Source organism: Phoenix dactylifera, chromosome 17 (assembly GCF_051530095.1).
Source record: "Phoenix dactylifera cultivar Ajwa chromosome 17, Ajwa_hap1_PhDact_Kaust_v1.1, whole genome shotgun sequence".
In the NCBI taxonomy this organism is placed as follows: Eukaryota; Viridiplantae; Streptophyta; class Magnoliopsida; order Arecales; family Arecaceae; genus Phoenix; species Phoenix dactylifera.
In genome coordinates, this window is record NC_143206.1 from 8,524,084 (window position 1) to 8,668,262 (window position 144,179).

At 39.7% G+C, this 144,179-nt stretch overlaps 4 protein-coding genes and 1 pseudogene across 5 annotated transcripts; 2 read left to right on the forward strand and 3 right to left on the reverse strand.

The window, feature by feature from the left end:
* The first annotated feature begins 19,892 nt into the window (after positions 1–19,892).
* Positions 19,893–25,706, forward strand: LOC103697020 (putative disease resistance protein RGA4). Its single transcript, XM_088713362.2, has one exon. The coding sequence runs from the start codon at positions 20,983–20,985 to the stop codon at positions 24,733–24,735; it is 3,753 nt and encodes a 1,250-aa protein (XP_088569488.2). The 5' UTR covers positions 19,893–20,982; the 3' UTR covers positions 24,736–25,706.
* A 25,904-nt stretch (positions 25,707–51,610) lies between these two features.
* On the reverse strand, positions 51,611–67,417 carry LOC103722098 (RNA-binding protein Y14A-like; annotated as a pseudogene). Its single transcript, XR_015974337.2, has 2 exons — positions 66,543–67,417; positions 51,611–65,478 (listed from the first exon to the last, which is right to left on the reverse strand). The product of XR_015974337.2 is annotated as an RNA-binding protein Y14A-like (transcript).
* Positions 67,418–71,609: 4,192 nt separating this feature from the next.
* LOC103722096 (putative aspartic proteinase GIP2) lies at positions 71,610–73,194 on the forward strand. Its single transcript, XM_008812537.6, has one exon. It carries the CDS (start codon positions 71,643–71,645, stop codon positions 72,945–72,947), a length of 1,305 nt encoding a protein of 434 aa, XP_008810759.4. The 5' UTR covers positions 71,610–71,642; the 3' UTR covers positions 72,948–73,194.
* A 30,565-nt stretch (positions 73,195–103,759) lies between these two features.
* On the reverse strand, positions 103,760–106,595 carry LOC103722103 (uncharacterized). The gene is made up of 3 exons (XM_039132852.2): positions 106,117–106,595; positions 105,776–105,851; positions 103,760–105,575 (listed from the first exon to the last, which is right to left on the reverse strand). The coding sequence occupies exons 1-3, from the start codon at positions 106,153–106,155 to the stop codon at positions 104,191–104,193; spliced, it is 1,500 nt and encodes a 499-aa protein (XP_038988780.1). The 5' UTR covers positions 106,156–106,595; the 3' UTR covers positions 103,760–104,190.
* Positions 106,596–131,003: 24,408 nt separating this feature from the next.
* Positions 131,004–136,741, reverse strand: LOC103722102 (prefoldin subunit 5-like). Its single transcript, XM_039132851.3, has 4 exons — positions 136,419–136,741; positions 136,238–136,341; positions 133,890–133,967; positions 131,004–131,210 (listed from the first exon to the last, which is right to left on the reverse strand). Exons 1-4 carry the CDS (start codon positions 136,627–136,629, stop codon positions 131,127–131,129), a joined length of 477 nt encoding a protein of 158 aa, XP_038988779.1. The 5' UTR covers positions 136,630–136,741; the 3' UTR covers positions 131,004–131,126.
* Positions 136,742–144,179: the final 7,438 nt, after the last annotated feature.

Here is a 144,179-nt window from a genome sequence, read left to right on the forward strand (position 1 = left end):
TTCCAAGAGCTTGGGAAGCAAAAGTCACTACCATCCAAGAAGCCAAGGACCTCAATGCACTCCCGCTGGAAGAACTCTTAAGCTCACTGATGACTCACGAACTTTTCATGAAACAAAGCCTAGAAGAGGACGAGTCAAAGACGCGCAGACCCATTGCTCTAAAGTCAACTCAAGCTAAAGATGAAAGCGAAAAATCTGGATCTGAAGACAGTGAGGAGATAGCCTTGATCACAAGAAGATTTAGAAAATTCTTCAGAAAGAAGAAATCTGGCGTTAGAAAAATGCCGATGATCAAGGGGGAGCAAAGTAAAGAGAAAGAAAAGGAGCAGCATGTGATCTGTCATGAGTGTAACAAATCGGATCACTTCAGAACCAAATGCCCTTTGCTTAAGAAGGCTCCTAGAAGGCATAGAAAGAAGGCCATGATGGCCACTTGGAGTAACAGTGACGAAACAAGCTCGAAAGAAGAAGAACAACAACAAGAAATAGCAAATCTATGCTTTATGGCACATGAAGATGAGGTATGTGCTGCAACTCAAACCGGCCTTTCATTTGAAGAACTTCATGATGCCTTTTTTGATTTTCTCTTTGAATACAAAAAACTTGTTTTAAGAAATAAAGAATTAAAACAGAAAAATCAATTTCTTACTGAAAGCAATGTTAAACTTTAGAAAAATAATGAGCTGCTTTCAGAAATGCCTTACAATCTGTTCTCAACAGGAACCTCTGGTTAAGGATGTAGATTTGGAACTTTAGAATGGACTTCAAGGCTGCTAGAACTTTCTTCTGGATTGTCGAATAGTTTTTCTTGACGTCACTCCACGCGCTGGAGGCATACTGGATTACCTCTTCCTTTCGATCATGTACCTGTTTAAGGACTCAGCCCCAACTTCGGATGCATCGGTCTCGATCACCTTCTCGTTATTGTCATCTGGCAGGGCAAGAATTGGGAGTTTCTTTACCTTTTCGTTGATCCTCCTGACGGCATCGGTACACTCATAAGATAAGGGTTTCTATTTATTTTTCCTCAGCCTATTGGATAGGATCTTTCGGTTGTAGGCCAAGTTCTTGTAATAAAGTAATAGGACAGGTAGTTCAGACATCCTAAGAACCTCTGGAGTTGCTTCTTGTCGGTAAGATTGTAAGGGAATTTTAAAGAGAATTCCATGGAGTGATCTTGAACCCTGATTCTTCCTTCTTCGATCTTCTGCCCAAGGAACTCGACTTCTTCCTGGAAAAGCTTCATCCTTCTGGCTGATAACGCTATTCCAAATCTTTCAATGGATTTTCAAAAAGCTTTAAGCTTTTTGCCTTGCTGAAGATAAGGACGTCATCGTTAAGCCCGCCTTGAACTTCCAGATAGTCCCTAGCGCATAAGTGGAGTCTTTGAGTTCTAAAGGGAATTAAGCAGAGAACTTTTTAATAATTTTTACAAGAAATCTCTAGCCAGCCTTCCCGCAAGAGGTTTTTTTAACACCAATCAATCATATTAGTGCTAGATGGAAATGGTAACTCCAACAATTTCTTTGTCCTCAACGCCTCCTATTTTCAGGAATTAGTCACTTCAACGATCTTTGATGGTTATACGGGTATCCAAAGTACGAACGAGATGGAGGAATTTATTGAAACCATTGAATTCGGAATATGGTAAAGTAGCACCGGGCTGGGGGACTACGCCACTTATGGGGGTCGCAATGGCTCTATTTGCGATATTCCTATCTATTATTTTAGAAATGGATAATTCTTCCGTTTTACTGGATGGAATTTCAATGAGTTAGGTTCATAATTAATGAAAAGTTAACCAAAGAAGTTAATAAGTTACAATCTTTTGTTAAAAGATTTACCCTCAGCTCTGAAAAACTGAACTTAATTCTAGATAATCAAAGAGCTTTGTTTGACAAGGCTGGATTGGGATACCATCCTTGGAACAAGCAAAAATCTTTTAAGAACTTGATTGTTAAATCCTCCTCTGTTTATTCTGAAACAGTTCACTACAAATATGATAAACAGAAAAAGAAATCTATTAAAAACATCTCTGAAAATCTGTCATCTGTTTATGCTTAAACCATTTTGTTTAAATTCAACAAGAATACACTGCAATATATACCTTATAATCCTAAAACCTGCAATCTTGTAAGAAACACCTCTATTAAAAAAATTTGGGTTCCAAAAGGAACTATTATTGTTAATCTACAAAGACCCAAGAGAGCTTGGGTACCCAAGATAAAAACCTGATTGATATTTTGTAGGTGTGTCTAGCAACCCAAGGATCCAACAGAAGATAGTATTTGGACAACGGGTGTTCTAGATACATGATAGCGGATGAAACTCAGTTCATCACCCTCAAAAAGAAAAGTGGGGGAGTGGTTACTTTTGGTGATAATGGTAAAGGTAAAATAATTGGTATAGATAATATTCGAATCACTCCATCCTCTTATATTGAAAATGTTTTATTAGTTTATGGATTAAAACACAATCTGCTGAGTATTAGTCAGTTTGGTGATAAAGGTTATAGAGTAATTTTTGAATTCTCCATGTGCTTAATTTCTAGTCCCCATAACAGTGGCATTGTTTTTACTGGACATAGGCATGGAAATGTGTACATGGTAGATCTAGATCATATACTTATGAAAAATTTGCAATGTCTAGTAGCTATGAATACCAAGAGTAAAGAAACTAGTTGGTTATGGCATTAAAAATTTGTTCATGCCAGTATGGACTTAATTTTAAAAATCATTCGAAAAGATCTTGTTACTGGCTTACCTAAGTTAAACTTTGAAAAGGACAAAGTGTGCAATGCATGTCGGCTAGGAAAACAAACTAGAACCACTTTTAAATCTAAAAATATTATTTCCACCACTAGGCCTTTGAAAATCCTCCACATGGATTTATTTGGACCTACTAGGACTGCAAGCCTAGGAGGCAAATATTATGGTTTTGTAATTGTGGATGACTTTCCAAGATTTACATGGGTTTTTTTTTGGTATATAAAAATGAAGTATTTTCTGCATTTGCAAAATTTTATAAAAGAGTTTCAAATAAAAAAGGTTTACAAATTGTAAAAATCAGTAGTGATCATGGTACAGAATCTGAAAACCAAAATTTTAAAAAGTTTTGCACAAAAAATAAAATTGAATACAATTTCTCTGCACCAAAAATACCACAACAAAATGGGGTTGTAGAAAGAAAAAACGGAACCCTTGAAAAAATGGCAAGGATAATGCTTTGTGATAGTAATTTGCTTAAATAGTTCTAGGCTGAAGCTATCAACACAGCTTGTCATATCATTAATAGGGTTACTATTAGATCTATCTTAAAGAAAATCCCTTATGAACTCATGAAAAATAGAAAACTAAATGTTGCATATTTTCATGTTTTCGGTTGTACATGTTATGTTCTTAACAATGGAAAAGATAACTTAGAAAAATTTGATGCCAAATTTGATGAAGGTATTTTTCTAAGATATTCATTATCAAGCAAAGCATATAGAGTATTCAATAAAAGAACATTAGTTGTAGAAGAATCAATTCATGTTATTTTTTATGAGACTAATGATCTTTCATCAAGAAAGGATGTAGATGCTGATGATGATGCAGGAGAGCTTGATAAAGAAATTAGGGACTTAACCCTACAGGATGGCTTTGCATCAGAAAATGTAGATCAAGATAATGAAGAACAAAAAAATGATCAAGAAGAAGATCAAACTCAGCAAGGTAAGCATGACCTGCCAAAAGAATGGAGGTATGCAACCCATCACTCCAATGATTTAATTATTGGTGATCCTACTCAAGGTGTTAAAACTAGATCTTTTATTAGGGATATAATTAATCATTTTGCTTTTGTTTTACAAACTGAACCAAAAGATATTAAAGAAACTGAACAAGATAATAATTGGATAATGGCAATGCAAGATGAACTAAATCAATTTAAAAGAAATAATGTTTGGAATCTTATTGAAAGACCTAAAGACTTCTCTATAATTGGAACAAAATAGGTTTTCAGAAACAAACTTAATGGAGAAGGATTAATGGTAAGAAACAAAGCTAGATTAATTGCTAAAGGTTATAATCAAGAAGAATGAATAGATTTTAATGAAACTTTTGCACCTGTAACAAGATTAGAAGCCATAAGACTGCCATTATCATTTACTTGCTTCAAGAACTTTAAACTGTTTCAAATGGATGTAAACAGTGCCTTTTTAAATGGTTATATTGCTGAAGAAGTGTATGTAGAACAACCATCTGGATTTGAAGACCATGCACTTTCCAATTATGTTTACAAACTAAATAAAGCACTATACGGATTAAAACAAGCACCTGGAGCTTGGTATGAATGATTAAGTAACTTCTTGATAAAAAATAAGTTTTCAAGAGGCAATGTTGATAAAACTCTCTTTATCAAAAGAAAAATTCTGATATCTTGATTGTTCAAATATATGTTGATGACATTATTTTTGGTGCTATTGATGAGACCTTGTGTGAAGATTTTGCTAAGCTCATGCAGGATGAGTTCGAGATGAGTATGATGGGTGAGCTAACATTCTTTTTCGATCTACAGATTAACCAAACAAGAGAAGGCATCTTCATTAGACAAAGTAAGTATACAAGAGAAATCTTACAAAAGTTTGGCATGGAGAATACAAAGTCACTACTTCTCCGATAATGTCATGTTGGCCCAAGAGATGATGTGGGATCTTCAGCAGGCCCCAAAGCGGCGAAGCTTCATGCTTGTCAAGCTGGACATGGAACGAGCTTATGATAGAATCTGGAGGAGCTTCCTTAGGTGGGCCTTGGAGAGTCTTGGTTTCCACGAGACCTAGATTGATTGGGTGTTGGGGTGTGTTCGGGGACCGAGGTTTTCTATTCTGGTCTACGGCACACCGTCCCCCTTCTTTCAATCCACCATGGGGCTTCGACAGGGGTGTCCCCTATCCCCATACTTATTCATTATTTGTTCTCATGTCTTGTCTCGAGCACTACGGGCTACGTGCGCCGCCGGAGAGCTGGACGCTTACGACCCAGCTCCAGGGGTCTAGCCGATATCTCATCTACTCTTTGCTGATGACTATCTCCTCTTGACGAGAGCGCGGGTGGTGGATGCACAGGCCCTTGGGAAGGTGTTGGCCGACTACTACGCTGCGTCGAGGCAGAGAGTGAATGCCCAGAAGTTCACTATCTCCTTCAGCCCTAGTACGTCGCTTGGGGTTCGACAGGGGATCCGGAGGATTCTGAAGATGCCAGAGCAGGACGAAACCTAGAGCTACCTAAGTGTACCGATCATAGATAGGAGACTGTGCGTACCTGAGTGCATCGGGTTGGTGCAACGGGTCCAGAGTAGATTGGAGGGATGGCGGGCAACGTCTCTATCTATGATGGGTAGATTGATGCTGATCAGATATGTACTTAGCTCCATGCCCATTTATCTAATGTCAAACACAGTGGTGCCGAGGACAGTGCTACTGAAGATTGAACGGCCACTCCGGGGCTTCTTATGGGGCTCGCATAAAGGTGGTCGGGGGTGCACTTGGTGGCATGGGGGAGTATTTGCCTCCCATTCAGTGAGGGTGGCCTTGGGGTTCCATCTCTCCTGAAGAGACGGGAGGTGCTCATTGCTCGGCATGCAGTCCGGTTCCTTTTGGAGCAACATGGGATCTGGAGCTCGACCATGGCAGCCCGCTATGGGAGGGTGGTGTTGGGCCCAAAGCCAATTTTTTAGTTGTAAGAAATTGGATTATGTATATATTTTATTAAAATGAATAAAAATTTATTCTGGCAATTTTCTATTCATCACAAGTGTTACATCTTCAAATTGAACTCCTGTGTATTGTGATGAAGTCCTTAGGACTAATTTAGTGGATAAAAGAGGTTTTATCATTTAGTCCTTAAACCAGTTCGCGACCAAATGATGAGCTGTCAATTGGACAATAGCTAAGTCAAGTATAGGTCGTTGTGTGTCATTTAGTTGGTTGTCCTCTTAAACCAAGGAGTGTGGAGACACTGTATGGCATACAGGTGAGATGTAGGAGTACATCATCACTGAACAGTGATTCACCTGCGTAGCACTCCACTGTCGGAAGTTAGCTCGCAAAGCGTATGGGCATAAGTACCCCTTAGACCTGAGACTGTCACGGTGACTTGCAAGCAACTCACTGTACTTAGGCACTGGATGACCTGAATTTCTAATTCAGGGATCGGAAGGATGCTGGGTGCAGTCAAGTACTCGCGAAGTCTGTGTATGAGTCAAGATGGGATTGACCGCTCCAGATTTTAGGAGTTGATGTCTCACTGTATTTCAATTTAGTAAAACCTTGGCCAGGGTAAACCAAGTGATAGGTCACTTGATTTGATTATTTGAAATACACTATGGATGACCGGACCCAGAGTTCGACAGTCCACTCTGAAGTCATCTTGAGCATCGATGGTCATAGGGATGAATTATGCAATAACCATATGCCTAGGTTCTTGAATGTTGCTTTGCATATTCGACCTATCCGGACGTCGGGTATCATTGCTAGATGGTCACCTCGATTAGTGCATGGAGTAGTCCATGTACTACCGGCTTAGTGTTCGAACCTATCGGAGTCACGCACATTAGTCAAGTTAAGTAGGAAGGTCTTGACTCAATTTAATTAAGAATTAAATTATGGGTCATTTGGAATTTGGTTCTGTCTATGTTCAGCTAGCACTGAACATGAGGTACATGCTAAATTTCGTGGATGAACAACTAATTAAGTCTGTATTTCAGGTCAATCAAGTTTCAATTAATGAAATTGAACTTGATCAGGACTCAATTGTTGAGATTGGATTTGATTGGGTCTAAATTAGTGTAATTGGGCTCGATCACAATTTAATTGGGATTTAATTTCATATTTGTTCTGATCTATGTCAGACTTGGATCGAGCCGAAACTAGACCCAATTGAATCTCCCATGAGTCAGACTCATGTGGAATTTTTTCGGGTCAAAAATTCATTCAAATGGACTGCAAATTTGGTTTAGAACCAAATAAGCTAACTTATGATCAAATGGGCTAACCCATTTGTATCACAAGCTGACTTTTCCCATTTAGAGTGGCTACTGACCGTGAATGGTACTCATGGACCCGTGGACCACTTCCCCTCATGGACCATTGGCTTTCTTTTTTGTGAGCAGCGACTCTCACCTGGGAGGCTGGGACGCATGAAACAGAGAAGCTCTGTTTCACGCGTCCGTGACCCTTTGGACCGGCGATTGCACGGCCAACCGGCCTCCGGCCAGACGGCCGACTGGACCGGAATGTGCAGTTTTGAACCGCCAACATTCCAGTTCAGTTTGATTTTTGAAATCTGGCAATAATTGACATTAATCGCTGTTTTATTCCACGATTGTTTTTGAAACAATCGTTATCAAATTCATTCATATTTGATAATGAATGAATTCAATAACGCTAGACCATTTTCGCCTCTTAACTCCTCTTGGCGTTGGCCTATTTGAGGCCACCGTATCATCTTGAAGATGAGAGGATGAGAATTTTCTTGAGAAGAAAATCGTCAGACAGAAGGGGAGTTTACTTCTGTGAAGAAGAAGAAGAGAGAGAGGGAGTCCTTTCTCCTCCCTTCCATTCCCTCTGGTGGTTTGGAGTTCGGCCTAGGGCCGGTGTCCTCTCCTTTCCTTCCATTCCCTCTGTGATCAAGATCAAGAGACGTGCATCAGTTCGGCTCAGGCGTATTGTGAAGAAACGGGAGGAAAGAAACCGAAGAAAGAAAGAAAGAGAAAAAAGAAAGAAATAGGAAGGTCCTTTTTCTAGACTTCCTTTCTCCCAAGAGTCCTTTTGCAAAAGATTGTTTTGCACGGGTAAATACATCATCCAACCTTCTTGCGAAGCTTGACGTGCGTGCGAAGTAGAGGGCTTGCAAATCCAGGCCTAGCAGAGCTACTTTCAGGGATCTAGATCCAGATCCAGATCCAGATTACCTCGACCAACTTCCGCTGCGGGCTTGAGGTAATTTTACATAAAAGTTAAATTTAATATTTATAATTAAAAAAAAAATTTAAAACTGATTTTCATGCCTGGCGTTCGATTTTATCGGACAACTCGGGATATTTTCCCTTCAACTGGTATCAGAGCCAGGTTGGCCGATGGAATTGGCTTATAATATCTAGAATTATGCATGATTTAATTTTTAAATTTAGATTAGATCTAGATTTATTGATAAAATATCAATCTTGTGCTGAATTATAAGATTGTCCTGCTATAAGGTTAACCCCTTATAGTGAAAAGGTTGTCCTAGCACAAAATTGAGATTAATTTGTATCATAAAATAAATAGTTTATTTTTGTGAAATTATGCATAATTGATGTTTATGAAATTTCAGTTTTAAATTTATTATGACCACAAAGTTTAAATATAAATTGTTTATATTTGGAATAAATTGACACCTTGAATCCATGATCATAATACATTTAATAAAGAATTAAATGTTGAATTTAAAATTTAAAATTTGAATTTCAAATAAAGATTTAAAATTCAAAAATTTGAAATTCGAATTAAAATTTAAATTTGAACATGAGATTTGGGGCATGGGTTAGCACAATCAGATTAGTTGACTAGGTTAGACCCAATCATGAAATCAAATTGAAATGGACTAACTTAAGAAACATGATTTAATCTAATCAATAGTTGAACTAGACTAAATCAAGGTTTATAAAATGATCAAACTCAATAGTTGTAGTTTATCATATCCAAACATTTTAATTGGATCTGATTGTGGCTCAGTGGTCGAGCCCGAGTTCCCAAGGATAACCTAAATCAACTTGATAAACCAATTGGTGTCTAAGGTAAGTCGGCATTTGATCATGGTTTTTAATTGGGGCTACCTCTTACCTGGCCAACATAGTTGGTGTCTAGAAAAGAGGTTAATGGCGTAACCCTCCCATGATCTCTCTTACCTGGCCAATTTGGTCGATCAAGTTTTGATTAAGGTACCTTGAGACTTGGCACTCACCCATGCCATTAAGGGAAATCAGTGTGACTGATTTAGGTGTCTAATAGACCAATAAGAGCTAGTCCTCTATATGATTTGGTGAAGTCGGTGGGAGGATTTAGTATTATCAGTCAGTGTCACATATCAATTAAAATCCTCTAAATTATTAGGTCCTTAAAATGATAAAGTTATATAGATAATGATGAGAGCACAAAAGTGTGACCTACATGTCACCTAAATTAGTATTATTGCTAACCGATAATGATAAATTCCCTGGATTAATATTATATTTGGGTTTGGCACAGATTTTAATAAATTAGAGATAAAATGCACATTAAGTACAAATTTGACTAAAGAAGGATTCCTTCCCAGATCCGACCCGGTTGAAGATCGGGTTCGGGTACGAGTCGGGTTCGGGTCCGAGTCGGGTTCGGGTACGAGTCGGGTTCGGGTCCGAGTCGGGTTCGGGTCCGAATCGGGTCCAATTTCTTTGTGTTTTTGGGAGAGAATTTTGGACAAATCTAATTTGACCATATCATAACTATGAGGTGCTGGCTGACCCATGACTTGAAAGACTTGCAATTGACCTCCAGTCAGAACAGATGACCTATGACGAATTTCCCAAATTTCATATCACACTATTTTTTATCTATATGACTAATTGGACGGAACTTGGTGTCTCCCAGCTCCCCTCTCAGAAGGGAAGAGAAGGACCCGGACCTTCTTCCAAATCCAATTCCATTGCAGAAACTGGCACATGACCCATATTCAGAAGTGAGATCCCGCGTCTCCTGCCTTTCCGTGACCCCGGCAGTCCCTCATCCGTGCCAGCCACCGTGCCAGCAAATCACGCCGTCTGCAGCTCCTCCCTCCTTCCGTGTCCAAGATCCCGCGATGCATCAAGACGTGCGCCCATTCCGGATTCCCAGCTGATCCTTCCTTCCGCATCAGGCCGCCATCTTCAAGCATGCCACGATCAACATCCTTCCTCTTCAGCACCCCGTCGATCACGCTCCCAGCAGTCCCAGCAGCGCCCGAAGAAGGAAGTCCGCGTTTCTCATCCCGTAATCCAGCGATTCCTTGGCCAACCAGATGGGAATTTCGCATCTCCTCCCTTCCCGAATCAACCTCTCAGCCTTCCCATGATCCCGCTTCCGAGTTTCAGCACATGTCCAAGCCCCCAGCAGCCCTTCCGTGATTTCCTCCCATCGATCAAGGTCCCATTTCTTCCGCCCATTGATTCCTCTTTCGGCTTCCCGACGATCCCGCACCAAATCCCCCTCTTTCGGATTCGAGAGCCCCTGCATCCGTTACCCCTCCATCAAGGGATTCGTCACTATAGATCAGGGGGTGGGCGACCTATTTAAGGAGAGGAAGAGGCCGACGGAGAGAGAGAGGAGGGCGAGGGCTCTCGGGGTGGTGGCCGGCGGATCCAAGGCTGGTGGCCGGCGGGTCCAAGGCTGGTGGCCGGCGGGTCCAAAGGAGAGGAGCTCGGTTGGGGATCAGTTCCAAAGAACAGAGGAGGGAGGAGAAGTCGAGCGAGAGGAAGAAGAAAGGATCGGCAGTAGTGCTCTGTTTTCAGATTTGAAAACAGAGCATTACATTTCTTTTGTTTTTTTTTATTGTTTTAGTTGTTTTTCTTTTAAAGGTTATATTTTTAATTGGTGTTTAATTGTTCTGTTTTGGGTATCATGTTGTTCTTATTTATTTATTTTTATTTTGATTGAAGAGCAATGTTTTTAGTAAGAGTTTTATTTTGAGAGCATGTTGTCTTGGAGTTTTTAGTTTTAGTTTAATAGAGAGATCTATTTATGCTAAAGTTTTTAATTTCTATTATTTTTAATTTCCGTTCTCCAAATTTTGTAATCTTTCTTCTTTGTTATGCAATACAATTAAATCTTCCTTCATGCAATTTGTGTTCGCTTCAATCTTCTTATTTTATCCATTTTAATTTATGCCAAAACTCTTCTTTGATTAATTAAATAAATGCTTTTTGAATTTAAATACCTGTCTTTTAGTTAATTTCAATAAAAAAAACATTCTCCGGTAGACTAGAGAATCCATCAACATCCTCAAAATAATGTTTTTCTTCCATCATTCAAAAGTCGATTTTGAATCCGAGTGAATGTTCTAATTTTTATGCAACTCCAATCGCCTCCCTGTGGATCGACCTCTTACAACCACTATTCTTCGAGTAGAACAGGTAAGAGTAAAATTAAATTTAACTTTTGTCCGTCGGTTCTAACAACGATCTGTCTAGCATATTTTTAGTTAGACAGGAATCGGACGAATAGATAACTAGATCATAGCCTCCCATTAAGGTGAATGATAATGGGTCCAATATTACAGTTGAACATGCAGGACGCTTCCGTCTGGTGTTCCTCTGAATACTGAAATTATCCTTCATTATATGATAGCTTTTTGAGCTATCTAATTGTGATTAGGTTGGCCAAGCCTTCCTCGGGCCTGATCATACATTAGGTAGTGTAATCGAGTTAGTTCATTAATGGTTGGACCTAACCAGGATTTTCAGTGGAGGCCTCTGCCTACTGATTACCACTTGGGGCAAAATTGATTGCTAGAAATTGTTTAGAGAAATAATTGGTAATGTACCTACCCTTAGATGCACATGGGTTGGCCGAGCCTTCCTCGAGCTCGTATGCAGTCTATGCGGATTCTAGTACCCACTAGGGAATTAAAGTAATTCCTCGAATTAAAGGTAGAGGCTATTAATTCGATTAAAATAGTGGGAGAAAACTTTAGACTAAAGTCCAAGTCTTTAGGATTAAATAAATCATATACTGATTAGTTGGGTTTTTCCTTTATTTTTCAGATATGGCTAACTCATTATCCCTCCGAACACTATTAGACAATGATAAGCTTAATGGACCTAACTTCGATAGCTGGTATCGAAAGATGAAAATAGTATTAGAGCATGAGCGGATCCTGTATGTGATATCGGATCCTGCACCTGAGGAACCTGCAGCCAATGCACCACGTGCAATCAGAGACGCTTATCAGAAGTGGCTCAACGATCGCACTACAATGCGTTGCATCATGAGGGCCTCGATGAATGACGAGTTTAGTCGTAAATTCGAGGAAGCGCAGCCAGTGGAAATCCTTCAAATGTTGAAGGAGTCTTTCGGCACACCTGATAATGTTGAACGACATAAGACCTCCTGCGCTATATTCAATGCCCGCATGAGGGAAGGGGCATCGGTCACCGATCATGTATTGTACATGGTCGAACAAATCGATCGCCTAAGTAAACTTGGCTTTCCTTTGCACAAGCAATTGGGCAAGGATGCCATTTTGAATTCACTTCCCAAGTCCTACCTGACCTTCCTTAGTCATTATAGAATGACTAAACCTGAAGTATCCTATCATGGTTTGCTAGGTTTACTGCAGACCTATGAGAAGGATCACCAACTCAAAAAGGAGTCGGTGAATGTGGTAGGTGGGACTTCTGCAAGACTTTCTTCCTTTAAGAAAGGAAAGAAAAAGAAGGTGCAGAAAGCTCGTGCTGGGGTCTCTAAGCCCAGCCAGACTAAGAAGCATAAAGCCGATAAGAGCAAGGCAGAGTGCTTCTTCTGTAAGAAGATGGGTCATTGGAAGCGGAACTGTCCGGCTTATATAGCGTCCCTTGATCCAAACAGGCCTAAGAAGAAAAAGCAGCAAACAGTTGCTGCACAAGGTAATTATATGATAACACCTTGTAATTTTTCAATTTATGATTCTACCACTTGGGTATTGGATACCGGAAGTCCAATTAATATTTGCAATTCATTGCAGGGACTTCAAGTTAGTAGAAGATTCAAGAATGACGAGAGATTCCTGAACGTTGGAGATGGAAGATCAGTTGCAGTCCTAGCTTTAGGAGTCATTCGGCTTGTTTTTGAATCTAGAGTAGTCATATTAGATGATTGTCATTATTGTCCAATATTTTTAATGAAAGTCATCTCTGTAGGCCTTTTGGCCAAAAATGGTTATTGTTTATCAATAAAAGAAAATTTTTGTGATATCATTTTGAATTGTATTAAAATTTTTTGTGGACAATTGAAATATGGCATTTATACTCTATCACTGCCTGTGAATGTAATGTACACTTCTAATAAATGCCCTAAGTTAGATAATGTCAATGAAGCCTATTTGTGGCATTGCCGGTTAGGTCACATAAATAAAAACAGGATAAACAGGTTAGCCCAACAGGGCATTTTAGAAATCAATGATTGTGAATCATTGCCAACTTGTGAATCCTGTCTTCTGGATAAGATGACCAAGTCACCTTTTTCTGGAAAGGGTGAACGAGCCAGCGATGTTCTTGGCCTCATACATACTGATATATGTGGACCTATGAACGTAAGTGCCAAAGGTGGTTATGCCTACTTCATAACCTTCACAGATGACCTATCCAGGTATGGGTATGTCTATCTGATGAAGCATAAGTCGAAATCATTTGAAATGTTCAAACAATTTCATAATGAAGTAGAAAAACAGACTGGAAAGAGTATTAAGATCCTTCGGTCAGACCGAGACCTTTCCGGTGATTTCTTGACTTATCTAAAAGAGAATGGGATTCACTCACAATGGACCCCTCCAGGAACACCTCAGCACAATGGTGTATCCGAAAGGAGGAATTGAACTCTGTTAGACATGGTTCGATCCATGATGGGGTTTACTAGTCTGCCTGTATCTTTTTGGGGTTATGCTTTAGAGTCTACGTGTATAATACTAAATAAGGTTCCAAGTAAGTCTGTTGAGAAGACTCCATATGAGATATGGACTGGGCGTAAGTCGACACTTTCATACCTTAGGGTTTGGGGATGTCCGGCTTATGTTAAACGTTCTCAAACTGACAAACTTGGTCCTAGGTCCGATAAGTGTTATTTTGTAGGGTACCCCAAGGAAACTAGGGGTTATTACTTCTACCTTCCTAATGAACAAAAGGTGTTCGTAGGACTTAAGGCAACCTTTTTGGAAAGGAAATTTCTTAGTGAAGGAATTGTTGCCTCTAAGGTTGAACTTAGTGAAGTTCAGCGGGTAGAAGATTTAACACAATCTATTGAACCCACAGAACCGGATTCAATTAGATCAAACCCGGAGCCTAATGTAGAAGCACCATTAAGGCGATCAGGTAGAGTACCGCATCAAGTGGACAGATACTACGGTTTCTTGGTCCAAGACGCAGATCCCATTGAGCTCGATGAGAACAATGAGGATCCGATCACCTATATGGATGCTATGCAGAGGTCCGACTCTGAGTTATGGCTTAACGCCATGAGATCCGAAATGGAATCCATAGAAATCAATAGTGTATGGACACTAGTTGATCCACTCGAAGGGATTAAACCCATAGGGTGCAAATGGATCTTCAAAAGAAAGAGAGGCGCAGACGGAAAGGTGGAGACCTATAAAGTCCGTCTGGTTGCCAAGGGGTATCGTCAACGTTATGGTATCGACTATGACGAGACTTTTTCTCCCGTGGCAATGCTAAAATCTATTCGGATCATGCTTGCTATAGCAGCATATATGGATTATGAAATCTGGCAAATGGATGTGAAAACAGCTTTTCTAAATGGAGAGCTGGAAGAAGAGGTGTATATGATACAACCTGAGGGTTTCACATCCATAGACGAGTCCAAAGTATGCAAGCTACAAAAGTCCATTTATGGACTTAAGCAAGCTTCTCGAAGTTGGAACATACGTTTCGATAAAACTATCAAAACATATGGCTTCGTTAAGAACGAAGAAGAACCTTGTGTCTACAAGTGGGTTAACGGTTCAGTGATCACATTTCTTGTGTTGTATGTGGATGACATTCTCTTAATTGGGAATAACATTCCTGCATTACAAAATGTGAAACTCTGGCTGTCATCACAGTTCTTCATGAAGGATCTGGGAGAAGCATCCTACATCATAGGGATGAAAATCTATAGAGATAGATCTAAGAGGTTGCTTGGATTGTCCCAATCCACGTACATCGACACTATGTTGAAGTGGTTCAACATGGAGAATTCCAAGAAGGGCTGTCTTCCGATAGGCCAAGAAATTTCTCTCTCTAAGAAAGATTGTCCGACAACTTCCAAAGAGAGAGAGCGTATGAGTAGAATCCCATATGCTTCTGCAGTAGGTTCTATCATGTACGCCATGACATGTACAAGACCGGATGTTGCTTACTCACTAGCAGTAGCGAGTAGATATCAGTCTGATCCGGGTGAGAACCATTGGAAGGTGGTGAAAACCATCCTTAAATATTTAAGAAATACTAAGGACCAATGGTTAATCTATGGAGAATCTGACTTAAAACTTGTGGGATTTACAGACTCTAGTTTTCAGTCAGACCATAATGACAGTAAGAGTATGTCAGAATTTGTGTTTACCCTGAATGGAGGAGCAGTCTGCTGGAAAAGTTCCAAGCAGCATTCAGTAGCCGATTCCGTATGCGAAGCAGAGTATGTTGCTGCATCAGATGCGGCAAAGGAAGCTGTTTGGATCAAGAAGTTTGTAAATCAACTTGGTGTTGCTCCCTCAATCAACGGTCCAGTTCTTTTATATTGTGACAATACTGGAGCCATTGCACAAGCAAAGCAGCCAAAGTCCCACCATAGAACCAAGCACATTCTGTGTCGCTACCACCTTGTACGAGAGATCGTGGAATGAGTGACGTCAATCTTCAAAAGATCGATGGAAAGAAGAACCTAGCTGACCCATTCACTAAAGCCCTTTCTGTAAAGGAGTTCGATTATCATAAATCGAAGATGGGTATAAGATACTGTATAAATTGGCTTTAGTCCAAGTGGGAGTTGTTGGAAATTGTGTCCCAAAGCCAATTTTTTAGTTGTAAGAAATTGGATTATGTATATATTTTATTAAAATGAATAAAAATTTATTCTGGCAATTTTCTATTCATCACAAGTGTTACATCTTCAAATTGAACTCTTGTGTATTGTGATGAAGTCCTTAGGACTAATTTAGTAGATAAAAGAGGTTTTATCATTTAGTCCTTAAACCAGTTCGCGACCAAATGATGAGGTGTCAATTGGACAATAGCTAAGTCAAGTATAGGTCGTTGTGTGTCATTTAGTTGGTTGTCCTCTTAAACCAAGGAGTGTGGAGACACTGTATGGCATACAGGTGAGATGTAGGAGTACATCATCACTGAACAGTGACTCACCTGCGTAGCACTCCATTGTCGGAAGTTAGCTCGCAAAGCGTATGGGCATAAGTACCCCTTAGACCTGAGACTGTCACGGTGACTTGCAAGCAACTCACTGTACTTAGGCACTGGATGACCTGAATTTCTAATTCAGGAATTGGAAGGATGCTAGGTGCAGTCAAGTACTCGCGAAGTCTGTGTATGAGTCAAGATGGGATTGACCGCTCCAGATTTTAGGAGTTGATGTCTCACTGTATTTCAATTTAGTAAAACCTTGGCCAGGGTAAACCAAGTGATAGGTCACTTGATTTGATTATTTGAAATACACTATGGATGACCGGACCCAGAGTTCGACAGTCCACTCTGAAGTCATCTTGAGCATCGATGGTCATAGGGATGAATTATGCAATAACCATATGCCTAGGTTCTTGAATGTTGCTTTGCATATTCGACCTATCCGGACGTCGGGTATCATTGCTAGATGGTCACCTCGATTAGTGCATGGAGTAGTCCATGTACTACCGGCTTAGTGTTCGAACCTATCGGAGTCACGCACATTAGTCAAGTTAAGTAGGAAGGTCTTGACTCAATTTAATTAAGAATTAAATTGTGGGTCATTTGGAATTTGGTTCTGTCTATGTTCAGCTAGCACTGAACATGAGGTACATGCTAAATTTCATGGATGAACAACTAATTAAGTCTGTATTTCAGGTCAATCAAGTTTCAATTAATGAAATTGAACTTGATCAGGACTCAATTGTTGAGATTGGATTTGATTGGGTCTAAATTAGTGTAATTGGGCAAGATCACAATTTAATTGGGATTTAATTTCGTATTTGTTCTGATCTATGTCGGACTTGGATCGAGCCGAAACTAGACCCAATTGAATCTCCCATGAGTCAGACTCATGTGGAATTTTTTCGGATCAAAAATTCATTCAAATGGACTGCAAATTTGGTTTAGAACCAAATAAGCTAACTTATGATCAAATGGGCTAACCTATTTGTATCACAAGCTGACTTTTCCCATTTAGAGTGGCTAGTGGCTACAGACCGTGAATGGTACTCATGGACCCGTGGACCGCTTTCCCTCATGGACCATTAGTTTTCTTTTTTATGAGCCGCGACTCTCACCTGGGAGGCTGGGACGCATGAAACAGTGAAGCTCTGTTTCACGCGTCCGTGACCCTTTGGACTGGCGATTGCACGGCCAACCGGCCTTCGGCCAGACGGCCGACTGGACCGGAATGTGCAGTTTTGAACCGCCAACATTCCAGTTCAGTTTGATTTTTAAAATCTGGCAATAATTGACATTAATCGCTGTTTTATTCCACGATTGTTTTTGAAATAATCGTTATCAAATTCATTCATATTTGATAATGAATGAATTCAATAACGCTAGACCATTTACGCCTCTTAACTTCTCTTAGCGTTGGCCTATTTGAGGCCACCGTATCATCTTGAAGATGAGAGGATGAGAATTTTTTTGAGAAGAAAATCGTCAGACAGAAGGGGAGATTTGCTTCTGTGAAGAAGAAGAAGAGAGAGAGGGAGTCCTTTCTCCTCCCTTCCATTCCCTCTGGTGGTTTGGAGTTCGGCCTAGGGCCGGTGTCCTCTCCTTCCTTCCATTCCCTCTGTGATCAAGATCAAGAGACGGGCATCAGTTCGGCTCAGGCGTATTGTGAAGAAAAGGAAGGAAAGAAACCGAAGAAAGAAAGAAAGAGAAGAAAGAAAGAAATAGGAAGGTCCTTTTTCTAGATTTCCTTTCTTCCAAGGGTCCTTTTGCAAAAGATTGTTTTGCACGGGTAAATACATCATCCAACCTTTTTGCGAAGCTTGATGTGCGTGCAAAGTAGAGGGCTTGCAAATCCAGGCCTAGCAGAGCTACTTTCAGGGATCTAGATCCAGATCCAGATCCAGATTACCTCGACCAACTTCCGCTGCGGGCTTGAGGTAATTTTACATAAAAGTTAAATTTAATATTTATAATTGTTATAAATAAAATAAAATAAAATAATTAAAACTGATTTTCATGCCTGGCGTTCGATTTTATCGGACAACTCGGGATATTTTCCCTTCAGGTGGGCCCTGAAGCACTAGCTCGAGGAGGGCAAAGATGTTCCTTCCTTTGGCAAGAGATTGCGAGGTATTTACCTACTGCTTTGGTACACACAAGATGGCTGATAGGCTATGGGCGCAGTATTGATGTGGCTGGGGACTCGTGGGTTGATGCTCTCCCCTTGCAGCATTAGCCGACTATGGTTAGCGTTGAGGCTGCGGAGGGCCTGCATGTCTGCGATCTCCTTGTCCTCGGAGGGGCTGCATGGGACGAGACTAGGTTGGCTCAGCTTTTCGGGGGGCATCTGACGGAGAGGGTCCGATCCCTCCCGGTACCAGGGTGTGCAGGTCCAGACGTGCGGGTTTGGAGCACCTCTACCAAGTCCAGTATTAAGGTGGACGATTTTTCCCCCATTCTTCGGCGGAAGCACGAGCCTGGGCCAGATTGCGCCTGGATCTGGCGCTTGGGACTCCACCCGACGGTAGCACTGCTCCTCTGGAAGGTGGTCTGGGACCGTCTTCTGACGCAAACAATACTTAGTGGACGAGGACTGAGAATTTCCTCGGTGTGTGGGGATTGTGGTGTGGATGCGATGGTGGGCCATGCCTTATTTCAGTGCGTATGGGCTAGGGCGACTTAGCGACTGGCAAGGATCCCGAATGAGGTTCGGGGCCGGAGGGACCTATGCTTACAGGCCACACGCCGATGCTCGGAGTCCCCACTGCTTCACCAGGAGACGGCTCGAGTGGTTTGCATGTCCTACCAAATTTGGTTGGCTAGGAACACTCGAACCTTTGGCGATTGCAGTATGTCGTCGAGACTTGTGGTGGAAAGTACCCATGTGCAGGCGGCGGAGCTCAATCTTATCATACTTGTTGAAGGAACCTTGACAGCTCGAGAGATATGGGGTTCCCATTTTTCTTCGGCAGCATCCCGTACAGTGTTTTTCACCTAGGAGCCCCCACCCCCGAGTTTCCTCAAGATCAATTTCGACGGGTCTGTCTTGGATGGAGGTACGAGGGGCGGTGCAGATTTTGTTATTCGGGACCCATCTGCAAGGGTCGTGGCTGCAGGGGCAGCCAACTCTTCGACATATCGGTTCTGGGTGTGGAGCTGCAGGCCGCTTGGGCGGGCCTTCATCACGCCCTATGTGTTTTACGGGCCAGCTCTATCATCCTGAAGGGGGACTCGACCACTGTCATCAGTTGGATCCGAGGGGGCCAAACCGGTAATGGTTGTATCCACCTTTTGCTCCAAGATATCTGGGCAATAGTAGAGAACGGAAGGGCCTTTTAGGCTAAGCATGTTTTCCGTGAAGCTAATAGGGTTGCGGATTGGGTGGCTGCTTATGCAGCCAATCACTTCGGTAGTATCCTGTGGGCTGGTAATGGGGAGTTGCTCATGGCACTCCAAAGTATTCTCCTTTGATTTTATTAAATGTATTTGTAAAAAAATAAAAATAAAAATAAAAAAGGAACATGCGTCTTTCTAGGGAAGTTTCCCAGAAATTCCGTAAGGACATGCGTCTTCCGTTTTTTTTTAATTTTTTGGATGAAGCATCTTTCGTCTTGTTGGATGATAAGTACACCAACGGCGGCCCGCTGCCACTCCTGGAGTCCTTTTGGCCGTTTTCAGACTTTGACTGGTGGTAGTGCCACGTCTTATCACTTCACTTAAACAACACGGCGGCAAGAGTCACCAGAAACACCAAGCTTTTTTTTTTTTTTTTTATACAAACGAATGTGAAGACTTTTTTTTTTTCTTTTTTTTTTGAAAAAAAAGGATAGAAAAAGAAAGGGACAAGCCCATCCCCACGTAACAGCCCCCGCCGATGCGGGCAGAAATGGCCGTGTGTTGGGCACCCCGACCGGTTTTACTCATAACTTCTCCATCCGTGAGCCTAGCTCAGCTAACCCTCTGGGCTTTGGCTCGAGTCCCACGTGTGAGTACGTCATACCTGGCACCACCCTGACTACTAGCAGTCCAAGAGCGGTCCTATACCTCATGTCCAAACAGTGGCCGAAGCCACATTTTAATCGTCGCCGTAGCAACTCGAACTTGGGACTATGAGGTTAGAATTCCCGCCCAGTACCACAAGGCTGAAGACTTAACGGGAGGAAAAGACACCATCAAGAAGCAATATTCTTTCTTGGAATTTTCTTTTTTTTTCTGTTGAGAAGTTATTCTTCCTAGTTGGCGACGGGAAGAAGAGCAATCATGGTAATACCAAGATTACATTTGGTTCGCAATCAAAAAAAAAATAGAATTAATATCAAAATAAATTAAAATAAAAATTAAAATAAATATATTTTTGGATATGTTTAGTTCATCATTAAAATCAAAATAAAAAATATTAAATTGAATATCAAAAAAACTAAAATTATATTTTGAAAAATTAAGATATTTTTTTATTTCTTCTTAAAACAGAAATAAAAATAAAATTTTCTTCAACCAAATAATAAAAATAGGAGCCATCTATTTCTGTTCCCATCAAATCTCTCAGCTAAACATCACGTAATGTGTGGCCCTGAATGTTCCTTGACGTGGCAGCAATTTGGTAAAATAACTGAAATAATGGGTAGTTGTCACACTGTAGTATTACATGGAGAACACTTGATTAACAGGTTCTATTGATTGACTCTTCTGTTCGCATCAAGTAGGGGAAGGGAAAAGAACAAAAAAGAAAAGCTTCCAGAGCACCTATAGATAAGCGGAAAGAGGGAGAGCATTTCCACTGGGTCACGTTCTTTGCCATTCGTCAACTCTTCTTCCCAAATCAATCGGAGAGACTCTTTGCACCCTGGAGTAATGCCTGACGTGCTTCTCTCAGCATTCCTATCGGTGGTGATTAAGAAGGCAACCGACCATGTTCTCCAACAGTTTGGAGTGACGTGGGGCATCCATGAGAAGCTAAAAAAGCTGGAAAGAAAGCTGTTGGCAATCCAGTCCAAACTTGGAGATGCAGAGGAGCGACAAGTCAAGGATGCGGCTGTGAAGAGCTGGTTGGCAGATCTGAAGGATGCAGCCTACGAAGCAGACGACATTCTGGATGAGTTCAATGTGGAAGCAATGCGGCGGAAGGCAGAGATTCAGATTGATATGACAAAAAAGGTGCGCAGCTTCTTTTCTTTTCATAATCCACTTTGGTTTCGGTTTAAGCTGGGGCGAAAGTTGAATGCTATTGTTGAAGAAATAGAGAATCTAGTAGACGAGGGAAATAAATTTGGCTTCACGGTCAAAACGCAACCACAAACGAGTGACAGGCCACAATCCCACTCCTATGTTGATGGGTCAGAGGTCATTGGCAGGGAGGAAGATATAGAAAAAATAGTGAAGTTGCTACTGGATCATGAGAACAACCAGAATGTTGCAGTCCTTCCCATAGTTGGGATGGGGGGTTTGGGCAAGACCACACTGGCCCAATTGATTTACAATGATGAGAGGGTGCAGAAACATTTCCAGCCACGAATATGGGTCTGTGTGTCGGATGAGTTCGATGTTGCAAAACTTGCTAAAGGAATAATAGCTTCAGCCACAGGGGTTGAGTGCGAGCTATCAACCATGGAGTTGTTACAACGCCGCCTTCGAGAAGTTGTAAGTGGGAAGAGGTACTTACTTGTATTAGATGACATTTGGAACGAGGATCAGGCAAAGTGGGATGAGCTAAAAACTTTACTAGCAACTGGTGGAGAAGGGAGTAGGATTGTTGTGACTACACGAAGTGAGCGGGCATCGTCGATAATGGGTACCCTCGGCACTTATCCCCTACCGTATTTGACTGAGGAGGATTCTTGGGCATTGTTTAGGAAGAGAGCATTTGAAGGGGGAGCAGAAGAGCCTCAAAATCTCGTAAGCATCGGCAAGGAGATTGTCAAGAAATGTGGTGGGTTGCCTCTGGCAGTGAAGACACTGGGGGGATTAATGCATTCCAAGAGCCAGGAAAGGGAATGGTTGTCCGCGAGGGATAGCGAGATTTGGGATCTGCAGGTCGGTGAAGATGGGATCTTGCCAGCACTAAGGTTGAGCTACAGTCATTTGCCTTCCCATTTAAAACAATGCTTTGCCTTTTGTGCCATATTTCCGAAGGATTATGAGATGGAAAAGGATCTGTTGATTCAACTATGGATGGCCAACGGATTCATTCCATCCGATGGAAGAAAGGAGTTGGAGGACAAAGGGCATGAGATTTTTACTGAGTTGGCTTGGAGATCTTTCTTTCAGGATATCAAGGAATTTCGGGAGTACGATGATCGCGTATTCAGGCGTGAACTTTATTACAAAACAACTTGCAAGATGCATGACCTCATGCACGAGCTGGCACGATCCATAACGGGGAATGAATGCCTTAGCATACTGGACCCTGCCAGGTGGGAAGATATATCTAACAAAACCCGTCACTTGTCTGCATCCGGGACTTTTCCATTGAACATTCATAGGAACTTGAATAATTGTCCAAAAATTCGCACTCTCCTATCCTCGTTATTAAAGGAATTCATTACTAGTATAATAGTGACTGCAGATTCATCAAAGCCGAAGTCCTTGAGAGCATTGGATCTACATAAAACTACTATCACACGACTGCCTCTTGCAATTGCATATTTGAAACATCTGAGATACCTCGACCTCTCTTATACTTCTATTGAAGCATTACCAGATGCCACCAGCACACTTTTCAATCTACAAACTCTGAAACTCTCTAACTGCTGGGAAATACGTAAGCTGCCCGAAGACATAAGAAATATGAGTAGCCTACGGCATCTCTACATTGACAGATGTCGTCGTTTGAAACAGCTGCCAGCAGGTATCGGGCAATTGAGCAGCCTGCGAACATTGACCAAATACATTGTAGGCAATGATGCTGGAAGGCGTATAGGTGAGTTGAATAGCTTAAATCTCGGTGGCCTTCTAGAGCTTTATAACCTGAGGAATGTGAGGGATGCAGCAGATGCTAAAGAAGCTAATATTCGTTCCAAATATAACCTTTGCTCATTAATATTATGCTGGGATATGATTGAGTGGGAACCCCGTTCCTGCCATGAAGAATTTGGCTATCGTCGTTTCGAAGATGTTGTGCCAGCAGAAAAAGCTGAAGAGGTGTTGGAAGCCCTTAGACCTCATGGTGGCTTAAAGCTGCTGACAGTATGGCGCTACGGGGGTGTCAACTTTCCAACGTGGATGATGGATTCTTTATTGCTGCAAAATGTAGTTGAAATCCATCTAGGAGTTTGCACACGATGCCAACATCTCCCACCTTTGTGGCAGCTACCTTTTCTTAAATTTCTCTATGTGATTAAGATGGATAGCGTCAAGCACATCTGCAGCAGCACCATCTATGGCAATGCAAGTAATGGCACAGTGCAAGCATTTCCCTTACTGAAGAGGCTGGTGTTGCATACGATGCAGAGCTTGGAGAAGTGGTCAGAGTTTGAAGAAACTGCAGAGGTCATGTTGGTTTTCCCTTACCTTGCTGAGCTTGAGATCATTGATTGCCCAAATTTGATGACCATGCCAGAGCTACCATCTCTCAAAAGATTAAAAATGAAAGGAACTAATAAGCAGTTGGGCTTGATCTGTAGTCTGACGACACTCTCTTCCCTTAGCATTGGTGTCTATAAAACGAGCAATGGTACAGAGTCGCCTCCTCTTGCTGATCAGAAGAAAATGTCTTTCAAGTATTTCAGATCTCTTGAAAATTTAGCTATTACTGCATCGGAGGATCTGGCACCATTGCTGGAGGAGGAAACTAGAGGGCTGAGCTCATCCCTGCATTATTTGGTGATTAGACACTGCAATTGGTTTTTCTCACCATCACAACAGTCATCATCACCTTTGGCGTTTTGGAAGAACCTTACTTCTCTCTCATCTTTGTGGATGGTTTGTTGTGATGATTTGGTCTATTGGCCAGAGGCAGAGTTCCGTGGCTTGAACTCACTAAAGAAGTTACGTCTCCATCGTTGCAACAAGTTGGTTGGCCCGTCACCTTTGCCATTATCCTCGTCATCATCAGGGGATGGAGAGCTCCTACCAAACCTAGAAGAGCTGGAAATTGTAGAATGTGATGGTCTGCTGGAATTGCCCAAGTTGCCTACTTCCCTCAGATCACTAGGCGTATCCTGTTGCCCGAAAATAAATTCCTTAACGCAAGGCTTGCGACATGCCACTGCTCTTCAGAGTGTCCACATTTCAGATTGCCCAAGCCTGACTTTTCTGCAAGTAGATCTAGGGCACCTAACAGAACTCAAATCTCTGGACATCATCAGTTGCAGCAAATTGTCATCTCTGCCAGAAGGTATGCAAGAACTCACTGCCCTTCAGAATCTGTCTATTAGCCATTGCCCTCGGCTGTCATCACTCCCAGAAGGTCTACAACGACGACTCCTTGGACTTCAGTATCTGGCCATTAAAGGGTGCCCCAACCTAGAGAGGCAGTGTAAGATAGGAGGACCATATTGGTGCCTGGTCTCGCGCATTCCCTATATCGAAATATTATCTGAGAGGAGGAGCAACTTCAGCACGTGCCTTCCTTCCTTTTCTTACTTTAGAAGACCATCTACAATTTAATGTCATCCAAGTCCTTTCGAGGTACAATCCCATCTCTTTCCCTCTTTCTCAAATGAAATAAAAATTAGTTTTAGATCAGTTTGTCCATGCTCGCTAAAGCAGTTGCTAAAGGTAATCAATGGCATCTTCCGGAGATGGTAGTCACACTACACTGTTCACATAAATTATTAGGAACCAATTTATGATCCTCACAAGTATTTTTCAGGGATAAGCGGTCAAGTGGGAGCTGGAGGGATACACATTAGAATTTTGCATTCAGTTTTTCTCATTTTATTTTTCTCTTGCTATGTCAGATGAGCAGCAAATTTAGCTTCAGGATAAATTAAGAGCGTTCATGGTACAAGCAGCTTTCTTGTCGATGATTTCAGCATTGAACTTCTTGCTATTCTAAAATCCAGTAACGGAAGAAACAACATATGCATTGGATAAACTTTTCAAAGATTTCGAGACATTCAATGATCAAGTGGCTTTGTATGAATCTCTTGATAGATTTGCTTTTGTTGTTGTTAAGCATTTAAAGGGACACTAGGAAGATAGAAGCTTAATTCCCTTTCAGAAGATGTCATTTGGCATTTAATGTTATGTTGATTGTTTTCTCTGAACCTTATTTTATTTCATCTCCTTCCATATATAAATATTGTATTTGAAGACTTTGGACAGTACTTCTGCTTTATGTACCAAAAACAAGTGAAAGATAGTGATGTTCATTAATTATTTGAACATCCACTTTGGTTGCTCTAACCATTTTTAAGTAGTATCATACAACAGCTATTTGATTGAGAATATACTGCTGTCACTAACATGTTTTTCTTGTTTGCTTTTACGAGAAAATATTGCCAGTGATGTTTTCTCACAAGCTTTAGCACTTCTCTGGTTAATTTGGAAGGTGGAAAAAAAATGGAGTTAAAAGAAGCTGAATTCCTTGTTGTTGGCACCTCTGTTTATGATCTTGGGCACAGATACTGGATACAGGATCCTAGAGGTAAAATCTAGAGTGTGGATTGCATGACAATTCCTCTATCTCCTTTTTCTGTCTGTTATATATTTCAGAAAATGTAGCTTCATAGCTGCCTAGGAGATACTATTATTTGTTATGTTTTGTTTAGGAGTTGTTTTTATGCCCACACCTCTGTTGCATGTAATTCAAATTGTCATGCTCCTGACCCAAGAACGCGAGTCAAGGGTCGTGACAACCACCACACACTCATAGGGAACTCTCTTCATGAGCATGCAAGGCATAATATCAAAATTAGGCAACGAAAATAATTTAAATAATAATATTTAAATTCTGATTAAATAACAAAATTAAAAGTCTTACAAAACTAATATTATTTTAAAATCTTCTATTAACTCTAAAACAAAATCTAGTCTAAATAAAGATGTCAAAATTTTGTCTCTAATTGCTCTCCCATGATAAATCTCCGAGTCGAGCTAATTTTTCGGATCTGTAAAAATGGTAAGAAATCGTATAATGAGTTAAACATCCCAGTAAATAATGAACACTTTAGCTAAATAAATCAAGTAATAAAATAATAATAATATACTAAAATTAAGCATACAAAATATATCGATTCAAAGCCAAATCGATATGCCATCTAGTCTGTTCAAATTTCGAATCTTGTTTCATAAATCAATTATCTTTCAAATCATCATGTTTATCTTGACAACCATGAGCTACGACCACATATATACCCTGTGGCTAAGCTAGAATATGAGTTCATCAAAACGCCAACATACAACCCCCACTGAGATCGATATGCCAACATATAATTTTTACTGACAAGGTGTGGATATGTCAGCGTATAACCTCCACTGGCAGGGTGTCGATATGCTAGCGAATAACCCCCACTGGAAGAGTGTCGATATATTTATCAGAATTTATCAGGATCATTTCAATAAAATAGAAACCCTAATTCCAACACCCTTATAGAGCTGAGTAGACGAGAGTTTCCGACACCCTGATTGGTCCAAACAAAGTGAAATTCATCGAATCATGCTTGGACTAGGGCACCGATAGTTCAACATAGATCGAAGTGATCAAATGTAACAATATTTGGTAAGAGGTAGGGTGAAAGCTGACACGCCACCCGATGGCCTTGGATCAAGATCCTTCACCAAGGTTGACCTAGAATCACAAAGAGAGGTACTATGCTAGATCCAACGTCTCTAGAGAGAGTAGAGAGAAAGTCTAGTAAAGAGAAATAAGAGAGAGTAAGGATGGAGAAAAGAGAATCTCATTTCAAGTTCAATCAGTGATCTAAGATTGGTTGTCGATGGCACAGGTCAACCTGGATCAATCAACATGTCTGGCCTATGAGTTAGGAGAGAGAAACTTTGCAGAAAGAGAAAGTGGGAAAGGGAGAGAAAGGAAAGAGGAAGAGAGAACAAGGTTTCTCTCTAGCCAAGGAAGAGGGGAGAGGGAAAGCGTGATTATGGTGGTGCCTGAGGTTAAGGGACCCACGGCCGTCCACTATGGACGGCGACCGATGGTGGCCAGCAGTCGGCGATAAGGGAAAAACAAACTAAAACAGGGCTCCGCTGTTTTAGACGGTTTTCTAGCCATTTGCCGACCCAAAACAAGGTGAATCCTAGCTACAATATTAGGAGAGAGCGAAGAGGAAGAGGACGAGCATATACCTCGGTCCGGTTGGGTGGTCTGGCAGCTTCTTTCGGCGACAAATCGAGAAAGAAGAAGAGTCGAAAGAGGAGTTTGGGATCAGTGGCTCGATCTCGGATGATCTCGAAGGAGGAGGAGGACTTTAAATAGATAATCTTGGTTTTATCCGGCCGGTCTCCGGATCCCGATGAACTTTCGATCTTCATCGCGATCGGGGAGGAAGAAGACTCCAGCCGGAGTCTTCCTCCCAATTGCCCTCACATGCGTTGCACGTACAGCCCAAGGCCAAAAATGAATGGGCCAGTCAACTGGACCAGGCCTAGTCCCTGGGTTTCCCATCCCCTCCCACTCCCAAAAAAGAAAAATTCGTCCACAAAATTTTTGCACCTATAGATCAAAGAGTAGAGGATACTTCTTCCAAATCAAGTCATAATACTTCTCAAATCAAAGTCGTCTTGCCTGACTAGTGTCAAATAATTCAATTCACCACATTTTCACTGCGCAACTCTGATTTAAACGTCAACATACCCGTGTCAAGTCTAGGTTTTTCTAAAATTACATACTTATTAGTACATGCATTGCTATATCGTAGTTCTTATGAAAACTTCCAAAATTTAAAAGTTCATATGCTTCTTTTGATAGTTAATCAAAAAATGGTATGCAACCATTTAATCTTTTCTAGCAACATAATAAGTCGTTTAACAAAAAGCAGTGGGCATGGCTAAACAATAAATAAAATAAAAACTGGAACTAGATTAATACCTATCGCTAACGCATCAGAAGCTTGTGCATCTTGTTGTGTGAAAACATAGACCCTTCGTTGGGTCCGGGGTTTCTGACTTCGCTTCTTATTTTGTTTAGTTGTCTGGACATGTTGATTCTCCTTCCTTTGTGGACATTCAGCTATTTTATGCCCTTCTGTCCACAACCAAGCATTCACAGTGTTCCAGCAACAATCATTTACAGCATGGTTCCCACCACATCTGGAACATTTATTATTATTCATCTACTTAGGGTTGTCACTTGCTGATATCTTGTTTGAACTCTCTATTGCTTTGTCTCTGGGATTCATTTGACCTATTCCTCCTCTTTTGATTTCTTTCTCTTTCTGCATGTTCTTCATTAACTTCCCTTTCAATTATCAAGGCCTTATTTACCACAGGTGTATGGGTAGTCAACTCGTACGGTACTACTTGTTTCCTTATTTCGATTCTTAGTCCCATCTCGAATTTGTGCACTCGATCTAACCCATCCTCAATTAACTTTGGAACAAATTTAGCTAGTTCGGTACATTTAGCTTCATATTCTACAACAGTCATATTCCTTTGTTTTAGATGAATAAATTCTTGCTCTTTTTGTGTCCTTACACTCCGAAAAAAATACTTATCATAGAATGCTCCTTGGAATCTTTCCCAAGTGAGTGACTCCCTATCTTGCTCATATTTGTGTTCCATCATCCGTCACCAGTTGGATGCCTCACCTTGCAATATGTATGATGCATAAAGAATCTTTTCATCATCTCGACATCTCTAAACATCGAATGTTTTCTCTATCTCTGTAAGCCAATTGTCAGCTTCCACAGGTTCCGTAGTCCCCTTGAAAGCTAGAGGAGTCAGCTTCTTGAACTCAGCTATGTTACTACGCTGCTCGCACGGCTCCCCTCGTCCTTGCTGTTGTATGCATGGTGCAACTGTGTTTGCTGTTGTTGAACCTATTGTTGTTAGAGCAACTGCTGCTGCAACTGCTATCGCATCTGCATCATACCAACTATGGTCTGCATAACCTGGCCTGAGCCCACTTCTTGTTGTTCTATCTAAGTATTTTTGGTAGGATCGACAACTCCTTTCTGCTAAGGGGTGCCACTAACCTGTTGGAGTGTGCTGCTATCTTGCTGGTTTGGTGCCTCATTTGTAGCACCACTAGTAGTCTTTCTCATCCGACATGGAGGCATCCTAACCTTTCTTCATCAGATAGTAGCATACCCAAATAAGCTTGTTAGTCAATTTCAAGTTATTTAGGATAATTTGTCACAATCATCATAAACTAACGTCCCAATGTCCCTAGTATCTACTCACCTAAGCTCATATTATGTCTGATTTTTATAACTTATGATTCATTTATGCTCTGATACCATATTAATTGTCACGCTCCCGATCCAAGATCGCAAGCTGGAGGTCGCGACAACCGCCGCACACTTATAGGAAACTCTCCTCACGAGCATGCAAGGCATCTATCTCATCATGATATCAAAATCGAGCAGCAAAAATAATTTAAATAATAACGTTCAAATTCTAATTAAATAGCACAATTAAATGCTTACAAAACCAAAAATATTTCAAAATTTTACATCATATTAAAATAGAAACTAGTCAAAATAAAGTGTCAAAATTTTGTCTCTAATCACTCTTCCCCGGGTTGAGCTAATTCTTTGGATCTGGAAAAACAGTAAGAAATCGTATAATGAGCTAGATAACCCAGTGGGCAATGAACACTTTAATTAATTAAATCAAGTAATAAAATAATAATAATAACAATAATATATTAAAATTAAACATGCAAAATACAACGATTCAAAGCCAAATCAATATGCATCCAGTCACTTAAAATTTTGAATCTTGTTTCATAAATCAATTATCTTTCAAATCATCAAGTTCATCTCAACAACCATGAGCTATGACCATATTTATACCCTATGACTACGTCAGAATATGAGCTCATCAAAGTGCAAACGTATAACCCCTACTAGTAGAATATCGATATGCCAGCGTATAACCTCCACTAGCAGGATGTTAATATGCCAACGCATAACCCCCACCGGCAAGTTATTGATATACCAGCGAATAACCTCCAATGATAGGATGTCGATATACCAATGAATAATCTGTAATAGCTAGATGTTGATATACTAGTAAATAACCCCTACTAGGGGTAGGAGTGCAAATGGGTCGGGTCGGGTCGGGTCCTAAGTGACCCTGATTCGACCCGTTTTTTTGTTTAGATCCTAATTTTGGACCCAGACCCGACCTGGTTGAAGATCGGGTCGGATCCGAGTCGGGTCTGGATCCTAATCGGGTTCCTTTTCTTTGTGCTTTTTGGAAAAAAAAATGGGCAAATCTAATTTAGTCATATCATAATTATGAGGTGCTGGGTGACCCATGACTCGAAAGACTTGCAATTGACCTCCAGTCAGAAGAGATGACCCATGACTGATTAACTAAGTCGGTCTACAAGCCAAATTTCATATCACACTATTTTTTATCTATATGACTGATTGGACGGAACTTGGTGTCTCCCAGCTCCCCTCTCATGAGGACAAAAAAAATCCCAGACCTTCTTCCAAAATCCAATTCCATTGCAGAAAACTGGCACATGACCCATATTCAGTTCGGTGTTCCCTTACTTTCTCCCTTCAAAAGTTAAAAGAAACAAAAACCAAAAAACAGAAGGAAAAAAAAAAGCCAGCTACCGAGACACCAGAGGTATCAACAGTGTAGTAGATCGAGAAAGAATCCTGACGGGCCGAGGTTCCTTAGGATACACTTCCAAACAACCAATAGCACCACAACCCACAAAAAAAAAAAAAAAAACTCTCTTTTGCTTTCTTTCTCTCTCCCTTCGGGTCCATTCGGATCGGATCGGGTCCATTCGGTAAACCCGGATCCGACCCAGAAAATAATTCGGGTCCAATTTTAGGACCCGATCCGGACCCGCAGGTCCTGAAATTCGGGTCGTGTAGACCAGGGTCTACACGGGTCGGGTCACGGGTCAACCCGACCCATTTGCAGCCTTAACTAGCAGGGTGTCGATCTACCAGTGAATAACCCCCACTAGCAGAGTATCGATACATAGCTTGGCTGCTAGTCCAAATCGTTTCGAAGCAAAAACTCATTTTCTTATATTCAGTGTTCCAAATGGTAAGATACATAAATTCAAACGATGTCGAAATTCATCGAACATAATCCATATCGAAATCAATCGAACATAATCCATATCGAAATTAATACATTCAATTAAGAATCATACAATATTTTAGAAAGAGGCACATATAATAATAAAATACTATGCATCAACTTCATAAATCAAGAATGATTCGTTTAAGAAAATATCTATAATTTGCCAATAGATCTAGAAAAAAGAGTTACATTACTTATCTTGCGAGCAAATCCAAAGTATCAGTCCAATCAGTTTCAAAAATCCTTCTAAGATCCTGGTATTTTAAAATTATCAGAATTTATCATGATTATTTCAATAAAATAGAAATTCTAATTCCAATACCCTCATAGGGCTGACCAAGTGAGAGTGTCTGACACCCCAATTGGTCCGATGAAAGTGAAATTCATCGAATCATGCTCGGACTAAGGCACTGATGGATCAACACACATCGAGGCGATCAAATCTAATAATATTTGGCAAAGGCAGGGTGGGGGTTGACACGCCACCCGACGATCTTGATCAAGATCTTTCACCAAGGTTGAACCAGTATCACGAAGAGAGGAAGCATGCTAGAGAAACTTTGCAGAGAGAGAATAAGAGAAAAAGTGGGGAAGAGAGAAAGAAAAGAGGAAAGGAGAACAAGGTCTATCTCTAGCCAAGGAAGAAGAAGAAGGAAGAGGGAAAGCATGACTGCGGGGGTGCCTGGGGTTAGGGGACCCACGGCTGCCCACTGTGGACGGCGACTGATGGTGGCCAGTGGCTAATGGTGAGGAAAAAATAGACTAAAACAAGGCTCTCCTATTTTGAATAGTTTTTCAACGATTCGTCAGCCCAAAACAGGGCAAATCCAGCTACAATATTAGGAGAGAAAGAAGAAAAAGAAGAGAACATACCTTGGTCCGGTGGGGTGGTCCGGCGGCTTCTTCCGGCGACAAATCAAGGAAGAAGAAGTACTGAAAGAGGAGTTTGGAATCAGTGGCTCGATCTCGGGTGATTTCGGAGTAGGAGGAGGTCTTTAAATAGATAATCCTGGCCTTATCTGGCCTCTCCGGATCACAATGAACTTTCAATCTTCATCGCGATCGAGGAAGAAGACTCCAGCTGGAGTCTTCCTCCCGACTGCCCTCACGTGCGTCGCACGCACAGCCCATGGCCAAAAATGGCTGGGCCGGACAAGTGGACTGATGCAGGACAACTGCAGGAAGGAGAGGGAAGAGGGAAGAAGAGGAGGGGGAAGAAGAAGAGGAGGAGAAAAGAAGGGGGAAGAAGAAGACGAGGAGGCTAATTTTCATTCATCATTCATCAATTTCCTAAACATGAGAATGGACTCATAAATATAGGGTCACAAAATAACAAATAAACCCCTATAAATAAAACAATTCTAAAAAGACCCTAAAATGACAATATGCAAATAAACCCAAATGACAATATGCAAACAAACCCAATCAACATAAAATAAATCCAACTAAAATAAATCAATCTAAAATAAAATCAGGCTAGCTGAATCGGCTGGGACCCGCTGAGCTGGCTGGATCCTATGGCGACCGGCTGACCTGGCACTGGTGTCCGCACCAACTCTTTCCGTGTGGAAAGAAGTCAATCTCGAAGAAAGCGGCTCGGTAAAGCTCCGGTAATACTCCAACAAGTCCGGGTCAATTGGCGGTCTCTCCTCGTGTTGGATCCAAGTGTAACCGGATTTTGGTCGTCCACGCCAACGAATCAGAAAACGCTGGATCCCTCCATCACTGTCAAAAACTATTTGCTCGGCTAAAATAGAATCAATATACTCTTTTTGTGCTTGATGGAGGAGAAAAGGAAATGCAGATGGCATGAAATCAATAATAGGATAAACATCGGGCGCAAGAGAGGTTGCAGCAAAAGAGTCAACAGGGATTGCAACCAAATCTTTAATATTAAGAGTAAGGCTACGACCAAAATCAAATGAAAAGTCAATGGTATAGACATCAGTGTCATCCTTGTGCAACACCCTGAATGGTCCAATACTAAGAGACTGTAATTCCTTAAGACGGATCATTACGCAACCCCAAGTTTGAAATTCTTTAGCATGGAAATCAGCTTGCATCTTATATTGAGCAGTACATGCATGAATGCCCTTATGGATTTCCTGATGCAACTTATGAATGTGTTGTGCAAATGCATATGCAGGCTCAGAAATCCTAACATCAGTTTCGATGAGTTATGCGAGGGCATATCCAACTACACTCATGGTGGACTGGTCAGACTCGCTATCTGACTGTGCAAGCAAGCTAGGTGTAGTGTGGGTGCATCCTAGGATTTCAGGTTTGTCATCACACTCTTCCTCAATGTCCTGAATGTCATTGAGGTTTGGTTCATAGATTTGCTCCTCTAAGTCATCTATGTCACCTCCCTGCTCTTGCTGAGCAATGACGAAAAATTTGTTAGCACATTGGGAGGTAACGTGACCAAAACCTTGGCATTTGTAATACCAAATTTTGGAATGTGGTTTGGGAGGCTTACCAAGGATTCCCTTGCCATTAGTGTCTCGGCCTGAGACATGAGCAGTAGAAGGGGGCCTAGGAGTAGTGGACCCTACAGAAGGTTTGGGCCATGAAGAATTAGGGCCCGTGGAAGTACTCCGTGTGTTAGGGCACCTTACAAATGTGGATTTAGTGTTCCATCAATTAAGGAGATCGTCTTGGTGGTTACGAGGTAGGTATTTTTCCTTAAGTCTCTCTTTCATCTCTACCTAATCAGTTATTACATATTGATATCTCCTAGCTAACAGATGTTCAGTGTTTTGCCAGAAAAGCTTAGCTCGACCAATGAGCTTCATTCTGGCAAACCGGACCTTCTTGTTCTCAAACAAATTGTACCACTCAAAGAAGTGGTCCATTTCATGTAACCAGTCTGAGAAAACTTTCGGGTCAAGATGACCGTCAAAAGTGGGGGCTTCAACCCTAATGCCTCTCATTACATCTTTATCAGGGTCACGAGGTTCTCTGGGCTCTACGTTATGTCGGTAACCTCTAACAATATTAGGAAAGGGACCAGATCCTCTAGGACGAAAGTAGGTATGATGATGACCTGGAATAGACCTATTACCAAAATTGCCCAGTCGAACAGAGCCTTGTTGTTCTATGATTTGTTTTAGGGTTTCGTCCCCTTCAAGACCCGGTAAATGGGAGGCATTAGCTTCCTTGGATTTAATAACCCTCTGAAGTGAAGCCTCAATTGAATCAAGTCGGGCATTAATCGGGTGGATATTGTGGTTAGGTCATGAATTTGGGCATTGTTGGCTTGGACTTGGTCATTGGTGTTTTAGACTTGGGCATTAGTGTCTTGGATAGCTTTTAATAGAGCTTCGATTTTCGAATCCATGTCCACTATGTAGATGCATAAAATAAATGAAGATATATATGATCCTACCAACTATAGAGGTTCCTAAATAGACCTAATGCATGAAAGTAATTTGAAATTGCAAAGTATATGCTCAATATAATCGGAAGCTAACTCTAGCAATTGAAATCAGCTTAGAATTACATAATAAATCCAGGCAACTAGTTGCAGTCAAATAGTACTAGTTTTCAGTGTGTTGCAGGGCTACACAGAGCCTCAAAGAACTCCCAAAGATTAGGTAGCCCTATAATTAATAACAAAGATAGGCCACTACTAGGATTTTGGTGTTGTCTAGAGTGGGTGTTGTGAAATTTTTAAGGAGTAATATCATTAGAGCACTTAAGAGTTAATTGATACTAAATTTAGGCAAACAAATAGAATTTCCAGTAAGGAAAGAAACCTGACCTGGGTTGGGGCGACGACCAAAAGTGCGGCGTAGCAAGTAGACTCGTCAAAGAGTTCCAATTGGATTTGTGCGCAGCAACTCGTCAGGCCTGCTGTGAAAATGGGCCTGTCGAACCCAAAATAAAGAAGAACAGCCTGTGGTCGGGCCGGATGGGCCTGATGGGTCTTCGGGCCTAACAAGAAAGAGAGGGAAGAGGGGGGGGGGGAGAATGAGCCAGATGAGTGTGGAGAGGGTTTCACTGTTGAAACCCTTGATGAAATGAAAGAGGGAGGGAGAGTTGGCGATGGGCAAGGTGCCGTGAGGAGTGGTCGGGACAGATGAAGAAGGGGGGGAAAGAGAAGGCAGGGCGGCGGGGTGAGGCGGCGGGGCGGTCGGACTCAGGCGGCAGCATAGGAGACGGAAGCGGTGAGCGAAAATGGAGGAAGAGGAAGGGGCGGAGTGCGGTGGCAGGGAGACAAGGCGGCGCTGCAGTGGAGGCAGAGGCGGTCACAGCACGAGGGCGGTGCTGCGTGCGGGCGGTAGAGGAAGAGGGCGGCGCTGCATGTAGGCGGAGGGGAAGCGGGCAAGAGCATGAGGCGGCGACGATGAGTGTGGGGCGGCGGAGGCGGGAATGGCGACAGCGAAGCAGCGAAGACGGCGGCGGCACGGGCGGAGCGGCGCTACGAGGGCGACGGCGCAGCGTGCGGTTGGGGAAGATGAACAGAGGTAGGGTTTTTTTTTTGTCTTTCTTTTTTTCTTTTCTTTTTCTTTTTTTTTAACTCAGACCCGTTAGGATCCGGGTCATCGGACGTGACCCACTCCAAAAACCCATTAAGGGTCCATCACGTGCAAGTCGCGTGCGTAGCTTTTTTTGGGATCCGGGCTACTGGATTCGGGTTAACGGATTATGTGACTTACTCGTTAATCCTTTCTTTAACCTCCCGACGGTTTCGAGAGGACGTGCCGCCCTTCGTGGTGGCGGCTGCGGGCGAGGCGGAGGTCGCAGCCGCGGCTCTGCGGCGACGGTGGCAGCCGATCTTTGGTTTCCCGGTGGCGGTCTCCTCTGTGGGCCCAATGCAGGCGGTCGGCGGCAGACGCGGGCGACTAAGGTTGTAGCGGCGGAGGGAGGCGTTAGGGCAGTGACGGAGAGGGAGAGCGGTGTCCTACTCCTGGATCTGGCCACGGACGGTGGCCACAGGGGTCGCGGCCGAAAGCTTCCTCCGTCAAGACGGTTGCCGCACGGTTGACACCAGGACGGCAGGTTTCCGTGGGGTCACGGCGACCTCCTGCAGCGAATCAAAGCGGCGGCGCTGGTGTTGTCGGCGGCGAGGGATGGAAGCGGTGGCCGCGAGCGCGGTGACGGGTGGCCATGGGAACAAGGAACCTGCAAAGGGGTTTTTGTCCCCTTTTTCCTGGTGAAAACACAAACCGAGAGAGAGGGAGGGTCAGACGCGGACGGGCGGCGATCTGGGCCTTCACAGACTCGGCGGTGGTGTCGGGGAGGGAACTGGTTGTGGTGTGTTAGAGGAAAGACGAAGCTGGATCGTGGCTTTGGCAACAGGGGCAAAGCCGGGCTGCTCTGATACGATGCAGGACAACTGCAGGAAGGAGAGGGAAGGGGGAAGAAGAGGAGGGGGAAGAAGAAGGGGAGGAGAAAAGATGGGGGAAGAAGAAGACAAGGAGGCTAATTTTCATTCATCATTCATCAATTTCCTAAACATGAGAATGGACCCATATATATAGGGTCACAAAATAACAAATAAACCCCTACAAATAAAATAATTCTAAAAAGAACCTAGAATGACAATATGCAAATAAACCCAAATGACAATATGCAAACAAACCCATTCAACATAAAATAAATCCAACTAAAATAAATCAATCTAAAATAAAATCAGGCTGGCTGAATCGGCTGGAATCCGTTGAGCTGGCTAGATTTTGTGGCGACCGGCTGACCTGGCACTGGTGTCCGCACCATGGACTAGGCCTAGTCCCCAGGTTTCACAAAAATAGATGAGGTTATCAGCATTATAAAACTCATGAGCATCGATTTGTAAGGTTCATAACATGGTTGCTGGTTGAAAAGGGTCAAACAAGTTATGGTTTCCTCATTGAGGAATTTTGACACAATGGTAAAATCAGAACCTACGTGTCATGGATTCAAAACATAGAAACAATCTCTCCATACATGGGAGTAAGGTTGTATACTATGAGAATAGGGCCTTAATGGGCTAAAGTCGGTAGGCCCAGCCGACTCCAGCCCTTGGCCCAATAAAAGTGCTGCTCCACCTTTCTCAGGCAAAATGGAGCGGAGGTGCCGCGGGCGCTCGGTGGCAGCCCTTGGCCACTTGAACGGCCGCAGATTCCGCTCAACCGCTGTGAGAATCGCGATGGTGAATGAGCCGAAATCCACCTATAAATCCCTCTGCCACCGAGACACCACCGCCGAGCCGTCTCTCCTCCCTCTCCTTCTCGTCCTCTGGTGGCCGGTATGCCACCCCAACCGAGCGCTGTCCAAACACCTTTCCGTGAACCATGTTTCCCTCTACTTTAAGATCAGCTTCGAGCTATCGTCGCCGACGCCATGAGATCCGCCGCTTGACTGCCGAACCGAGCCACCCATCGGTCGAGATCCGATCCCTCCATAGACTCGCCGGTGAGTTCCCCTTCTCCTTGTTCTGCTATTCTTAGATAATCTATTTCGGACCCAACCGAGATTGTTCTTGGTTCCTTCCTCCCCTTCGGCCACCACTGCGGTCGGGTGGCCGTCGATCTCCAGCCACCGAGGCCCGACCACCATCGGAGCTTCCTCTTGCCTCCTTCCTCTCTTCCTTTTTTTCCTCCTTGATTTCTCAACGGGATGAAGAACCCCTATTTTGGGTTATGATTGGGCTTTGATTAATCATCTGAGCCCTGTTTGAATTTGGGCCCAACTCATTCATTTTGGGCCCTTTTGGGCGGTACCCATTTTGGCCCCTGTTGGGCCCTATTCACTTCATCAGGCTATGCCCATTTGAGCCTTGTCCACTCTTTGGGTCGCGCCCATTTTGGGCCCTGTTCACCCTGTTGGGCTATGTCCACTATGGGTCGTATTCCTTTTGAGTCTTATTGGGCCTGTTAATCCCTTTTGGGCCGTACCCAGGATGGGCCATATTCATTCCTTTTGGGCCAACTCATTTTGGGCTATATTCACCATTGTGGGTCGTATTCCTCTTGGGCCTTGTGGGGCCCTGTTCCTTATTTTGGGTCGTGATCAATCATTTTGGGCCCTACTCATCTATTATGGGCCATATTCCTGTTGGGCCCTATTCATCCATTGTTGGTCGAGTCTGTTCATTTTGGACTAGATATATTAATTGATCCAGGTCGACCCAGGCCAAATATCTCTTTTTCTGATTTTGGTCAAACCTGATTGAATAAGCTAAGCCTCTGATTGGACCTAATTAAGTGGATCAAACCGAAAAATTCAATTAACCTTAGATTGTGTATCTCTTTCTCTCTCTAAGTAAGCCCACGTTCTGACTAGATCTAGACCTTTCATCTAATGGTCAATCCGAAACAATCGGACCAAGCCCAAGACCAGGATCAGATCAGGATCAGAGCAAATCCAGATCCGAGCCGAGATTCTCTCTCCTCTTTTTTCTTCCTCTAGACTAGCTCAGGAATCCTAGTGTAAGCCATGTTCTTCTTGTAGCTCTTGGATCTAAGTTGACCCAGTTTGAAAACCCCGAACCACCCCGGTACCCAGGCGGTTGACCAGCTATTACTTCAGCCTCAGCTATATTTGGCCGTTTTCGATCTTCACCTCTGACCAGTTGAATCCTCCTTGCTCGGACCGAACTGATCTGAGGGCATGAGACTGTAGTATTTAATTTTGACTTCTGAAGCGATATTAAAATTAATAATATTTTAATGATATTAACATGTGTATCTGACATGTTTGCTTGAAGTAGGATTTAAAGCGAAAAGAGGTAATTAACCTTGTTGCCCAAAGTGACAAGCCAAGAGGAGGGGGTGAATTGGTTTTTCTAAATTTTTACTATCTTAATTTAGTTAATCGATGAATGAGTGAAATTTAGAAACAATACACAATGCAAACACACAAGAAGTATAGTGATCGGTGCTCTCCTAAGCACCTACGTCCACTCCCCAAGCGACCCCTGGGGAATTCACTATAATCCCGCGGATTATAGTTGGATTGTTTTTTGGGCTCACAATCCAAAAACCTTTACAATTTGGTTTTCCGGGATCACCAAGAACCTATGTTGGTTTTACTGGCTCACCAACGAACCTTTACAATTGGTTTTACGGACTCACCAACAAACCTAGACCGTTGGTTTTACGGGCTCACCAACAAATCTTGACCGTTGGTTTTACGGGCTCACCAACAAACCTTTACAATGTGATTAAAAGGAGAAGAAAGTTGAAACTCCTAGATGAGCAAATATAACAATTATAAGCTACAAAGAAGAGTTTAGAATATAGTTATCGCTTGAGGAGACTTCTCTCTTCTTTGTCAAGAATGCTTCACTCTTCAAGGGTGGATGGAGCTCTTAATGTCTCTTAGAATCTGCTCAACCACTTCCTTTTGACTCTTGGATGAAGCACTTGGATGAAGAAGATTAGGGCACTTGTCTCTCTTGTGTAAACTTTGATATTTTGCAAAAAGGATATTTTCTCTGATGAATAGTCCCTTTAAATAGTTTTCCTCATCCATTGGACACCCCTCATTGGTCAGATTTCAAAAACTAACCGTTACTTGCTGTTGGAAGGACAAAAAGTACTTCTGCAGAACTAGCCGTTATGCTTCTGCCCGTGCTTGGGTCGACTCAACTTTCACTGGGGTCGACCCAACTTTCACTTGGGTCGACTCATGCAACATTGGGGTCGACCCTCTCAGGAAATACAGAATCTTGTATTTCAGCCTTCCTTCACTTGGGTCGACTCAACTCTTTTTGGGTCGACTCAAGGTTCAGTTGGGTCGACTCAAATTCCACTTGGGTCGACCCTCTCAGGGATTCCAGAGAACCGATTTTTGAATGACATAGCCTTTGGATCGACTCATGTTCAGTTGGGGTCGACTCAAGTTCCATTTGGGTTGACCTTTTCAGGGATTCCAGAGAACTATTTTCTTGAGGCTTGAAGATGGGGTCGACTCAGCCTTTACTTGAGTCGACCCAAGTACTGTTCATCCGTGCCATTTTTGCAGAAGTATGCCAGATGGTTCCTTGATGTGCCGGGGTCGACTCCACCAATCTTGGGGTCGACTCATTCCACACTTTACTGCAACTTAGGGTTAGATTCATCCATATAATCAATGAAATATTCTTCAAGCAATTTTGAATATATGTCATGGTGGTGCTACATACTCTTAACAATGAAAATTACTATTGTCCACTTAAGAGTACGTTTTACTTGAACCTTTGCCGAATTAGAATTTAGAATTCACTATCCTTTTTCTATCGCAAATTTTATCTCAATATTAATCATTGAAATACATCTTGATCTCATTCTATTAATGTACCGAGAGTGACGGACTTAGTAATGATGTATCATATTACCTTGTAATATTCAATTAGATATTCCTTCAATGGTTGTATTAATCATCAAAATACCACTATCATCCTCAATCTCCCCCTTTTTGATGATTACAAAATATTGAGTATGAGCAGATTGTTACTTAAGTTAAAATCCGTTTTTAGAAGAGCTCAAGCTGCTGAATTTCAGCTTTTCAAGTTTGAGAGTGAAGTCTCCCCCTTTTTCATCCAAATATTGCCAATTTGAACTTTTTGATTTACTCCCCCTTTCTTTTATATTTGGTTAAAGATGAAACTTCAAAAATTTGAGATAAAACAAGAGTTTCAGATTATGTATCGAGGTATGAGAAGTACGTGCCAAATTCTGAAATTTGATCTCAATTTGAGACTTTAACCTTTTCATTATTACATATTACTCCCCCTTAAGTGTATAATCTTTCCTATTATCATTTTCAATCTTGTTTATCAACTTATTTCTTTCCTTACTTCTCCCCCTTTTTATTATCATCAAATAGGTGCATGGCAATAGATAAGTAGACACAGTAAATAATAAACATTCAGATTTTACTGATCAAACATGGAACATTGTAGTATATTAACACCAAAAATACAATGTTTTTCAATCAAAGTGCAAAGTACATGATCAACACAAAATATATATGAGAACTAGATAAATCCTAGGCACTAATCAAGGTGCTAACATCAGCCTAGGGAGTATCTAATGGCTGTGATCTAGTCCTCATCCTCCTAGCATAAGTAGCGAGGGGAGGTCGAGCCTGATAGGACTGAGTCTGGCGTGGACCTCGCTGAGCTGGATGACTCTGTGCCGATACCTCTGACTCAGCTGCTCGGGGCACAGATGGACCATGAGCCTCTCTCTCTCTCTCTCCGTAATGCTCCTACCTGCTCTCTAAGATCGCTAATCTCAGCAGTCATGCTATCCATCCTGCTCCATATCCCATCAGAGAGAGTCCTCACCTGAGCTGATACAAGCTCAGTCATCCTACTCCAAAACTCCTCTGTACATCCCGTAGGTGTGGATGACGAAGGTCCAGCCTCTGAAGGTGCTGTAGGATGATCCGCAGGCTCCTCATCCTCAGGGATGGGGTCTCCAATCTCTGGTGCATCACCCTCTGGTGCATGTATCTTAGCTCCTGCACGCACCCACTGCCCGTTCACCTTCTCATAACCCATGCGAATAAGGGATCGTGCAGTGTACGTGTCAGTAAATAGTAGATGCCTGGAGATCTCTCCCTCTACTGATATGTCATGCTGTCGGAAGACCAGGGTGAGTATCATACCATAGGAAAAGGAGACTCTCGAATTGCATATAACCTTTTTTATCTGTCTGATCATCATAGCTGGGAGGTTCAGGGGAATGCCCTGAATAATGTGCTCCATAATGACCAAGTCTCACTCAGAAATGAGATCAAATCTCCCACTCTTCGGAAATAAAATCCGACCTATGAAGTTGTGCAACAACCTCATCTCAGCTGAAAGAGAGCTTGCTATCACATTTTCGGAATAGTCGAAATCATCGTTCTCAAGGATCAACTGTAGAGCTCTCAACTTGTTTTCAGGTTTTTCCGGTGTAGCTCCTTCGCAGGGGAGATGAAGCAACTCACTCAAGCTTTCTTCTGAAACCCTAACCCTTACTCCTCGGACTTCAGATATAAGCCCTCCCATTCCAACTTTCAGGAAGGCATAGAACTCATGAACCAACCCAGGGTAGATCACCACATCTAGGGAGCAAAGATACTCCCATCCTTGCCTTCGGATCCAATCACCCAACCGGAATCCTTCTTGATCCAAGAACTCGGAGTGGATCCTTCTTCCCGTGGTAACCGGTCTCCCCGCATATTTTGCAAGTTGGACTGAAGGGGAGGGAGGAGGAGGAGGCTCTACACGTGTCTCACCTTGTGGAGGCACTGTAGAAGATTCTCTAGCATTTCTTTCAACACGGGTTGTCCGTGAAACTCTCCCGGATCGCTTGGCTACGGCTCGCTTGGGTCCCATTCCTTCAAGATCTTGATCTAACAGCTTGGAAAAACTTCCTTCTACTGTTTGGAGATGATTGGAAGAGATTGGAGAGTGGAAAATAGGGTTTTAGGAAGAGGACAAGATGAAACAGTGCCCTAATGTCGCTCACGGGTCACCCTTTTAAAAGTGGGGTCCCGTCGTTGGGTCGACCCCATATTTTTCTTGGGTCGACTCAACGTTGGGTCGACCCCATTCTGGCTTGGGTCGACCCTAGTTCAGGAAATTTTCTTTCTCTTCCTTTTCTTTTTAAAAGTTTTCCTTTCCTCCAATCCTTACAAATTCTTACTGGGATAATGATACATGAGTAAGGAATCTATAGATGACTAATTTGACTAATGTTTCATGGGCTTTTCGAAATGGGAGGAGAGTATCAGGATACAACTTGCTCCTTTTTATATCTCCTTAGTTAAAAGGATCACATATGCCTAATTCCCTTCTAAGCATGCAAAATCTATCTTCACTCAAAGGTTTTGTGAATATGTCAGCTAATTGTTTCTCAGTACATACATGCTCAATACATATATTTCAATTTTGAACATGATCTCTAATGAAATGATACCTTATTTCAATATGTTTGGCTTTAGAGTGCTGAACTGGATTCTTGGTAAGGTTAATGGCACTAGTGTTATCACACTTTATAGGAATGTTATCTAGTTTAATTCCATAGTCCTCTAGTTGTTGCTTGAGCCATAGTACTTGAGCACAGCAACTTCCGGCAGCTATATATTCAGCCTCAGCCGTTGACAATGCTACTGAATTCTACTTTTTGCTAAACCATGATACTAATTTATTCCCTAAAAATTGACATGTTCCACTAGTACTCTTTCTATCTAATTTACAACCAGCAAAATCTGCATGAGAATATGCAAGTAAGTCTAAATAGGAATCTCTAGAGTACCATAAACCTATATTAGTGGTTGCTCTCAAATATCTAAGGATTCTTTTGACAGCACTTAGATGTGACTCCTTTGGATCTGATTGGTATCTAGCACATATTCCCACACTAAAAACTATGTCTGACCTACTAGCAGTAAGGTAAAGCAAAGATCCAATTAAACCTCTATAAAGCTTTATATCTATACTTTTCTCTTTTTCATCTTTGTCTAGCTTACTAGTGGGATTCATTGGGGTGTCTATTCCCTTGTGATTTTCATTCCCAAACTTCTTTAATATTTTTTTTGTATATTTAGTTTGATGAATGAAGATACCTTTCTTAGTTTGCTTGATTTGTAATCCGAGAAAGAAGTTTAGTTCTCCCATCATACTCATCTCGAATTCTCCTTGCATTAGATTAGCAAATTTTTTGCAAAGATTATCATTTGTGGCACCAAAGATTATGTCATCTACATATATTTGTACCACTAGCAGATTTTTGTCTTTCCTTTTGAGAAAAAGTGTTTTATCTACATTTACTCTACTGAAATCATTATTCAGTAGAAATTTGCTTAATCGATCATACCAAGCCCTAGGAGCTTGTTTTAATCCATATAATGCCTTATGTAATATAAACACATGATTTGACAATTCATGATTCTCAAAACCAGGAGGTTGCTCTACATATACTTCTTCCTATATAAAACCGTTTAAGAAGGCATTTTTTACATCCATTTGATACAATTTGAAATCCATGAAACATGCAAAAGCTAGAAGTAATCTAATTACTTCTAATCTAGCTACGGGAGCAAATGTTTCCTCAAAATCTATTCCTTCTTCTTGATTGTATCCCTTAGCTGCAAGTCTAGCTTTATTTCTTATAACTATCCCATTTTATCTAATTTATTTCTAAAGATCCATTTTGTTCCAATTACAGAGTTATGCTTTGGTCTTTCAGTTAATGTCCATACATTACTTCTTTTGAATTGATTTAATTCTTCTTGCATAGCATTTATCCAATTGGTGTCTTTTTCAGCTTCTTCATAAGTCTTAGGTTCCAATTGTGAAACAAAAGCAAGACAATCATTTAAATTTCTAAGAGAGGATCGAGTTCTTACCCCTTGAGATGGATCACCAATGATTAAGTCTTTAGGGTGTCCATAAGCATACCTCCATTCCTTTGGCAAGTCTTGAGATTGTGGTGGCACGCAATCATTTTCCATCTCTTGATTTGGCACGTCATCAAGATTCAATTTTTTAAAGTCAATAATTCCTGCATCATCATCAAGAATATTTTTTCTCCTATGAGACTCACTATCAGACTCATCAAAATGATATTAACTGACTCTTCAACTACAAGAGTTCTTTTGTTGAATACTCTGTATGCCCTGCTAGATGTAGAGTATCCTAAGAAGATACCTTCATCTGACTTGGTATCAAATTTACTTAGATCCTCCTTGCCATTATTTAAAATGAAACATCTACATCCAAATACTTTAAGATATTTAACAGTTGGTTTCTTATTCTTCCAAAGTTCATAAGGAGTTTTCTTGGTTATAGGTCGTATTAAAACCCGATTTAGAATATGGCAAGCAGTACTTATAGCTTCAGCCCAAAAGTACTTTGGAAGACTTGACTCGCACAACATTGTGCGTGCCATTTCTGCCAAGGTCCTATTTTTTCTTTCAACAACCCCATTTTGTTGAGGCGTTATAGGTGCTGAAAATTGATGTGAGATACCATTTTCATTACAAAATTCTTCAAAGTGTTGATTTTCAAATTCAGTTCCATAATTACTTCGAATTGCTATTAAGGTGAGCTTCTTTTCAGTTATGATATTCTTATAATATTTCAAGAATGCTGAAAATGCTTCATTCTTATGTGCAAGAAATGAAACCCATGTATATCTTGAAAAATCATCTACTATAAGTAGTCCATACTTCTTCCCTCCTAGACTTGCGGTTCTAGTGGGTCCAAATAGATCCATGTGTATGAGTTCAAAAGGCCTAGTGGTTGATACTACATTCTTTGATTTGAAGGATGATTTTGTTTGCTTACCTAATGAGCATGGTCCACAGATTTTGTCATTTTCAAAGATCAATTTTGGCACATCTTTTATTAATTCCTTCTTGACTAGTTTTGATATTAAGTCCATACTAGCATGTCCTAGTCTACGATGCCAAAGCCAACTTGTTTTATTTTTCTTTTCTTCATTAGTAATTAAACATAATCCTTTTTTCTTGCCTAATTCATGAAGATCTACCATGTAAATATTTCTTTGCCTTTACCCTACAAGTACGATGCTATTATCTTTAGAATTTGTGATTATGCATACTGAGGCTTCAAATGTGACTTTAAAACCTTTATCACAAAATTGACTTATGCTAAGTAGGTTATGTTTCAAACCATTAACTAATAAGACATTTTCTATAAAGGTAGATGGAGTAATAAAAATTTTACCCTTTCTAATGATAAATCCTTTTCCATTGTCTCCATAGGTTACTACTCCACCCTTCTTAGATTCCAAGGTGACAAATTGTTCTACGTCACCTGTCATGTGTCTTGAACAGCCGCTATCTAGATACCATCGTTTATCCACCTTATTAGCTGCAAGACACCCCTACAATCAAGATCAAGAATAAGCTTTAGGTACCCAAACTATGTTGGGTCCTTTAGGGTTAGTACTTGATGTTCCTTTTGGAACCCAAACTTTCTTGGATTTAAGCTTATGGTTATTACTCAATTTGTTGTTGCTGAACTTTCTATAATTACATTCATATGCTTTATGTCCTAATTTATTGCAGCAATGACAAGTTATATTTTCATTTTTGGCTTTCACAAATATATTCTTTAAGTATTTTTGTTTCCTATTTGTTTTATATCCTAATCCAGCTTTATCATATACAGCTTTTTGACTATCAAGAATCATATTTAATTTGGTTGAGCTAAGTGTAAACTTGTCTACTAAGGATTTGTATTTTTCAGCGTCTTCTTTTAACTTGACATTTTCAGCAATTAGATTCTTGGTTTCATTTGTGAATCTCCTACTTAATGTTTCATAGTTATTAGATAGTTTCAGCTTATCTTTGATAAGAGATTGATTTTCATCTTTTAGAACTTTATTTTTATTGATTAGTTTTTTGTGTTCTTCAATGAGTTTTAAAAATGCATCATGTAATTCTTCAACAGTAAAATCACATTCAAGTTCAGAATCTACCTCATCGTCATTGGCTATATGGCAGGTTTGTGCCGTCTTTTTTTGATCTTCCTCTTCCGAACTTGACTCCTCACTTTCACTCCATTCAGCCATGAAGTTCTTCTTCTTAAGTTTTCTTGCCATCCACTTCAATTCCGGACAATCTATCATGAAATGCCCGAGCTTGTTGCACTCATAGCAAATTGGTGTTTCATTTTCCTTTTCTTTATCCTTACCCTTTTCTTTGCTTGAGCTATCTTTGAAGAAGGGCTTCTTTTTATGAAATTTCTTCTTTCCTCTCATAAATTTTCTGAATTTTCTTCCAAGCATAGCCATTCCTTCTTCATCAAATTCCTCCTCATCATCAGATTCTTCCGATTCAGTTTTCTGTTTTGGAGTGGTAGACTTTAAGGCAATGGTCTTTCTTCTCTTGACCTCATCTTCTGAATTTTGCCTCATGGTCAACTCATGGGTCATGAGTGATCCTAGAAGTTCCTCCAATTGTAGTGTATTGAGGTCCTTTGCTTCCTGAATTGCTGTTACCTTGGCCTCCCAAACTCTTGGTAGAGACCTGAGAATTTTTCGCACCAATTCAGAGTTAGTATAAGACTTTCCTAAACTCTTTAGCCCATTTATGATTTCAGTGAAACGAGTAAACATTTCAGTTATGGACTCAGTGGATTCCATTTTAAACAACTCATACTTATGTACTAATATGTTTATTTTTGACTCCTTAACTTGATTAGTTCCTTCATGTGTGACCTCCAGTTTATCCCAAATTTTTTTCGCGGAGATGCATGTAGATATTCTATTGAATTCACTTACATCTAGTGAACAGTAAAGTACATTAATTGCTTTAGCATTTAGTTATGCCAGTCTTCTATCACTCTCATTCCAATCCATTTCTAGTTTGGGAATGATTGTGCCTTCTATACTAATTGTGGGTGTGTGTGGTCCTCTAGTTATGATGTACCACAATTCATAGTCTAGAGCTTGAATGAATATCCTCATCCTAGCTTTCCAGTATGTGTAATTAGTGCTCTTAAATAGAGGAGGTCTATTTGTGGATTGCCCCTCACTCATAGAACATCCTACTTGGGTTGTCATGATCTTTGTCTCTTGATTGTGAGATCAATAAATACTATGTGAGCACCTGCCTCTGATACCACTTGTTGCCCAAGGTGACAAGCCAAGAGGGGGGGTGAATTGGTTTCTCTAAATTTTTACTATCTTAATTTAGTTAATCGATGAATGAGTAAAATTTAGAAACAATACACAATGCAAACACACAAGAAGTATAGTGGTTCAGTGCTCTCCTAAGCACCTACGTCCACTCCCCAAGCGACCCCTTGGGAATTCACTGTAATCCCGCGGATTACAGTTGGATTGTTTTCCGGGTTCACAATCCAAAAACCTTTACACTTTGGTTTTCCGGGATCACCAAGAACCTATGTTGATTTTACGGGCTCACCAACGAACCTTTACAATTGGTTTTACGGGCTCACCAACAAACCTAGACCGTTGGTTTTACGGGCTCACCAACAAACCTTGACCGTTGGTTTTACGGGCTCACCAACAAACCTTTACAATGTGATTAAAAGGAGAAGAAAGTTGAAACTCCTAGATGAGCAAATATAACAATTATAAGCTACAAAAAAGAGTTTAGAATATAGTTATCGCTTGATGAGACTTCTCTCTTCTTTGTCAAGATTGTTTCACTCTTCAAAGGTGGATGGAGCTCTTAATGTCTCTTAGAATCTGCTCAACCACTTTCTTTTGACTCTTGAATGAAGCACTTGGATGAAGAAGATTAGGGCACTTGTCTCTCTTGTGTAAACTTTGATATTTTGCAAAAAGAATATTTTCTCTGATGAATAGTGTCCCTTTAAATAGTTTTCCTCATCCATTGGACACCCCCCATTGGTCAGATTTCAAAAACTAGTCGTTACTTGCTGTTGGAAGGACAAAAAGTACTTCTGCAGAACTAGCCATTATGCTTCTGTCCATGCTTGGGTCGACTCAACTTTCACTGGGGTCGACCCAACTTTCACTTGGGTCGACTCATACAACATTGGGATCGACCCTCTCAGGAAACACAGAACCTTGTATTTCAGCCTTCCTTCACTTGGGTCGACTCAACTCTTTTTGGGTCGACTCAAGGTTCAGTTAGGTCGACTCAAATTTCACTTGGGTCGACCCTCTCAGGGATTCCAGAGAACCGATTTTTGAATGACATAGCCTTTGGGTCGACTCATGTTCAGTTGGGGTCGACTCAAGGTTGGGTCGACTCAAGTTCCATTTGGGTCGACCCTCTCAGGGATTCCAGAGAACTGTTTTCTTGAGGCTTGAAGATGGGATCGACTCAGCCTTTACTTGGGTCGACCCAAGTACTGTTCATCCGTGCCATTTTTGCAGAAGTGTGCCAGATGGTTCCTTGATGTGCCGGGGTCGACTCCACCAATCTTGGGGTCGACTCATTACATACTTTGCTGCAACTTAGGGTTAGATTCATCCATATAATCAATGAAATATTCTTTAAGCAATTTTGAATATATGTCATGGTGGTGCTACATACTCTTAACAATGAAAATTACTATTGCCCACTTAAGAGTACGTTTTACTTGAACCTTTGCCGAATTAGAATTTAGAATTCACTATCCCTTTTCTATCGCAAATTTTATCTCAATATTAATCATTGAAATACATCTTGATCTCATTCTACTAATGTACCGAGAGTAACGAACTTAGTAATGATGTATCATATTACCTTGTAATATTCAATTAGATATTCCTTCAATGGTTGTGTTAATCATCAAAATACCACTATCATCCTCAAACCTAATACTTCAAAGTATGTTTTCAAAATTATTTGATAAAATAATTATTAGTTAATTAAATTTTGATATATGCTTTATACTTAGTTAATCGGGTAAAACATGTTGATAATTATTTTGTATTTATGTTATATGTTATGAAGTGTCACGCCCCGAATTCAGATCATGACACGGCCGTGCTATTGCAAACCTTTGCCTGTAATAGCATGCAGCCAAATAAAATTTTAAATTCAAATGAACTATATTTTTCATGAATGTCATAAAATGTTTGAACAATAAGGAGTGATACAGAGCTTCTAAAAATTTGTACAATTATATTCAGTGTATCCCAAACCCTGGAGCAAGTCAAGCTCCTTGCCCCCAGCAGTCCTATTTATCTGTAAGGACATAAATGAATTGGTGTGAGCTATAAAAGCTCAGTAAGTAACCATGCATAATCTTACCACATCAAGCATAATGTGTTGCATGCTAGTGCACTATTTTAAGAAACTAGTAGTTGTAACAAAGTAAGCAATTCATACAACATATAATCAAACTAGTAATAAAACAATGCATATCCAATCATGCAAGTTCATAAATATGGTTATGCATCATAAAAACTTTGCCATTATTCCATGCTTTGAAATCCGTACTCTTAGATGGTAGTGTAGCTATGGTCACTATTATTACCCGTGACAGGATCGTAATCTTTACCAACTACTTTTATTCGTTGGCAAGGTCTTATGCCGAATTACTATTACCCATTGGCGAAGGTCTTATGCCGAGTTACTATTACCCACTAGCGGGAGTCTTATGCCGAGTTACTATTACTCACTGGCGAAGGTTGTATACCGAGTTACTATTACCCACTAGCGGAGATCTTACCTAGCAATCTGAGAGTTCTTAAAACATATCATGCTTTTCATAAATCTTATCTCATAGATATATTGAAAAGTGAATAATAGCCTCATAATGTATAAAATTCATGATCATGCTGCAAACTTTAATTTTCATACAACTTCTATATCATCATAAATTTATATACATAGCATGATAATCATGATGAATGTCATCTAAGTTAAAATCATGCAACATTTGCTAACACATACTTAATCCTAATTTTGTGAAAACATAAATAGTCATATACAATTTCATAATCAAATAGCCACATGTATTTGATAAAACATAAGATTATGTCAGGGTCACTTACCTTAATTTGCTCACCAAATCTTAGGCTTAGATGTCAATTCTCCAATACCTAGCAATATCATTAACTTACATGTCACTTGCACATTTAATTTCTATTTATTTATAATCTGAAGTCATTTATAGCCCATCCATAGAACTCAATTTTATTTTCAGGTCCATAGCCTAATTCAATTTCTAGTTCAGCCCCAACCTAATTTCATTTCTAGTTCAGGTCTAATCTAACTTCTGATTCGGATTTGATTCAATTTTTGATTCAATTCTGGTTCACCTGCTGGTTCGGGTCTGACCCAATTTCTAGTTCAGGTCTGGTTCACCTACTGGTTCGGGTCTGACCCAATTTCTGATTCGAATCTAATCAGTTTTTTGGTTCAGGTCTGACCCAATTTCTGGTTTAGGTCAAATCAATTTTCTGGCTCAGATTTGATTCAATTATGAGTTCAGGTCTAGTTCAGTTCTGGTTCAGACCTAATTCAACATCTGATTCAGGTCTGAACCAGCTTCTGGTTCAGGTCTGAGCCAATTTCAACTTCTGATTTAGACCCAATTGCCCTCTGGTTCAGGTATGGGCCCATTTGCATTCAGCCGTGAAGTTTAATTAGATTCTGGGCTTGATTTAGTTATTGGGCGCATTTGTATTCAGGCCCTTTAACTTATAATTAAACCCTATTAGTTCTAGTTAAGTTAAAAGGGAACCTAGCCTCAAACTATATTCAATTTAGTCCTTCTATTAAGATATGTGCTCTTCAGGCCCAGTTAGTTTTGGGTTTAAGAATACTTGGCTCGGACCAAACCCAGCCTGGCCTCAGGCCTTTAAAACCCAATTCATTTGAAGCCTACTACAGGAATCAGGCCCATCTCAAGCCCACAACATTTTTTTTCTTTCCTTCTTTCTTCTTTTCTTTTTCTTCTTTTTTCTTTTTCTTTTCTTCTTTTTCTCTTCTTCCTTCTTCATCCTTTCCGAACCTTCTTCTTTCTTCTTCCTTTTCTTCTTCTCTTCTCCTTCTTCTTTCTGGGTTCGGGGGAGGGGAAACCTTCCTTTCCCCGGAAATCCTTAAAGTTTCCCGAACCTAAGTTTGCGAATTTTCTCCTCCCGCGAAGAGGGAAAGGGAAGATTTTCCCTTTTCTTCTCCTTTCTTCTCTTGCGAAGGGAGGAGGGCGGGCTCCCCCTTACGGAAGAGGTCGGCCGCGACCAGCAGCGCCTGCAGCCAGGCCTGTGGCCGCGCTTGCGGTGGCCAGCCCCCTCTGCTCCTCGGTGGGAATGGGGGTTCAAAACCACCCCCAGAGAGGAAGGGGCCTCCAGCCCACCGCAGCTCCGACCGAAGGCTAGTGAAGCCTGCGGTCGGAGCCAGCGGCTCCACCTTCGTTCCCATTGCGGTGGGGGAGGAACCCACCACCACGGCCATGGCTATGGCCGAACTCGCCATGACCAAAGGAGGGTTGTGGCCGAGCTCACCGTGCCAGATCCATAGCCGAGGACCCCAAGTAAGCTCTTCCCCTTCCTTTCCTCCTCATCTTCCATTTTCCTATTCTTCCTCTTCCCCTCTTCTTCTTCTTCTTCTATTTTTCTTTTATTTTATTTCCTTCTTTCTCTGTTTTTATCTCATAGCTAGATTAAATCTAAGCTAAACAGAACATGAATCATGAGGGAAGAGAGGGTTTAAGGGTTACTTAGCCCCGTGAAGGAGCTGAGAAGTCTCTTCTATCGGCTTGATTGTTTCCTTTGGTGATTTAGCGGCGGTGTCGAGCTGGAGATACCTCCTTCGGCACCGCCGCTCCTGATCTGGCTCTTTTGCACAGAAGGAAGAGAGAGTAAAAGGCAGTGAGAGGGTGGTCGATGGAGTTCCTCACTAAGGAATCTATGGGCTTTTATAAACCTCGGTCAAGATCGAAGAGGGATGGTGATCGTGGCTGTTAGGCGGTTATAACCGCCTCAACAGCTAGCGATCTCCACCGCCATCTTCCTCCTGAAGCTACCAAGTGGGTCTCCTGATGGGCCACCGATTATGGTCCAGGTCGGCCCATCTGGCCAATATTTACATGAAGTCTGAAAAATGTGATTGGGAAAAATATGAAAAATCTATTTTTGCCTATATGTATGTATTTTCAGCATTGCTATGATCTATTCTGGCCCCACTAATGAGGATTATTCGTTGATCCGACTTGTATCTGTGAGAAACTGATTTTGACACCGCGCCACCGGTGATTAGAATAGTAGATTTGGACACCGTTGCCACCGGTGATTAATAATAGTGGATTTGGACACCATTGCTACCGGTGGTTAATAATAGTGGATTTGACACTTTGTGCAACCCATGCCACTGGGTTATATGGCCTTAGCCGATTTATATCGAGAATTTAGTATCAGAGTTTTTGTGCAAATAATAATAAATTTCAAAACGTAAAATATGTTATTTGTGATTATTTTTCAGTCATTATTTTGTATTTTGATTAAATATCTAGCATGCTTTGATTCCACTCTGGGATATTATTTTGCTTACTGGGCTAGTGTAGCTCATTATCATATTTTTCTATTTTTCAGATTTAGATACATGATCTCACGGGACTTGGGAAGTGTGTTAGATTTCTGAAGATTTCTTTCAGTTATTGGCATTTTAGAAAGACTAATTAGAGTAATTGATTTATGTTGTCGCATGATACTTTGAAACTTTGGAAGTTTACTTTGAGTAAATTATTTATTAAACAAAATAAAATTTTAGGAAATTGTCATTGCTTTGATATGATCTACAGCATTGCATGTTTGTACGGTCCGCCATGCAGGTATGTGGCATCTGTTGCGTTCCGAACTCGGATCGTGATAGATTAAGTGGTATTAAAGCTTAGGTTTAAGATTACTAGAGATTGTGTTTGAAATAGTCGAATGGAGCTTGAGTTTTAGGATTGTTAGGATTTGTCAGAAAGTTTGAGAGATGGATAGACATTAGACAATGAGACGAATGTCTTTATGTACTTTTGTTATTGATAAATTTGTGTTATTATATCTGATTTTTTTTTTTTTTGAGATGCTTATTGAAATCAAAATGCCAGTTAACTGTGCTCGTAGCCAAAGTGTGAATAAGCTATTTTGGGAGTTTTTTTATGAAGTAATTTGCATTTCAGGTTATGATTAAATAGGATTTCGATAAAATTAAGTGAAGGAGTATTATCTATGGAACATTATCGTACAATATAATTATCTGTTTATTAGTTAATTTGTAAGTTCAACTTAATATCGGGTACTGTGATACTACTTCTAGCTTGAAGTCAACTATTTTGGTAATAAGTTAAAGTTCGTTCATCAAAAGTTGTTAATGTTTGAATTTGGAACGATTTTATTATATTCATTAAAATGTTTTTTGATGTTAAAATATGTATATGGATCATACATGAAATTGTTATATATAAGGAAAATATATTTGGGGATGAGACTTAAGAGTTCTTCTTCAGCTCTATTGGAGACTTGAAACAATTAAGATTGATATTTTGATAGAAAGTTAATCAGTAAACCCTGAGAATGGTGGATTAAAATATTTTTGGGTTGGTCAAAAAATAGAATTTCTTTGATTTGGAAAAGTTCTTGATGGTTTTCTTGTTAAGAGAAATTTCGTTGGAAATATAGTATTTTTGATTTTGACCGATATGGATATTATTGTGTTATTAGGTTCTTCTATCTATTGTGCAAAAAAAAAAAAAAAAATCTAACATTTCATGTCTAGGATTATTGAAATGTTGGTTCCTACATTGGCTGATTTTGGATTTGGAATGTTTTAGTATAGATCTTGATGGGAGCCAAAATGGATTGGTCTATTCCAGCATGGAGTCTCCCAATTTCGGCCAGGCTGACCTCGGCCCCGCCAAGACCCAGGCTGACCTCGGCCCCGCCAAGAGCCAAGCAACGACGCTCCGTCAAGAGCCAAGCCGACCTCAGCCCACCAAAGTCCGAGCTGACCTCAAGGGGGAGGCCAGGTCGACCTCAGCCATGCCGAAGGCCGAGCCGACCTCGGCTAGAGCCAGGCTGACCTCGGCCCCCGCTGAAGGCCGAGCCGACCTTGGCCCGAGGCCAAGCCGACAACGGCCCTATCAACCTTGATCCCGTCGAAGACCCTGCGGATCCCATGCCTAGGCCGCCAAGCGGCCAGATCGTGCCACGTGGTACACCTAGAGGCTCCCTCAGCAGATCCTCCTAGATCGCGGTGTTAAAAATTGGTCATTATGACAGCCGTCTCGGGGGGTTAGAACATTGATGACTAGCCCCTCGCATACCACCAGGTAACGCTTCGAAGTGAGTGCGCACACGATGCATTTAAGAATCCTCTTGACCACTTTCGTTTAGAATGACGTGGTGGACCCTCAAAACAGATCCGAAAAAATCTCCCGAATTCTCCATCCGCATGATTGATCTCCGTACTGTACGCCGCCTTCAATTGATGGCCAGCTGATCACGAATCGACTCGAAATTTTAGGTAATGGCCGAGACTCTCACCCTATAAAAAGGGGTAGGAAAAGGCCTTCGGTAAGCCATTATAAGCTATTTTAAGCTACAAGAGGCCATCTAAGCCACGAAGAACCTCCCCAAAAGCTCGGCTAACTTAGCCATCAGAAGCCCTTTGCCGGAATCCCCAGCCAAGGCTTTGTGCAAGTACCTCGGAGCGTAGGAGGTAGCCCTCTTTCTCCATCCCCGGTCGGCGTCTCCTCGACTCCCTTCTGGTGTGGTTGCCCTCGGGCCAAATTTCAACTACAACATTTGGCACTAGAGGAACGACCTTCTTTCTTCATCTCAGCCTGCGTCTTCTCGGAGGTACCCCGGACCACCGGAGGCAGCCCTCTTCCTCCATCCCCGGCCGGCGTCTCCTCGGCTCCCTTCCGGCGTGGTCGCCCTCAGGCCAAATTTCAACCACAACAGATCTCTTTGCTCTTAAATTTATAATTTATGCTTTTGAAAGAATTCAAGAATAAATATCAATCTTGAATAATTGATTTTATTGCAGATCGTAAAGTATTCATCTTGGTAGAATCAATAATTATTTTAATTATCATTTTTGGATCCAAATCATAGAACTTATTCATATCTATCGGAGACTATGTGATGTATATGAAACTTCAATTCAAAGTTTGGATTTATAAGTTGATCTAGGATCTTTTGTCAATATTGCTGCAGTTGCTGATGAAATCTAGATTTGCTTGAAGAATTTAAATTTTAGAGGCTTACATGGTTATGATGGAAGATTTTTGATAAATGCTAAAGATCTCGGTAAAGAAAACTCTTGGAGAGATGATTGAGTTGGTTTTACTCATTTGTGCTGATTTAAGGTCTTATAATTTGGTAGAGCAATGAGTAAATTCTTCTAGATAGTTTTACTTATATGAGTTGATTTGGAATCGTCTACTTAAATTAAGACTCAATTCATTTTGAATTATAGTTACTTGAATGTATCCATTGACTCAAAGGTAATTTCTAGATGGATGCGCTTGAGATATAAAAAATAAAATAAAAAAAAGGGGACTATTACTAAAAGGATGAAATAGTTAATGAGTTTATGGTATTTTGAGTAGATTTTCTAAGTCTAGTAGAATTACAAGATCTTGAAATGTTTGCAGTATTGCAAATAAAAATATTTTACTTATTTGAGGAATTGATCTCAATGTAAAATCATAGAGCATAATCTTGATGGAATTTTTTGTAAATCTTTGAACCAGATTATTAGATTTTTGTAAGTTAAATATTTATAAATCAAGGCCATGAGTTGATTATAGATTTTGCATCACCATAGGAGAAATGCAAGGGGGATTTCATAAGAGGTCCAAATTAGTTTAACATAAAAGAAAATATTTGAGATGGTTGAATATGCTCATGAGTAAGTTAATATAGAATCTTTTAATTTATGGGGGCATAGAATTGATATTCTTAAAAGAGAAATCAATAGCAAATTGTTTATTGTCAAGAAAATCTAGAGCTGGCTTAGTTTATATTGGATCTAGTATATGATTATTTGATCATAAGATGGTACAAATATAACAATTATCTTGCAGGTTAATCATGATCTAGTGTACTTGGAAAGTAAGGATAAAATTTTGTTTGAATTTTATTAAAAAAAAATGTGGATGATCTGGAATCATTAAGAAATTTTGGAAAATATTGATCAGAATTGCACAGCAAAAGCATAGTGAGCTAAGTTATTTTAAACTGGTCAAAAAAAAATGGACTATGTTTTGGTAGATTCTTTCATTATTGGTATGCTAAGAAAAAAACTTGAGTATATCATGACCAAGGTTAGTTAATTATTGATCAAAAATGGTCTAATTTGTTAATTATCTGAATAAATCATGCATCATTCGCTCCCTCTTTATGATTTACAAATTTAAGTTAAATTTTAAGCCTTGTGACATATTGAATCATGATATCAATACTTTGCCTTCTCAGACTTCCTCTTGTAATTTGATCTCAATCATTTTTGAGATAGACCATTGTTGTCTAATAATCATCATTACATGTTCATTTTGTGAATCACATTTCTAGCCATATAAGGATTTGACTCTAAGGTTGGTCATTATCTTTTGTGGATCAACACCCTACCATAATATGTGTATCAAATCCATTTTATTTCAAGTTTTATCCTAAATATAATTAATGTTAATCTACCTAGTTCTAAACTGATCCCAATCCGATCTAAGTGAACTTACATCAAGATGATAATTTCAATCTTAGATTTTAGTTAGTCATTTCTCTAGTGCCAATCATGCTAGTTTATGATTGATGCAAAATTATCTATCACACTAATTATGATCGAGAAGAATCAGATCTTGAATTTATATTACTCAATAGGCTAAGCATGTTACATTTGGAAGCCTAGATCTCTCAAATTTCAAGGACGAAATTCTCTTAAGGAGGGGAGGGGGCAGAATGTGAGAATAGGGCCTTAATGGGTTGAAGTCGGCAGGCCCAATCCACTCTAGCCCTTGGCCCAATAGAAGAATCGAAATAGGAGATCACGATCGCGATCCCCTGCTCCACCTTTCTTGGGCGAGATGGAGCGGAGGCGCGGCGGGCGCTCCATGGCAGCCCCGTGGGTGCTCCACAGCAGCCCCGTGGGTGCTCCGCAGCAGACCCACGGCTTCTTGAACGGCCGTCGATTCCGCTCAACCGCCACAAGAATCACGGCGGTGATGAGCCGAAATCCACCTATAAATCTCTACCACCGAGCCACCACCGCCAAGCAATCTCTCCTCCCTCTTCTCCCGCTCGTTCTCCTCCTCCGGTGGCCGGCATGCCACCCCAACCGAGCGTCATCCAAAGACCTTTCTATGAACCATGTTTTCCTCTGTTTTGAGATCGGCTTCGAGCTATCGTTGCCGCAACCATGAGATTCGCCGCTTGACCGCCGGACTGAGCCACCCTCGGCCGAGATACGTTCCCTCCATAGACTCACCGATGAGCTCCCATTTCCTTGTTCTTCTATTCTTAGATAATCTATTTCGGACCCAACCGAGATTGTTCTTGGTTCTTTCACTACCAGAAAACACGCGTATAGTGACGGAAAATTAGTGACGGACCGTTATCAGTCACTATTTGTAACTGATTAGTGACCGACAGAAATTTGGTCACCGTGGTGTAAACTTAGTGACCGATTAGTGACAGATCGGTCACAGAATGTGCGGGTAGGATGGGCGCCAAAACTTAGTGACCCTCATAGTGACGGGGTATCTGTCAGCAAAATGATAACCGAAATTGCAACTAAATAGTGACAAATTCAGCCGTCACAAATATCGTAACCCAAGTATTTATAAATTTTTAAAAGATTATTTTTGGCGGTGACAGGTTATTGACAAAAATTTCCATCACCAAATTTAATTTTTAATTCCAAAAATATTAAAAATATTATTTTTGAGTAATTCTAAATTTTAAAAAAAAGATAAAAGGAGTAAAATCCAAAATGAAACTAAGTGTGCCCGCCGTCCCGCCCAAATTCTTTCGATAACCCAAATTCCAGTCGCTCTCCAGAAAACTCAAATTCCTTCTTCTCATTTTCAAATCTCATGGTGTCGGCTATGACCCATTTGCACCCCTATTGCTACTTTCCTGCAATGGGATTGGATTTTGGAAGAAGGCCTGGGATTTTCTACCATGCTTTATAGTTCAAAAATATTTTTTCCTGCAAGTTCCGTCCAATCAGCCTTATAGATAAAAAATAGTTTGATATGAAATTTGGCTTGCAGACCGACTTAGTCGAGTCCCGATTTGGAGCTGTGACTCGAAGCACTTCCCTATCCCTGGTCTCGATTAAAAGTTTGGCGTCGTCCCGATTGGAGGGTTAGGGATTTGGCATCGCGGCTTCCCATCTCCTCTCCTCTCCTCCACCTCCGGCCTCTCCTCTCCGGCTCCCCCTTGCCGACCATTTTTGCCTCTCCGTCGATGGCGACCACGGCTACATCACGCCTCCCGATCGCGGCTACATCACCTCGTCGACGCCCCCTCCTTCTTGCTCGTCGGCTAGGGTTTTCAAAACCCACAACTGGTTCTTCCCGGAGGTAAACCCTAACCTACCGAGGGTTTCATTATCTCTTTGCTCGGCGCCTGTGTTCATCTCCTTCTCACGCGGGACGAGATCATCGCAGCTACATCACCCCGTCGACGCCCCCCTCCTTCTTGCTCGTCAGCTAGGGTTTTCAAAACCCACAACTGGTTCTTCCGGGAGGTAAACCCTAACCCCATTTCCTTTTACCCCATGATAAAACAAAATAAAAGAAACGAAGAAGAGGAAGAGGAAGGGGGAAGGAACCTACCGAGGGTCTCCGCCTGTGGATCCGGCGCCGCGCTTGATCGCCGTGCTTTTCGATTATATACATGATCCTGTGTTTGCATCTCTTTGTGTTCATCTTCATCTAGTCATTATCTGGCATAGCGTACAAAGAAAGACTATATGTGTTCATCTCCGCCTGTGGATCCGTCGACGCCCCCCTCCCATTTTAATATGCTGGGATTATTCTTGATGCAACTCAAGTTGAAAACCCAATGAATTATTTAACCAAAAAAAAATAATCTTAAACCCATTTGCAGCCCAACTTGCTTGCAACCTTACATGTTGAATCAGTAGATTATTATAGTGAGTGGAGAGACTTGTCTAAAATAAGCTCTGTTTAAAAAATCTTAAACCCATTTGCCAGCTCTGTTGTAATTTCATATGAAGATAAGCTCATGGATTTTAGACCTTTGATGGTTTCTTCTGCCAGCTCTGTTGTAATCTTAAAATAAGCTCATGGATTTTAGACCTTTGATGTCTAAAATAAACCCATTTGCCAGCTCTGTTGTAATCTTAAAATAAGTTCTGTTGAAAAATAAGCTGTTGTAATTTTGAGGGTTGATGGGTTGGGACTCTGTAAAGTTCAGGGATTTTAATTTCTTCATCATGTTATTCATTTCTACAATCATTGTTCATCTGCAAGGAAAAATGGAAAGTGGTGGAAAGTGGTGTTGCTTCATGGTTGTGACTTATTTCCAGTGTGCAATCAAGAAGCTGGTCAAAAAGCTTGCTAAAAAGTACCATGCTTTCCTAGCATCAAAGGCGATCATGTATATTGACATTTGTTCTATGTGAAGCAGATAGTATTCCATATGTAAATTTGGATGATTTGACTTGTATTCCTTGTCTTTGTAAAGATTAAATGCTTTTTGAATATTGCTGGTATTAGATGAATGAATAGATAACTTGTAAAGATTAATTTCTTTTGTTCAGCTTTTTGTAAAGATTGAATACTTTTTTAATGACAATGATGCTGGGACAAGATTGAATGACTTATTTTTGTCATGCTTATGATAACTTCTCATCTTCATAAATATTTTAACAGTGTTTTTGTTTCTTTTACATTTTTTATGATCTTGCCTTTCGTGTTTTTAATGGTCTTGTTTTTCTTATGTTGTTTTCTTTTTTAATCATCTCTCTAATATTTTCTAGGCTTTCTTATGTTGTTTTATTTTTTTGATTTTTAGAGGAAGCTGTCATGGTAAGTATAATTTTTTTATGATTTATAAATATTATTGAGCTTGCTCATGTTTATCTCTTGTTTGATCCACCATAATATTTTTCTCTTCTTTTAAATCAACTGGCAGGTAAAGTATTTAGCTGAATACTCCAAAAAATATGGTGATGCCTCCACCTCAGAGGCTCCTCAGATGTCTATGGCTTTAGTCCCCTAGAGGATATCACTGGAATTATTAGGCAAGCATCGTCCTCTTCCATCTCTACAAGTCAAGCTCCAGAGCTGTACACGCATGAAGACCTTCTACGTATTCTTGAGCAGGAAAAGAAAAAATGGCAAGAGGAGGTTCTTCAAAAGATGAGAGAAGAGATTGGCTTTAGACCAAGGCATGTAGATCAGGGGAGTAATGGTGATTCTGGTTCTGCTGATCATGCTTCATTATGATTGCTTTTGCCTTAGATGATAGGTCTTTGCATTCCTAGGAGGAACTGTTGATCTCTATGACATATTTTTAGACTTTGATTTTGATGGATTTAGGACATGTTGATGCCTATTTTGAATGATATTTTAAATGACTTTTGTGTAATGTTGAATGACTTTGCTGTTAATGATATTATTATTATTATTATGAGCCAATCAATGTACCAAATATACCAGGTTATTAAATTGTGATCAGTGACCAAATTTTGGTTACTAAATTGTTTACCAAGTATTGTGACGAGCAGTCATAAACTTAGTGACAGAATTTTGGTTAATAAAAATTGATTTTGCTCAGAGCGTTTGTAACAAATTAGTGACGGTAACCTTGTCTTGAGGGTCAGTGACGGGATTAATGACAAATGTAGTGACAAAATGTGTGACCATGTTTGTGACGACTAAATCTGTCACTGAAGGTTGTGACAGATCAGTGACCAAACTTGTGACCGCATTCTATGACAAAAACAGTGACCAAGTTACCTTCGTCACTAACGCCGCAACTGGATAGTGACGGGAAATACATAATTTCTTAAATATTTAATTCTTGAATTTGTAACGGCTTAGTGACGGCGGTTCTGTCACAAAGGTTAGTGACGGGAATCACCGCCGTCACTGAGAATTTAGTAACGCGTGTTTTTGTAACCAATTCAGTGACGGAAGCTCCAGTCACAAATTCCGTATTAGTAATCGGAAACACGGTATAGTGACGGAAATCTCCGTCACTATACGCGTGTTTTCTAGTAGTGTTTCCTCCCCTTCGGCCACCACAGTGGCCACCGGCCGCCACTGCGGTCAGGTGGCCGTCAACCTCCGGCCACCCAGGCCCAGCCATCATCGGAACTTCCTCTTCCCTCCTTCCTCTCTTCCTTCTTTTCCTCCTTCCTTGTTTTCTCAACAGGATGAAGAACCCCTGTTTTGGGCTGTGATTGGGCTTTGATTATTCATCTAGGCCCAATTCATTCGTTTTGGGCCCTTTTGGGTCGTACCCATTTGGGCCTTGTTGTGCCCTATTCACTCTATCGGGCCATGCCCATTTGAGCCCTGTCCACTCTTTGGGTCGTGCCCATTTTGGGCCCTGTTCACCTTATTGGGCCATGTCCACTATAGGTCGTATTCCTTTTGAGTCTTATTGGGCCCTGTTAATCCCTTTTGGGCCATACCCATTTTGGGCTCTGTTCACCATTGCAGGGCATATTCCTTTTGGGCCTTGTGGGGCCCAATTCTTTATTTGGGCCGTGATCATTCATTTTGAGCCCTACTCATCTATTATGGGTTGTATTCCTGTTGGGCCCTATTCATCCATTATTGGACGAGTCCGTTTATTTTGGACTAGATACATTGATTGATCCAGGTCGACTCAGGCCAAATATCTCTTTTTTCGATTTTGGTCAAACCGAATTGAATAAGGCAAGCCTCTAATGGAACCTAATTAAGTGGATCAAGCCAAAAAAATCAATTAGCCTTAGATTGTGTTATATCTCTCTCTCTAAGCAAGCCCACGTTCTGACTAGATCTAGACCTTTCCTTTAATGGTCAATCTAAAACATTCTGACCAAGCCCAAGACTAGGATCAGAGCAAATCTATACCCGAGTCGAGATTCTCTCTCCTTCTTTTTCTCCCTCTAAACAAGCTCAGGGATCCTAGTGTAAGCCCTATTCTTCTTGTAGCTCATATCTAAGTTGACCCAATTTGAAAACCCCGAATCACCCCGGTACCTGGGCGGTTGACCAGCCATTACTTCAACCCCAGCTAGATTTGGCCACTTTCGATCTTCACCTCTAACACATTGCTACTCCTTGCTCGGACCGAACTGATCTGAAGGCATGAGACCGTAGTATCTAATTTTGACTTCTGAAGTAATATTAAAATTAATAATATTTTAATGATATTAATAGGTGTATTTGACATGTTTGCCTGAAGTAGGATTTAAAGCGAAAAAAGGTAAGTAACCTAATACTTTAAAATGTGTTTCAAAATTATTTGATAAAATAATTATTAGTTGATTAAATTTTGACATATGCTTTATACTTAGTTAATCGGGTCAAACATGTTAATAATTATTTTGTATTTATGTTATATGTTATGATGTCTGGAAAATGTGATTGGATAAATTATAAAAAATCTATTTTTGCCTATATGTATGTATTCTCAGCATGGCTATGATCTGTTCTGCCTCCACTAATAAAAATTATTCATTAGCCCTGTCGACTAGTATCTATGAAAAACTGATTTCGACACCGCGCCACCAGTGATTAGAATAATGGATTTGGACACCATTGCCACCGGTGATTAATAATAGTGGATTTGGACACTGTTGCTATCGATGGTTAATAATAGTAGATTTGGCACTTTGTGCAACCCATGCCACTAGGTTACATGGCCTTGGCCGATTTATAATGAGACTTTAGTATCAGAATTTTTGTGCAAATAATAATAAATTTCAAAAAGTAAAATATATTATTCATGATTATTTTTCAGTCATTATTTTGTATTTTGATTAAATACCTAGCATACTTTGACCCCACTCTGAGGTATTATGTTGCTTACTGGGCTAGTATAGCTCATTATCATACTTTTCTATTTTTCAGATTCAGATACGTGATCTCACGGGACTTGAGGAGTGCGCTAGATTTTTGAAAATTTCTTTTAATTATTGGCATTTTAGAAAGACTAGCTAGAATTGATTTATGTTGTCACATGATATTTTGAAACTTTGGAAGTTTGCTTTGAGCAAATTATTAATTAAACAAAATAAAATTTTAGAAAATTGTCATTGCTTTGATATGATCTACAGCCTTGTATGCTTGTACGGTCTGCCGTGCAGGTGTGCGGCATCTGTTGTGCTCTAGGCTTGGAGCATGACATATACATCTAACCTTCTCCAAACCCCATAGTGGCGGAAGCCTCATGCACTCTGACGCCCTTCATGGCTTTCAAGGTCAGTTCCATTTATAAATTTGGCAATTTTTATAGTTTTAAAGCATCTAGTTTGCATCTATTCTTATTTACTTCTTAAGGAAAAAGTTCCATAGGTGTCTTGAAAATTAAGGAATCCTACTAATAGGACTGAGAATCCTATTAATAGGACTTATCATTTCTTGAATTATAAGAAGAGTGGAGATGGCTTACATTGGCTTTGATGATGATCGGAAGAAATTGAATTCTCTGCTATCTTTAACTATCTTCCCTTCTACTTTATTTGAGCTTAAGGATTCACCCCATTTTCAGAAATAATTACCTTTAGGATCATAGTTTTGTTCCCTGTGCAGATTTTCGGCACAAAAATCTAAAATATTCATATTTCTTTTTTCAGATCCAAAACTTATTTCAAATCATCACCTATTTTGGTATCTAAATCAGTGAAAGGCAATAATATTAAAGAGCATGCTTTCTTCTGAATAATCTCAGAAATAGGGATTTATTTATTGCCTTAAATATAGCTTTTTTTTAGCAAATCAAAAGACCCAGATTCGGAAAATGTTTGGCAAGACATTAGAGGCAAGGATTGTATTAAGTGTGAGTTAATGAAAATAGCTACAATGAAAAAATAAAGCAAATCAAACACTTTGTTGCCGGTAATAGGAACACCAAAAACTGTCCTAAGGAAACTCTAGAGACATCAAATGCAATTGCGAAGTACACGGGAATGCACAAACGAAACAGGCTCATAATAACAACTTGTTAAAGACCTCGGTTAGGTAGGTGGTGGTGGTTCAACTAATAAGCCTTGCATCACTAATAAGCCACATGCAAAGAAGAAACCCTGTTCTTGGGGTCCCCTGTCCATGCAAAAAGAAAGAGAAAAAAAAAAACTTGAAGAGGTGGTCAAAGGAATGCTAAAAGGAAAAACTATTTAAATTACCATTAAAATCCATATAAATAAAAAAAAGTTGTCACCTAAAGAAATGTGGTTGTATCAAGCTGGAATTCTATACAATAGAATCAAATTGAAGAGTTTCCATGTGGCACTAGAAGCTTGAAGATCATTTGGCATGAGCTTGGGCCTCCTAATTAGGAAGAGCTAGGGATCCTTACTAAAAAGAAAAATGGAGAGCAGAAAGGAGATTTTAACTATCTAACTAACATAGAAGAAATATCTCAGGATCAAAAATACTTATCAGGACAGTCATACACTTATAAAAGTGTCTAAAGAACAGCATGAAATGGGTTGACTAACCTTCACAAATCCAGTCCGACGGTCAAGATTGCGATGCAAGTTCTTAACTTGGCCAAATTCACGGAAGGCTTTATGGAGATCAACTTCTTGCCTCTTCATGAACCCCAGTGACTAGCACAATCCATCCCTCAATGGCTGTAGACATGAAGCAAATGTTATCGCATAATATAAATTAGCTAAAAGTAATGCCATCTGTTGCACAAATTAGTTGTTTGGCAACACATATGCAACATCAAGGTCAAGGGATCAGCTCATCTTGCTATTCTTTCTTTTTTGTGAAAGTAAGAAAAGTTACAGCTTTGCGTACTGAACTTCAAAAAAAAAACGAAACATTTCTCTAGTTAAGAACTAGCAATGTCATTTATAGAATTCGAATATAGGCAAAGACAAACAACATGTAATACCAATTTCCTGTAATAAGCTGTAAAATCATGAGAACCACAAGAAAATTTACATGCAGTTATTGTTACAAGACAATGAACCTCAGAAACGAGGATGAACAAAACTAGATCACAAGAAGGAATGCTCCTGAAAAGTTGAATTTTATTAAAGTCGTGATTAAGTCATCAAGCAAGAGTGAGTATCATAGTGTGCAAATAATCTAGGTAAGATGCAGCATCGTGTATCCGGAGAATGGTAAACCGAAATTTCACTTTTTATAGCCACCTCTGTGCTACTTGGTGACTCCATACTTTTTCCTGCATGTTCTCTAAAATGAGAGGTTACAGTCAGCTGGTTCTATCATGAACAGCAAGGAAGCTGTTTGGTTCATGACAACCTTAGGCACCTACCACTGTCTGGACAATTTCTTTGATGTCTAACACAAAAGCTAGCAGGCATAACATCATGGTATCTGGTTTGGATCACCAAAAACTTCTTCAAATGAAGGCTATTCCATGACTCAATATTGGAAGTTGTTTTTTTTTTCCTTTCAGATTCAAAGTCTCTCTATTGTCTGTTCTTTTACAAGTCCGTCTCAAGCAAAATTCTAGCCACTAACATTGTTGAATAGAAACTTTTTTATATAGGAAAAAAAAGGAAATTCATAAGTATGTGATGCCTCGAAAATAGGATGTTTAAGTCATGACATACAGAAAAAAAAAAATCCAAATCAATGTCATATACACAATATTAAGTACTCGAAAACGAAGGAAGGAGAATCAAAAGGAAAGAAAGGGAGGTGGATGGATTAAGCTCACATCGCTGGGGACCGGGGCCGCCGTCGGAGTCGAGGGAATCGAAGTCCCGGGAGGCGGGGCGGGTGCTGCGGCTGTGCTCAGCCTCCTCGCGGAAGCCCCTCCCCTTGGTCTTTCCTCGGCCCAACGGAGGACTCGCCGCCGGCGAAGGAGGAGGCGCCGCCGGTTATGGTGGAGCGGAGCTTGGGGGCAGAGACCGTAGGGGAGGAGACGTCCACCTCGGCGCCCTCGTCCCCGTCCATGAGGTCGTCGTTGTCCGGCTCGAAATTTACTGCTTCGACGTCCCCTGCGTGCGCGGCCATCGTCACCCCCTCCTTTCTGCGTTCGGTTCGAGTGAAAGACTAGGAACAGGACGAAAACTTTTATAGAAGGCTTGCGGGTTTTCGGTAGGGGCTAGGGTTAACAAATATGCGCTCTCCTAAGCTTAGCTACATCTCCTCCTCCTCTCGACCAACTTCGTCACCAATTTCTGTTCCATTTCCCCGCTCGACTTAGCTTCTCAGGCACCAAACTCGCCTCCAGTAGATCCACCCACAAGCTGTTCGATGAAATCCCCACTCAAAACACCTTCCTACGCACCAAGCAAGCCCGTATTAAATCCATTCACAAGCTATTTGATGAAATAGAATGCGTGGATCGCAGCAAGGGGTTGACGAGGGCAAGGGGTTGGAGTTAGGGACGAAGAGGGCATCATGGCGGAACACGGCAAGGGTGAGATCAGGGTAGCTAGCAAAAGATAAGAACGACGAGAAGCGTGGATGTGATGGGAGAGGTGGAGGGCCAAGGACCGGCAGCAGTATGACCGTGTGGAAAGCAAGGGAGTCGGAGGTGGAATAGGTGGAATAGATTAGAATAGCCTCCCCCCTCATCCACTCCGTGCTTGAGATCAATATGGATAACATAATATCCATCTAGATTCGTTTTTGTATTCAAATCTATCCAAATATTAATAAAAATTTAGACATCCTATCAATATTTATATCGGTATTGATATCCATCAAAAAAAAATAGATATGAATAAAAATAAATAACTATTCAATCTATATCCGAATACCTAATTTAATTATTAATTTTATTTAATTTTATATAGCACTTCTAAACTTTTAAAAAAATAATAATCATATTAATAATCTATTAACTTGATTTATCATCCACTTAGTAATATCTTTGATTTTATGGTCATAAAGTTTAATTATATGATTTATATCCATATTTATATATATACTTTCGGTATCTTATTGGTATCCGTATTTATTTAAAATAAATATAGACATGAATTTTTTCATGCGACTGACATGCATATCCGTATCTGCATTTTTCAATAAAATAAATACATATATGGATATACTAGTATCTGATCTATATCCAATCCAATTTCAACCATACTCCCTGTTGTTCTCTATGTTTTCTTAGCCAAAGTTCTAAGTGCCTACCTGTCCTTTTGGAATGGGATAATTAGTTATTCTATACCCCTTCCCTTCTGTTCTACTTAGAATAGGGGTGGCAATTAAGGCTGCAAATGGGTCGGGTCGACCCGTGACCCGACCCGACCCGACCCGCGTAGACCCGACCCGACCCGAAATTTAGGACCCGCGGGTCCGGGTCGGGTCCTAAAATTGGACCCGAATCATTTTCTGGATCGGGTCTGGGTTTACCAAACGGACCCGACCCGACCCGAATGGACCCGAAGAGAGAGAGAGAGGAAAAGCAAAAGAAAGTCTTTTCTTTTTCTTTTTCTTTTTTTTTTGGCGTGGGTTGTGGTACTGTTGGTCAGTGTGGGAGGATAGCAAGTTAGCAACAAGCATAGGTTCACAGAATCCAAAGGAACGTCGGCCCTTCAGGATTCTCTCTCGATCTATTACACTGTTGAGACCTCTGGTGTGTAGCTGCCTTTTTTTTTTTTTTTTTCCTTCTGTTTTTTGGTTTTTGTTTCTTTTAACTTTTGAAGGGAGAAAGTGAGGGAACACTGCAACTGAATATGGGTCATGTGCCAGTTTTCTGTAATGGAATTGGATTTTGGAAGAAGGTCTGGGATTTTTTTTTGTCCTCGTGAGAGGGGAGCTGGGAGACACCGAGTTCCGTCCAATCAGTCATATAGATAAAAAATAGTGTGATATGAAATTTGGCTTGTAGACCGACTTAGTTAGTGAGTCATGGGTCATCTGTTCTGACTGGAGCTCAATTGCAAAGTCTTTCAAGTCATGGGTCACCCAGCACCTCATAATTATGGTATGACCAAATTAGATTTGTCCAAATTTTTTCCCAAAAGTACAAAAAAAATTGGACCCGATCGGACCCGGACCCGACCCGAACCCGACTCGGACCCGACCCGAACCCGACTCGGACCCGACCCGACCCAACCCGATCTTCAACCGGGTCGGGTCCGGGTCCAAAATTGGGACCCGAACAAAAAACCGGGTCGGATCGGGGTCACCTAGGACCCGACCCGACCCGACCCATTTGCACCCCTAGTGGCAATAGGATCAGGTTGGAGCAGATAGAGGTTAGGTCGAACCAGATACAAGTTGGGTCGGATACATGACATATCATAAATCTAATAATCCAAACCTATTTTGTTTACTCAATGAGTCAAAAATTCAAATATAAACTTAACTATTTTATTAAATAGATAATCTAACCTGTCCTACAATGTATCAATTCATTGCCACCCCTAGTTTAGAATCTAGTGATCCAAAATCTATTTTCTGCCCTGAGATTAAAACAAAACTTTGATATGTTAGTCTATTGTTCCTTCAATATTTTCCTTCTTTGATCTTATGAAAGATGGAAAAAGGATAGCATTTTGTATGCAATTTCCACTTCTCTAAAGCAGTCTTCGTCTGTCTTTCCGTGATGTACATTCCACTGGATATCTGGCATTTATCTGGAATGAACAACCTATTAAAATGGCCTATTGTACATAACCAACTGTAATACTAGTTCAAACTGCTCTGCAAATACTTATGAACCACTAAATTAAAGCATTCACCGTTTTGTATTCCCTCATCCCACACCAAGAGGTTTTTCATTAAAGTCAAATTAGAATTATCCTATTAGTGAGGAATTACACGATTATTTATTTAAAAGTTTGTTTTTCTTGCCATCGGTCGGATGGATTCCAGAGGCAGCAACCCTCTAAATTAATTTGTTGGAACTAAAAGAAGAGGCTTCAAGAATGCAATGAAAACTGTGTCTTGAACACTGCATGCCTTCGCCATTCTGTACATGTGTACATACCATCACTATTACTTCTTTATTCTTATTAATATCATTTTGCAAATGCGAATGTACAACTTTCATCGCACACCAAGCCTAGCTACATGTCTGATCTTGCAGCAGGAAGTATTGGCATGGAAGGATTTGAAATAGAGCTTATGGAGGAATCAATGGTTGGTGTAGACTGGACCAATGAACCCATCTTTAGCTGGTTAGATCGTCTATAAATGCGTGCATGCATGTGGCTTGGTGCTTGCATAAGCATACGTGCACGTACGGGCGCGCACACATCAAAAACAATGTAAATCCAGTCATAACGAGCTACAAATTTATAATCAAGAGCAGGATCGGTGTGTTTTTTTTAATGTTTTTTGATGCGTGGACGTACGTCAGGGATTAGAATACTTGGAGGATGAGCATGCCGTCCACTTCCACCAGGACTTTCAAATCCATAATTCTCTTATCTTATCATTCGAAAATGACATGATATGTCTAAGCTAACGGCATAGATGGTCCGATTAGGTTTCTCAACTATAGACTGTAGACCGTCTTTTTAGTAATAAACTAGAGAGTCTAAAAATTGAAAAAAATATGATTAAAAGAAGAAGAAGGGAGTTGCCACCGGAGACTGAAAATGACTGTAGTAGTATGAATATGGACGGACTTCATGTAACTCATTCGACTTCAGAGCTCATCTCTTCTAGAAGTGCTCCAGAATTAATGATGATTGTATTTCATAGCTTCTCCAATAGGTGAATTAGTTTTTGACATGTAACTATTGCAACAGAGCGACAAGATATTTTATTTATTTAAGTTTCATGGTGACAGCAGTCGACATGTTATTCCATCATTTGTTGCTTTTTGATGTCCTAAATTCTGCTAGCTCTTCTCATGGTGATAAGAAATTGACTTGTACCATTTAGGACTTGTTTGATTTATAGGATAAATATTTTGTTACTGAAATATTTTTTTCTGAGAAGTTAGTGCTTAAATATATGATACATACAAAAGTTTCTTTTTCATGTTTGATTGACTATAAAAAAAGTGGACATTTCAAAATAGCATATATTTGGTTGAGTATCTATTTTTTTCAGTCTGAACAAAAAAAAAAATTATTTTATTATCTAAAAAGTAAAAGATATTTTGAAAAAAAAATCTCAATTTTCGACCGATAAAAACATGACCTTTTATATCCCATATAATTATTTTTCATAAAATATAAAAATTTTATTTTTATGAAAAAACTTTTTTTTAATTTTAGCTAAATATAATTTTTTTATTAATCATTTCTCTTTTTTTTTTCCCTCCTTCCTGCGAATCAAACGGATGCTGAGCCATAATTACGAAACCAGAGAATACCGGCCTGCAGTGGTCTACGGCGGACTCAATGCCGCCGCTCTTGGCTTTAGAAAAAGCAAGTTCTAAAAGGAGCCAGGAAGTCATCATAATCATTCAACAAAGCCAAAATTCAACAAAGCAAGTTTTTCTTAATACATATATACATAACAAAATTTATTTATGTACGGCTGACTTAATGCACCGCTCTTGGCTTTACCAAGAAGTCATCAAAATTCATTCAAACAAGCGAAAGAAGCTCACCTCCTCTTCTTCTTACATCTATACATACCCTCTTTCTTAATTCAAATGAGTCTTCTCTTCCACATCATCAATGGATAAGTTCCCCCCTTTCATGAGCCTTAATTTATGTACAGAATAAGACGCATCAGCATCAAAAAGCTAAGACTTGAACTTGAAGCAATCAGAGTCAAAATTGTTCAGTTTCTAGATAAGCCAGCTACTGCAAGCCTACCATGGCAAATTAATAGCCCCCACATCTTGACCAAGAAGCACTACAAAAAGAACTGCAGGCTTGAACGTCTCCTCACCATGTCCGCAATGGCTTCCTCCGCGCCCCTTCTCCTCTTCGCCTCCCTCCTCTTCCTCTTCTCCATCTCCTCGGCCCAACGGCCCCACGCCCTCGTCGCCCCGGTCGCCAAGGATGCCGCCACCCTCCAGTACGTGACCCGCGTCAGCCAGAGAACCCCTCTTGTGCTCCTCAAGCTCGTCGTCGACCTCGGCGGTCGCTTCCTCTGGGTCGACTGCGACAACGGCTACACCTCGTCCACATACCGCCCCGTCCGATGCCGCTCGGCCCAGTGCTCCCTTGCCATGGCCAACGGGTGCGGCGACTGCTTCTCCGCCCCCCGGCCCGGGTGCAACAACAACACCTGCGGCGTCTCCCCTGAGAACCCCTTCATCCGAACAAGCACCGGCGGCGAGCTCGCCGAGGACGTCCTCTCCCTCCCATCCACCGATGGGTCCAACCCTGGCCCTCTTGCCGTCGATCCCAGCTTCCTCTTTTCATGCGCGCCCACGTCCCTCGTCGAAGGCCTTGCGAGCGGCGCCACCGGCATGGCGGGCCTCGGCCGGACTAAAATTGGTCTACCGACGCAGCTCGCTGCAACGTTCAGCTTCCATCGGAAGTTCGCGCTGTGTCTCTCATCTTCGACATCGTCGGACGGTGTCATATTCTTCGGCGACGGACCCTACAACTTGCTCCCGAATGTGGATGCTTCGCAATCTCTTATCTACACTCATCTCATCATCAATCCTGTAAGCACCGCCGGAACTTCTGTAGCAGGAGAGAAGTCGGCCGAGTACTTCATCGGAGTAAAATCAATCAAGATAAACGAAAAAACGGTGCCTATCAACACTACATTGCTCTCCATCGATAGAAACGGCGTCGGTGGAACCAAGATCAGCACGGTCACTCCATACACCACCCTCGAGACCTCCATCTACAAGGCGGTGGCATCGGCGTTCGAAGAGTCGTTGGCTAACATCACCAGGGCCGCGGCGGTGTCGCCATTCACAGTGTGCTTCAATTCGAAGGAAATCGGGAGCACGAGAGTCGGGCCGGCGGTGCCGTCCATCGACCTTGTGCTGGAGAGCGAGAGTGTGTTCTGGAGGATCTTTGGCTCCAACTCGATGGTGCAGGTGAATGACGACGTTCTTTGCCTGGGGTTCGTGGACGGCGGCGCGAACCCGAGGACATCGGTGGTGATCGGAGGGCATCAGCTGGAGGACAACCTGCTGCAGTTCGACCTGGCAACGTCGCGGTTGGGGTTCAGCTCGTCGCTGCTCTTCCGGCAGACCACCTGCGCCAACTTCAACTTCACGTCCAATGCCTAGTGACCCAGCGACGGATATATACGTGCTCTTATATATGACCTATTCCCTTGTTTTATTGTGGATCGTTGGAATAAACCTATGCAGGCCTTTGAGAAACTCCAATTGTTGTGGTAATGGATATAGTTTTATAGAATAAAATGAGACAAAGTAAGTGCTGAACGATTAGGAAGTTGTCTTTGTAAGAGATCCCCACAACTATTATTTGTCGGCAGAAATATACATTAAATATATTGATCTAAAGAGCAAAGTGGATGAAGAATGCTTTGTATTAGTATTAGAGGTGGCGAGCAATACTGCACTGTGGAGTGCTATGGGAGGGCCCTTCCTCTTCTTCATATAGAGCTAAGCCATAGGGATTTGAGTGGCTAGGATATCGCCATTTGTTATGCATCCAACAGTTAAAATATTCTAAATAAAAGATATTTACAAGCTACCAGAAAAATTTAGGAAAACATCCAAAACTATCTAGAGTGTTAGAGAGCTCTGGCTATCTCTGGAGAACTCTAGACCCTGCAAGAAAGCGTCGCAACATGAGTCACCTTAAAGTTTGAGCACTATTTCAGCAAAAAAAAGTTTTGAGTAACCATCCTGGATTCCATCATTGAGATCATTACATTATGCCCTACCTACCGCGTATGTATCCCCGTCACACTAAAATCCTCGATCGGCTTCTCATACTGCACGAGATTCTTAGCTCGTTCCTAGTTAGGCTCGCCATGTGAAGATTCTTGCCACTTGACCAAGTTCTCAGCATGGCTGAACTCAGGGTCATTGGGACTCAGCGCATTGTCTCACGACATCAAGATAAAGGTTTCATTGTGGCTAAATTGGGGAGGAGGAAACTGACTTAATTTAATGATTGCATCTCAGTTTTAGAAGTTCATAAGATAATTTAATGATTGCATAGCTCTATTCTAATTCTTAGGTACCAAAAAAAATCAAATTGATAATTTAAAACCTAGAGTATATGACTAAGCACAGAAGAATAAAGGAAAGATAGTGCATTATTTTGGGCCGGTCGGTCGACGCTAGTCTCCGGAGAGGAGGGCTATCGCGAAGCTCGATTGAGGCTTGAGGGCTACTCGGTCGGCGCCGGAGAGGAAAGAGGAGGAGGAGATTTTCAGACGGAGGCGAAGCTAGAGAACAAATTAAAGAAGGAAAAAACACCCACGAACACACGAACAAAAGGAGGCGAAGGAGAAATGTGGAGTGATTGATTAAAACCCCATTTGATTTTGATGAGCTCAAAGCAATTGAGTATATCTTGTGATTACTAATGAATTCAATTGAGTGTTTCAGTGAAAATCCTGTCCAAGTGTTTCTAGACTTGGTTCATAGTATTTTGGATAAGTTAAGAAGTCTGCATGAACCAATGTCTGAGACTCGAGTCGACTCCCGAGTATCACGAGACGACTCCAAGCGTATCAAGGTCACTGGCACGAGCTCGAGTCGACTCCTGATCAGTACGAGTCGACTCCGACTGAAAACAGACAGAAGGACAGAAGAACAGTTTTTCAGGTCTGAGATTCGAGTCGACTCCAGTGGAATGCGAGTCGACTCCCAGCGGTACACAAAGAAAAAGTCAGAGAGCGTTTTATGGACTCTGAGATTCAAGTCGACTCCCGCAGTACGCGAGTCGACTCCGAGACTGTGCGACCATCGACAGACAGAAGACCATGTTACTGCCTCTGAGATTCGAGTCGACTCCCAGACAGCTCGAGTCGACTCCAAGACAAGCTTCACGTCAAAAGGCAGAAGACCAACTTTCGGAAACTGAGAGCCGAGTCGACTCCAAGGAAGTTCGAGTCGACTCCAAGACTGGATGAGCCAAAAGACAGAGAATCGGGAGTTCGGGCTCTGAGATTCGAGTCGACTCCCAGGATAGTCGAGTCGACTCGAGTGGACAAAATTCAAATTTGGATCCACGGGCTACAGAGGATGAGCCGACTCCAAAATTGCCAGGTCAGCGCCAGAAGTTGGCGAGTCGACTCCGGGTCAAGACGAGTCGACTCCCAGTCAAGACGGCAACTTTAATTCAAACTGGGAACAGTTGCCGAGTCGACTCCGGAAAAGCTCGAGTCGACTCCTGCTACAGCCGAGTCGACTCCTGATCGCGCGAGTCGACTCCAACCCACCAACGGTCACATTGTCAGGCTGCGCAGAGTGTGCAGAACGGCCAGAAAAAGCAGAGTAACGGCTAGTTTCCGTGGGGGTTGGCTTAAATAGCCACAGAAGACTGTAGCAAGAGAGACAACACACATTCCACTCCTAGCATTCAAGTCTTCAAGCTCTCTAAGTGCTCTTCAACGAGAAAAAGGGAAGATCTGCATTTACTGCTCCACCAACATCTTCCCAGCATTCAAAGCTTCCTCCTCCTGCTTTCAAGTCGATCACTCTTTCAAGAGGAGACCGGAGTTCCAGAAGCCACACCTCTTCACCATCTTAAAAGCGTTTGAGGGCTTCTAACTCCTTTACGATTATATTGTTTTAAATCTGCTTTTTGAGAAGCTATCTTCTGTTTTCTTCTATCTCGTGTATTTACTTGATTCAATCGGAGGATTGAATCAAGGGGATTAAGGTTGGTTGGTGAGCCGGTTTAAAACCAACGAGTGTAAGGGTTTGATTGTGAGCCCGGGAAAACAATCGGGGTTGGTTCTAGTCGGTGAGCTTGGGAAAACCGACCGAGTTCGTTGTGAGCTCGTAAAACAACAAGTTCGGTTGTGAGCTTGCAAAACAACCGGCTGTAATCCAAGGGGGTTATAGTGAAATTCCCAAGTGAGACTTGGGGAGTGGACGTAGGAGCAAGGGTTAGCTCCGAACCACTATAAAACTTTGTGTTTGTAGTGCATTGTCTCTCATCTTCTTCCCCACACATTACTCACAGCACTTAGCTTTAATTAAATAACTGGATATAGTATTTAGTTAATCATCCACAAAGTTTTAATTAGCTAAGTTAATTTAAAAACCCAATTCACCCCCCTCTCTTGGGTTGTCTATCTGGGCAACAAGTGGTATCAGAGCCAAAAACTCTTCCACTCAAGAGTTAAAAGATCAAAATGACAACCCCATTTGGATCTTCTCACATTGAGGGTCAGTCCACCCAAAGACCCCCTTTCTTCAATGGATCTGACTACTCATACTGGAAGGCTAGGATGAGAATATTCATCCAAGCCCAAGACTATGAGATGTGGTCCATTGTAGTAAATGGGCCATACATCCCATCCATATACGTAGATGGTGTTAAGGTACCTAAACTTGAAATGGACTGGGATGAACATGACATGAGGAAGGCACAATTAAACTCTAAAGCAATGAATGTCTTCTATTGTGCCTTAGACCGTAATGAATTCAATAGGGTCTCTACTTGCAATTCTGCAAAAGAGATTTGGGACAGACTTGAAGTGACCCATGAGGGCACGAATCAAGTGAAAGAGTCCAAAATAAATATTTTGGTTCATAAATATGAACTATTTAAAATGGACTCTAACGAAATAATTACATGCATGTTCACTAGGTTTACTGATATTGTCAATGGCCTAAAAAGCCTTGGCAAGAACTATACTAACAGTGAACTTGTCAGGAAAATCCTTCGGTGTCTACCAAGGTCGTGGGAAGCTAAAGTGACGGCAATCCAAGAAGCTAAAGACTTGAACAAGCTTCCACTTGAAGAGCTCCTTGGATCCCTTATGACGCATGAGCTTACCATGAAACAACACAACGAGGAAGAGTCCTCCCATAAGAAAAAGGTAATAGCTTTAAAATCTACTTCTTCTAACAAGGACTTGTCTTGCAGCAGCAGCAGTGAAGAAGAAGAAGATGAGGAAGATGGTGGTGAGGCTCTTCTTGTGCGCAAGTTCAAGAAATTCATCAACCACAAGAAGTCCTATCATCAAAGGAGAGGCCCCTCAAATTCCTACCGCAAGGACAAAGGTAAGGAAAGGGAAAGTGAGGGGACCGGCTGCTATGAGTGCAAAAAGCCGGGACACATCCGAGCTGAGTGTCCCTTACTAAAGAAGAGCAGCAAGTACAAGAAGAAGAAGAAAGCCCTTGTCACCACCCTATCGGACTCCGACGCATCATCTTCATCATCGGATGAAGAACAAGAAGAGAAGGCCAATTTTTGTTTCATGGCCAACGAAAATGAGGTAACTTCCGATACGCACTATGATTTTTCATTTGATGAACTTTATGATGCATTAATGAATTAATGGTAGAATATAAGGCCATAAATCTTAAGAATAAAGAACTGAAAATAACTAATCAATCATACCTACATAAATACGATAAATTAGTTAAGGATAAGGATTTAATCACCAAAGAAAATATAGAACTTAAAACAAGCAACCAACTTTTAACTCAAAAGACCAACACCTTAACTAAAGAAAATGAAAAACTAACTAAGGAATTTTCAGAACTTAAAAAATATAAACAAACCTTAGATAAGGATCTTACTAAAGAACTTAATGATCTAAAAGCCGAAAATCAGACACTAACTAAAGAACTTAACAAATACAAACCCTTAGTTGAAAGATTTACCTATAGTTCTGAAAAATTAAACATGATACTAAATAGTCAACGTGCAGTGTTTAATAAAGCCGGTTTAGGATATAAACCAAGGAATAAGCAAAAACTTCTTAGTAACTTCTTTGTTAAAGCTGGGGAAACAAAAACTAAGAAAATAACCTGCTTTTGTTGTGGTACAGTAGGCCATAAAGCAAATGTATGTAATTTTAGAAAAAGTAAAACTAAAATAAAAATTAAAAGGGTATGGGTTCCAAAAGGAACCAACTTGACTAACCATGAAGGACCCAAGAAAACTTGGGTACCTAAGATGACATGATTTGCTTGTGTAGGAGTGTCTTGCAGCCAAGGTCAACAAAAATTGCTGGTATTTGGATAGTGGCTGCTCAAGGCACATGACGGGTGATAAAGACCAATTTTTCACTCTTGAAGCTAAGAAGGGAGGTGCTGTGACGTTTGGAGACAACAACCAAGGTCACATCATTGGTATTGGTAAAGTTCAAATCACCCCTTCTACTTTTATAGATAATGTTAGATATGTTGATGGTCTTAAGCATAACTTGTTAAGCATTAGTCAATTATGTGACAAAGGATATGATGTTATGTTTAAACCATCACTGTGCATTATAACAAATACTAATGATAATAGTTTAGTTTTTAAAGGGATGAGACGTGGAAATGTATATGTGGTAGATCTAGAAGACCTTACAAAACATAACCAATGTTTAGTTGTTAATGAAACTAAAGAAAATGATGCTAGTTGGTTATGGCACCGTAAGTTAGGTCATGCAAGCATGGACACAATAACTAAACTAGTTAAAAGAGACTCCGTGATAGGTTTGCCAAAATTAAAATTTGAAAAGAACAAAATATGTGAAGCATGTCAATTTGGCAAACAATCTAGAAACTCTTTTAAATCCATAAAATGTGTCTCTACTTCTAGGCCTCTAGAATTACTACACATGGACCTATTTGGTCCAACTAGAACAACAAGCCTAGGTGGAAATAAATATGGTCTAGTTATAGTAGATGATTACTCTAGGTACACATGGGTCATGTTTCTAGCGCATAAGGATCAAGCATTTTCTATGTTTAAGAAGTTCCATAAGGAAGTAACAAATGCTAGAGAGTCCTCAGTTATAGCTATTAGAAGTGACCATGGTACCGAATTCGAAAATCAATTATTTGATGAATTTTGTAGTAAAAAGGGGATAACCCATAATTTCTCAGCACCTAGGACACCACAACAAAATGGAGTTGTGGAAAGGAAAAATAGAACCCTAGAGGAAATGGCTAGAACGATGTTATGTGAAAGTAACCTCCCTAAGTACTTTTGGAGAGAAGCCATTAATACTTCTTGCCATGTATTAAATAGAGTTATATTAAGACCCATCATAAAGAAAACACCATATGAACTGTGGAAAAACAGAAAACCAAAGGTTAACTATTTTCATGTTTTCGGATGTAGGTGTTTTGTACATAATAATGGGAAAGATAATCTAGGGAAATTTGATCCAAAATCTGATGAAGGAATATTCCTAGGTTATTCTACAACTAGTAAAGCCTATAGAATCTTTAATAAAAGAACCCTAGTTATAGAAGAATCTATACATGTTGTTTTTGATGACTCTAGTGACATCTCATCTAGTAAGAAGGTTAATTTTGATGATGATATTGAAATACTTGAAGAAAAGATAGATGAGATGGGATTACAAGATGATAATCAAAAGTTGATTGAAGGAGAATCATCAAACCAAGAGCCTATAGTGGATCATGGGCTAACTAAAGCTTGGAGGTATGCTCATGGGCATCCTAAGGAACTAATTCTAGATGATCCATCCCAACCCGTTAGGACTAGAGCATCCCTTAGAAATTTGAATAACCATCTAGCTTTTGTTTCACACTTTGAGCCCAAACATATAGAAGAAGCCGAAAATGATGTAAATTGGATAAATGCAATGCAAGAAGAACTAAACCAATTTACTAGAAATAAAGTGTGGGATCTAGTAGAGAGACCTTCTGAATATCCAATTATAGGTACAAAATGGATATATAAAAATAAGCTAGATGAAAATGGAATTGTTATAAGGAATAAGGCTAGACTAGTAGCAAAGGGTTATAATCAAGAAGAAGGTATAGACTTTGATGAAACCTTTGCTCCCGTAGCTAGACTTGAGGCTATTAGACTATTATTAGCATATGCATGCTCTAAGGACTTCAAGCTATATCAAATGGATGTAAAAAGTGCTTTTCTAAATGGGTTTATTAATGAGGAGGTATATGTGGAACAACCTCCTGGTTTTGAAAATCATCAATACCCCAATCATGTGTATAAACTGAACAAAGCACTTTATGGTCTAAAACAAGCACCTAGAGCATGGTATGAGAGACTTAGTAAATTTCTATTAGAACATGGATTCTCTAGGAGAAATGTAGATACAACATTATTTCTGAAAAAGAAAAATAAGGATATGTTATTAGTACAAATTTATGTTGATGATATCATTTTCGGTGCTACTAACAATCGCCTCTGCGAGGAATTTGCTGATTTGATGCAGAGTGAGTTTGAGATGAGCATGATGGGAGAGCTGAACTACTTCCTCGGGCTTCAAATCAAACAATCTGAAGGAGGCATCTTCATCAATCAAGCCAAATATATCAAGGAGATGCTCAAGAAGTTCGATATGGAGGGAAACAAGTCAATCAGCACCCCCATGAGCTCATCATGTAAGTTAGACCAAGATGAATCAGGTAAATCTGTAGATCAAAAACTTTATAGAGGTATGATAGGTTCTTTACTGTATCTTACTGCAAGTAGGCCTGATATTATGTTTAGTGTGTGCATGTGTGCTAGATATCAGGCTAATCCTAAAGAATCACACCTAGCTGCAGTTAAGAGAATCTTTAAATACTTAATAGGAACTAAGAATATAGGGCTGTGGTACTCTAAAGAATCTAGCCTAAACTTAATAGGGTACACAGATTCAGACTTCGCTGGATGTAAGCTTGATAGAAAAAGTACCAGCGGGTCTTGTCAATTTCTAGGAGAAAACCTAATCTCATGGTTTAGCAAGAAACAAAACTCGGTTGCATTATCCACTGCAGAAGCTGAATATGTTGCAGCCGGGAGTTGTTGTGCTCAAATCTTGTGGATTAAACAACAATTAGAAGATTATGGCATTAAACAAGATAAAATCCCCATTAATTGTGATAATACAAGTGCTATAAACCTAACTAAAAATCCAATTCAACACTCAAGAACTAAACACATTGAGATAAGACATCACTTCATAAGAGATCATGTATTGAATGGTGATGTGACTCTCCAATTTGTTTGTACTGATGATCAATTAGCAGATATTTTCACAAAATCCCTAAGTGAAGAGAGGTTCAGTGTACTTAGGAGGGGATTAGGAGTGATTGACCCATCCTAGTGGGAGTTTCCACTAGATTAATTGATTTTGATGGTTAAAATGAGGTTAAAATAGAGTTTCTATTCAATGATCATCAAATCAGATCCCAACTAGGTGATTTTCCCTCATTTGGCACGGTTATAGCATGATTTTTAAGTGCGTGCCAAGGTTAGAGACGACTCGAGTAAGTTTCAGAGCCGGCTCCTAAGGGGGAGTCGACTCGCGCATTTGGGGGAGTCGACTCGCAAAGTTGGCAGCTGAGGGGGAGTCGACTCGCACATTGTCGGGAGTCGACTCGAAGTCTACAGGCGCATAAGGAGAGTCGACTCGCGCATTTTCTGGAGTCGACTCGAGGTCGAGTCGACTCGCGACTCAGGGGAGTCGACTCGCAGTCGGGATCCGACTTTTTAACCCTAGGTTTGTCGTTTCGCAAACACTTTTTCTCAAGCTGCCACTGTTCACAAAGCCCTAGAGCCGACTCCTAGGTCATCCTCGATCGTCTCCAAGCCCTTTTTCCGTCGATTCTTCGCCGGACATTGAGTTTCCGTCCGTTCCTAGGTCTTTTCAGGTCAGTCCCGAGCTTCCTCTATCGATCCTTCTTCGTTCTCTAGGTTTTCATCTCGTTTAGGTCAAGATGCCTCGCAAGGGAGTTGTTAGAAAGAGGTCCCGTCCCGTGGCCGGTCCCGAGCGGCGCTCCAAGGCGCGGCACGATCCCGCGAGGCAACCTCCTCCGGATCGTTCCCCGCCTAGGGTGGTTCATGTTAGGCCGTTGGCCGGGAAGGCCGTCACCTCCGGGAGGTATGTCACTTTCGACTATCTCTCCCGGGAAGGATTCACCATAGGCGATAGGCTTAGAGCCCAGGGTCTAGAGTACTTCCTCACCTTGGACCTTCCCACCTATCCTGGCCTAGTTCAAGAGTTCTACAGTACCGTCCATCGGAGAGATGGAGGTATTGAGGGCACGGTATTAGGTGTCCCATTGCGTGTCACAGAGGACCTCATTGCCCATATCCTCCACCTTCCATTAGTAGGGGTGGCTCCTGCACATCCTGAGGATAGATTTGAGGCCCTTACGATCGTCTTAGGGCATCCACCTCAGTCTCCCCTAGATGAGGTATCTGCTAGCTCACTTCCTATTGAAGTGAGAATCCTTTTGAGCATTTTGTCCAGGTCCATCTTCCCTAAGACAGGGAGATTTGATTTTGTGAATGAGAGGGACCTAGCTATTATGTATTACATTCTTCAGGACACCCCGGTCAACTTTCCCAAGCTCATTTATAGGTATATGTGTGAGCCCCTGGATAGACCTAGGCTCTCCCTCCCATACGGAATGATATTCACTCTTCTCTTTAGGCAGTACGAAATTTCCATTCCTAAGAAGGAACCCTCTCGTGCCTTGCGATGGACTGATCGCTTGGGTACGGGGACCATGCACAGGATGGGATTTCGGAAGAGAGAAGGGATCTGGGTTAGGAAGTCCACTCTCACCGCTCAGACCACCAGACCATCACCCAGTCCTGAGCCAGATTCTGACTACCCAGAGTTTCCAGACCATCCAGACCTTCCATCCACTCCTCCTGCTCCTACCACCTCTGCCGGACCTTCCTCCTCAGCTCCACCATCTATGGAGGTCCGTATTGATCCAGAGCAGCTCCGGGAGCTGCGGCAGGAGATCGTCCGAGATTTGAGGGACGAGCTGCTCCGGGAGCTCCGAGGTTCCGTGCCAGCTCCCACTCCTGCACCCACTCCATCCTCAGCATTGGTCCCATCTTTGACAGCCGTGACAGACATGACGGCTGAGGTGCGGCAGGAGATCTACAACATTAGGACCCTGGTGCAGGCCCAGTTCCACAGCATGAGCGAGGTCACGAGCACCACGAGGAGGATGCGGGACGACATCCGCCGTGACATGCACACCACCACCGAGGGGGCCGAGCGCTTGTCGAATGTGCTCATCGACAAGCTGGATGCACTTCAGACCTCGGTGACTGGGCTTCAGACGTCGGTGACTGAGCTCTCCACTACACATAGCAGAGCCACCACGTCTATTATCACGCAGCTGGGCCATGTACAGAGGCAGTCGCCCTCCTCATGGAGCAGAGCCGATTGAGAGGAGGAGTCACATCCTCGAGAGGAGGAGCTACATCCTCCAGAGGAGGAGATGTATCCTCGAGAGGGGGAGCTACATCCTCCAGAGGAGGAGATGTATCCTCGAGAGGGGGAGGCACATCCTCGAGGAGGTCATAGATGATTTTGAGTTGTGTTTTGTCTTCTTTTGTATTGTTCTTGCTTTACCTATTGTATGCTCAAATGTATTCACCTTCATATCAATACAATGAGTAGACATCTTATCTTCATTTCTGTGCCATTTGATGATTGACTGTGCCATTTGTGCCATTGATTGTGTGTGATTACCTCCTTTTTGGTATGATGACAAAAAGGGGGAGAAATGTGTAAGTATAAAATATGTAAAAGGGGAGAAATATTAAAAAATATGTAAAAGAAATCAATGGAAATAAATAAAACGATAAACTCTTAAAAACACACATAAATTTGTTCTAAGTGGATTCGGTACCTCGAGGCTCATTATCTCTCTTTTGGGGCTCCTAATGGAGTAATCTCCAGAATCTATTCAAGGAATATTCGGAGATTAGCTGAATCCTACTCAAGAACAAATTGACAGATTTTCCCTCTAAAGATAAAATTCAGTTCAAAAAAACTTCAAAGCATGAAGAGGAAATTCAGAAAATCAAAATATAGTTGAATGCATATGTTGAGGGGGAGAATCTGAATTTTAATCAAGCTAAAACATTAATGACATATAAGCCAAACAATTGATTGCATAATATGAAGGCTTATATAATTCCAAATGAAAGGGGGAGCTTTAACTCCGAAATTTAATGTTTCACTCCCTTCAAACTTGGATAAATTAAATTATCAGACATTTGAATTCATTTATGGATTTTACTTCATTGTTTTATGAGCAATTCATTTTACATATACTCAAAGTTTTGTCATCATCAAAAAGGGGGAGATTGTGGAGTGATTGATTAAAACCCCATTTGATTTTGATGAGCTCAAAGCAATTGAGTATATCTTGTGATTACTAATGAATTCAATTGAGTGTTTCAGTGAAAATCCTGTCCAAGTGTTTCTAGACTTGGTTCATAGTATTTTGGATAAGTTAAGAAGTCTGCATGAACCAATGTCTGATACTCGAGTCGACTCCCGAGTATCACGAGACGACTCCAAGCGTATCAAGGTCACTGGCACGAGCTCGAGTCGACTCCTGATCAGTACGAGTCGACTCCGACTGAAAACAGACAGAAGGACAGAAGAGCAGTTTTTCAGGTCTGAGATTCGAGTCGACTCCAGTGGAATGCGAGTCGACTCCCAGCGGTACACAAAGAAAAAGTCAGAGAGCGTTTTATGAACTCTGAGATTCGAGTCGACTCCCGCAGTACGCGAGTCGACTCCGAGACTGTGCGACCATCGACAGACAGAAGACCATGTTACTGCCTCTGAGATTCGAGTCGACTCCCAGACAGCTCGAGTCGACTCCAAGACAAGCTTCACGTCAAAAGGCAGAAGACCAACTTTCGGAAACTGAGAGCCGAGTCGACTCCAAGGAAGTTCGAGTCGACTCCAAGACTGGATGAGCCAAAAGACAGAGAATCGGGAGTTCGGGCTCTGAGATTCGAGTCGACTCCCAGGATAGTCGAGTCGACTCGAGTGGACAAAATTCAAATTTGGATCTACGGGCTACAGAGGATGAGCCGACTCCAAAATTGCCAGGTCAGCGCCAGAAGTTGGCGAGTCGACTCCGGGTCAAGACGAGTCGACTCCCAGTCAAGACGGCAACTTTAATTCAAACTGGGAACAGTTGCCGAGTCGACTCCGGAAAAGCTCGAGTCGACTCCTGCTACAGCCGAGTCGACTCCTGATCGCGCGAGTCGACTCCAACCCACCAACGGTCACATTGTCAGGCTGCGCAGAGTGTGCAGAACGGCCAGAAAAAGCAGAGTAACGGCTAGTTTCCGTGGGGGTTGGCTTAAATAGCCACAGAAGACTGTAGCAAGAGAGACAACACACATTCCACTCCTAGCATTCAAGTCTTCAAGCTCTCTAAGTGCTCTTCAACGAGAAAAAGGGAAGATCTGCATTTACTGCTCCACCAACATCTTCCCAGCATTCAAAGCTTCCTCCTCCTGCTTTCAAGTCGATCACTCTTTCAAGAGGAGACCGGAGTTCCAGAAGCCACACCTCTTCACCATCTTAAAAGCGTTTGAGGGCTTCTAACTCCTTTACGATTATATTGTTTTAAATCTGCTTTTTGAGAAGCTATCTTCTGTTTTCTTCTATCTCGTGTATTTACTTGATTCAATCGGAGGATTGAATCAAGGGGATTAAGGTTGGTTGGTGAGCCGGTTTAAAACCAACGAGTGTAAGGGTTTGATTGTGAGCCCGGAAAAACAATCGGGGTTGGTTCTAGTCGGTGAGCCTGGGAAAACCGACCGAGTTCGTTGTGAGCTCGTAAAACAACAAGTTCGGTTGTGAGCTTGCAAAACAACCGGCTGTAATCCAAGGGGGTTATAGTGAAATTTTCAAGTGAGACTTGGGGAGTGGACGTAGGAGCAAGGGTTAGCTCCGAACCACTATAAAACTTTGTGTTTGTAGTGCATTGTCTCTCATCTTCTTCCCCACACATTACTCACAGCACTTAGCTTTAATTAAATAACTGGATATAGTATTTAGTTAATCATCCACAAAGTTTTAATTAGCTAAGTTAATTTAAAAACCCAATTCACCCCCTCCCTCTTGGGTTGTCTATCTGGGCAACAAGAAAAATACCTCGAGCGGAGTAGGTTGGGGTCGATCGGTCTGTGCCGGAGAGGAGGGAGGAGGATAGGAGGTTGGAGTCGGACGGTCGGCATCGGAGAGGAGAAAGACGGAGGCTAGGGTAGTGCTGAAGAGGAGAAAAAGGGGAGTCGCTAGAGCAAAATGAGGGCACGGGGTCGTGTGCTAGGTTTGGAGGGGTCCTCACCTTCGACGACGCTTATAAGCATCGTGTTAGCTCGACGCTTATAAGCGTCGTGTTAGGTCGAGGACAACAATGATGCTTAAAAGCTTTGAGGGAGGATGATATGTTAATTACTGACGAGATCATTAGTAAAGATAAGTCCAAAATTAACTTTATTTTTACTCTGCCTCAACAGTTCAAGAGAAGATATGTGCTAAAGCAGTTAGAGGGCGGTGCATATAGACTCTCATTTGACTTTGATCCAGTGTGATGCTACCTAGACCTCCTCACAGCTATAGTTGGTGGTGGTTTCTCTCATTTGACTTTCATGTTTAATTTTGCCTAGTGTAAATCTTATGGTTTGTTTATTATGGACGTTTGTAGTGAAAAGAATACTTTAAATGTTTGTAGATTTGATGGAGTTTTGATGTTTATGGCTTTTTAATAATTCGGATGTTACAATTCTTAGTGTTATTCCATTTTATTCATGTGTTGGCTACATAGACATTATACATATAGATAATATCCAATAGAACTAGTATACCAAATTTTTCATATTTATTCATATGGACATTTTATTCATGTGAAACCTGAACCAGCTAGATGAGCATATAACTTCCATTCTATCTTGAAAAGATCTTGAATTCCTTCCTCTTGAATAGTTCTTAACGACTACAAATTTTTGAATGGGACCCAAACCATAAAACTAAATTCTTTGGCAATTGGGCCGAGTTATGATAGTCTTAATAGAATAATAAGAATATGTTGGATGTTGTAACAATTTAATTATAATTCAATTTGTTCAAACTTGACATCATGAAGAGTATTGTTGATAGAAAGACAATATGGTCTGATTTTCTTGTGATAAGGGCTACTAAAAGTAAAATATGTGATAAAATTATGGAGCTATTATAGAAATTAGCATATTGACTTACATTTTTAATTCATGAGAATTAAAAATACATAAAAAATTCATTTAAGATATATCAGGGGTATTTATGGTATTTTGTGGTCGGTGATCTTAGATCTCCGTACCATACCAAACAAGTTACTCATAGATACCCGAGGATTTTTAATTACTGGACCATAGCCTACCAAACACATTGATCTTAGATCACTGAAGATCAAATCACCCCAGCATTCGGATCACCGGGGATCTTAGATCACCGTGGTTATCCTCTTGGGGTTACCAAACGATCCCTAAACTACCTTGCCCACCTTTAAAGGAATGGCCCTTTATATTTGCATATATATCAACCACTTGTGCACCTTTCTAAAGGCCTTGAATTACTATAGTTGCAGTTTCTCCATGACCATGTCCCCTTTCCCAACCTCTTGTACCATCACCCTTTGTCGGGCTCCCTTCTTCATGCACCTCAAACTCAGAACCAAGCATGTAGTGCCTTCATGTTCTCAAATGATGCACCACTGTTGTCATTTCCTTCTCTTGGACTGTGTAGTGCCATTGAGTGCCATTAAGCTTTCAGCACTCATGGGCAGCACTACTCCAATTGCAAAGACGGACATATGTCCGTATGCAATTCAAAGGGCTTAGAGCAGTCGGGCAGCTTCAGCAGTGGCTCCTCCATCATAGCCTTCTTTGGCTTTGTGAATGCCTCCTTGCATGCTCACATCCTCAACATGGGTGATCCTTTCACAAGAGGTCTATCAAGAGCATTGCTTTGGTTGAACAGGCGCCACATATCTGTATAGCGGACTATACAAGCATGAAAGGTTACGGATCATATCAAAGCAATAATAATTTTTAAAAATTTATTTAATCAAAAATTTATCCAAATAATTCTTATAGTAGTTTCATAGTGACATAAGTCAACATTTACTACCTATTAACATAAATCAAATAAAATATTCTAACTAGTCTTACTAAAACTCTAATAACTGAAAGTATCTTCAAAGAACTAGTGCACTCCCCAAGTTCTAAGCAATCATGGATCCAGATCTAAAAAATAGAGAAAACATGATACTGAGCTACACTAGCTCAATAAGCCACATTATATCCTAAAGTGGGGTCAAAGCATATCGAGTAATTAGTTAAAATTACAAAATATTGACCAAAAATAAATTATTTCTTGAATAATGCATTTTTTTTTGAAGTATATTATTGTTTTCATAAAGAAATACAAAAAATCAGAAAACAGAAATCAGCAATTAGAATACAGAAATCAGAAATCAGGCTATGGCCATGTAACCTAGTGGCATGGGTCAGAATATACAAAATATCAAAAATCACTTTTATTAACAACCGGTGGCACAGTATCCAAATACCACTATTCTAAACACCGGTGGTGAGGTGTCAAAATCAGTTTCTCATAGATTACAAGTCGACAGTGCCAATGAATAATCCCCATTGGCAGAGCCATATCAGATCATAGCCATGCTGAGAATGCATACTTATAAAAAAAAAATTATGATTTGCCTAGCCATATTTTTCAATTTCATAACATAACACTTAACATAATTTAAAATAATTACTATTGTAGCAATAACATGCCTGACCCATTTAATCAAGTGAAAACCAGATGCCATAATCAAATTTAATCAACTAATTAATATTTTATCAAAAATTTAGAAAATACACTTTGAAGCATTAGGTTACTTACCTATTATCACTTCAAAATTTCACTCCACTTAGACAGGTTTGGAGTACCTATTTTAATGTAATTAAAATATTATTAATTTTATCATCATTTCAGAAGTTAAGCGGAGTCAAAATTAAACACTACTGGAGAACGACCTCATGCCCCCAAATTAGGTCGGTCAAGTGACAGTGCCCGAATGCCTACCGACTGCCTAGGTCGGTCTAGGCAAGAAGAATTTAACTGGCTAGGTGAAGATCAAAAGTGGCCAAATTTCAAAAGATCTATCTAGCTGGGGCTGAAGTAAGGGTCTGGTTTATCGTCCGGGGTACTGGGACAGTTCAAAGTCTCCAAACTGAGTCAACCTAAATCCGAACAATAAGAAAAGCAAGGCTTACACTAGGATTCCTAAGTCTGTTTAGAGAGAGAAAGAGAAAGAGGAGAGAGAATTTTAGTTTGGGTTTAGTCAGGGGTCTGAGTTCGGTCTATCGATGGCACGGCCATTACAACATCTAAACTGCGTGCCAAGGAGAAGGTAGAGCAAAGAAAGGTTAATTTTTGAATTAATAAATAATAATAAAATGGGAAGGAAATAAGAAATGTGGAGAAGAACAAAACGGGAAGGAAGAGAAGGAAAGAAAGAGGAGAGCAGAGGCCGGAGGGGTGGTCGATGGTCTAGCGGTGGCCCAACCAGCGGTGGAGAGGGTTCACCAACCAGCCAACAGCAGCCGGCGGCGGCCGACGATAGTCTTTGAACAGATTGATTTGTGAGCAACCAAGGCACTGTGTTGGATCGGAAATTGGGAATCAGCTTAGGAAAGATTGAAGGAGGAGGAGGAAAGGAGCTCACCGGAGTGTGGCCCAGGTGGTTGATCTCGGTGACGACGGCGGCTCCCGACGAGAAGAGATGGATCTCGGAACAGGGATAGCAGGGCAACCAGAAAATCAGAGAGAGGAGAAGACTACGGGCGGTGGTGCTCGGCCTGGTGGCATGCCGGCCACCGGAGAAGGATCTCGGCCGACGACAGCTCGGCCGTCGGGCTGGTGGCAGCAGTCGAAACAGGAAGAAGGAGAAAAACAGAGTAATGAGCTTAAAGGGGATTAAAGAGAGGAGGAAGGAGCTGTGGTGGCAGCGCTCGGCTGAGGTGGTGCGGTGGCCCCCAGAGACCCCCGGAGAAGGAGAAGAAAGAGGGAGGAGAGGGCTCGGTGGTGGATCAACCGCAGGAGAATGGGAGATTTATAGGTGGGTTTTCGAAGGGATAAGGTTGGGTCGTTGCGCCGCCCGCGATCCTCGCGGCAGATGAGCCCGACCAAATGGCCGGAGGCTGTTCGAATGGCCCGCGGAGGTCTTACCAACCACTGCTCCGCGTGGTTCTCCACGGCGAGCGATCGGGGATCGCAATCCACTCAACCGTAGAGGCGAAGAAGTAGCAGATGACGATCTGTTTCAGTCCGCCCTCCTCGCTGAAGTCGGTGGGACTTGCTGATTTCAGCCCAAAACGACCCACTCAGGGCCGGATCTCACAGTGAAGTGCCCCTTAATAAATTGCCGGTAATAGTCCACCAGTCCAAGAAAAGACTGTAGCTGCCACCAAGGTGGTAGCCTAGTGGTCCTGGTCGTATTTTCTATCCTCGTGATTCTAAGTTCGAGTCGCTGCAGCGTCGATTAAAATGTGGCTTCCGCCACTGCTTAGACATGAGACCTAGGAACGCTTATTGGACATCTAGTAGCTTTGGTGGTATCAGGTGTGACGTACTCACACGTGGGATTCAAGCTAAAGCTCCGAGGGGTAGCCGTGCCGGGCCTACGGGTGGAGAGGATATGAGTAAAACCTGTCGGGGTGTCTTAACATTATTTTGAGCCAACCATCATTGCAACTAGTAAAATTGCCCACAACATTGTGGTCTAAATCTTGAGATGAGTTGGGTTGCATCTGGGTAAATGTTACCGTTTGTATTATAAGCTTAAAAATACTTGAATTTTTTAGACTAAGATAATAGATATTACCAAAAATATTAGTTTTGGATTAATATTTATAGCTTTTTGAATTTTTTAACTATTTGGTTATTTTCAAGTTATTTAAAAATCATTAGTTAAAACAACATAACAAGTGCATGATATATAATGTTAGAGTGTGTATGGTACAGCTATTATCTGTGCACATCAACACAATCCCCATCATGATGCATCAATAAACTATACACCTGTGCAACAATGGAAGTATACATGTGTCAACAATTATGATATTTATGCAAAAATGATAGTCTTGTGCAGTTACATATATAATATGCATGTGAATTAGCATGTGAATGCATATAAGTACACATTGTATTACGTCGTAGCCTTTTGTTTAGCAACCAAAAGTTCTAGGTTTGATTCTTACATGATGCGTCCCAAAATATGCACTTGGGTAAGTAAAGTTCGGGCGGGTCTCAATCCATTTCTCTCAAAAAATATAATGTGTAAAATTGAATAGTAATAGTCATCTAATTCTATGACTATTGGAGAGAAAATTTGTATGTTCTGTTGTGTTCATTACTTTCAGTCCATGCTGGTTGGCGAACAGGAATTTTTTTTCCATTCTTGGGAATAGTCATGAGTAAATGATTCTAGTTCTTGTGATTGGATAAGTCTAGGAGATATTAAGGAATGAAATGCAGCAGACATCACTCTTTAAGGCCATGTATGTTGGTTGGATATGGAATGATCTTTCCATTTTATGGAATCGACACAAATAATTGATTCTAATGCTTGTGTTTGGATAATTCTAGGACATCTCTGAGGAATGAAGTGCAACAAACATCATCCTCTGATTTGTATTCAATAGTTCAAAACAATATTTAATACATTACCTTTTCACATTTATAGATGCCATTTAATTTTATCCCTTGCAAATGGAGATAAAGTGACTCATGACCACATGCACATATAACACAAGTCCATATGCCAGTAAAATGGAAACAGAAGATGATAAAACAAATCGATGTGCTCGACAAGAATGAAAAACTACAGCAAGTTACTTAATGATGAGAGAGGGTTTCTTCAATAGAAATTCAACCAATTATAGGGTGTGATCAGGTTCAAAGCTGCTGATCTAGATGAGTCATACTAGAGAATAGAAATGCTAACTTGTTCAGCAAAATGCATGCTCGAATAAGAAAGGAGATCACTTAAAGAAAGGTGACTTTTTTAGCACCAGCAAATGCCATTATGTGATACTTGAATCAAAGAGAGATGGATTATATGGTAGTCGAAGTACATAATTCGGGCCAAAAAATAGGAGAGGACTTGCAAATGCAATGGAGTGACAAGGAGGATGAAAGAACTTATGGAGATGGACTTCTTGAATCATTGGAATGATCATATAGACTGTGAAGTACTTAAGGGTTGCTAAGAAATAGGGAGGTACAAATGCAGACCTAAGCATCTTGGTGGACTTGGAGTTATCAGCATTAGAATGATAAACCAATGCCTCTTAACAAAGTGGTGGTGGAGATATTATAATGAACCTTTCAGGCCCTGGAGAAAGCTCATTCATGATTTGCACTATTCTCGCAAACCACCAAGCTACGCTATAAAAGACACAAGTTAGAAGGTGTCCGCACCATAGAGAAGTATAACGAGAACAGGCGCTTGGTTTTTCGCCAGTGTCTCCCTCAACCAGGAAAAGGGTGATCAAATTACATTTTGGCATGATTATTGGACATCAGAAGAGCCCCTAGAGACCATTCTTCCCACCATGTTTCCCTTTACCAACAAACTGGACTTTTTTTTTTTTTGGATAAAAACGGCATTTCATATAGCTTTTAAGTGAGTACAGCCAGCTACATCAGCAGAAACAAACCGGACTCTTCGATTATTGCCTTTGTTCAAGATTCATCACACTGGCTCTTAGCAAGAGCCATTTTAAACACTCTGGCTAGGAATGAATCGAATCAGAAGAGCCCCTAAAGACCCATTCTTCCCACCTTGTTTCTCTTCACCAACAAATAGGACTCTTTGATTGCTCTTAGTAAGACCCATTTGAAACAGTCTGGCTAGGAATGCATTAAATCAACTGCAAGGCCTTCTGGACATGATAACGCTCACCCTCAAAGAAGATATTACATGTTGGAAATGGAACATCTCAAAAATCTTCTCAGTAAGAAGCTGCAACCAATTCTTGAGCCATGAAGGGATAACATCCCACTTCGCAACCCTCAATTGGAAGCTCCCACTCTCGAAAAAAATTAAAATCTTCAATTGGTTAAGCTATAACAATAGAATTTATGGAAAAGGAGGTGGACTGCCCCACCAGCTTGCTCTCTCTACGGCAAAGAAGATAAAACGACTAACCACCTATTTCTGAAGTGTTCCTTCACAGCAATGGTTTGGCACCAGATCACCAATAAAGTTCCAATGCCCCTGCTCCCTCCAATAATGGAAGAACCATGGAATACATGGAGGACAAGAATAAAAGATAAAGAAAAGAAAATAATATGTGACTGCGTGTTCTCCAGAGTGTGTTGGTGCCTATGGAAAGAGAGAAACAAAAGGGTTTTTGAATTTCAAGCTACATCTCTGGGACTTGTGACTTAGAAGGCACTATCCCTTCTCCAAGATTGGATGTCCTTTTACAATGCTGCAGCAAAAGAAATAATTGTGAAGATTTGCAATACTGTTATAGGAGCAGCAGAGAAAAGATTACATGCATGACTTCCATGACATGCAAAAGAAAAGACAACAAAGCATGCTACTCAGGAAGAACGAGATAGTTGAATACATAAATCCACAAATGTTGGTTACTAAACTTAGTTTTTAATATTTAGTAATTTATGGTTTTATTTCAATAATTGCATATTAGTATGGTGAGGAGTTACATGTCTTTTGGTTTTTTGGTCATGTGGGAGTTACATGGAGTTATAAGAAATTTATTTAGAGAGAGTTATTTGAGATTTATTTGGGGTTATGAATGGTGTAATGACTAATTCAATTAGGGAGGTTAAAAGACCATCTAAAGTCCCTATAAATATTCATGTACTCTAATTGTGTTTGGATGTGAGTTAAATGAAAATTATTTTTCTTCCAAACTTTCTTCTTGAGTGTTATTCTTCATATTTTTTATCTAACAAAGTGGTATCAGAGCTAGATTGATCCAATGGCCAACAATACGATGGCATTTTCGGTTCCTCAACTCACCAAAGACAACTACGAAAATTGGTGCATCAAAATGAAGGCACTTCTTGGCTCGCAAGATGCATGGGAGATGGTTGAAAAAGGCTATGTGGAGCCTGAAGATGAGGCGACTTTGATGGAGAATCAAAGGCAATCGCTAAGGAAGTCAAGGAAGAAGGACAAGAAAGCTCTTTTCTTGATTTATCAAGGATTAGATGAAGCCACCTTTGAGATTGTTGGAGCTGCTACAACATCAAGACAAGCTTGGGAATTTCTTCAAAAAGCATACAAGGATATTGATAAGGTAAAGAAGATTCGTCTTCAAAGCCTTAGAAGTGATTTTGAGTATTTACAAATGAAAGATTCAGAATCTATTGCTGATTATTTTACAAGAGTTATGGTGATTGTTAATCAATTAAGGAGGAATGGTGAAACTCTAACCAATGTTCGAGTGGTGGAAAAGGTGTTGCGGTCTTTGGACCCGAAATTTGATTTTGTTGTTGCAGCCATAGAAGAATCCAAAGATTTGGAGGAAGTGACAATTGAAGAAATTATGGGCTCTTTGCAAGTTCATGAGAAAAAGCTTAAAAAAAGAAAGGAAGAAAAGCCATTGGAGCAAGTTCTACAAACGAAGCTTACTACAAAAGAAGATTATGGGAGAACTCAAGAAAGAGCCCGAGGACGAGGTCGTGGCCGTGGCCGAGGACGAGGAAGAGGAAGAATCAATCGTGGCTCATCAAGCAATGAAGAGAAGGAGCAAGGTTCAAATCCTATAAGAGGAAGAGGACGTGGTAGAGGAAGGCCATATGAAAGAAGGTGGTATGATAAATCTAATATTCAATGTTATAATTGCAAGAAGTTTGGGCACTACTCTTCAAATTGTTGGAGTGCTACTAATCAAGTTGATGAGAATGTTAATTATGGTGAAAAGAGAAATGAAGAAGAAGAGCCATTTCTATTATTAGCATATAAAGGAGAAGAAAGCAACAAAGAGGAAGCATGGTATCTTGATACTAGAGCGAGCAATCACATGTGTGGCAAAAGAAGCTTATTTGCGGAGCTTGATGAATCAGTCGGTGGTCAAGTTACTTTTGGAGATTCTTCTAAAATTCCGGTAAGGGGCAAAGGCACTATTTTGATTCGTTTGAAGAATGGCACTCATACATTTATTTCTAATGTTTTCTATGTGCCAAATATGAAGAATAATATTTTGAGTCTGGGGCAACTTTTGGAAAAAGGTTACAATATTCAAATGCAAAATCGTACTCTTTCTATAAGAGATTCAAGAAATAGATTGATTGCAAATATTGAAATGACAAAGAATAGAATGTTTCTTCTAAACATTCAAAGTGAAGTTGCTATGTCTTTGAAGGCATGTTTTAAAGATTCATCATGGCTTTGGCATTTGAGATATGGTCATCTTAACTTTGGTGTTTTAAAGCTTTTATCTAAGCATGATTTGGTGAAGGGATTGCCATTCATAGAAGATCCAAAGCAGCTTTGTGAAGGTTGTCTTCTCGGCAAGCATCATAGAAGGAGCTTTCCAAATGAAGCAATATATCGAGCACGGGAGCCACTAGAACTTGTGCACACAGATGTTTGTGGGCCAATTGTTCCTACCTCTTTTGGTGAGCACAAATATTTTCTCACTTTTACTGATGATTTCAGTAGAAAAATATGGATTTATTTCTTGAAAAACAAATCTGAAGCTTTTAGTACTTTCAAAAGATTCAAGATATATGTTGAGAAAGAAAGTGGTTATACTATTAAATCCTTGAGATCCGATAGAGGTGGAGAATTTACTTCTAAAGAATTTGAAGCTTATTGTGAAGAGAATGGAATTCGTGGACCTTTGACGATTCCATACTCTCCACAACAAAATGGAGTTGCAGAAAGAAGAAATAGAACTATTCTTGATATGGTGAGATGCATGTTGAAAAGCAAAGGTATGCCAAAGCAATTTTGGGCCGAAGCAGCAAATTGTGCCATTTACATCTTGAATAGATGCCCCACAAAAGGCTTGCGGAATATCACACCACAAGAAGCATGGTCCGGTAAGAAGCCTATTGTTTCTTATTTAAAAGTTTTTGGAAGTATTGCTTATGCTCATATACCGGCAGAAAAGAGAACTAAACTTGATGATAGAAGTACTAAATATGTTTTCATTGGTTATGATGCTCGCTCAAAGGGGTATAAATTATATAATCCATGTAATGAAAAAGTTGTTGTTAGTAGAGATGTTGAATTTGATGAAGAAGGCATATGGGATTGGAGTTCTCAAGAAGAAAAAAGGCAATCCGGCATATTTATTGAAAAAGAGCAACCAAGAAATGAAGAGTTACAAGCACCTACACCATCTTCATCTTCATTCCCAGCAGAACCAAGTTCAAGGCCAAGCAAAATGAGAAGACTAAGTGAAATATATGAGGTAACAGAGAATGAAAATAATCTAACTCTTGTTTGTCTTCTTGCCAATTGTGAGCCAATAGATTTTGAAGAAGCCATTAAAGATCACAAATGGAAGAAGGCTATGGATAAAGAAATCAAGGCTATTGAGAAAAATGACACATGGAAGTTAGCTACTTTACCAGATGGGCACAAGGCAATTGGAGTAAAATGGGTATACAAGATGAAGAAGAATGCACAAGGTGATGTAGAAAAGTACAAAGCAAGGTTGGTGGCCAAAGGATATAGTCAAAGGTATGGTATTGATTATGAAGAGGTATTTGCTCCCGTTGCTCGTATGGAAACAATTAGATTGATAATTTCTTTGGCGGCTCAATTTAAATGGCAAATATTTCAAATGGATGTAAAATCGGCATTTTTGAATGGTTTTCTTCTCAAGCTAAATAAGGCTTTATATGGCTTAAAGCAAGCTCCAAGGGCGTGGAACCGAAGAATTGATTCTTACTTTCTTGAAAATAATTTTATGAAGTGTCCTTATGAGCATGCACTCTATAGTAAGGTGAATGAAAATGGAGATATATTTCTTGTTTGCTTGTATGTTGATGACTTGATCTTCACAGGAAGCAATCCAAACATGTTTATGCAATTCAAGAAATCTATGATTCGGGAGTTTGAAATGACAGACATTGGCCTTATGTCCTACTTTTTGGGCATAGAAGTGAAGCAAACTGAAAATGGCATTTTCATTTTACAAGAAGGATATGCAAAGGCAATATTAAAGAAGTTCAAGATGGAAGATTGTAATCCAGCAAACACTCCGGTGGAATGTGGCACAAAATTAACGAAGTATGGTGATACAGAAAAGATTGATCCTACTATGTTCAAGAGCCTAGTTGGAAGTCTTCGTTACTTGACATGCACAAGGCCGGATATATTATATGGAGTTGGACTTGTGAGTCGTTATATGGAGGAGCCAAAATCATATCACTTGAAGGCCGCTAAAAGAATCCTTCGGTACATCAAAGGTACTATTGGACAAGGCTTATTTTATTCTTCTTCCAAAGATTTTTGTCTTGTAGGTTACTTGGATAGCGATTGGGGAGGAGACTTGGATGATAGAAAAAGTACTTCCGGCTATGTATTTTACTTGGGAGACAGTACTGCATTCACATGGTGTTCGAAGAAGCAGCCAATTGTTACTCTTTCTACATGTGAAGCCGAATATGTAGCTGCCTCCTCCGGTGTTTGTCATGCAATTTAGCTAAGGAAGCTACTAAAGGAGATACAATGTCCACAAAAACAACCTACAAGATTGTTCATTGACAACAAATCTGCCATATCACTAGCCAAGAATCCCATCTATCATGAAAGAAGCAAGCACATTGATACTCGATACATTTTATAAGAGAGCACGTGAAGGACAAGGAGATCGAGCTTGTACATGTCAAATCTCAAGATCAAGTAGCGGATATATTCACTAAGCCCCTCAAGAGTGAAACTTTTTGCAAGTTAAGGAGTTTGCTTGGAGTTGCAAAACCAAGTTTAAGGGGGGGTGTTGGTTACTAAACTTAGTTTTTAATATTTAGTAACTTATGGTTTTATTTCAATAATTGCATATTAGTATGGTGAGGAGTTACATGTCTTTTTGTTTTTTGGTCATGTGGGAGTTACATGGAGTTATAAGAAATTTATTTAGAGAGAGTTATTTGAGATTTATTTGGGGTTATGAATGGTGTAATGACTAATTCAATTAGGGAGGTTAAAAGACCATCTAAAGTCCCTATAAATATCCATGTACTCTAATTGTGTTTGGATGTGAGTTAAATGAAAATTATTTTTCTTCCAAACTTTCTTCTTGAGTGTTCTTCCTCATATTTTTTTATCTAACAACAAATTCGTGTCTTCGGTTGTTTTTTGTAAGGGCTGGGGATTAGTCCTTTTCTAATCCTCACCTAAATCCTTACATCATCTCTCAATATCTATGGGTTCGGCTAGCATCATATCGCTAGCGAAGCAATTCAATATGTACATAATTTTTATTTAATAAAACAAAGGGCGGCACAGCGAGCCTCCCATTCAATCAAAAAAAAAAGAAATAGGGAGGTATAGAGTGTTGGCGGTTGATAAGAAATAGGGGGGTATATGGTGTTGGAAACAAGGCTTTGTTTTCTTCGGTGTGATTCAAGTTCGAAACGCGGGGGCGTCGATTAAATATGAGGGCCGGATGCCCTCCGTTTGGATTGCACATGATGGAAGCGCTTTCTGGTTCGCTGGTATCGAGGTGGCGCGGGGATGACGTACTCACTCGTGGGTAAGGAACCCAATGGAGAGAATCCAGGGTCGAAGAAGGTACGGTCTGCATCAAATATTTTCTGATAGAAGGAGAGCCCAGCCCCAATGAAAGCTGCTACGCGGCCGACATTGGTGGAGAGACAGGAATCAAATAGAAAATCCATGAGCATGAAATTATATCTCCCTTGATCATATTTTAAAATATTCCCTTGGAGTACGGGAAAGTTAGGACGATGTCCTTCCTCTCTGCGGGAAGTATACTTCATTCTAGAGTAGGAAACTTCCTGCAGCCTCTTATTTTGGATGACTTTTTAGAGAAAAAGTTCACATAAAGTGTCTTAGTAGATTGCATGATTTTCAACATCACAAGTCACTGTTCTTGGGAGAACTTAGAAGCATATATGTGAATTAGTTCCACCTTTCTATTTCGAGGGGTTCCCTATTTTATGTCAAAAGGGTTAGCATTTTGTTGTTTTGTAACCTCTTCCATAACTAAGAGAAAGTTGGTGCACAAAACAAGTCATCTTGACTTTTCTATCGTCAAGCAATTGCTCCTTCAAAATAAAAATAAAAATAATATTATTTAGTTTGGACAATCCAAGATCACGATATCATCATGATATTCAATTATGTTTGTGCTATTTTTGACCTTTTTTTTCTTTCCACAAAATGATTGCTTTAGAACTCGAAAATTCATCATTGCCCAACCTTTTTACCTTTATACTAAGCAATGGCACCTAAATTAGGATAAAATAAAATAAAATAATTAATTAATTGACGATTTTTGATATGAAATTTCTTGTCTTTTTGATATTTTGATATTATCCACTAATTTTTGCATTGTCTTCGCATTCCCATTATTCTCTCATCGATGAGAAATAGATTGTTTTTGCTACTTGAAGTCTGGAGATAGAGTAGTGCAAACAATCTAATTCTAACCATGCAACACTTCCATTACATCTTAAATATTTGGCATATCATGATAACAGGATCATGGGAAGGGTTAGGAAACCTCGAGTCTAAAGAACTACCTTCTTTAGATAATCTATTTCCAAAAGCTTAGCGCAAAAAGGCTGACTTCCCTCGCTAAAATTTTCAACAAAGGATGAAACTTTTATCTTGCACTAGGTAAGTACAATTACATGATAGTATTTCAGTCAACTTTTGCAAAACCGTATTGCAGTGAATTAACTAAGAAAATTTGATGCATCAATCTTTTTTAAACTATTATTTTTTAAAAAAAATTTATTATTTACAAAAATAAAAGTAAAAAATTCTTACTTCACCATTTCAAAAAAAATAATATTTTTTCCCATAATCGACACCACACCGATCGTGGCTATTTTCGATGCTACCATATCTATTACAGTCTCCACCGCCGCCGCAATCACCGCTACCACCGCCATCTCCACCACTACCACCACCATTACTACAGCCATTATTTCTATCACCATCATCATCATTTTCGTTGTCTCCACCACTATTGCTATTATCAACATCACGAGCACCGTCACAAACCGCTACTGCAATCACCCTCAACATCTTTACTATACTATCACTTCTACCATGGTCTTTACCACCACCACCACCACCATCACATTCTTAATTACCATCATCATATTTTTATTTTTAAAAAATTAATGATTATACCAAACATATTATATTTTAAAATCTAATAATAAAATAAAAATAAGTTTTTTATTGTTATTTCTAAAAATAAGCTTATTGGGCATCACTTCCATTTCTCATTCTTTATTGTTAAAAATAAAGTAAAAAAAAAAATCAAGGCAAAAGCATGTTTAACATTATTAATTTTTATTTTATTATTTTCTAAAATTACTTTTATTACTTTTAAAAAAGAAAATAAGGAATTTTTACTTTTAGTATTGCCAAAAATAAAAAATAAAAATCACATCTTTTACATCACCACTGACACCAACTTTACTGTCGCTGCCATTGCTTCAGGGAGAAAAATGAAAATCCAACTCTCACAATTAAGGTGTAATCCACAAATTAGTCAAAAACTATAATTAGATTTCATAAAAAAATAATAATTAGATTGAGCATATGACAATCATCTATAATGCTTGTCCAAGTGGACGTGCCAAAACCAGCTGGTTCCATTAAAATATGACAAATGAAGAAGGAGGCAGTGGAGAGAGAGAGAGAGATTCAATGCGTTTTTTTTTTTCTTCTTTCCATAGGAGGAGAGTCTATGTTTTAAGATCACGGGAAATCCGGCCCTTGGCAAGGTACAGCATGGTCACAGATGCAGATAAGAAAGTAGTCAAAAAGAAGTGAATGAACCCCGTACCATGGCAACATATTCATTACGGAAGTCCGTCCATTACCTCATAGGAAGAAGGCCATGCCCACAACGCCATGGTAGTACTCGCCCCAGCACCAAGCCCACAAGCCCAAGTAAACGTAGAAAGAAATAATACTAATAAATTTAGAAAGTAGAAGCACCTTAGAAAAAGCTAGCAGCCATAAAACTTTGTGACCTAAGCCCAGAGAAATGAAAAGAAAATACTCAGATAGATGTCACTGCATGCATTGATGAAGTGATAAGATTCCATGTATGAATGAATTGATTAGACATCTTATAAACCAGGCAGAAGAGAGAGAGGGAGATAGGTTTGTATTGGATGTGATGGAAAGGCATCTCTTTCTTTCTCTGAGATACTGCTGATAGTGTCAGCTCCAGGTCCACCAATCCAACCCATCCATTTATTGGGAAGACCATCGATTGGACAGATCAGATCCAACGAACACTTTTTCTTGGTTATAGCAGAATATATAATAAAAAGTTAAATAAAATATTTAATGATACCTCATAGCGTACATGCATATTCTCCACGCCTCGTACGTGGAGGATTTGTTAACAAGTTTTTCTCTAAAGTTTTGTTTGTTAGTGTATTAACTTTATAGTTCATGGCATATAATTTTAAACTTTTATATTTGATTTAGGAGAACTAAGTGGAGAATACTGTAGTCTCCATTGATCTACTCACCAAAAAGTTGAAATGTGCAGTAGCCTAAGGCCACGTACCACCTAAGTTAGTGTAGGCCTCGGAGAGCCTCGTAAACAATTAGATATGGATGTTAGCATAAAGCAGGCAGTGTAGCTCATCAATGGTGACAGTACAAATTTGGGTCAAAAGTTTCTTGGGAGTGTGGGACATGGAGCAAAGGAAAAATAAAGAAAGGAACCCAGAGAGAGAGAGAGAGAGGCATCATTCTCTAGACTCCCTGCACTGTTCCCAGAGAGAGAGAGAGAGAGAGAGAGAGGCATCATTCTCTTCTCCCTGCACTGTTCCCTAGATTAAGGAGTCTCTTCCATCTTTCATATCCCTACTAAAAAAAGGAAAAAAGGGGGAGACTGCTAAAGAGAAAGATGAGAGTTTACGTGGCTTTTAAGCCTCGGAACAAACAGTTATACCAGGAAAAAATATTGGGAGGAGGATGGCAGGGAGGGAAGAGCTCTAACCCCAATGCATGGTGATTCCTCGCTACAACTTTCACATGTAGGCCCGTCTCGTATGCCTCTCGTCTCGACTGGATTTAAATCTTCGCCGATCTGTGTTGAAAAAAGTTTAATGAAATAAGTGGCTTCATCTGTGCTCGTCTCCTGGATGCCCTGGTTATCTCACGATGAAACTTTGATTATAGTGTGGATGATGACAGAAGCTTTAGTGGCGTGGGCTTTATCATTAAAAATAATGAGGGCAGACTGATAGCAGCCAGGGACCGGTGCATTTTCAACATGACTGTCATCTGTGCCAAGTTCAGAGCTGCCTGAAAAAATATCACTTTTGCAAGGCGCATCTTAGGTGCAAATCGTCTCCTCCTCAAGAGTAACTCGGCCATGTTAATCAAATGAATTCGGAGTTAGAGAGGACAGCCACTGTTCCATGATATCTACAAAGCCACGCATGTCTACAGCGAGCTGAGAGAGGCGCATGGCGCGGTTAACTGGGCCGCGTGTTTTGCTGTCCACCATTCAGAGAGCTTCATATGGAAAAACAAAAAATCCCTACCATAGCCTTTTAGTGAGCTATTATTTTTTGATTTTGTTAGCTGTATTTACATCCGTTGCGTGCGAAAATTAGCCACTAATGGACATACAAGAACTAGAAAACTACTCCAATTTTACATTAGAACTATCTGAAGTTTAAAGATGATTGCAGGTGGGGAGAGAATTATGAATCAAAAATTAACTTTTAACTTTCTTTCTCATTGGACTATACGCCCCTGTACTTATGAATTCAATGATTTAAGGGTCCCGGGAGGAAACTTCGGAAAGAAACCCTACTGGTTTCTCAAGCATCCAAAAGATAATTATTTCAAATTATAACAGCATATTCCCTTAACCTATGGAAGTTATTTGACCATCTGGGTAAAATCGAGTTGAAATGAAGAAATGGTTTGAAGGATCAACTGTCCTGGTTTGATAGTGTGATCCTGGAGTAAGGCTTATAACCATCTTCTGTAGTTGCCATCTAGCTATCAGCCATCAAACTCTCTGTTTTCCCAATCTAGCTATGATCTGTGACCAACTCAAATGAATATCTTTTACTAAATATTAATTATAATCTTTTTTTGAGAGAACCCTTACTCATCAAAGTCCAACCTTGCAGGAGTTAACATATCAATAGAGACTCTTGACATCAACAAATTAACTCGGGTAGCCCATAATAAACTTATTGTTGGTACAGCTTCTCCCTTTATATCACCTTTTCTTCAACCCTTCTCTACCCAGTTCTGATGGCGAACTCACTCCCATCTCCTTATGTTTTGAATATCTCCAGGCCCTCAACCTCATCTAGCTGCATTATTCTTTGGCCAGGAGTATTTGATGTGCTGACATGATTCGTTTGAATGATATAAATACTCATGCATAAATGTTTCAGGGCCTGAAAAAGGGTGGCACTGTTTTGGTTTCAAGCGACCCATGAAATCATTGGAGGCAGAGTGTTGGTTTAAGTGAATGGCACGCAGTAGCATCTCACCCTGGACATTGGGAGATGCTTGCTTTTTGCAAACATAGAAGAAAAAATTGATCTACGCCACCCTCGTACAAGATTACGTTTTTCTATTGCCAGCATTTGAAAAACAGAGTTCCATGCATTGTTAGAGGATCTTCACAAGGCTCTGAAACATGGTACTGACATCTGCTAGGGATCTCACAAAGTAATTGCAATGTTTTAGAACTATGCATCAGAGGCAATTTGAGTTGAAGTGAATGTATTGTTGGTAATAAATTGCCTTGAAGAAAAATGCTTTGGGCAAAGGAGATCATGGCCCAACCTTCCTCTCTCTTGCTCCTCAGAAGACTCATCTATCTCACAAAAAACCATCTCCAGTGGAATGATACATTCATAACAAGCAAAGTAAGGCACCAAACATTCATCTGCAATGGATGGGAAGTTCCACCATTTCTATTATTATTGTTCTCCGACTTGCGACACATAACAATGAAAGCTTTTTAAAGCTCTCCAGAAGCTAGCCTCCCATTACATTCACTTTGTACTCCATTCACATGTTATAGCGAGCATAAGAGGACCAAACAACCCCTAGCTCCCAAAAGATAAGATATTATAATTAAACCCTACATAGATATATATATGCCTTTGACCTAACTTCAACTTGAGACGGAGAGAAAACATTTCACTAATGAAAAATTAAAAGAAAATAAAGATAAAAATACTAAATTACCCATTTTCCATCTATATGCAGCAGAAGTTCTAGTATGCCTCTTCCCTCCACCCAGAGAGCTTCAAAGAGATGGGCAAGGAGATTAAGAAGCAGAGCATAGCCCACATAATCTTATATTGCTTCACATAATTAAGCAGCTACTGGGGTTCTCATCACTGAAGAAGTCGGTATATGGCTCACCCTGCGGTGGTGGTGGCTGGTACATGTTGTAAATTGGCGGCGGCGGTGGTCGGGCGTACCCCATCATCGGCTGATATGGATGATCCTGGCCATTCATCATCCTCGGCTGCTGCTGCTGCTGCTGCTGCATCATTGCAGCCAAGTACTGCTGCTGGTATGGATATGCAGCAGCCATCATCTCCGGCTGCGGCGGCGGAGGCGGCGTCGGCACCACCATCCCCCCTTGAACGTATCCAGGCTGTGGGACGCCGGCTGGAAGGCCCTGGATCGCAGGTGGGAAGCTCCCCATCTGGGCCATGAGAGCTTGCATGTTCCCCATTTGGCCCAAGCCCATGCCAGGGAAGCCTTGGCCCATCATTCTGGGATTCATCGCTGGATGGCCCCCGCCACCATCCTTGCCTCCACTGGCTGGATTGTTGCTATTGTTCCCACCATTACCGTTGCCATTGCCATTGCCATTGGGAGTGGCCTTATTATTCCCTCCATTCTTATTATCCTGTTCCCCAGGCCCACCACCATTCTTCCCGCCGCCGCCACCATTCTTGGCAGAAGCTCCACCGCCAGCATTGCCAGCACCCTGGTTCTGATTTCCACCACCGCTGCCACCATTTTTGCCGCCGCCACCATTGCCATTCTTCTGCTCATTGTTAACACCCATGCTCTTGTTTTGCACCATGGCATCTCCAACACCACCACCTTTCTTGGCACTCCCACCGCCACCGCCGCCACCCTTCTTATCATTCATCCCATTCCCATTGGGTGGTGCGTTCATGGGCTTGATCTTGATGTTCTTAAAATCCTCATCAAAGTCAGCATCGAAACTATCCATAACATCCAGGTCCTCATCATCAAAGTTATCGAAATCATCGCCATCGCTGCCGCAGTCTTCGGGGAGAGGGGCGAAGTTCACAGGTTTCTGATCCTTCGGGAAGGGGAGCTTCAGGTCCTTGAATTGCGGCAGCTTCAGATCTTCGAAACCTTTCATCTGCTGTAGCTGCTGGAATTGTTGTTGCAGTGGTTGTTGTCGCTGCTGCTGCTGCGGCGCCGGCGGTGCTGGTGGTTGCTGGCCCTTGTGGTCTTTTCCACCATTCCCACCACCACCTCCGCCCTTCTGAGGTTTTCCATTGTCCTTGGGCTGCCCTTTCCCTTGCTCACGCTGTGGCTTCTGGGATTGGCTGTTGCTGTTGCTGTTGCTGCCACCCTTTGGAGCCAACAGCTCTGCATGCTTGCCAGCCTTTGCAAGCTTTTTTATGAGGGTGGCAGGATCAACATTGCCTGAAATAGTTACCTTCCCTTGCTCTGCATCTATGGCGGTGGTGTACACTCCTGAGATCAACAGTAATACAAAATAGAAAGAAGAAAGAAAAGAAAGGCAACAATAAAGATATCATCAGAGATCTATATATGTAGGAATCCAAACAACTGTAGATAAAAAGAAAATGAGAAGCTCCTTTTCTTCTAGCGCTAAAAACACTACAAAAACAGTGCATAGGTAGAGGAGGAGGAAAAATAGATCGTGGAAGTACCATCAATTTTCTGAAGCAATTTCTTCACCTTCTTCTTACATCCCTCGCAGTGTATGTTCACTTTGAGAACACAGGTCTGCATTTAAAAAAAAAATAAAGAAAGAAAAATGGAGGGAAAAAAACAAATTAACAGACAAAACCATGAACATTAGAGACAAAGCTTGAAATGTGTTGATTAACTTGATGAACAAAAGAGACAGAGACATGCTAAATGTTAAGAATAATGCTCAAAATGTAGCATGGGATAAAAGGAAACAAAGAAAAGAGAAATGACTGTTGAAAGTTGTTGAGTTCAGAAGAAGCAGAGGCAAAGAAAGAATAATAGGGAAAGAAAGAGGTACCTGTATCTTGAGGAACTTGATATCGTCTTCTTTACTCATCCCTTCCACCAAACAGAAGAACAAGACCAATTTTTTTTCCTTCTTCTTCAAACTCAGTACAGCTTTTTATGGAGATATGGGAACAAAGGAAGAAGAAAACGGATCAATGGAGAAACTTAAGAAGAATCCCCACGAAAGAGATCACTTTCTTTGGTGGGCTTGTCATCCCAAGAGTGCAAGAAATAATGGTGGAGAAACGGGCTTAGTGTATTTGAGCAGCGAGAGGGAGGGTTTTAGAGAAAGTTGATGCCTTCAGAAATGACCATTAACCCTGGCCCTTGTCAGGTGATGCAAGGGATGAGAGGGGAGGGGTGAGTGTTCCAAATACTGAGACTCTCTTTGCCCTTCATTTGGTTTTAATACTACTGCGTTTCCTCTCTCTTCCTCAACCAGGGAAAACATGGTTTTTTTTTTTTTTTTTTTTGCAAGACCATCCCTATGCTTTTTAAAATTGCAGATCAGTCTCTTTCTTTCTTCCTTCCTTTCTTTTTTCTTTTTATGATGATCACCTAATATCCGAAGAACCTTTTTGTTTGGTTGGACCAACATTGTGTGTAAACCTGTTTAAACCAATTTATGTGATTAGGGTGGACCACCTTCTCTCTTAGTGAGAAATGCCAAGAGAACTCAATCTCATTCTCACTTCTTTTCCTCCACTCTTCTATTCCACAAAAACTCTCAAAATTTCTGCAACCTCAAGTTTTTGTGAACAACATTTTTAGAGGAATTTTTGCATAGGAGAGGAAGATTAGATGTTTACTCTTGACAGTTTTGTGTACCTATTTGTAACCAATGCTTTGTATAGCCACCAAAATACAATTTCTATTTTCACCCTAGCTATTATTTAAAATTTACTGGGCATTAGATTCGAAAAATGACAGTTATGAGCTCTTTATTCTTGGTGGGCCAACAATATATAGTTTTTGGCTTCATATGTTTGTTGTCATAAACCTTTGTTTTGGTATTTATGGTTTTATCTGTAAAATCTTTTTCTTAATTTTAAAGTTATACTTAAAGTATAATGAGATTGATTTGTGTGCTTGATTATGATAATTGAGATATGATATGTTTGTTAAATAGTCCTTGCTGCCCACTCCTAACACTAATAGGCCCAAAAAGCAACTCTTATTACTGCAGAAGTGGTAAAAATGTTTCATAAAGTTTCTTCTCATCAGAATGATGATGGTAAAATCTATCACTTGTATTTATGATCAAGAAGTAACTCAGAAAACCAGAAAACAAATTTTTCCATCCAAAAAATAAAAAAATAGATTTGTATTATTTTTAAATTAAATGTAAATAAATCCAAAATGGTTGTTAGGGCACATGAGAATTCCAAGTGCTTGTTAGTACACATGGGAGTTCTTTCTGGTTTATTGCTAAACACATTTGATTGGGATCTAAATTGGTTAATTAGCTGCAGTCTCATGAGCTAAACTAAGCTTCTTAAACAATTTATATTTTATAAGCACAAAGATCTTTAATCTGAGGGTGTATCTTTAAAATGAAAAAATAGTCATTAGTTAGCTACCATTTATTGGCAAATATTATTAATAACTATTGTTGTCCTACTTTGGCTATTATTTCGTTTGCTTCTCTAGCTACAATCACTTAAAAGGACTAGAATCAACCACCAGATAACTCATAAGTGGGTGTGAATTGAGTTTTTTTTTTTTTTTAGTGCAGAGAAGTGCAATTTGAGTTTGCTACCTAGTGGAAAAAAGGTTAACATTTAGAGGGGTGGTAAGGAGGGCTTTGAGATTTATTTTTGCAATGAATAGTTTTAAGAACCAATAGTTTTATTTGCATCATATAATAAATTTGATCCTCGAGGTTTATTCTGTGAACTATATCTTCATTGCGACATCAAAACTTTGCAAGTATACTATCTTTTGATTAATGATAGTAATGCTCAACTCTGCATGTGTGTGTGTTTTGACAAACTTCAATTTGGTCTGATGCATCTAAAGATTGCGTGACTCTCTAAATATTTAGAAGATATTGCAAAGTTCGATATTGTAGGCTGGCCATTTTTCATGATGACCTCCTTACCCCCATCAAGTAGGTACAAGGTTCATTACACCTCTTTAGAAAGGTTCTATCAGATGTTTTTATATTTACAAAGAGACAATGAATATGTTACATTTAACCAAGGCTACTTCTTTGTGTATGCAATGTGGAATGTACAATTAGGGAAAAACCATTTCACTTCTCACAAAGCGGATATTATTCCATCGGAGACTAATTGCTTAGGATATTCTTATCAAATGTTTTTATATTTACAAAGAGACAATAAGTGTATTGCATTTAACCCAGGTTATTTCTTTGTGTATGCAGTGTGGATTGTACAATTTTTGTAACAAAATACATGGAATGAAATTTTTTTGACAGCTTATGTTAAAAGTGAATGGTACATTTGTGATCATGTAAATTTTTAGATGGATTAATGTAATCTTGTATATCAAAAGAATGGTAGATTAGTTAATTTGAACATGTATCAAAAAAATTATAATTAAGCATGTGTTTTCATCTATTTTATGTGTCATGTGCATCCAAGTTTCTTGTGGTATATTCTTGAACACATGGTACATTTATTGGACATTTTGACTATCAAACAAGTGATAGTTTATGGATTTTGTTTGCCATGCACTTCTTAGTATGGTGCTAAAAATAGTGTACACAGAGATAAGCTCAAATGATACAAAGCCAATCTTAGTGGGCATAGAGTCAAAAGCAGTGCACATGGCTCATAAAGTTGTGCACACAAATAGAGAAGTATCAATATATTATGTCTCTTTCTGTGCTTATCTTTCAATTAATATGCACATGAACCATGACATTAGACATGGCATGAGAGTACAATGCCAACTACAGTCTCTATAGACCTCATCTTAGTGACTTAACGTGTACAATGCCAGTGGCAAAGTAAATAGAGACAATCTTAGTGCATGATGCTTTAAACTCAGTGTATACATGTTTAATCCCAATGCGTACTAACTTGATCTCACTGCATGATATGTGGAAAGCAGTGCACAGATTGATAGAACCATTGAACATGGTATCATTCTCTAAGGGCATGGCTGATGTATTGAAAGCAATCAATGAGCAATGTTAACTCGTTAAGGAAATTGATGTAGGACCATTGTAAGGAGTTTATGGATATATCATTGTTCATGACAATGTCGTACATAAGCATTTTGTGCAATAGGATCGACACCATCGTGTCCTGACCTATAGTTTCCTAGATTTTCATTATATAGCAACATTGTGTCACAGTATAAACAAAGCTTTCCTTTGCACTCGTCTTGTTTTCATGTGCATTCAGATTTTCTCTGTCCGTACCATTTTCTGACAGAATATACGTTGGTTCTGATGCATTGGAATTAGGTATTTGTGCACTAGTCCTAGTATTATGTGCATCAAATCTAGGTGTGTGCATGCTTACTGTTTTTGGCATCATGTTCAATGATGATGTCTCTGCGAAATTAGAGTTGGTTATGCCTACCATATACCTTTTGGAAATATGAGTTATTCTAGATAAAAGCACCTAGTTAATAAGACAGATACACAATAGGTCTTATATACATAAACTATATAAAACACATTAGGGTTGCATTTGATTCGTGATCAAAATAGATTGGAATAGAAATCGAAATGGCCATATTTTTCTGCGTTTGGTTTATTACTGGAATGAGAATTGAAATTAAAAATCAGTTAAATAGAGAAGTATTTTTGAGAAATTAGTTTTTTAAGTATATCTGGTGCAATGGGATCTGAATACTGGGAAGAGAGTCGGGATAAAGATTTGGGGGATTGGGGCATTCTAATTCCCGACCCCCATCCCTCTAGAATATGAATGGGAATGGGACTCCTCCTAACTAAATAGTTGGAGTGAGAGTCGTTTATTCCTATTCTCATTCGAGAGCTCAACTCTATAAGTATATGTTCAGTGCAAATTCATCTACAAGGCATGGGTTTTATATTTTGGGGCTTTCGATTTCTTTGTGATAGGAACAACCTCAACAGCTTGGGAGCCGAAATTAGTGGGCACCTTGTGTTGAGATTTTTTATAAGTAATCACAACAAAGTTGTTAATCAGGTAAAATCACCCAAGTTAGGTAATTGCAATTACTATTCCATCAATTGGTATTATTCTTATGGTGAATAGGGATGGAAACGGATCAGGTATCAATCAGATAGGCTATTATGCATAATCGCCTCATACTTATCACAAGACGAGTAGAATCTTGAGGTGGGACAGGTAGAGTTGTGGGGTTAGGTTGGATGAGTCAGATTGGGAAAAATTGCTTTTTTTTTTGCATATGAATTAATTTTTTTTGCCCCTGGGAGGAAATTGTAAAAAGTAATATATGTTCGAGCCGGATTCGAGGCAGGTTTTACTATTGCTTGTATTTGTCTAGAATTCACTGATGGTCAGATAAAATTCACCCTATTAATGTAGGATCGGATCGAATATCTAATGGAATAGAGTAAATTATCATCTCTATTCTTTAAAATATGCTAGCTAGTGCAAAATCTGCACTATTTTTATTTTTTTTTGGAAAACCTATTCACCATTGAGTACAGTACAAAGGCACAATCCTAGACTAGAGCGGAAGTCCAAGCCAATTATTTAATTGAAAGCAGCACATGTAACTATTTCCAAGGCATTTTGGGCTCGGAGTATTTTGCATTTTCCTTTGGAATGAGAGGCAAAGCCACAGAAGGGTCAGGCTTCTGGTGCTAGTCTCATGTACAACCACTGACACCTTGTATCAACCCTATGTACCCTCTCAACCACTGATATAATTATATATTTTATATTTTCTCTTTCGTATCCCATATCCCCTCAACAAAAGATGTAGGCTAGAACTCCCACAGCAAAAGACCAGACCTAGAACTGGAATGGACCAACGTGAATAAAGATCAGGACTGCGAGCACGCCAGTTTTTGGTGTGGTTGTTGCAAACGCCACCAAACCGATCATTCGTTTGCTTTACTGCAAGCTTTCCGCAAAGCAAAAGACTTTGATTACAGCAAACTTAATCATTAGGTTATGCTGCCTCCTGCAAAGCAAAAGACTTTGTCTACATAAGCACATTCTTATAAGGTCAAAAGTTTAGAAATTTTATAGTTGCATATATTTTAGAAAACGTCCTTAGGACATTTTAGTGTCCCCTTACACATGCAATTAAAATCTAGAGCCTGGGAGAATTAGCAAAATGAAAGGAAGGGAATGTTCGATAAGATGCTCGAACGATGGAAAAATTAAAAAAAATGGTTCTAGAGAATGTAATTTTAATCCTTGTTGCTAAATTATTACATGATTCGGATCTTTCTGATGATGGTTCGAATTTTAACATAACCACATGAGTGTCTTGGATTTTATGGAAAAATTTACTCAGCATAAAGATTAAGTAGTGACTTAATTAACAACTGAAAATTCTAAGCAATTTAGGCCCACAATACTAGCATACCAAGAACTCTCTCACAAATTAAAGCAAGAAGCTGACATGTAGCATTTATATTACTATTCATTGTAACGTATCAGGTACAAGGTGCTAGAAAAGGGAGCAAGTCGTGCGAAAGTTACACATGGGATGCGTACTTATGCTTACTTGTTTATTGTACAATAATTCTATGTTAATGAAACTTTTACCATCTACATCTGTGATGAGGTACATATGCTTTGGTGGCAAAGCTCAAGGGTCCATATCATATCTAAAATTTTTCCATGGATCCTTGCTAGATTCATCTTTTGCCCCCTTTTCTCATCTTAATCATTGCCTTGTTATGGAATTTTGCCAAACGACTTGCAAAGTTTTGCTCTCTTCAGATTATTGCTTTCCGATGCTTAATAAAATCAACTAGTTTGATAAATTTGGCTACTTGCTCCACTGTTGAGGTACGTAGGAGCCATCGTATTGTACATCTTTGCTCTCAAACTTTACATTTGATGCTTAACAAATCGTAGTTGGTTAAGAAAACTTCACAAGCTACCATGTGAAACAAGGCCACATGAATGGAAACAATGGTACTTGAATTGATATATATTGCACATTCATGAATGTGACTTTGCTTGCCTCTAAAATGTGGTTACACAAGTGATAGGTTTTAAAATCATGCAAGAACATGTCATCATCTTTCAACATGCAAACTCCTGGCTATTGTGTATTGAGATCAAAAGGGAGACAATCTTAACATGGATGATTAAATTGTTAGCTCCAAAAATTTGTGATGATTAGAACTTTTATTGCTTTTTCCTTAATGGAAAACATGTTTCTTCATAGCTATGGCATTAATAACAGTCTTCTGGCTCAGATATGGTGTCAATAAATTGTTTGTTCTTGCATGGATTGAATCAAGATCTAGATGGCTGCATGTATAAGTTATAACAAGACATACATCTTTCAATAGACCAATTGACTTAATCTAGGCATCCTACTGTATGACCGATAGTCGCTTTTTCTAAAAGAAAACTGCGAGATGGTAGAGCTACAAGCATGCTTCATTGCATTTACTTTGTGCAGTTAACCCAAGTTTTCTCGGCATGTGAATAGGGATAGTTATTCCCCTTGGAATAGATATTCTGCTTTTTGTTTGCAGAAATTTGTTATTCTTAGCTTGAATAGATCCAAAGGGAAAAAAAAGGGCCTTGATCGAGGAATAATACTTTCCATCTCCCCTTGGGATAATTATACAAAGAATAAGCACGCTAGTTTGGAAGAGTTATTCTTTCTTTATTCCCATTTTGATAAACCTGTCCATCAAGGATCTATTCCAAGCCCTATCCTGCATTATTCCAAAAACAAAGAAATGTAAAGAAGTTCCTTCATAGTTGTTTGCCGTTCAGAGAGATGCACATATTGTGAAAATTAAACACATTACCTTGTCACCTTGTTCGTTCTCGAAATGCCCTTGAATAGGTGCATTATGGAGAGCCAAAATAATAAGCATTGGTATGGAGACATTTGCCACTGATAACTTATCCCATTGGGAGATAAAATTTGATAAACTAATCCTTTTATGTTAAACACAATGCTGTTCTCATCCCTGAAGGGATAACTAGAGAAGGATGCTTAGTTTACAACAAGCGTTTTGATAAACACTGCAAGTTCATTGTTATAGACTGAAATTTTTGGCTGAATATTTTGTTAAATTCCACCACCATTATATGAAAATATCAAGTTATTGGTGAGCTTTCATAAGATCTATAAACTAAGTGATAATGTAGTTTCAAGGATGTCGACTAATTCAATTGAGAAAGTTATTGGATGTCGGATATATACCAGCATTTTGAGTCCCATCTCATCTCGATTTTGATGAAGCTATTGCCTTCCCTATAGTCCAAATGTTGAGCCAGGCCTAGCTAAAGCTCCCAACTCCCCAGCACATTTGACTTCAAGATGACCTTGAACCGTTCATGTAACAACTTTGTTGAGTTCTATATATATATATATATATATATATATATATATATTGAGCTACATTATATAATCATGTATCAATATTATAATCAAATATGTTCTTTTAATACAAATTATATTGATCTTTAAGAAATAAATATAAAATATTTTCCTTTATAAAATTGCAACATTATAGCAATTTAATAATACCAACTAACTAATTGATCCTAAATCTATAAATATAAATAATTAAATGAATAGCTAGCATAGAAAAATAATTTGAGCTCATGACCTCACTAACTTTTTTTTTTTATTTTCACAACTATGATAGGAGTAGAGGTGGGCATTGGGCCAGGCCGTCCATGGCCCGGCACGGCCCGACACGAAGCGGGCTGTGCCAGGCACGGCCCGCTTGCTACAGTAGCGGGTCGTGCCAGGCACGGCCCATAAAAGGGGGTCGGGCTGGGTTAAGAATTTCTGGCCCGTGGGCCGAGCTCGGCACGGCCCATAAGGGCCTGGGCTGGCCCGATTCGTGGGCCAAGCACGGCACGGCCCGCGAGCCAGCCCGGACGGCCCATAAGGGCCTGGGCTGGCACGATTCGTGGGCCAAGCACGGCACAGCCTGCAAGCCAGCCCGGAACGGCCCATAAGGGCCTGAACTGGGCTTGGGCCGGGCCAGGCACGGCTCGTCCCCCTTAAAATAAATGAAAATAATTTTTTTTAATAAATTAATAAATATTGGGAACTAAGGATTTATTAATATAAAGCCACCTTAATGGTGGGGGGTTTGGCATAGACCCCTACCAGTTTATTAATTTAAATCAAAATGGTACATGAAGGGAGGTTTGGGCCTTGGTCTGACCTCCAGAATACAATAAGAAAGGAGAAAAAATAGAGATGACTCACTTTAACAATTAAAAAAATAAAAATGTACAATTATAAAAAATTAAGAAATAAAAATAAATGATCAAAATCTTACTAATCATCAGTATTCACTATTCAGTAGTGTTTGTATCATCCTCATCAGAGGATGTTGTATCATTTTCACCTTTATCTTGAAGTCTCGCCTCAGCATCCAACCAATCTTTGAAGCAGAGAAGCATCTCAACCGTTTCGCCAGTCATCCTACTTCTCTTTTCGTCAAGAACACGCCGACCTGCACTAAAAGCGGATTTCGATGCTACTGTGGACATCGGCACAGCTAAAATATCGCGTGCAATTGCAGACATAACAAGGTATTGATTTTTAACACTCTTCCACCAAGATAATACATCTAGCCTCTCTATTTGATTTTCATCATATGCAGACTGAAGATCATTTCGTAAATAAAATTCTAGTTCACTACTTAAAGATGAAGATGAACTTGAAGCATGTGTGTGTTTTCTCTGTGCAATAAATGAAAAAATAGATGACGAACGAGAACTACTAGAAGAAGAAATAGAGCATGTGTGTGTTTTCTCTATTTGATTTTTTTTTTTTTGCCAGACGGGCCGGGCCCGGCACGGCCCGATGCCCATCTCTAGATAGGAGCAAGTTTGGTTGAAATTGAGTGAGGACAGTCTTCAAATCTAGGTCATACGAAAACTTTGAGACTTTATCAAATGAGTCAATTTATAATCATGTTGATTGAGTAGTTGATTTTAAATTTAAAATACTTAGAAAACTAACAATATATAACAAGTTTAGCGAAAAATTATTTATTCAAAATTTAATCTAGCCATGTTAAGTTTAGCTAGAGCTTGACTTGCTTGCTAATCAAGTTAGCTGATTTAAACTAAATTTCCAGCCTAAGACAAAGCCTGTCTCACTTAATGTAAGGGTGCCAAAGTTTGACCTGGGTCGCCAATCCGCACGAGTTCACCCAAAATAGATAGATTTCGGCAGAGTTTTTCTTCTTTTGGTAATTGTTAATTTTAGGCCAATTCAAAATCAATTTGCTCACAAATTGAACTAGTTGGAAAACAACAAGCTCTCAAATTTATTATAATTAAAAGTTCTCTAAATTTTTTTACATATGGTTCAATATTTTTATAAAAAAACTGAGCCGCGCTTTTAGGATATGAGATTGTATTTTAACTAATTTTGTCATGACTATTAATATACTAAATTTTAAGTTTTTATTTTTGTAACAATTCATAACCTCATCACAAGAGACTAGTCGGAAAGTGTTATCTAAATTTCTTGGTCTATATAAGTACCCAAGATTTATCCACTACATTATCCTCTCTCATTTAAACTCTGACATTCTCGCCAGACTACCCATCTAAATTCGTTCAAATGTAATCATAAATATCATAAATCCAATCACATATACTATGATCAATCCATAGTCAGTCTTAATAAACCCGTGCTGCATTGTTCTTTAGTCTATTTAGGCTATGGATCAGATCTGCTCTAATATCATTTGTAACAATCCAGTATCTCATTCGAAAAAACTAGCTAGAAAGTATTATTTAAATTTTTTGATTCTATATAAGTATCTAAAATCTATTCAGTGCATAGTCGATATGGGATTAAATATACGTTCGTGTGGATCCTCACAATTTTACTTATGACGATACTTTTGAAGTTGAATTTGATTCCGTTATTTGTGATTTTAAGTTACGTAGATAATTGATGAGTAAAAAATTAAATAAATTGATGGGTGGGTATATATATATATATATATATATATATATATATATATATATATATATATATATATGAACTCGGTAGACACATAATTTTTAATCTAATTACAAATGGATCTGGCACAACCAAAGTCTCTTTTTTTTTTATTTACCCAAATCTAGCTCAAACCTATCCAATTACTTCTCTCATCCAGCCTAACGCTCTCTTCTTGCATAGCCAAAAGAAACTCATTAGATTTTGAAACACCTTGCAAGCCCGGGCAGTGGATCGGCACACCTCCCAATGCCAAGCGTGGCTCTTGGTCAAACCATTGAGGCAGAGGCGGAAGGGCCCCATGTACCGACGGGAGCGCAAAATTATCCTGTCTATGTCCGAAAGGACCGAGCCCCTGTGGGGCCTTGACCCGCCATGAATGGCTTCTTCCTTTTTTTTAAAAAAAAAAAGAGACAGGATACGGCTCTTAGGCCTTGCACTCTTTTTAACTCAAATATCGCACTCTATCATTGAGCTCTCTTGCAAGTTGGATTGGGACTGCACGATGGGTCCTTAAGAAAGCAGAGTGGAGCAGATCATTCATCACTTCACTGTCACAGGCTGTGTGGCCGACACCCAAAAAAAAAAATTAGACAAGGTAACAATCATGAATGTCCGGATAGCTGGCCAAATAGTGGGTTTGAATTATTTTTCCATCCCTCGGGGCGACAGTCAGATCCGACTGAGTGGCTGTCTACACAGTTCACTACTTATGTACATCTTGTGATCAGAAACTTATATTTTTATAATTTTATTAAATATATTCGTATATGCATTATATGATAAATTCGTAAAAAAAAAAAAAGACGATAGCCGAATCAGATCAAAATAAACAAAAATTCATCCACTCAAATCTGAACTGATTCAAATATTTAAATTTAAATTTAATTATTTTATTGAACAGACAACCTAATCTAATCTACAATAAGTTGAATTAATTGAGTTAAATAAATTAAATAGTTAACATATTGCCATCATTCGTTTATTTGTTCATTGTTCATGCTTGATCTTTTTTATTTTTTGTTGCTTAAAAAAAAAAGGGAACTGGGGAGGAAGGGATAAGCCCACCCCCGCGTAGCAGCTTCCACTGAGCCCTCACTCCGCCAGGAGAATGTTTGATGCGGGCAGAAATGATCGTGTGTTGAGCACCCCGTCCGATTTTACTCATACGTCTGTGTTGTTCATGCTTGTAGGTTTATGAGTTATTAATTTGGATTTAAACATGGCCTACCAATTAGATTGGTATGATCAAATGACCATGGATTGGATGATTGAGATGAAAGTTTTTCAAATACATCCAATTCTAGGTGATAGTCAGGGACTGGTGGAGTACATCGAGTGTTTGGATACTGTCAGTTTGCGGTCCAAATAAATATCCAGAGCCGGCCCGAGCCTTAGGCGATCGAGGCGGTCGCCTAAGGCCCCGGGCCAATGGAAGGCCCCGGGAGGTGAAGGGAGAAAAGAAATTGAGAGAGAGAGGGGGAAGTTTTTGGCACCGTGATCAAAAGGAAGCAAAGGCCCCTTTTAAAACGGAAACAGGAGCTGGCTGCGAGTCTTCCCCCTTGATGGAAGGGAGGTGGAGAGTTTTCTGGCCTGCAGAGGAGCAATTTGGGAAGTTGGGGACAGTAGTTTTGTTTTGGGTGGAGAGAGAGAGAGAGAGAGAGGAGGGATTTGGTTAGCTTGATACCCGCCTGAAGCCACTCTTATCTTTCATCCCTTCTCTTTTTTGGTTTTGGTCTTGGTTTTCCTTCCCTCACAATACTCCTGATCCACCTGGGCCATCGGGAAGAAAGATAGGGGGATTGGAGATGGGGGGGGGGGGGGGGGGGGGGGGGTGTTGAATGGCTGCTGTGCTGTGATGCTGCAGTAGCTGCTTCGGTACTCACCGAGTAAGGGTACTCACTTTGAAAGGAAGATGGTGGGCGAGGTCGGCAGTGTAGAGGAGTCGGTCGACCACGTGCTCTTTCAGTGTTCGTGGGCGAGGTCGGCATGGTTGTGGGCTGGGTTCCCGCAGGGGGTTTGGCGTGGGAGGCCTCAGTTTTTACGGATGATGCAGCAGTGGCTGGCCCGGCCGCAGATATGTCAGGAAGCTATTCGAGCGACCTGCACAGCACATCAGATCTGGCTGGCGAGGAACGCCCGCACCCTTGGTGAGCGCAGGGTGTCACCGAGGTTCGTTGCAGAGCTCGCGCGAGTACAGGCATTGGAGTTCAGGGCCTCTTCAGATAGACCTCTGACAGCTCGGGACACCTGGGGTTCCTTCTCTGCTTCGGCAGCTCCTCAGCTGGTGTTCTTCACCTGGGAGCCCCCACCCCCGAGTTTCCTCAAGGTCAACTTTGACGGATCGGTCCTGGATGGAGGTTCGCGTGGCGGTGCGGGTTTTGTGATACGGGACCCGCACTCCAGAGTGGTGGCAGCAGGTGGCTGTCAGTTGTTCGGCACATCAGTTCCCGGGGCAGAGCTACGAGCTGCTTGGGCAGGTATTCGATGTGCGAGGCAGGTACTGCAGGCTGGATCGATTGTACTGGAGGGCGACTCGGCTACAGTCATCAGCTGGATCCGGGAGGGGCTGAGGGGTGAGGGCTTAGACCACCCCTTGGTTCGGGATATTGGGATGATGTGTGGGGTTGGGGTGGCCATCCAGGCCAAGCATGTATTCAGAGAAGCCAATGGGGCAGCCGACTGGGTGGCTGCCTTCGCGGCTCATCATTCAGGGTACACCTTTTGGCTGGGGGAGAGAGACTTGCCACTGGCTCTCCGTGAGCTTGTGTTTTTTGATTTTATTGGGTGTATTCGTACACATACTGTATGAAAACCCGTTTTCAGCAAAAAAAAAAAAAAAAAAAAAAAAAGGAAGATGGTGGGATGGGATTTTTATTAATTAGATCGAGTGAATTTTCCATAATGCCCCTACTTTCTTTTATAGAAAAGGCTTGGACAAATTCTGCTCTTGCTTTACCATAATTCCCATAATTTCTTTATCTTGACCATGAAGTGCCATAGGATGATCTTTTCCTATTCTACTCTTACTTGACAGAATAAAAGTATTATTAAGTATTATCTCAGTTATTTAATCAGTTTCATGGCTCTTTTCTTAGGTTAATTACTTTTCTATATTTTCATTCAAAAATTATATTAAATTGAAAAGACTTCTTATCTATTCTTATTAGATTCGTGTATCTTTATTGGAATATTATACTTGATTACTATCTATTTTTATATCATTTTTAAAAAATATTTTATACTTATTTAAAATTTTATTATTAAAAAAAAGGCCTCATCTATTGGATTCGCCTTAGGCCCCCAAATGTATTGGGCCGCCCCTGTAAATATCTATCACCAACCATACATCAATCATCAAATGATCCTATGACTCGAGATATAAACTACTTTTGTAATTCCATTGCATGTATGGAAAACTTATTGGAATCATACATCAAGGGCAAGTGTATGAGGGCAGGCAATCATCAAGAGCACGAACATGCATGGAATGATATGCTTTTGCTTCTTTAAAATGTAAAAACTTTTTTGGGTGATGCAATGCCATAATTATTGGGCGAGGCTTGGAGCGGGGTGATGGTGTTTGTGGGTTAGAGGGGAGGAGGAGAGAGAGAGAGACAAAGAGAGAGAAGAGAGAGAAGGTGAGCAGAAGAATTTCTAGATGAAATGTTTTTGATATGCGGGCGCGCGCATAAACTGCAGCCTCTCTTCTTTTTTTTTTTTCTTCTTTTTCTTTTTTTTTTTAATACTATGGTAACTCACGTCAATTTGGTTTGAGTTCTACCATCAAAATTTAAAGAAATAAAAGTACATAAAAATAGAAGAGTAAAATTAATTTCTGTTCATAAATTTTTTTTCAATGCTAAACAGTAAAAAAAACGATCCAAGCTACCATTGGAATTCATTTTCTGATACATATGAGCCCTCTGGGACAATCTGCCACCTTTACCGCTCTTTTGTCGTCGGTATTTGTTTGCTTGTGACGGCGTTTGGTTTGTTCTGGACGCGGCCGCACAGCGGGCGCTGCATGGATTTAATGCCTCTGCCCAGAAATCTAAAGAAAAGTGGGGGACCCGCGGGGAGGTGTTGCCAAGTTTAGGTTTGATATTTGACAGGGTGGATCTGATTGGCAAAAATGGTGAGAACGCCAAGGCCAGGAGCATGATGAAGATTGTGGACGTTGGAACCAATAAAATAAAATCTTCATAGAAAAAAAAAAAAGAGAATTATTATATTTATTTTAAGGAGATAATATGAGATATTTTTGGGATAAAATTATATCCTGCATCACATTCATCCACATGCTTATGCACTATGACAATCAGATCGCCTCAGTTCTATGGGCTGGTAATCAAGATGAGCACATGATGAATAGAATTTATAAAAATGCGACAACATGATTCACGATGCATGATATAATTTCTCCACCAGAGATGGCTGGTGGAATTTAAACAAATCTGGTATATTACTAATAAAAATAAAAAAAATAACATGGGATAAAGAAAAAAAAATTAATGAGGAGAAAACACTCCCAATAGTAAAACAAAGCATCTATATATATATATATATATATATAGAGAGAGAGAGAGAGAGAGAGAGAGGATTGATAACCTACTCTTAGGATAGGTTATCAATCTATCCATTTTTCATTGGACAAAAATACCCTTACTTTTTGTAACTCTTAAGGCTATTTTATGTTTTTTTACAATTCCACATTAACTCACCCTCTCAGCCCTCTAATTAATATTTTCTTCCTCTCTCTCTTATATATATATATATATATATATATATATATATATATATATATATATATATATATATACATATATGTATGTGTGTATGTATATACATACACACATGTATGTGTGTATGTATATCCATACATACATACACACATATAAACATACAAACATACATACATACATACGTACATACATGTATATATATCATACATACATACACACATACATATATACATGTATGTATGTATGTATATATATATATACATAAGAGAGAGAGAGAGGAAGAAAGTATAATTGGGGAGTTGAGAGGGTGAGTTAATATGGAATTGTAAAAAGACATAAAATATTCTTAAGAATTATAAAAAGTAAGGATATTTTTGGTTTACGGAAAAATGAGTAGATTGATAACCTACTATAACAAAGAGTAGGTTATCAATCCCCATATATATATATACATTGGATAGAAAAATCTTCACCATTTATTAATATGATAGGGTAAAAGAAAATTTAAAAAAAATAAATTAAAGAGAGAAATTTTTTTGCAAAACCAATAGGCAAAGTGAAAATAAAGTAAAAAGAAAGAATTTTTACCTACCCAACTCGGGCTTATTTGTCTCCTCTTTCCTCTTACTTTAGGTACAGCATCAAGGAAGTTTTGAGTTTCAAAACATATGTGGGACTGATAATGGTTGTTGTCAACACCCTTTTGAACATATCGCCATGGAAAGGGCAATGATGGTGTGCCTACATAGCAGCAAAGGTCTCGTAATGATTTAGGCATAGGAGTGTATTCATGGAAAACTACATGATTGCATGTTCTTTTTATTAGACAGAAGAATGGAAAGAATTACATTAAATCAATATCATAGCCATCCATATGGCATGGGTGGTTGTGATTAATCGAAATCATCTCATAAATCTTAATAAGCAAAGGAATCACATATCTTATACTAACAAGTGCAAATTTTTCAACATTTCTCTCAGCATACCAATATGAAAAGAAGGAAATTAAAAGAAGGCAAAGTCATTCTTGCATTCGAAAGCACACGAAAATCAGACCTCTAAAATATTATAACAACCATTACAATAAAATCCAAACCTTCGTGAATTTATACTTAGGTGCAAATTACATATAAAGAAAATATTATCGAGCTGTTACCCATTAGCATGGTCAGATAACAAGATCATCTGCTGCTATTTCCTATTTCCCTATTCACCCAATTAAAAAAAATTATGTAAAATCTCTTTTTATTATTGGGGAGCATTAATTTTTATTTTGAATATGGTGAAATGTTCAAATAACATATATTGTCTATTGCAATGCGGCACCCTCATGTCATATCTAATACTGGTCATTAGTCATTACAATAACCACTACTATATCCAAGACAAAAAGTATTAATTGGACAAAATAAGGATCATTATTTTCATAATACTAATATAATAATAATAATTTTATGATGATCCTACTATTAGAAGATATTGACATTATGGCAATATTGCTTTCATTAGGAAGCATGTGGGCATGCAGCATCCATCATCCAAATTTTATGTTTCAGCTTGTTTGGATGCCATCAATGTGGTATTATCCTTTACATGACTATAAGGAATCATGGTAGCTAGGTCCCTGGTTTGGAGAACAAGAATTCTCTTCTGTTGAAGGCTCCCATAATTTAACAACTAGGTCGCCTATAATCTTTTTTTCTTTTCCCTTGGGATATCATACAGCTTGGGGGATGGGCCTCCGAAAAATCCACATTTTGTCAACTACTATTATTGTCTAAGTGTCACATCTCATCTCATGCAGGTTGACTATGACACACGTGAGCAAAGCATATAGTAGATTTCATTTTTCAACATGCAACTTATTTTTATTATGATAAATTTTCCATTAGTAATATGAAACAAATGGAATGAATGACATGATCTTGCACTCTTCAAAATCTTGTGCAAGCTTACAATAAACATAGTTGCCATGATGAAAGGATACCAAAAATGGTATAAGAGAGAAAAAGGGTGGAAACAGCCGATAAATGGATTGGGTGATATCCGCTCTTTATTTAAATAGGATTCTCAAGCTGTTGTGGAGTCAATTCTAAAAAATATTGAATGAAATAGTTGTTTTATTGTGCTCTTATTCTTCGATTAAGGTTTTACATGTGGATTGAAAAGAATCATGCCATGAATTAGTTCTCCCTTTTGTTTAGCTTATTTTATGTATTAAATTAATCTCTCTCTCTCTGGACTCTTTTTGTGCGAGCTTGGTTAAGGCATCTCCTATCATGTTTCGGAGTAGCTAGAATGTAATTTTACCGATGATATAAAAAGATCGATAGAACTTGGTCCGGTAGCTAGCACCTTCTTCTTGAGGGTTTGTTTTTAGAAAAGATCCAGTATTCAAACCCAAGTGATGCTACATGACCATTGTATTGCTTAATAAAAAAAGAGAAAGATGAGGAAATAGGTGATCAAATATGAGTTTGAATCATCTACAATTTGCGTAAGCATTGGTAAATTTTTTGTATTCATCTCTAGATATCCATATAGTTGAGTCCAAAATTACAGTTGTTACAATAGAGAGTTTGGAAGTGCAAAAGTAATTGTGAAATAGATCATTAAAAAGGAGTTTTGGAGCAAAGCCATTGATCATTGGTACCCCATCTATTTAATAACTGAGGGTGGAGAAGTAAATTCCACAGTTCTTACACGCGGCAATGAAAATGTTTGACTCACTAAAATTCACAAGTTTTTAACACTTCAATGTCTTTCTCTCACTTAAGCCGGTTTACCTACATCTTAATTCTTAAACAACATCTATTCTCTTCGTGAGAAACCACTCAAGATTGGTTTCCAGTGGCTGTGATTGTATTTGTTTCATGAGTGTCTCTGCTTTCTAGCTTTTTCAAGTTGAACTTTGATGGCAGTATCAGTAAAAAAGAAAGCTGTAGAGATGTGAGATTCATGATCAGAGACTACGACGCCAGATTAGAGACGATGGAAGAAGACAGATCTTCGACACGTCTGTTGTTTGCACCAAGCTTAGGCATGGGAAGGCATTTTCTATGCGAGGCTGGTGTTGGGCACGGATCGCATCCTCTTCGAAAGAGACTTGGCCACGATGATTGAGTAGGTTTGAGATCGGGATGTGGTGTGGAGGAAAAGACGCTGTTCTATGATGCCCACAAATTGCTGGGAGTGTCTTTTATCAAACCATGCATTTATATAGAGAGGCAAATGATGCTGCAGAATGGTTTGCCTCTTATGCAGCCCACCACTTTAGAGGTTTTTTGATTTTGTTCGCCGTATTTATATCTGTCGAGTGTGAGCCGCTGTTATACCAAATATATATATATAAATATTTGATGCTAGATTTTAAAAATTTCAAAAATATAAAATATAAAATATCTTTTAAATCATTAAATCCAATGGGGAAATAGAAATTTTACCCTTAAAAACCATCTCCACTCTGTAAACTGGTACAACCCCTTCCGAACGACACTCATGGCAAATAAGACTACTGTAAGTGCTATCAATCAATATATATATATATATATAATTGATAGATAGATAGGACTGATGACAAAACGTGATCTTTGGCGAGTAAAAGAGTGGGATTTTAATTTGGCAGGCGGCTTTCCAGGCTTCTGGCAGCATGGATCCGGAGATGGCCATTGCCAGTACGTGAGAGATTTGAAAACTCCTCCGAGCCAGAGAAGAACGAGAAGAGAGCTAGTGAACGGACTGTGGACAGCGAAAGATGGACGTCAAAATCACTGGGTGGGGACGGCATTGAATTGAATGAAGAATGGCAGGCAGGGCAGTCCCTCCTCTGGGCTCTGCTACCCATCACGTTCCCTCTACTTGAGACAGCAAGGGAGCACCGACACCTTGTTCCTTTCAAATCGATGGATGCGAGGCCAGAGGCCTTTTTTTTATTTCTCTCTCTCTCTCTTCCTCAAAATATTTTTTATATTTAATTTGTTATATTAACAATATATATTGGACAAGCTAATAATACCTTCTATAACCTAAGTAAAGTTGATGATATCAAAAATAAAAATCTAAGTGGGGGCAACACCTGTTGTTTTCCACACCCTCCATCCTGCTTCCTTCCACTTGGCTTGCTAATTGTACTACATGAAATGAGAAGCCCCTTTTGGCGCGCGCAAAAAAAAAAAAAAAAAAAAACCTATTTTATTCAAATTTTGCTATTATAATCAAATGAATTCAAGACCAGCATAGATATAATATGAACAATTACTATTTTCAGATAAATACAGATTTTTGAAAAAAGATAAATAGTATACTGACTGGATTACTCCTTTGCTGCATAATACTCAAGAGAAATCTTTCGGGACAATTAAGAGTCTATTCCATTTTTACTTTGTTAATTTTTTTTTCTAATTTTATTGATTGTACTCATGCACGGCCAATATGTGTCGCCGTTGTATCCAAAAAAAATTATTTATTAAAAAATATACAGAAAAAAATCTTTGTATTTTCTATTTTTCGAATATTTTTATATAAATATATTACATATATATATATATATATATTTAATTAAAATAAAGAATTTTAATATGTAAAATATGCAGATGGCCTTTGTTGTTTTTTTTTAATTTGAATTTGATTGATTTATTATTTTTTTATTTGACAAAGGAAAGAACCCGATATGATGGTTGCTGTAACGGTTTGTAAGCTTCCATTTTTTTTTGGGTTACATGCACTAGAAAAATTTGGTAGGACAAAACAAAAAAGAAATTTTATTACTATGCAACTTCAATATTTCTTTCTAAAAAAAATATAGTTTTTTTCCCACGGTAGATATACCCTTGGCTACTTCTCAAAATAAGCTAATCTCAGATATAACTTGGCTGACTCATAAGTTTGATTCAAAGAAATTGTTTGACTAATTCATTGTTCATTTGAATAGAAAATACTTTTTAAATTCAAATCTCTATTAGGTAGAAAGAATAACTTTTATTTCATTAACAATGGCTCAAGGAAAAATGACTTGATTGTAATTTTCTCATTGTCAATCAATATTTTTCATTAATGATTAATTATGGCTGCTATAATGACCAATATTTCAAATCCCAACTTAATAAGATCTACATTGAATTAGGGGTGCAAATGGGTCGGGTCGGGTCGGGTCCTAGGTGACCCCGATCCGACCCGGTTTTTTGTTCGGGTCCTAATTTTGGACCCGGACCCGACCCGGTTGAAGATCGGGTTGGGTCGGGTCGGGTCCGAGTCGGGTTCGGGTCGGGTCCGGGTCTGATTCGGGTCGGGTCAGGTCGGGTCTGTTTGGTAAATACTAGAACAGTCAAAAAAAAGAATAGCCAGAAGTTCTTGTTACTGTTTGGAGTGATTCAGAGGGCACCTGAAATATTTGCATTAGCAGTGTTTAGCTTCATTTCGATCTGGTTTCTTGGAGGGCTTGTTGTCTTTCATGCCTATCTTATCACTTTAAACCAGGTGCACTTATTAGTTTCTCACCTCTGTTAGTGTTTAATACTGGGGACTCAAATCGGTGCAATTCTATACTCTTCTTGCCGGGAAGGACAACAATAAGTGGGCATTGCCAAGCGGAAGTTGAGCATTTAAGTAAATGGGGCTACCTTTCGATGACTGAAATGGTAGTCAGAACTTAATATATGTTGCAATTCATTGGACTACAGGAACAGTCACAAATAAAAAGCTAATGCAAATATTTCATGTGCCCTCTGAATCACTGACCAACAGTACCACAACCCATGCCAAAAAAAAAGAAAAAGAAAAAGAAAAAGAAAAAACTTTTTTTTGCTTTTCCTCTCTCTCTCTTCGGGTCCATTCGAATCGGGTCGGGTCCGTTTGGTAAACTCAGACCCGACCCAGAAAATGATTCGGGTCCAATTTTAGGACCCGACCCGGACCCGCGGGTCCTAAAATTCGGGTCGGGTCGGGTCTACGCGAGTCGGGTCGGGTCGGGTCACGGGTCGACCCGACCCATTTGCAGCCTTACATTGAATTAGGTTAACAATGGCCAATTTTTCCATTTCAATTAGCATAGCAGCTAAGCTTGAGATTTAAGAAGTGCACTTCTATTGAGCCTAATTAAATTTGATGCATAAATTAATAAATTAATAATATTATCTAACATGTAGTTGTTTTTGTAAATATTAGTTATGATGCACTTGCAAATACATATGATTACCATTAAGAATTTCATATATCAATTTTTTATTAAAAAAAGTAATAATTATATGCTAATAATATGTCTTTTTGTGAAGTTGTTTGAGATTTATTTAATATATTACATTCTTGTTCTTATAAATTTAAGTTTGCTCTGACCAACAAATCACTACAAATATAGATTTTGCAGGACATGGCACTCAAATTACGCATAGAATCATAAAATTCCTAAGAAGAGTTTCTTTGTTGGACCAGCACTGTTAGGATTCTTTTTCTTATTAGCATCCTAGTGTAGTTGCTAGGATTGGGATAAACAATTTTTCATATCTAATTATCCAAAATAATATATTTTATCTAAATAAAAACATTTACTTGCTAATTTGATCGATATCTAACAGCAAAAATAAGCTCAAGGCATATGTCTGAAATTTTCGGAAAGCCTTATCAAGACCTCATCATTCTCTTAAATGAACTAATCACACAGCTTGAACTCGATGCAAAATTAAGCTGTTATCAACCTCAGCTTGAATGAAATAACAAGCCAAGTTCGAGAATGACCCACCTAGCTCATGCTTACCCCATGTAGATAACTATATGCATGGCAAACATCTCAGAATGCATGAGGTCACCAGGCTCCTGCATCCATAATAACTTATGAACATACTTGAGATTAAGATAGTGCTTAAGTGAACATATCTACCAACTAACAATGATCTTAAATTATCTCATGGATTTTTTTTTTGCTGCAACTGTATCTATTTACTAATTAGTTCTGTCTTATATTTTTGCATGCATGCATCGAACGTGCCAAGCGCTAGCGGCGATAGATTCAGATACTGCAATAGATACTCACTCCATGGCTTCTAGCAAGTTTGATGAAATGGTTGGCTCCAACGGGCAGGCAGAATAAAGGTTGGTCAGGTTGTGGTCCACTAAACTTGATGGACCTCATAGATAGGGACTAGGCGGGGACTTCCTGAAGGTTGGCCAGGTAGTGGTCCGAGAAACTTGATGGAGGATCCTGGACAGGGATGGAGGGACCATCAGATTGATAAGTTTCTGCAGGTGCTGAGCCACCTTCCCTTAGTTCTGCCATGCATGCAGTCTTCAAGCTTGGGTTGCCCACCAAAATGATCCCAAGGAGAAAGCCAGTCCATTTATAACATGATGGATTAGCATTAGACCAATATTTGTGAGGCACCTAATCAAAATCTTCTCCTTTCCACTAGCCTGTTTAGCTTTGGGTGCACCACATAGTTCACAAGCTATATACTATTAAAAAGAGTGCCTGTTGAAGTGTGATGGATTCTTCTTTGCCATGTCTTCTTTGTTTGGTGTTGACAGCATTGCGTAGAGTAAAACAGGATGATGCCTTGGAAGCTCAGACAAAGGCCTTTTGGTTGAATTGCTTGATAGTCATCCAAAATGCTTTTATGGATGAAAAGAAACCTTTTGATGAATATTTAGCAATCTTCCTTTACACATTGCTGTGCAAGATGGAGTGAACGCTTCTAGTAGACAACCGACAAGCACTTCAACATCTCGAATGTAAATGAATTGTGAGATACTGCATTATTAGGATCGCCTCTTAGGTATCGCATAAAAAATTTGGAGCAACAATGAGTTCTACCCAAAACTTGAGGTGTGCATGTTAAACTGTTCACTTAGGGCTAATTGTTTCATGATCAAACTAATACAACTTACTACCAAAATTTTAGGAAAATATGTTTTATTAAATTGGTCTTTAAAGACTACAAAAAAACATAACAAAAAAAAAGCAACAAAACAAGTTTTCACCTCATCACTTCTCAAATTTCCTTTTTACAGTATTCAGGTTATACCAACAAGAATTTCATAAAGCTTAGCAACTGGCCAGCTCCTAGGTAGTGAATTCTACTAATAGCAGGCTTGGATAGAAAACATGGTGAGGATAACTAGGTTCAAGATACTACATGGACATGGTTTGAGCCTTGTGAAAGGCTAGGTGGTAGGTTCCAACACAACCAGGTGGAGTCCTTTAAGGAAGAACACATTGACATATACTAAGCAAATTTCCCCAATGCCCAGATCCATTCATCACTTGTGCAATGCAATGTCTCTTTACATAACTAAGTCGTCCACTCTCTTGGACCTTATGCAGACTCCTTTGTACCAGACCCTGAAGCAGGCATGCAAGATTTGGGCAATGCCTTGTGTTTTCTACTTTCATTGTGAATCTCTCATTCTCCACATGGACATAAGTTCGAACAGAAAAATCTTTCTGGGAGAACTTAGATTTTTCTGTTTGTTGTTATTTGCTTGTATTTTCTCGATTCTACTTTTATGGTGAATCTCCCATCCCCCACATAGACATATTCAACTTTGGATGAACATAGGTTTTTGTGTTTGTTGTTATTTACTTGTATTTTCTCTCATTTGACTGTGTGGAACATGTGCTTATCACTTGTGTGTAACTCAATAGATCTTAGGTAGGGGTGGCAATCGGGTCGGGTCGGATATAAACGGATCGAATTAGATACAGGTCGGATCAAAAAATCATAAACCTAAATCCGACCTGTTTACTAAATAGGTCAGAAATTACAATCTGAATCTGTTATGTTTAATAAACAGGTAATCCAACCCGATCCGTTTAACCTATTTAATAAACAAGTAACTTGTTTGCCCGAGCCGACCCAACCTGTTTAGCCCAACCCATCCTGACCCAACCTGTTTAATCTATCCAACCCAACCTGTTTAACCTAATCCAACCCGACCCATATATTAAACGGGTTAAACATGTCAGACATCTAAAATATGTATCCGACCCAATTAATAAATAGGTTAAACGAGTTGACCTGTTTACGACCCGAACCTATTTAGACCAAACCTAAATCTGTTTATGGCGGGTGGAGCACGGGTCGGGATGGCGGGTCGGATCATATTTTGCCACCCATTCTTAGGGCCATGTACTCATGGGTTCCTTAATAAGCGATATCAAAAATATGATCTTTTCTTGAAAGTATGCTTAATGATGCCAATGTTCATGCTTTATATCCTTAACAAGGCAACTCCCTTTGTTATGATAAGCGGGCACCATCTCCCTCCTCTTTTTCCTTATGTTATCTTTGCCATCAATTAGGGAAGGATTTTTTTTTTTGTGACACATATATACAGGAAGGCTAATCTAGGTAGCTACTCATGCTGCCATCAACTCATTAATTTGCAGTTTCAAGATATCTCGTCTTCTGATTCTTATAAATATACTAACACTAAAGTGTTACAAAGGAAAAAAAGATTTTTTTTTCAAAAACTCGGCAAGTGTATGCGACGTTATTTGAGAAATATTAGTGCTCGTATTTAGTTGTTCGATTTTACCTAACCAAAATGAATAACCAACGCCACCAAGGTGGTAGCCTAGTGGTACTGGACAGCAATTCTAACCACAAGGTCCCAAGTTCGAATCGCTGCGGCGACGATTAAATTGTGGACCGGAGCTTACTACTTTGGCCACTGCTTGGACTTGTGGTGTAGGACCGCTCTTGAACCGCTAGTAGCCGGGGTGGTGCCGGGTGTGACGTACTCACACGTGGGACTCGAGCCAGAGCTCAGAGGAGTAGCTGAGCCGGGCCCACGGGTGGGGAGGGTATGAGTAAAACCGGTCGGGGTGCCCAACACACGGCCATTTCTGCCCGCATCGAACATTCTCCTGGCGGGGCGGGGGCCCAGTTGGGGGCTGCTACGCGGGGGTGGGCTTGTCCCTTCCTCCCCCCTACCCCTTTTCGTTTAAGCAAAAAAAAAAAAAAAAAGAATAACCAACAGTGCCTTCAATGGGCTCTAGGAACACCTCACTATTTTTTTTTGGTAAATAGGAGCATCTCACTAATTGGGACAAAAAAACACATTGTTGATGCAAATAAATGAAGTTTCTACTTGGGACCAAATATTATAATTCAAATGCCCAACTATGAATCTCAAGAAGTTACAAACAGCTGCCACTTTTGTGCTCTCATGTACTTGCGGATGATTCTCTGAGTTTTGCTTGCAAGATCATTCCTGCTTCATCTGCTATGTTTTTCTTCTTGGAAGCCATCTGCATTATTAGATGGTCAAAGTTTGTGATCCAACCAAGAAAGTTCATATAGTAAGGAGGGGCTTGCCAGTTCTAGAAAGGCCATTTAAAGTGCATGATCAAAATTTTGATGATAGCACTAAATTTGTAAGACATATAATTATTTATTTTTTAAGCAGGTAAGAACTGTTTTGTGTTCAACCACAAACCTATGATCTAGCCATGGGTTTCATCACTATAACCATAACCATCAGCCTTTTCCCAACTATTTAGGACTATTTCACACCCCAATGGTCATGGAAAAATCAGAACAGGATTTGTTACATAGTTGGAGATGCTTTTTATGACTGCATACCAACCTACCATCATTCCTCCACCATTCTCATCTAGGATCATGACCAGAAGTGGCAGTGTTATGTCTTCATACCTATCATAAGAAATGTCTAATTGATACATGAGGACATTGATGATGCATTGGAATCTGAAAGTTCTAGTAGAGAAGAAAACAAAAAATTCTATTCCTTCATGCTTATTTTAAATCATGATTTGCAATACTAATCAGTTATGTCGGACTGGTGGAAGGAATGATCTCAATAGAATTTTAAAAAACTACGATCAGAATGTGAACAATTAACATTTTTACGAATTATTAAAATTGGTAACACCAAAATGAACTGTGCTTTCCCCTCCCCACTTCCTTCTCCATCCCTACCTTCTCCCTACAATACATTGTGCAAAATAACTATCAGTTTTGACCCAACCTAACCTAAAGTTTGGTTGAAATTGGGTTCAGGTTTCGAGTCATATTTTATAGTCAGGCCTTGAGCTAATCTCAGGCGGATGGATCTCCTTGGTAGTCAGCGTACCACATGACCAGGGGCCCAGAGGCATGCAGCACCTGACGGGTGATGTTCCCTGAACCCTATCCTATTTGAATTTGGACTAGTGAGAGTTTGACCTCTTGACAATTGATGTACCATACAACCAGGGGCCTTGTTAAAAGGGCAGACGATGCTTGGCTCACAATATCCCTTGGCTACTCTTCACCTCAAAATAAATTGACCTTGAAAAACCTCAAAAAACAAGGTTCTGAAATTACTTTGAATTGGCTTCCCAATACAATGCCTAGGCTGTTTGCTGCTCCCAAAAAGGGGGTCAGCCAAGCCAAGTAAAGGGTTATCTTTAAGGCCTTGGCTGGCACTTCATCCTGTAGCACCAACCACAAAGGGGCAGCTATGGACACCCCACCTTTTGGCACAGTACAAATGCTACTCCTAAACATGAGATCATTGGCCTTGCAAAGGCTAAATTGCATAAATCATGCAAAAATAGAAGCTTTACTTCATTATGGAAAATTAAGTCTTCGAACGGTGAGTATTGTTGTCCTCATTTTCCAACAGGAAAGTCATTTGGATTCAAAATTTGGCATTGGCACCTTGTTTAACAAATTGGACTGCCTAACAGCCTTGGTTGATTGGATGGTACCTTACAATTCGAGCTTCCTGACAACAACATTTGTAGTTCAAGTGTGGCGATAGCCTTTTGTCACCTAGAATCCCCTTTCAACAAACCTCACCAAGTACCCAATAGACTTTTCAAAATTTGAAGCCTATAGGTGACCCCATATACCAACTGAGATGCCTATTATAAATACCTCCACTCCCCTACCCTACAGATCAGGTCACTAACCACTTGAGAGCATCAATTCTTCAATTCCTTCAAAATGATGTGAATATCTTGCAGAAGCTCTGACACACACACACACACACACACACACACACACCCAGAGAGAGAGAGAGAGAGAGCAAGAAGAAGAGGAGGTTGGTGAGACTCTTTTCATGTAGACATCATCCAAGGTTTAGGGAAAAAACTTAATCATTGGCTCCACCCTCTCTTCTTCCCTCTCTCTTTATTCTATAGGTCATAGGCTCATACCTGCATAGGTTTAGTACTTGCATTGAATAATCCTATTACCTTATCTTTTCCTTTGGGGGGTTCTATAAAGACAAGTAGTAGTTTCCTCACTTCTTTCCACCACCACCAACCTCCCAGGTGCATATTTGACATGATCAGCATGTTTCTGCATACATGCATTGAATTGTTTACTATATTCTTGTAGTCTAATCTTTCATTTTTCAGTCATCCATACCAACCCCTAGGCTGAGTAAACTTTGTCCTGTGGAGGTGAACCCATTCAACAACCGGTCTCCTGGAGCAATTCAAGTCAATCAGGAGCATTGTTGATACAGTAGGACCCAACAAAAGGGCTCAACTCAAATAGTACATTTAGCAGCAACCCTCCACCGATGTCTAGAGAGCAGTGCAAACCCGATCTTATAGATGTGCAGCCACATCAATAGATAGTCTTGTTAAAAAGAAGTAAATAAGATCCACCAATGTTTTAACTTAGCCATTTCCAACCTTGAATTTAGCATTATTGTCAATGATGAAAAGGATTAACCATTTAAACTTTACACATTATGTCTTAATGAAGCAATGGCATGTTAGATGCACATTCAAATATTTGCTATATTAAGGTTTCAATCTTTTATGCAGAACTCACAGCTCTAGAAAATCAAGTGTAATTTGTCTTATGGTAGTGAAGCTAATAAAATATAAATGCTTTGTCACCCTTTCAATAAATAACAAGGGGGCTTAAAAGCATAGCATGCAAATGCAAGGTTTCCGGGGGATAAATACCTCAATAAGTTCCTCATAATTAGACTTCAGTAAATTGATTTTCCGATCACAATAATCCTTGCCTTCAGTTATGGTTTTCTGTAAACAAAGTAAAATCAGCAACCATAAAAGCCAAGCAAGAAGGATGCACAAATGAAATACATAGGCAAGCATATATGCATATATGAAATTATAAAATAAGGCATATATTATGAAAGAAATAGATAACCTATCAAGATTATTTCAACCATATTTTTCTATGGGTAAAATGAATTCCCCGACTGGCTTGCCATCCTAGTGTCAAACACCTATAGATGTTTAATTGTTTTTACACGTAAAAAATCTCATAAACGAAAAGTAAGAAACATATGTATGACATTTATTTATTTTAAAAAAACACAAATGTATGTACATGAAATTATTGAAGACCAGAACCAGACATTCTAAAGCCACACAAAAGATGCAAGCATGCATAGTTTTTGGGTTATGCCGATTCCCAATATTGCATCATTATAGCAGCGCCAGACACCTAAGAACATACGAGTTCCGTCACACTTAATCGCTTAATCAAAATAGGTAACATAATTGAGTCAACAATCTAAGCAAAGTAGGTTCCAAGTGGAAACAGATCATGGATTTCTTGTTTTTTCCCTTGCAATTTCATGATCAACATATATAAATTGATTATTATATAATTAACATAAATATGAGTATTTAATTCATTAACCAGACCAACAATAAAAGGCATTACCACTATGGCATTCAAACTATAGTTTGTAACTAGAACTTGACCTGAGTTGACACAATGTCAATGTTGCAACCTACAAACCAAACAACTGCAGTTGCTAAGATCTCATTCCTGTACCAGCAGCTTTGGTCAAGATAAACACCATTACTCAAACTATAGTTTCTTACACTTGAGTTTGCCATTTGCTCTTCTGCGCCTTGACAATTTATGAGCAGCAAAATAGAACCTAAGCCTATCTAGGCTATTCAGCGAAGCTGTCTAGGCATCTGATTACCCAATCACCTGGGCAATTCGCATACACATAAGTTGCAAGGAGGTGAAGACCTAGCGTAGGAAGGCTGTTGATGGAATAAGTAGCTAATGTGTTTATTGTATAGTTATCCATACATAATTGAAAATCCAACTTTAAAATAAAGAATAACCATACAAATTAATGTTAGTAATTATCATCATCTTCATCCAAGCTTACTCTGATAAACATCATGAGATGATTAGATGGCATAGCTAGAAATAAGTAAGTGAAAAGCATTTAGGAATGGAACTAAAGAAGACTATGATTAAGAAAAACTAGTTATCAAGTAAGTTACAATAGAAGATCTTTTCTTCTCTTTATAATCCCATATGTGCAGTGGTGAGGCACATCATGAGCCACTATCTCAAGGAAATAATTAGCCATTTGCTTAGTGAAGTGGATGAAACAACTTTGGTATCCTAAGATTTGGTACAGTATGATGGAGGCATATTAAAGTTTGGCATCAATGGAAGACTAGTATCAACAATTGCATATAGTTCCATCATCAATAGCTTCTCCATCAAGATGAAAAGGAAGGGATGGCAAAAGTATTGGCACAGTCAAGGAACAGCTAAATTACAATCAAAATGGATGACATCATTAGCTGCCTGAAAAAACAAAGCACAACAGTCAAGAAATTCGGAATGTCATAAACAGAAATTTGGCAATTTTCAATGGTGGCAAAAATGAAAATTATTTAGGTGAAAGGATTAACTGGTATGAAGACCTAAGGCTATTAGAGAGCAGATGCTGGGAGGCAACAGAATGAAGCAAACTGTTTAAAGCTACATTTGTTTGCGTCATTTCTGAAATTGTAGTGTTAGAGTGATCACATTCTCCAATAAGCATTTCGCCAGATCGAATAAATGCAAGTAGTAATGACGTTCCCACATTTTAAATGATTGAAGAGGCATATTCTCATCAATGCCCAAAACAACCTACACATATGGATACGAAAAGAAATCATTTAGAGAGTCAGCTTGACCTTGTTACAGTTCTCAGTGTTGAAAATACAAATCTCTCGCTATCCTCACTTTTTCTTAGATATTAAGGAGAAGAGTTGACATTCTGGCATCAAAACATATACTCTTTACGTTATCTTATTATGAATATCCTAATTTACCACCACAGTTTCGGGGCCAAAAAGCAAACATACAATGTCGCAAATATGTAGTGATATCTACAAGAAATCTCTCCATAGTCCATCCCGACCCTAGATTTAATCAGCATTGCTAAAGATTCTAAATTATCAATACAAACACCCCAAAAACACACTAAGGAACTTGAAAGGTGGAATCTTTATCAAAAGAGTAGGAACAGAGGAAGAACCTCGATGAAGTATCCGGTCCCGACATCAACGAGAACTTTATCGGCGTCATCGAGGGTGCCAGGAGCGTAAAGAGACGCCGTGAGAGGGACTAACAGCTTCTTCCCTACAGAAGAATCGAGCGAACTTTTCTAAGAATCAAAGAAGAAAGCTTCGAGAGAGAGAGAGAGATGTGAGGAATGCCTTGGGGACGGAGCGAGAGATCGTGGAGGGCGGTGGAGGCGATCTCGAGGCGGGTTGCGGCGGTGCGGATCTTGTTGAGGCTGTCCTGGAGGAGATTGACCTCGAGATCGGACTGCTTCTTGAGGGATTTGAGCTGCTCCAAGCTCATCTTCTCCATCTCCAAAGCCCTAATCTTGTTCCCGGCCTCGGCTCGCGGCCCTCGCGTCGCCATGGCCTGGGAAGTGCGGTGAACGCAAGAGAAAGCAAGGCGTGGGAGATTGAAGGCTTCAATAATAGCGTTATTCCATTACAACGGTTCATGGACTTCGCGATTGATGCTAACGGCCATTGTCTATCCCGTCCAGTGATGTTAAAATTATTTAATATTCAAATAATAACGGGTATAATATCAATATCTTTACAACAAAAACGTAACGATTTTTTTTAAAAAAATAAAAATAACATTTTTTCTGATTTTTAATAAAAAATATTTTTTTTACAATGAGGTTGGAGAGAGAGAGAGAGAGAGAGAGGAGGATGAAGCTAGCGATGTGGTCGAGGATAAGAAAAAGCTCAATGTTAGGAAGAGAGGTAGTCGAATGGGTACCAGAGAATAAGAAAGTAACGATGAGGCAGCGACATGGTCGGAGACAAAAAAAAAACAAAAAAAAAAGCTCAACATTGGTTGGAGAAATGACCAACAAGACTTAAGAAGTTGGTATGGTTGGGCGGAGGTGGTGGGGTTGAGAAAGAAATTGGATAAAAGAAGAAGAGTTGGAGAGAGAAGATTGAAAACCTACTTTTAGAAAAAATAGAAGCGAAAATTTTTTGCATTTACTTTTTCAGAAATAATAGAAGTTGTTTAAAAGAAAACATAATCAGAAACGGGATAACCAAAAATATTTTCTACAGTAGATTCGATATTTCTATTTAATAAAAGAAAAAAATAGTATAAAAGAAGCCATAAATAAAATTTTGGTTAATTATGTTTTTGGTCCTTCAAGTTTAGGTCATGCTGTTAATAAGTCTCCAAACTTTAAAAAGTTCAAATTTGGTCCTAATTATTTCGTAATTGTTTTAATGTCGTCCTTCCACTTGATTCCAACCACTTTTTCTCATCGAAAAATCCTGTTGCATTAACTACTTACGTGGCAGGAAATTGCTTAAGTAGATGATTATATGACTAATTAGTGATGATGTGGCATAATAGATGAAAATTTTATTTTGATGAATGATGACACAATATATGAGTGATGGCGTGGCATATGGGTGATAATATGGCACATGCTGGAGATTTTTTTGTCAAAAGTGTCTAGTCGCTAAGTGTCGCATTATCACCGATATACCATAAATTATATTTTTGGTTTCCTAAGTTTTACAAATATTTTAACATGATCCTTATAGTTTAAAAATCTCTAATTAGGTCTCTTGATTTTCCAGTATGATTTAATGTCGCCTTTCCTGACGATTCTTCCGTCCTCATGATGACCCTAACCCATCCCCCTATCCGCCGCTCCTCCCCGTCCACCCTCGAAGACAACCAAGCCCCTTGGTTGGGTCATCATGAGGATGGAGGAGTCAGCTGGAAAGGTTGCATTACGTCACACTTGAAAATCAACGGACCTGATTAGAGATTTTTTACATTATAAGGATCATGTTGTATAATTTAAAGAACCACAAGGTAATTTATGGTATATGGGTGATGATGTGGTGCACAACGATCGGATAATTTTGGGCAAAAAATTTTACTGCATGTACTACATCATCACCCATATGCAACATCATCACCTATACATGTTGAACCAAAAGGGTTGGTTTTAATTATGAAAAACAGTTGAGTTAAAAGTTGACTAATCTATTTGCTTTTAGTTTAAGTGATAAATTTTAGAAAGCAAAAAAGAAAGTCTTTAACTACTCTCAAGAGAAGATCATTCATCTGAAGCTCCACATCAAGAAACTGAACTCTAAAGGGTCATAAGAACATTCTTTGGAAGCTCAGAGATAAGCACTGAAAATTTCATCCTGAGCTGCCTCAAGAGTTGACCGAATCTTGCAACAAGTCGACCTCGACACACTATCTTTGACTAATCCAACTTTACGAGCCGACTCTAATGGATCGCAAGTAGACCCTAGATCAGTCGTAGAGGATAGATAGAAAACCAAAAAAATTATCACATTGATAAGTCGACCCATGAAATACTCAAGCCGACTTCAGTTGAGCATGAGTCGACCCCAAACAGAAGCGAGCCGACCCTAAAATGGCTACAAAGAAAAGATAGAGATCTGAGAAAATTATCACATTGGCGAGTCGACCCATGAAATTCATGAGGCAACTCCAGTCAAACTAGTGTCAACCCCAGAAAGAGATGAGTCAACCTCAAAATAGCCACAGTGGAAAAACAGAGAGTAGTAAAATTTAGTTCGTTAAAGAGTCGACCCCGAAAGCAATGAGTTAACTTTAAAAATCTAGAGCCGACACTTGAACTAAGAAAGCCGCTCGATAAGTGCCACAGACAAAAGACAGAGTGCAACAAAAATAAAAGCAAGTTCGCAATGATTCATGAAGATCGCGAGTCGACTTCTAGAAATCTTGAGTCGACCCCTCTGTGCCTGACAACTATAACGGCTAGTTTTCTTACGTGTCCAAATAGTTGTTTTTATCTCTTAACGGCTTTATTAAATGCATGGGAACACCAAAGAAAAAGTGAGCTCAAGCACTACAAAGAGAAATCCACTAGAGCCAAGCAGAGAAAACCAAAAAGAAAGAACTTCAAAGAAGATATCATTTAAGAGCTTTCATTATGAGCTGAAAGATCACATCTTCAACATAGAGAGTTGGTGAAGCACCTTTAAGAGCAATCAAGTCAACCAATAGAGTGTAGCTCCATTTATTATTTATTGTCTTGGAGCTGTATTCATTGTAAGAGCATTAACTTCTTTTTATTCTTTGCTGTAACAAGTTTCAAGAATTTAAACTTGGAAGAAAGGTCCATCCTAATCTTGAATTTGATTGTATTGAACATGGTATAGACTTGGGAAAGGTTTTGGTTCATTGACCTAGAAAAATCAACTGAGTTGATTGTGAAAACAGTTGATGAAGATTTTGGTTAATCAACCTGAAAAAATCAATTGAGTTTGGTTGTGAACCCGAAAAACAAGTGGGCTATAATCTAGGTTATTGATTATAGAAGAATTTCTAAAATGCCTTGGGAAGTGTATGTAGGTGTAGGATTAGCACCAAACTACCATAAATTTGTTATCTTTACATTGCTTGTTTAGTTTTTCTTTACTTTCAGTTCATTTACTTATTAATCATTTGTTGGAATTTATTTTTTTTATCAAACATTTCGCTGGATAGTTAGTTAAAGTTTTTGAAAAATTAAATCCACCCAACTCTTGGGCTGCATAGTTGGGTAACAATATGCCACAGTATCATCCATATATCACATTATCAAAACAAAAATTTCCATATGTCATGCCACACCATCATCTATATGCCAAGTCATCACCAATCGACTATGTAATCACTTATCTAAGCGGTTTCTACCATGTAGTCGGCCCTGTAATTATCGGTTAATATTAGTAGAGATTTTCGGCGAGAGAAAGTAGCCAGAATTGGGAAAAATGATGATATAAAAATAGTTGCAAAATAATAGAGACCAATTTGAGCTTTCTTTAAGTTTAGGAATTTATTAAAAAGTTGATCTAAATTGAGAGGATCGAAAGCATGATTAACCCTTAAAAAGTTTTTTTTTAAGATGGTACAAACTTCTTTTGAGAAAAAAATTTGAAAATTTTAAATTTTGGAAACATTTATTAGATTATTATAATAAGGTGACTGTTATTTGTACTATAATAGAGTGTTGTAAGACTAAATAATCAATTATAAGCAGAGATCTTGAAACCGTTATACTAATCATTGCAACATGATAATAGAGACTAATTTCTTTGTTTTTTTTTTTGATAAAAGGAAGGAGAACTTTAATTTATTAAACTGACAAGAAGCAGACTAGTTTTTGGGGCAGAGAAATGTGACAGCTTATGCAGCATAGTGAACTATTCATCAATAAGTTGCCTTGCTAAAATAATGTTGAAGGGTAAATTGAAATTACATATTAGATGGTTCTTTTTCTTCTGCTGGTCTTTTAGAGGGAAAGATATTTGCTTGAAGGATCAAATTATTTGCTTTTCTCCATTGGAATGGAGGAAGAAGATAAAACTTGGGCCATTTTTTGCTTTCCCACAATCTTCCCATCCATAGTCTCTAGCTCATGGGCACCTAGACTGGCCACATAAGGTATCTCTTCTTCTCTATCTTATTTACAGGTCCGCATAGCAATGCTTTTAATAAAATATCCTACAATTTTAACCCCTTGCTCAAGGGAGACTCCGAGGTAGTCATCAGCTAGATTAATGGCAACTAATGCAAGCAACTCCAACCCTTTTTTAATAAAATTTTTCAGACTATCTCAAAACTCGATTTTTTTCGAGCTACTCATATACATAGAGAAGCTAATTATGCTGCAGATTGATCGGCAAGAAGACAAATCAATCTTGACCGGCCAACTGGTTCGTTGATGCCTCCAAATTTCGCAATTATCTTCCAAATGGATTTCATGGGCTGTTGTCATCTTCATTAGGCATTCGATTCTTTCTTTTTTTCTCTATTAGTTCTCTGCTCTATTTATTTTCTGGTTTTTGGACTCACTCACTTGTAACAACACCAACACCACCACACCCCCACCAAAAGAAAAAAAAAGAGGTGAGGCATGGATTCCATGTTAGGACCATTTGCCAGACCTTTTGTTGTAAAAATTTCGATAGATATGATTAACCAATCACACACATGGCATCATGTATTAATTAGTTAAATTCATGCCAAATTATCGTCATATGTGCTTGTATAGTTCATTATGCGATTTTTCAAGGTAAAAAGCATCATAACCATATATAAATAAGATGAGCAAACCAATGCTAGCGTGATTGATTTGTATATTCAAAGCTAAGTTCTAGCGCGACTGCATGACACTATCAGGTTGCATTTGGAGAACTAGAAAAGGTGTAATATGAATAGTTATTGCCTCCTTGAGTAGTTAGTTCTCAAGTTATCTCTCTTTCTATTCGGCTACAATTTATAGACTAACTCTAGATTGAAAATATTTTTGTCAAATATAAAAAAAGAAAAACAAATATAAAACATAGGTTTATGTCAAGAATAGCTTATGACAACTCTAACGCTTGGTATAAGTAGGTTTCACCAGAATAACTATTCCTCGCTTATGTCGATCTTTTAGACCAAGTTTTGAAGTAGGATTAGCTACAGAATAATGTATTTATCCTCAATTGTTCTGGGGATAATCACCAAGCACGCCATTTTGCATGTTGGGACCCCAAACCCCCAACAATCCAGGCAAATTAACCCTGGAGGACCCAGGAACAGGTTATTTCCATTTTTAGTCCTACTTGATTTAGGTACAAACCTTTTCATGAACAATGAACAATTAAAAGAGCATGGCCATGCTTGTCTTTTAATCAAAAAGTAACTATAATGGTGTCAGCTATACTGCCGGTACTAATAGGATGGAGATAGAATCTGTTTTCTATATTCATGAACTAAGACTTATCCCACCCTATCCCACCTAAGTCTCTGTTTGGCTTAAGTGGCATTTAGTTCGAGAATAAGAAAAGATAGAAAAGGAAGAATTATGCCTGTGTATGAATACTTTTGCTGCAAGTCATACTTATTTTTACTTTAGCCACAATTTCTAGAATAACTTTTCGTCTAGGGTGCTTTTCTCTATTAAATAAAAGTAGGCATAAAATGAGGGGTTTGTGCTTGCTATTTCCCATAGAGTAGTTATGCACGGTGCCACAACGAAGAATTAAACTTTGGTCGTGATGCCTCGATCAAGAATTAAACTTTGAATCATGGGATGACCATGACGGTAGTTGATCTATATAGATGTAAAAAACAATGTTGAAATCAAGCCATTCTTAAGCAAGCCAGATGATCAAACATAGCTTAACTAAAGGTCTGACATAAAACAATAGTATAGTTAGTGACTGTTTAGGGTCAGTGCAACCGATCACCCAAACACAAAATGGACTACTAAAGCTAATTCCTTTTATCCTAAAATCACTTCAATTCTATCCTATTACTTTGATACAATGATAAAATTCAATACAATGGAATCGAGATAAGCAGCTAAATAACTTACTGCAATTTAAAAAATGTATTTTTTCACTGAGAAAAATTGATGTTTAAATTAATTCAAATCACCATTCCAAAATCCAACCAAGGATTTGATGAAATGCTTTTACACTAAAATGAAAAAATCAAAATTATCTAACAAGAAGAGAGATACTATAGAAATATCAAAAGCACATAACAACAAACGATTGTTTCACATTGTATCACTTGTTCTTGGAAGTGATTCATTTATACCATCAAGGCCATTCATATCCTCATAGCTAATGCCACTAACATTGCTGATATTGTTACCAATGTTTCATATGAGACCACTTACTATCCTTATAGATATTGTAGATGATGCCGCTCATAATCCTCGAGGTATACTGATACGCTTGGCTAAGGTTAGAGTTTAGACATGTTCTCATCCATAATGCTCTAACTGGAGGTTCCTCTATTTGATGATTGGAAAAAAAACACTCACATACCATCTGAATAAAAGTCCACTTCTATCTTTTAAGTAGGGTTTCTGTTAAGATTTAGTATGCTTTCAAATATGCCACTAAAAGAAAGCTCTAATGGACAAAAACAAAAAAACTCTAACTGAGGGGGACATGTAAATGATTCTCAGATGAACAAAAATTTAAGCTGAACAACTAAGCACAAGTTCAAAAATATTATTTTGAATTTATATAACAAGGAAAAATCAAGATATCATTTTAGCTAGCATAGAGCAAAGTTCTCTACAACTAAGTATAAAACTCAAAAGTGACATGAAAATTTATTATAAAATCCAAGACAAACTATAAGTTCAAAAACCAACAGGTCTTTTAAAGTTTTGGAAAATGTTCAAATACTAGATCTAAATCTATCTCAAAATTCAGATGTGATGAATATTTAAACTCCATGATTTCCAAAGGGTTTTCAAAAAGTAGCTGAATTTTAGGGTTTTGAAAGAAGATATAAACTTAATAAGGATTGTAAGATTTGAATATATGCAATCTAACCTAAATTCAAGTCCTAATTTTCAAAATCAAATGAAAATTAAAAATAATAATAATGTAGTTCCTTATTGAAACTGTGCTGCTGAAATTTGTTCTTATTCTGCATTTAATTCTTTATTGAGAATCCAACATCTAGAACAAATGTAATCCCAACCCTATTAGACCCAACCAAATCTGTAGTTGAAGACTCAAGGTTTGGGTCAAGTTCAAAACTGTTCCAACTGAAATTCTGGCTTGGTCTTGCATTTTTCAGCTCAACCTAACCTTATCTGACCCACTCGTATATCATCTAGGTCAAATTTGCGTCAAACAAAAATAGGCCCAACGTAACCTCAACGTAACCTCAACTTGAGCCAGCGCACCTAAAATCCCAAATCATATAAACCTTTCCATCCTTCAATCTAAATATTTTTTGCAATGACTAAATATTTTTTTCAATCCATTGAATGAACTCTTATTTAAATGACTTACTTTTTTCACCTCAATAAATACATCTCTTTTCAACTATTTTCACTCAGTTATATTTAAATATTCATATTTCATTATTTTCTAGTAACTTTTTATATATAATACTCTCATGTATGTATA

Excerpts from the sequence above, each read along its gene's own strand:
- LOC103722102 (XM_039132851.3), bottom strand. The coding sequence starts at position 136,629 with ATGGCGACGCGAGGGCCGCGAGCCGAGGCCGGGAACAAGATTAGGGCT. Across the intron at positions 133,968-136,237 it reads GGACCGGATACTTCATCGAG|AAAACCATAACTGAAGGCAA; the intron begins GTTCTTCCTCTG and ends CTTTGTTTACAG. Across the intron at positions 131,211-133,889 it reads ATTATGAGGAACTTATTGAG|ATGGCTTCCAAGAAGAAAAA; the intron begins GTATTTATCCCC and ends CTAATAATGCAG.
- LOC103722103 (XM_039132852.2), bottom strand. The coding sequence starts at position 106,155 with ATGAGTAAAGAAGACGATATCAAGTTCCTCAAGATACAG. Across the intron at positions 105,852-106,116 it reads TCAAGTTCCTCAAGATACAG|ACCTGTGTTCTCAAAGTGAA; the intron begins GTACCTCTTTCT and ends TTTTAAATGCAG. Across the intron at positions 105,576-105,775 it reads ATTGCTTCAGAAAATTGATG|GAGTGTACACCACCGCCATA; the intron begins GTACTTCCACGA and ends TGTTGATCTCAG.
- LOC103697020 (XM_088713362.2), top strand. The coding sequence starts at position 20,983 with ATGCCTGACGTGCTTCTCTCAGCATTCCTATCGGTGGTGATTAAGAAG.
- LOC103722096 (XM_008812537.6), top strand. The coding sequence starts at position 71,643 with ATGTCCGCAATGGCTTCCTCCGCGCCCCTTCTCCTCTTCGCCTCCCTC.